The sequence below is a fragment of the Diceros bicornis genome, chromosome 13 (assembly GCF_020826845.1).
Source record: "Diceros bicornis minor isolate mBicDic1 chromosome 13, mDicBic1.mat.cur, whole genome shotgun sequence".
Lineage (NCBI taxonomy): Eukaryota > Metazoa > Chordata > Mammalia > Perissodactyla > Rhinocerotidae > Diceros > Diceros bicornis.
Window position 1 is genome coordinate 40,957,458 of NC_080752.1, and position 116,858 is coordinate 41,074,315.

The following is a 116,858-nucleotide window of genomic DNA, read 5'->3' on the forward strand; positions in this document are numbered from 1 at the left end:
TTATTATTTCTGAGCCTCCAGGCTGCTCTGTTAGGCTTGGCTGGGCAGTTGGAGCTGGGGTAGAGGTGGAAGGAGGGATGTGGGCCAAGGGAGCAGTGAGTGGCACTGAGCTGAGGCCACCAGGCACAGAATGCCATCGTCCTGGTGGCCAACTCCACTATTTCCTACTCCCGTCAGTAGCTCCATTCTCAGAAAACTTCAACAGCATTTTTAATGATTGTGTATTATTTCATTATATAGATGACTTATGTCTTGGTTAAGCAAACAATCGTGTTTAACAGCTGCAGAATATTCCAATGATTGGATGGATCATGTTTTGATAGGTAAGCAAAGTGGTGTGTTAGAATCAGAACTGACTTTGAAGACAGAGATCTTCAATCATTTAGTCAACATTTCTTGAGCGTCAACTTTCAGCCAGGCCCTGTGCCATGTGCCAGTCATACGAGGGTAAAGAAGATAGATGTGGACCTGCCCCACGATGCTCATGGTCTAGAGGGGGAGACAGGCACATAGCTGGACCTGAGTTTAACCCCCGGGCTGTGTGATCTTAAACAAGTCACTTCCCCGAGCCATAGTTTCCTCGTATGTGGAAGCTCAATGTGGAGTGTTACAAGCACAGCATTCAGCCAACAAACATTGGTTCTCTCTTCTAATGATTAGTACTTTTAAATATCTATATTTTTTATTCTTTTGCCTTAGTGGATAATATAGCTATGGATATCCTCCTAAATGTCATCTTTTTCTTTTGGGAACGGGTTATTTATCATCGTGGAATGATTTCTGTTATCCAGCTAAGAAGGTTTTCTAAACCCTCTGCTATGCTTCTATGTCCACCAGGCAGACAAGTGGACAGTAGCCACTGAATTGGTGGCAGGAGGTCTCAGCAAACACGTCGCCAGACCTTTGTCTAGATAAGGTTTCTTATCTGCCTCTACTGTTCCTCCACCTCACCAACACCGCCTCAGTGCCTTTGCACTTGCTGTCCTCTCTGCTTAGAGCACCGTTTGCTCAGATATCCTCCCCACTTCTTCAGGTCTTTACTCAAATGTCATCTTATCAGAGAGGCTGTTCCTACTGCCTGCTCCCAACAACCCTCTCCATTCCCTCTCTCTGCTTTATTCTTCTTCATAGCTCTTGTTACCTCCTGACATAGGCATATTGGCCTGGGTATTGGTTAACTGTCTGTCTTCCCAAATAGAATGTAAGCTTTGTGAAAGCCAAGGTGCTGTCTGTCCTGGGCCTGGCACAGTGCTTAGCACATAGTAGGCCCTCAATAAAGATTTGTGGCATGAGTGAATAAAGAGATCAAATGAGACTGCTCACAATACTTAAGGTATTTGCTAGTGTCTGGAACAGTAAGAAGCTGTTCAAATGGAAGAGAGAATAATAATAATTGAGAACTTAATGTAGTACCTTATTTGGGTGGTAGGACATTGCAGATCTTGGCTGGGGTGTCTTGAGTGGGGATCAGGGTGGAGGAGGAATTATTTCCTCCCTGCCAAGCTGCAGCAAGAGGCTAATGGCCTCCATGGGGATCCAATCCAATTATGGCCCTGGCTCCAAGTCAACTCGGGTTCCCTTCCTGGCTGCAGCAGCTTCCAAGCGACAAAATGAAACCTGTAACTTTCCCAAGACAAGACGGTCTCCAGGCGAGCGGGCACAAAGGAGCTGAGGGTAGGGTTTCTGCTCCCAGGGGAACAGATCTGCATAGCACCCAAATGGTTTTAATACAGAGTGCGTGTGTGTGTGTGTGTCAGAGAGAGAGAGAAGCCAGGCAGAGGCCGGGTCACCATTGTCAAGACCAGTCCTTGCAGGGAAACAGCTGGATGCCGTGGAAGGGAGTCAGATGCAAAGCAAGAAGACGTGAATTCCTACTTCTGCTCCCACCCAGCTGTGTGACAGGGCAGGACACCAAGATGGCAGGGAAAGTGAGCCCTGCTCAGGGTCACACGGCTTCCTACTGCAGAAATGGAAAGGCGACTGTCCACAAGTTTAGGTTTAATTGAGCTCAGAACGACCTTTCAATTGTTTTTTCTTTTTTAAGCCAATTTTTGGATAGGTAACACATACCCATAGGATAAAATTTTAAAGTTTCGAAGAAACCAGTATATAGTAAACAAATGCACACCTTTGTCCCCGGTGACCTGGTTCCCCTCTCTAGGGGTAAACACTGTTACCAGTTTCTTGTGAATCCTTCCAGAGAGAAATGCATATGTGATATACGGTTATGAAAAGATGATTACAGGCATGCAGAGATGGTACACAAGTATCACATTAAATTTTAGATTAATATAGAAACATCTAATATCATAATGATTTTGAGTCTCCTTATCCAAGAATAGATTATGCCTCTCCATTTATCCAAGCATTTTCAAAGTTTTTGTGAATACATATATTCTCTCACACATATATGTTTCTCAGAAGCATTAACGTTTTTTCAAATGTAACTCGCACATATGATTAAGATGCTTTCCCATTTCTCAGATATTTTTATATTTTTGGTTGCTTTTAATAAATGAGATATTTTCTTCCATTACAATTTCTAACTGGTGGGGCTTTGAATATGGGAAGGCACTGCTTTCTGAAAAAATATTGACTTTATATCTAGTCATTTTCATGAAGTTTCTTATTGTTGGTAATAGATTTCCAGTTGTTTTTCTTTGGAACTAATGTTGAAGACAGCCAACCCAGTAGATCCTGTGCCCACAGATGCTATGTTAATAAACTCTTTTTGATGGGAATAATGACTTCTCACATCTGTGCAAACTTTCCCTTTTCTCCCTGACTCAGCATAAGCCTCTAATATAGACATTATTCCCAGACTTGACAGAAGAAGAAACTGAGGCTCAGTAAAGTGAAATGATTTGCCTAGTGAGTGGCAGAGTCAGAATTTGAACTGAGGCCTGTTATGCAAAATCTTTTGACATCAGGACCCTCAGGCAAAGGAGAGAATGAGTTGGGGAGGGGTTTGTGCAGAAGAAGCAGAAGGTGACATTCTTCGAATGCCTACACTGTGCCACAAATTTTTTGTACCATCTTTTTTAACCCTTATAAGAACTCTTCAAGGCCAGCATAATGAGCAGAGGGCTGGCCAGGGCAGGGGCACCAAGGGCAAAGAGAACTGGGTTTGATTATTGGTTCTGCCTCTTACCAGCTGCGTGACCCTAGGCAAACTGCTTAACTTCTCTGAGTCTCAGTTTTCTCTGCTGTATCTTTGTTACAAATGGTATCTGGATGGTCCTCCTGTCAATGAAGGCCCATCTGCTGGGGCCTTTGGCCAGGAAGAACATCTCAGTCCTTGAACCCACACACTAGAACTCTGTTCCTAGGGCCTAGAAAAGCTGAACTGAAATGCGTCTCTAGCTCCGGTGTTTGTTGAGTGGCTTTGCTTCCTCCAGGGGAGCCTGGATCTACAGGGAGGCTGGAAAGGTTGGTGCATCTGTGGACGCAGCATTCAGGTTAAACTTTAGCCAAAATTATGGCTAAGGCACAATTAGCAGGATTTTATAGGACTGAATTCAAAGCTGTGTTGGGATTTTCTGTAGCTAGGTCAAATGACATCACAAAGATAAGTGAGCACCTATTATATGTGCAGTGAGAGAAACAACGATATGAAACATAGGAGAAGGGAGATTAAAAGGCAACGTTTGAAATTTATTCATTCTTTCACTCAATCTTTATCGAGTGAATTATTGAATTATTACTATCTTATTATGTGCCAGGCACTGAGTCAGGCATAGGAGAGCATAAATAAGAACTAATGTTTATTGAGCACTTATTGTATGCAAGGCAGTGTAAGTGCTTTATATTTGTTAACCTGTTTAATCTCCACAATGACCCTATGAGGTAGGTATTGTAATGATCATCATTTTATATGAGGAAACCAAGATGGAGGGAGGGTAACTTGCTCAAAATCACACAGCTGGGAAGTTAAATATTTTGCTCCAGTAAAGATGGATATGACAAGGTTCCTTGTGCTCCAAGAGTCTCCCAGGGTACCAAGGGAGAAGAAGACACTGATATGAATAGTAATAATAGTTAACATTTATTAAATGCTTTACGTGGGTTATCTCATTTAATCCTCAGAGTGACTTTATGAGTTAGGTTCTGTTATATTCTGTCATAGCAATGAGGAAACTTGCTTGAGTTAAGTAACTTGCCCAACTGGGATGCAAAATCAGGCAGTTGCTAGGGAAGCCCACATTGGTAACTGCAACAGCATCCTGATCTCCTTGATGGGTGATGTAGAATCCGGACCAATGCACTGGCGCAAGGAAGCTCCCTGAAGCAAGGGGATATTTGCATTGGGCCTTGAAGGATGGGTAGGAGCCTACCTTTTCCCACACTCACTTAGTATACAGTGTAGTGAAGAGACAGCTGCCGGTTCGAATCCACCATCTTCCCAGCTGAATGACTTGTGTTTATTTTCTCTGACCCTCAGTTTCCTTGTTAAATGGGGACAATGACAACTATTCCTCTGAAATGCCAAGGGGAATAAATGTAATTGGATACGAAAATACCCAGCTGGATGTCTGGCATGCAGCGTGGGAGCTCAGTGGTTGTGATTATGGACACAAGGGTAGAATACAAACAGCTAGTCCCCATAGAGCACTTACCACGTGCCAGACACAATTCCAAGCACTTAACACAGATTTACTTCTCAACGATCCTATTAAATAGGTACTATTTTTAGACCCATTTTACAGAGGCGAAACTGCAGCACAGAGAGGTTAAGTAAGTTATCCTGAGCTAGCAAACGACAGAGGCAGGGGACTGGAACCCAGGCAGTCTGGCCCCAGCGTCCATGGACATAGCATTTCACTCGACTGCCTAAATTGCACAAAGTGAGTTGAGACAGTCAGCCAGCAGCACCACAGAATCAGGAGCGGGAGGAGGAAAGTGTGTCATCAGGGGAGGCTTTCTGGAGGCGCCATCTTGTCCTTTGGAACACCTGACTTCTTGTGAAGTGGCAATCATGTAACAAACACAAACCACCTGGCTTCTCAAACTGGGTGAGCAGGACCGTCCACAGGGTATGTCAGGAAATCCCGGTGTAAACGTGGCCCACTCCCTCATCCCGTAAGTTTTCACTGTGAACCATGAGCTGGGCTATGAGCTGGGAATATTAGCCATGAACAAAATCCCCACCCTCTGGGAGTTTATGTTCTAGTGGGGGGAGACAGACAATATGCAAATAAATACGTAAAATATATGGCAGAGGGTGATAAGTGTTATGGAGAGAAGTAAAGTGGAGGGTGGAATGAGACAGAACATCTTGCAGTGTTGAATAGGATGGTATTTGGGGAGATCTCTCTGAGAAGGTGGCATTTGAGCAAAGAACAGGAGGCAAGGCAGTGGGAGTTCCAGGCAGTCTGGGGGAAGAATGTTCCACAGAGGGACAAGAGCAAGTGCAAAGGCCCTGAGGCAAGAGTGTGTTTGGCACATACAAGGAATAGCAAGGAGGCCAAAGGGGAGAGTGGTAAGAAATGGTCAGAAGGGTGTTGGCGGGGAGGGAGAAGAACACATCTCCTCCTATCTTCAAGATTTGTGTGTTATGGAAACAAACATGAGTATAGAATGCAAAATATGCATGCATTTCCAAGTTGGAAGTTGGAAGACGAGACTTGAATGCAATGTGTTAATGGAGCCTCCCTTGCATAAACATCCCGCTACTTTCCCTCTCTCCCCCTCCGCAGACTGCAGACCAGCTCTGCCCATCCAGGTGAGACACATGGGGGTTCAAGTTGGGAAAAACAGGTGCGAGTGACTGTGACCAGGTTTCAAGCACAGGCTCTGGGGCTGAGCCTCCGAGATCATCACTACCTCAGGGCTCTGTGGAGGAGAGTGCCACCGCGTCCTCCCAGTTAAGATCTGAGTTTGGTCAATGAGGCCTCAAGAACCCTGGTCTGCTCCTCTTTCCAGCCTTGGCCATCTCCATATCCTGGTGTTGTGAGGCCACTATGGGGCCTGCTACAGACACTCACCACAGGGAATATTCCTTGATTCAAACTGAATTTGATAAACCCTCAGGCACACCTCGGAAAACAGGACCACCTTGAAATATTCCTTTGCCTCAGGGCCAGACTGGAGCCTGCTTTGAGGATCCATTTGATCGTTTTAGGCTTGGATCTGCTTTGAACCGGTTCACCATTTTGGTTCCTTTTCAGGGAGGGTGGAGGTGGGAGCTGGAAGGGAACTTTGGTACAGCTCGCGATTCTGTGAAAAACTAACACTGGGTTCAGCTCAGAGTCCAGCCAGGCACTTCAATTCGTTTTTGGTTCAAGTCCGCATCTAGGGGGCAGCCTCCCGGTGTTTATTTCTTTTCAACAAAGTGGTCAGGGAGACGGTTGATTATGATGCCATCGTAGCCTGCAGGGGTGAAGGGGACAGTACAAGGCCCAACGCAGTGATAACAGCCATCACTGAGCAGGACACGTGGTAAGGCAGGGACCTGTAATAGCCCCTTCCCCCAACTTCTAGATAATGAAACTAGGCTTAGGGGTTTAGGGACCTGGCAGTTTCACAACTTAGAGCATGTGCTCCTAAGCTCTGGGGTACACTGCCTCTTTAACAGTGTCCCTACAAGAATATTTGAGCAACTTGCTATGGTCTGGGAGAGGCAGAAGCTGCAAGTCTCACTGTATTTTCATGTATACTTTTAATTTGTTCAAACATTTTGATAGATGCAATGCACTAAGGATGTGGGGACAAACCTCCTATTTTTGGCCTTCCTGGGACTCACCATTCAACCTGTCCCAAGAAGTGGGGAGGAGTAGCCGTGTCAAGTGTTACAGAAAGTCAGTAGAGGGAACAAATATCTGTTTCCAGAGGTGGTGACAATTGCCCAGGCATTCCACAGTGGCAAACCTGGACCAGGTGCTCACCAGGTGCCTGGCTCAAAGTATCACAGCCGTCTGTCCTCAGGGGCTTAAAACCCAGTGCAGATTTTCCGGTTTGAGGACCACCTACATCAAAATTGTCCTGGTGCTTGTTACAATGTGAATTTCTCCCTTCCCCAGAAGAATCAGAGAATTGGATAAAGCAGGTCGGGGTGTAGCACTCAGGTGATTTTGATGCGCACTCAAGTTCGCCAGGTGAATAGGGGAAAGAAATGGGTCCAAGCAGTAAGAACAGCATGGACAACAGCCGGGGAGTCCTTCGTAGCCTTCAGGCACCGGGGTTGCAGTTCAAGACTGTAGGCTCTGGGAGGAGAGGGCTCCTGTCCGTCCTGTGCATCACCGGGGGCCTGGAACACAGTAGGGCCTCATAAATACTTGGTAATACGCTGGCTCCCAAAATAGAAATGACCGGAGAGTCAAAGGGAAAAATGGAGTCAGAGGAGGAAAAAAAAAGTTGTTTCTAAGGCGATGAAAACTTTCCGAAAAGTTGTCCTGGAAAAGGCAGCTCTGCCTGACCGAGGGAGTTGGGGAGGTGGCCGCTACGGGAAAGGGCGATGAGCCTGGGGATAGGGCAGGAGACGCCTTCCCGCCTCCCTAGGCCGGCCGAAGGCATGAGGTCACCAGGCACAGCGCCAGCAACAGCTGCGAGGACGCGCCCGCGCGGCGGCGGGAGGCGGTGTCAGGCTCCGACCCCGGGGAATTTCCCTCCCGCCCCCAGGGGGCGTGGCTCGGAGTCCCGCCCCACGCCCGCCCGAGCCCGAGCCTCGTACCGCCCCATCGAGGCCACGCCCCAAGCGTGGGTCACGCCCCCTGAGCCGCCTTGAGGCGCCCGAGCGGCCCGTTCTCCTCCCCCGCCCGAGGCCCCGCCCCCGGCCCCGCCCCGCGGCTTCAAGCGGCCCGGGCTGCGGCCGCCTCCGAGTCGCGCGCGGGGCGTGGGTCGGCGCTGAGGAGCCGCGGCGGAGGCGAGCTCGACGCCGGGACCGTCCAGCGAGGCGCCGCGCGGCGGGAGCCCGCAGCCAGAGCAGCCCCGGAGCAGAAGCAGCCGCCGCCGTCCGCGGAGCCCGCCGAGCCGGCCATGGCGTTGTCGACGCCGCTGAACGGGCTGAAGGAGGAGGACAAAGAGCCCATCATCGAGCTCTTCGTCAAGGTGAGCGCTCGCCGCCGCCCGCCCCGCCGAGCCCCCGCGCCCCCTCGGCCCCGCGCCGGCCCATTGTCTCCGGCCCGCTCGCGCCTTCCCGCCGCCGGGCCCGTCGAGGGAGCCGGGTGGGACGGGACCGCAGCAGGCCAGCGCCCGGGGCGGCGGGCGCGGACGCCAGACGGTCCTGCCCCGGGGGGACGGGTGGGTCCTGTCACCCCCTCCCCGCCCGGGCGCGCGGCCCCGACCCCACCCCAGTCCTCCCAGTCCACCCCACCCGGGAGCCGCAGCCCCGGGCCCGTCGGGAGACGGGGGACTCAACTTCTTTGAACGCTTTCCGCAAGAACGTTTTGCTCCCCGCTGGTATGAAACTGCAACTTTAATCTTCGATGCAATCTTAAAAAAATTGAAAAAAAAGAGCAGACATTCCTGGGCCTCCGGGAAAGACCGAGATTCCCAACTTGGGTTTTCCTGTCGTAGGTATTTTACCACCATCTGGTTTTCTTGTTTCTCAGACGCCGAGCGTTTTGTATGATGCAACGTTTTGGCTGCTCCCCTCGGTGTGGCTGCCTCGGGAAGATTGTGCCTTTGTGTTTAGAAAGAAAAACTGACGAGGGAAAGAATTCATAACTCGCTTGGGCTATAAAGGGTTGATTTTCCCCTCTGCTCTCTTCGGTTTTTATATCCAGGCACTACCTTATTTGCTTTCAGATACTACCCTATTCCTTTCCTTTTTTGTTTAATATTTTTCATTTTAGCGAAGGAGAGAGTGGAAGTTATGAACATCTGGATCCAGCTGCCTCCCTCAAAACTTTAAAATCCTTGAGATTCTCTTCATCACTTACTCAAGCAGGCTTATCTGAATTGGAAAGTTAACAGTAATCTAGAACAATTGTGTTCCGCTTTTCCTCAGTTTTTGTTTTCAAGAAGGGAAGACGTTGAAGGGTGTGTCTGAGAGATGGAGAGAAGAAACGATCTGCAAGTGACTGAAACAATGCCTGTTTTAGGATTTTCTTTCAGTTATCAGTTTTGGAAACGTTTTGGTCCAGGGAACTGAAACAGCAGACAGGTCTAGAACCCCCGGAATATCTTCAGAGAGTCTCAGTTACTTTGGGTGGCAGATATAGTACTTTGGGGTTCAGGGAATGTAGGAAGGAACCTGAAGTAAGAGAAAGGAGTGGGAGGCAGCGAGGAGAGGGGAGAAGGGTGGGTCAGAGATCAGTGTTCAAAAATTTTACTGAGCTAGGAATAGGAAGGGATTTCCATAAACTCAAAAACGGTGTATCTACTAAAAATCTAAAAAAACATGATACTTAATGGTGAAACTTCAGAAGTAGCATTAAATTTAGAATCAGATAAGGATACTGTCAGTAATGGTTTCTTTTCAGCATTGTACTGGAGCTCCTAGCCAATACAACAAGACAAGAAAAAGAAATGAAGTATATGAATTAGAGAGGAAGAGGTCAATGCTTAATGCTCTGCTTACTGTTAACTTAACCCTTCAATTAGAAGGAGAGGAGTGTGGCGCATTGTTTCCCAAATTAGAGTCACTTGCGTACCCTTTCCCAGTTTCCATGTTTGTGTTGGATCAGTATTATTATTTATGAAGTGCAACTTGCTTTTCTAAAAACATAGCTTAGCCCTAAGCAATAACACCTGTGAAACTATGGATTAGGTATGGTGATTATATTTCTTATGTGTATAACTATTAAGGTAAAAAATGTTTGTGAACCACCTAAAAGCATCCTGCCTACTTCTAGTTGTAAGCCTTTCTCACGGGGCTTGGTAGCAGAGAACCAGGGTTCAAGTCACAGTTTTTGCTCACTGGGTGAGTTACCCTGGGCAAGTTGTTTTCCCTTTCTGGGACTTGTTTGCGTCGTTTGTGAAATGAGGTGAAAATTTTTCTTCTGGCCTGTGATTCAATATAGGCAAAGCTTTTTACTGATATAAGGAGAATAGTTGTTTCAAAGGGGAAACAAGGGCCAGGTTAATTGCGGTAAAGAGTATTCTTGATTTTTTTCTCAAAAACCTATGTGTGGAAAATGCAAATGGGGGAAAATACCCTTGTAAATATAGTTATTTTGAAAGCAGTGAGGGGGCAGAGGCCGTGGTTGTCCAGTGTGGTGTGTTAAACTGTTAATTATTCTGACAAGAGGTATCTGTTTGTAGGAGAAAACTATTATGTACACTTAAAGCACATGGGTGGAAAAGGATATTGAGCCCACCTGTTTAGGTAGCTTGAAATTTAAGAGAAATAGGCTAGGATCTTCCCAGCTAGTGTGACTAGACTCAAGCGACATTTCCTTACTTGTGAGTCTTGTTTTCAGAGTTGTCTGCCCATGGGCCCAGTGACTCCCCCTCACCTGTGTAACAGCAGTTCTCCATTTTTGTTTGTTTGTTTACCAACACCCAGAGGATAGGACACCTTCACAATAGTAAAGAGGCTTACAAAGGCAGTCGTCTTCGACAGTGAGGATGCCCTCTTCCCCTACCCTGCAGAACCTGGTAGGTGTACATTTTCTGATATACCAGCCCTAGTTGGGAACCACCGACCGGTAGGGTGAAGTTCAAACCCTTTAGCAAGGGCATAAGGTCTCTTATCTGACTGCTTGCTGCCTGGGTTCTAATCCAGTTTGTCCACTTACTAATTGTGTCACCCAAGACACATTACTTAAACCTTTCTGTGCCTCATCTGCACAGTTAGGGTATTAATAGACCAACCTCATGGGATTAAATTAATTAATATATGTAGCATGTAATAAGCTTAGAACAGTGTGTAGTACACGGTAAGTGAATAAATGCTAGTTGTGTGTCATTTTGTGTGTACATATTAATATGCAGATTTCCCTACTAGATAGACAATAAGTTCCTTGAGGGTAAAGTCTATATATTGTTCTGAGAGCCTGGAACATAGAGGGTACCAAATGGTTTAAATGAGGTTGTTTCCTTCTTTCTGAGCATTTTGCTGTCAATATATGTCTGCCCTGCTTTGGAATTGGGAACTACTCACTTAGATCCTGGTGGTCTGAGTCTCAAACCTTGGTCCTTGGTTCGACTTTGCCTAGCCTCTGGCCTCCAAAACCCCAGGTGGTTTTATCTACCCACCTTTTTTTCCATGCTCCACTATTTAGTACCTCTGGTCTTTTCATGTATCTACCTTATTTTCCACCAATATTTCTTCTTGGTTACGTTCAGAATTTGGAAACCAAGATTTTGTCTTGGGTAAAAGTAAATATTTGGGGCCGGCCCGGTGGCGCAAGCGGTTAAGTGCGCGCGCTCCGCTGCGGCGGCCCGGGGTTCGCTGGTTCGGATCCCGGGCGCGCACCGACGCACTGCTTGGTAAGCCATGCTGTGGCGGCGTCCCATATAAAGTGGAGGAAGATGGGCACCGATGTTAGCCCAGGGCCGTCTTCCTCAGCAAAAAAAAAAAAAAAAAGAGGAGGATTGGCGGATGTTAGCGCAGGGCTGATCTCCTCACAAAAAAAAAAAAAAAAAAAAAAAAAAAAAAAAAAAAAAAGTAAATATTAACCGTTGAGCCACAAAATGAGAGAAATTGAAGAGACTGGATTTTTTTTTTTTTAATAATTTTTATTTATTTATTTTTTTCCCCCAAAGCCCCAGTAGATACTTGTATGTCATAGCTGCACATCCTTCTAGTTGCTGTATGTGGGACGCGGCCTCAGCGTGGCCGGACAAGCAGTGCGTTGGTGCGCGCCCGGGATCTGAACCTGGGCCGCCAGCAGCGGAGCGCGCGCACTTAACCACTAAGCCACGGGCCGGCCCGAGACTGGATTTTTGAATTTTTCTTTTGCTTGTATGAACCCAACTCCTTTGACACTGCTGCCTTCCCCAGCCCCCACTAGTAACTTTGGTATGATGAGATGATATTTCTGATCTAGGTTTAGGAAGAGTCTCTTTGCAGAGTTTAGTTTTATTGGCTGGAATTTAAACTTGTTGGTGTGCCATTTTAAATTGGGACAGTCACTGTTGGTAGTAGTCACTAAGCTGCTGGGATTGGGGTGGTGGTTGTAAAAAGTTAATCTGGTGCGGGATGGCTTAACACATAAGAATAACTTTCTTTTCAGATACTTGGCAGGGTTTCTAATGTGCTTGGACCCTGGAGCCAGACCGCTCAGCTTGAATCTGGCTTCTAGTGGTGTGTCAGGCAAGTTTCTTAAATTCTCATTACCTCGGTTTCCTGACCTCTCATATCAGGATGATAATAATAACTTTATAGCGTTGCTGAGGAGATTAACTGGTAATCTTTGTGTATTAATTAGGGTAGCCTAAGCTGCCATAATAAATATTCCACCCCAAACAATGGTGCAAATAAGATGGAAGTTGTTTTCTTTTCTCACCTAGCAGTCTAGGGGAGGGTGTTCTAGTTGTTGATGTGGCTTTCCTCCTTAGAGTCATTTAGGGACCGAGGCTCTTTCCAGCTTGTTTTTCCACCAGCCACCAGAGCATTGGCCTCCTCTGAGTAGTCAAATCTGGTGGGTGAGAAGTCCTGCTTGCAGCCAGTGGGGAGGTGGAGAATATGGAGGAGGCACATTTCTCTTAAGGGCCTCAACCTGGAAGTTCTACCTGTCACTTCCTTTCATATTCCCCTGGAGGGAACTTAATCACATGGTTTCGTCTAACTGCAAGGAGTGCTGGGAAATGAGGTCTAGCCATATACCACCCTATGTAAAGCATTAGGAATAGTGCTTGGCACACAGTAAACACCTATTTTTGTTGTTGATGAAACTATATTATTCTTAAATGTGGACTTCATTAATAGGATTCAGGGGATTCTGTAAATCCTTGAAATTACGTAAAATATTCTATGTCAGCCCTTTTTTCTGATAATACCAACCAAACGGTTAAGAACCATTGTTCTAAAAAAAGTAAATGGTGGCATTCTGATTGTCAAGCATAACTCATATAAGCAAGATATAGAAGAAAAGTTTGGGCTGATATTTAAGTCAATTCCATCTGATTATCTGTGACTTAAAGCATTTATTGGCATGAACTAGTGCCTAATACTGAGGTGCTGCTATGGGAGGCATAAGAAATTATTAAACATTTCCTATCTTTAGGTTTATAAGTTTTATTGGAAAGAAAACAATACAAGGTGGTACATGCTTAAGGAGTCAGGTGTGTTTCACATTAAGTTGGGCTAGGAGCGATGGGGAAAAATGGAAGTAGGCTTGAACTTGACCTTGAAAAAGTGGGTGGAATAGATGGATTGGGAATAGCCAAGAATGGGAATGTTAGTTTTGACATCATTTGTAAACTCCTCATGCAGGAAACAATAGAGTGATACTTTTGAAAGAAGGAAGAATCAGGAATGATTCAAATCCATAGTGCCAGGGAGACAAGTTATTTGGAAGTTGAAGATGAGACTGAAAACCTAATCTAGGTGTTTGCTAATACTACGTACAATTTTCCTAGCCTGTTTGTTCTCCCAACACTTCCCTACTTTTTGAATTGCCGTCTCTTCAACAACTAACTTCTCAGTGGCATTTGGGAAGGTGCAAATGGATCGTATGGATGGGCAAACTCTCAGCTGTTTTGCCAGTATAAAGTGGGAGTTCATTTTGTTTCACGGGCAGACTTGAACCTCTTTTTTTTTTTTTTTTTAAAAACAGAACAAAAAACAGACAAATGAAATAAATTTCTATAGGAAATGATGCTGAAAACTTTGTTCTAATAATTGAACAAAAACTAACTCGGCATCAAGATAGTGTTACCTTGGATGTAATTGGTTTGCCATTCATTTGAGGTTTCTAGAGGGGAAAATTCAGGAGATAGAAATGAATGTAAAAATGTGAAGTTAATGGTAACTCTATTCTTGTTATGTTTTGTTTGAGCTGTTCCTGAAGACCTAACAATGCTATTCTCGGCAAAGGCCAAGGTGATAATTTTGGTTAAATGTAGAATTCTGAGAGAAAAGGACCCAAAATGGGAAAGAGACAAGAGGCTTCTGAGCCAAGGGGACTGAACACTTGAGAAGCCTAACACACTATGAATAATAATAGGAGAGAGGCAATGGCGAGGACCTGGCTGTCATGAAAAGTCGCAGTTTTGGAAGATGCTTACAGAGATGCTTAGAAGCCAGTAAAAGGATGATGAGCAAGACTTTCCCGCTTCCTGTTTCATTAGAGCTGTGGAGCCTCAGTGTTCTGGTGTCTCCTAAATAGGGAATTAGTGAGTCCATAAAAGGGAAATGTGGTAGGTAGGATGGGAAGTGTGATTAAGGCATGAATTAAGATTTCAGTCAAGTAGGGGAGTAAGTTAGGATGGGTTTGCCCATTTTAGAGGCTCTTATAGAGAATGGAAAGGGAGTTTCTGAAGGAAAATAACATTTAGGTCATGATTACAAACCATCCAAGTATGATTTAACAGAAATCTAAATTTAATTCAGGGCATCAGTTTGTGAATTCTCTTGGAACTTTTAATCCTGTTGTCTTTGGAGACTTGGCTTTTTTCCCTCAGTGCTCAGTACCAAGAATTGGTATAAGGAATATCAATTAGCCTTATTTGGTTTCTGTTATTTTCCTTTATTTAAAATAGAAAACCAAGAGACTCTCTTAGTCTAAATTTATGAAAATAACAACTTAATTTAGATAAATAAGACTTATTTGCAAGTTGTGCCAAAGATGGACAAGGAGTATCTTAAATTTTAATGTTAATATTTTGAAGTAACAGTATTCAAGCCAGGACCAGGTATTGACTAGAGAGTTCACCATGCGTATGTTTTGTTTCATAGATTTTTTTTTGCTTTTCTTGAAGCTGAAATACAGTGTGACTCTCAGCAAGAAGTGTAACAGGCTTTTTTTCCCTTTTTTTTGGTAATAAAATTATTACTTCCGACTTTATATGCGAAATAATTCATTCTTATGAAAAGGATTTAGTTTTCATTCTAACAGAGTTGTAAAAATGTCAATCATCTGCAATAATTTAAGTATTGAATTTACTGCCACGCAGCATAGCTATTTATTTGTATGTGTGAGAGAAGAAAAAAAGAGAACTGAACAAACATTGGAGAATACAAAACCAAACAGCGAGGCGAAAGCTGAGGTGATTAAGAACTTTTGAGGATATGTGAGTTCTGTGCGTGTTTTCCTCCGCTAACGACCGGTTACTTTGTTTTGGAGGTGGAGACCAGGCGGCAGATTCCTAGAGGGAAAGGTCGTTAAAAACTCAAGACAGCCAGATCAGGCTGTTGAGATGCTTAGGAAAATGGTAGAGCAGTAGCTGGGAGACCAGGCTACTAGACTAATTGAGAGAAAAAGAAGGCGATTAGGCTTAAGAAATGAAATTTTGGCCTTGAACACACATATACCCTAGAGTGAATTGAAAATTTCTCGAAGACATAAACTTATGAAGAGTGTGAAGTTTATATTACTTGATGTTCTAGGTTATAGCATATTTTAGTTAACACAGGAATCTAAAATTTTACAAATGTTTAGGGCTTGTTGATTCTGCATTAAATCGTGTAAAAACTGTTGCTAGTTATCAATAGTGTAGACTATTTACGTTTTGTTACTGTCAACAGGACCCTTGATTGCAAATATACTTTTTAAAAAAATGACTTAGGGGGCCGGCCCGGTGGCGCAAGCGGTTGGGTGTGCGCGCTCCGCTGCGGCGGCCCGGGGTTCGCTGGTTCGGATCCCGGGCGCGCACCGACGCACTGCTTGGTAAGCCGTGCTGTGGTGGCGTCCCATATAAAGTGGAGGAAGATAGGCACAGATGTTAGCCCAGGGCCGTCTTCCTCAGCAAAAAAAAAAAAAAAAAAAAAAAGAGGAGGATTGGCGGATGTTAGCTCAGGGCTGATCTCCTCACAAAAAAAAAAAAAAAAAAATGACTTAGACAAGTAGTATCTCTTAGTTTGTTTTAGTTTAAATATTGGCCCTAAATTTTAAAAGTTATGTCATTTCTTTTCTGCTTCCTAGTATATTCATTTGTATTATGCTTTTTTTTTAATGTTTTTTTCAATTATAAAAGCTCCATGTGTTTTCTGTAGACAACTTAGAAAACACAGAAAAGCACAAATAAAATAAAAATTACTTATAACACCTCCTTCTGGAAATGGCTGCTGTTGCTATTTTGTTATATGTCCTAGTTTTTTTCATAAACTTGTGTGAATTATTGATGAGTTTATGTATAATATTTTATACATATTATGTATGTATAATATTTGTATGTTCTTCATGATAGCAGATTACTCGGATGAATGAAAAATGAAGCCCAATCTAATATGTAATGTGTATTGAGTTAGGTGAGTTGGTTTAAAGAAAATTTATTTAGGTTTTGTCAAAGAAGTTCAGATTGGATCTGGATTTATCTTCCTAATGGCACTAAAAGAGCATTCACCTGTTTCATCTTTGCTGGAAGAAACCGAGCTTTTATGGTGTGAAATCTGCCAATACCTAAAATTGCTCATGGTATAGATATTGATTAAATGCTTTGACGGTAGGCCCTCTTTTTGTGCTTTTAAGAGAAATCTGTTCTGAAAATCCAAATTATTTTTTAGTATTTTCCCCTTCAATATCTATGTGGTAGGTAAGGTATGCCCATTTTATAGTTGGACAATATAAGATACAATCTTTGCCTAGGAGCAGTGGAGCACAGTATAGGGATCATAATAGAAGCAAACATTAATTGAATACTTTCCATGCACTAAGTGCTGGAGAGAGAAAGGAATAAGAATACGTCCCTTGTCTTCAAGGAACTCGCAGTATAGCCTAATAGACTGTCAGAAGGTGAGTAAATAAGCCATGATATATGATGGCTTTTTCTTATATAATACAATGACTTTTTGTCTCATGTGCATTTTAAAATTCAATTGAATTAAGACCTTAAGAAATGATTTATGTGGCAGCCTAAATGAGATAATTGACTTGGAGATGAGTGAAATGTTTATGTTGTATGCTAACAGATGAAAGGTAGTTAGTATTACTGAATCTACTAAGTATGGTGTATTATCAGTTGTTTAAAGAAACTTTTTGCCCTCAATCATGAGTTGCATGTTATATTCTGTAATTTTAATCTATCTAAAATAAAACTGATACTTCTTGCCTCAAATCTTAAGCACATCCTACTTTCTGTAGTTATTCATTGAATTAGATACAAACTCCTTGATCTGGCATTCAGAGTCTTTCAGATCATCATCCCAATTTGTGTTTCGAGTCTTATCCCCCACTCCAGCTGCAAATTTACCTGATATTCTAGCTAGATTGGTCCTGACCATGCCCTGTACTTCTCTGCCTTGATGGAAGATTTTTTTTTTTTTTTGGTGAGGAAGATTGGCCCTAAGCTAACATCTGTTGCCAGTCGTCCTCTTTTTCCTTGAGGAAGATTGGCTCTGAGCTAATATCCATGCCAGTCTTCCTCCATTTTTTTTATATGTGGGTCACCTCCACAGCATGGCTTGATGAGTGGTGTATGTCTGTGCCTGGGATCCGAACCTGAACCTGGGCCACCAAAGCAGAGCTTGCCAAACTTAACTATTATGCCACCAGGCTGGCTCCAGAAGATTTTTGCTGGTGTTTCCTTCATTTGAAATTTCTTTAGCTTCTCCAGCCTCTCCCCCGACCTCCAACTTCTGCCTGCCAGAATAATATTTGTTCTTCTTTTGTGCAATCATTTAACAAATATTGGGTCACTCTTCTAGTGGCTTGGATACATCAGTGAACATTATGGCATTCATATTCAGTTTGGGGAGGCAGACAATAAATGTATGTCTGCTAGTGATAAGTGCTATGAAGAAAAATGAAGTAGGGTAAGGAGTATAGAGAATGATAGGGAGTGCTACTTTCTATTTAACAGAATATTCTGGTAGCCTTGTGGAGCACAGAACATAGGGAGGCAAGAGCAGAAGCAGGGAGACTAGCAGGCTATTCAGTAATTTAGGCGAGAGATGATGGTGGCTTGGACTAAGATGAGAAGTAGTCTGATTCTGGATATATTTCTGAGGCGAAGATAACAGGATTTCCTGATGGATAGGATGTGGAATGTGAGAGAAAGAGGAGTCAAAGAAGATTCTGAGATTTTTGTTCTAAACAGCTAGAATGATGGAGTTGCCATTAACTGAGATGGGAGGACCGTGGGAAGAGCTAGTTCTGATGGGGAGGAGATCAGTTTAATTTTAACATGTTAATTTGAATATGATAAGACCTGAAGGAACCTCTGTCTAGCGGAGAGGTTTATGTTAAAGAAATACACAAATAAAGACAGTATATAATTACTAAGGACAAGATCAGGGTGTCTTGAGAAAGAATGATAGGACACTCAGTTTAGATGGAAGCTTGGTGGATGCTTCTCTGAGAAATGTAGGAGGAATAGTAATTAGGAGACGAATGAGAGGAATAGCATTCCAGGCTGGAGGAATCGGCATATGTAATGGCTGGAAGTATTCAGCAAAGTGAGAGTGTGACTGAAATGGAACAGAGGTGAGGTGAGAGTGAGGAATAGATGGGCTACGTCATGGAGGTCCTTGTATGGCGTGTGAATTTTATCCTTAGTAAAAAGAACAGGTCTCTAAAAGGGTTTAAGCAAGCGAGTGTCATGGTTCAATTTGCATTTTAAGATAAATAGTCTGGCCACTCTGGGAAATGAGTTGAAGAGAGGCAGGAGTGGAAACAAGGAAAACTATTTGGAGGCCATTGCAGTCAAGAAAGATGATAGTGGCTTGGATTAGGGTGATGATGGAGAGAAGAGAATGGATTTGAAATAAATTTTGGAAGTGGAGTCAATAGGAAGATATTGAAGAAGGAGTTGTGTGAGAAAGAGAAGTGTAAGAAATGACTTGAATTTCTAATTAGAATCACTGGTTGATAGAGATGCCTTTAACTGAGATGGAGGAGGAGCCGACAGTGTTCAATTTCTGACTTGTTGAGTTTGAGATGACTGAAATGTCAAGTGGAGATGTCTACGGGAAAGTTGCATATACAGATCTGATGCTCAGAAGGAAGTCTAGGCAGGGTGGAGAAATTTGGGACTCCGTCCGTCCATCCATCCATCTATCTATCTATCTATCTATCTATCTATCTATCTATCTATCTATCTAATCTGTCTATGTGGTATTTAGAGTGTGTGAGATCATTCTGTGAATGGATGAGTGAAGAGTAGGAAGAATGCCCAGGACCAAGTTCTGAGGAACTCTCAACACATAGAGGTTGTGTAATACAGGAGAAGCTGGAAAAGGAGAACAAGGAGGAGTTGCAAAAGAACTTTAGTGAGAGGAGGAAAACTATGAGAGCAAGGTACCAAAGAAGCTAGGAGAGGCTTTTAAGAAGGAGGGAGTGGGCCGGGCCCGTGGCGTAGCACTTAATTTTGCGTGCTCCGCTGCTGGCAGCCGGAGTTCAGATCCTGACCGAGCACCGATACACCGTTTGTCAGGCCATGCTGTGGCGGCGTCCCATATAAAGTGGAGGAAGATGGGCACGGATGTTAGCTCAGGGCCAGTCTCCCTCAGCAAAAAGAGGAGGATTGGCAGATGTTAGCACAGGGCTGATCTTCCTCACAAAAAAGAAAAAAAAAAAAAAAGAGGGAGTGACCAGTTGTGTCCAGTAAGATGAGTATCTATTTGATTTATCAGCCTGAAAGTCATTGGCAACCTTAGTAGTAACAGCTTTGGTGGCGTGGTGATGGGGAAGCTGTAATAGAGTGGGTAGAAGGGTGAATAGGAAGAGAGTGGAGTCAGTGTGTAAAGCCAACTCGAACAGGAAACTTGGCTGTGTAGAAGAGACAGGCTGGTAGCTGGAAGGGGATACATGTCAAGGGAAGGCATTTTTAAGAAGTGTGAGCCGTAAGAGCTATAATGTAGGAAGGAGCCCTATACACTGTCATCTTAGAGGGGAAAATATTTCCCCTGAGAGTTGTCATAATTCACTGACTGGGAGGCCTTTTTCACTGCTAGGAAGATCTGGTTTGTGCATATTTAGAATGGATGCGTAATTATTCCACAAAAATGATTTATTTATTTTTCTGTTGTATTTCTCAAATGCATGAGATAGAAGAAATATATGGAAGAGTGTTTCATACTTAATTGAACTAATATAAACATTTATGGGGTCTTTTGTATGTGCCAGGCACTGTGTTAACTGCATGACTTGTGTTAATTCATCTGATTGTTCTTCAATAAAATGTTTGCTGAGGGAATATACAGAAGCTTTTTTTTTTTCCTTGCACAGGGTTGATTTCAGAGGAGGCTGGTGGGAAAAGGAGAAACAAAAGAGCATACGACTGGGGAAAAGCAAATGCCTATTAAATTCACAGAAAGCTTTGTATAAGAATCCAGAGATATAGTCTGAGAGTATGATGCAAATCACTGGGCTTAGTTCATATTTGCTGTTTTGATTTAGTGCCTCAAAATGACTCTTATTTTAGATAGAAATGAACAGATTTATTTTTTTTGCTTGCAAAATAAGAAGATTGAGGGGACAGTCCATGAGTGTTCTGGCCCTGAGTGTGCGATTTGACAGCTGCTGAGATGAGGAGTTGAAGTCATTGTCCTGATGACTCATCTGGGACCCCTGTGCTAGATTATAGTGTTGCCTTGGTATTGCCTGTAAAAGTTCTGTCCTTTGTAATGTTTGAGATCGGAGATCCCCAAGTCAGAGCCAGAGGATGATTGTTGACTTGACGTATCATTTGTATTCCCTATGTAGGCACTGAAATAATCAATTTTGGAGTTGCAGATTGTTAGAATTAATATTTCTGGTGGGCATTTGAGTTGTCATTTGGAAGACTGGATCTTTGTGTTGTGTTGCTGTGTAGTGTAGTGGTTAAGAGCATGGACTCTGAAGCCATGTATACTATGTTTCAATCCTGGGTCTACTGTTTACTAGCTGCCCTAATGTCTCCACTGAGGTAATAGTATCTACATCTTGGGCTTTTGTAAAGATTAAAAGAGTTAATATAAGAAAAACACTTTAGCATCTGACACATAGTAAGCTTTGTTTGCTTATTATTGTTCCATGGGCCTTTGAGAATGCTGAGTTAAGACTGTGTTGACCTATGGTTAGTTTATATGTTCAATAAATGTGGTTTCAATCTTCAGGATGGTAGTAAGAGAAGCATCTGCCAGGCTGCCACTACAAATAGGTGGAGAACCTTCCATTCTTGACCAGAAGAGCAGGTCTAGTACAAAAAAAGTCCAAGATTAGACTTGAATTTATTCCTGAATTAACTTCAGTGAACCGTGATCTTGTTGACACTGGGTAACTAAAGGACAGTTGGATTGGACTCTGCCGTCTTAAACCATCTGCCTCAGCAGCTCTTTCTGGACTTGCAGCTAAAGAGTGTTTTTCTTTTCTTTGTCTTTTTTTTTTTTTTTTTCCTTAGAGGACAAAAGAATTAAAGAGGAATAATCTCTGACATACAGGATCTAGTGGTTCTGTAGAAGTACTTTTGCATTATGGATTTTGGCATTTCACTTAGCTCCCTGTGCTACTGCATTTCACTATTCCTTCATTTTTATGATACCACTTATAAAGGTGAACTGGGCATATGTTAACTGGCATTCATCTAATGCTTTCTTTAGGGGAAATGCAGCCATGTTTAGGAGAGATTAAGTTCTTTCTATTTAATTTGTAGTAGCAGAAATTGAGCTAGTGTAGATTTACAGGTTTTATGCTTAGTTTGTTAAGCATACAATTGTTAAGGGGTAAGGGTAGAAAGAGTTGAAGTCTCCTAATTCTTACTTTATTTCTAGACCCTAAGATTGTTGTTGTTCTTTAAAATTTTCACCTTATACCATAATGGGATAATGATAAAACATTAAAACTTTATATACCACATTTTCTTAATTCAATCGTCAGTCGAGGGACACTTAGGTTGCTTCCACTTCTTGGCTATGGTGAATAATGCTGCAATGAACATAGGGGTGCATAAGCCTCTTTGGATTGTTGATTTCAGGTGCGTTGGATAGATTCCCAGTAGTGGGATGGCTGGATCAAAAACGTTAAAACTTTAGCATGACTGTAGTTGATAGATGATGTAAGGATCATAAAGTGACTTTAAAATCCTTCATTTTATAATAGTGTTATAAGCTTCTTGAGACTGCTTGATTTATTCCTATATAAGGTATAGTAAGTAGTACACTGATGCAGAAAAATGAACGGTAGGTTTTTGTTTTCCTGTTAAAGTCAGAATAACAGTCATAAGATAATAGATAGCATTGAGTGCTTACTGTGGTCCAGGCACAGTGAGCCAAGCCCTTTACATACATTAGCTAATTTAATCCTCATATAAACTCTGAAATAGGTCCTATCAATACTATTTTACACCTGAGGTTTAGAGAGGTCCTTGCTTGTGTGTGGTTGCAGAACTGGTAAGTAGCAGGACTGGGATTTGTACCCAGGTCTTTGTGATCTAGTACTTGACTCTTAACCACTAAGAGCTCTTTTATTTTTTTATAGTCTTTTTCTCTATTTGAAACTTGAATTTTTACCTAACAGAGTTTTGTTTTCACTATTTGCTGTTTTCAGTCACCCTGAAAAATAAAAAAAAAAAATTCTGAGAATGTGTTAGGATAATTCTAAAACATAGTAACAACCAGTGAGCCTAGATGGTTCGTTAAATGAGTTTGGTTGCTTTCAGTTCTCTTGGTTAAATTTGAAAGGAAACTGTAAAATTTCCGTTACCTCATCTCTGTGCATTTTGGGGGCCTGGTTAATTAGTATTTTGTAAAATACCTTAAAGGGTTTATTTATAAACTTGTTAAGGAACTTGACTTGAACATCACATATTTGATTTTAGGATTGTTTTCCAATTCAGAAATGTCAAAGCAGTCCAAGTTTAACGAAAATCACATACTAAATTGTTAATATTTTTCTCTGTGTTCTTTTTTCCTTTTTTTTTTTTTTAGCTTCTACTTCAGAGGAGCCTACACTAATCTTTGCATTGTTGATAGAAAAAAAGCAAGGAAGTTTCTTTTTGTGGAGAGAGGAAATGGCTGTTAGTTCAGGACTTTATCCATATTAGGTATAAACTAAATATAGACGTGTAATCCAGGAGTGAAGTCACATCTATAAACTTTCTTAAGCAGAGCTAAGAGATCAGCCAGTGCTTTTGGATCTGGGTTTTTTTGTTCCATTTTGTTTTGTTTTTTATTTTTCTAACTTCTGGCTCACTTAAAAGGTTACCAAACTGATTAGTTCTATGGTCCGCCTTCCTTTGTCCCTTAAAAAAAAAACCAAACCATTTACAAGGAATCTTTCTTTAAAACAAACACAGAAATAAAAATGATTCTACTTTGTGTATAAAGAGTAGTTGCATATGCCTCTTTTTGAGGGGAGGTTGTAAATATGTTAGTTTCTTGACCCTGTTATTTTCCTATCACGGATTATTTTTTTTTTAAGTTGGTTTTATCCTTAAGTCTTTTTCACACATATTTTTACTGTGAGGCTTGACTCTTGTTGTCTTGTGTAAGAAGCATCTGTTTTACTTCATATTTTCTTGGCTTATTCAGTTTTTAACTATTAAATCAGATCTCAGTGTGGCCAAGTGGTAATAGGATTCTTCTGATTGGTTGGTTATAGATATTGTAGTAGAACAGAATGAAGGAATAAATTTGTTGTTTCTGGCCAAAGCACATGTTGTTCTCAAATAAGGATTTTTAAAAGCCCCCCCAAAACATTCTTACAATAACTGTTTTCACTTTTGTGTTCCTTCTCAGAGTCCTTTGCAAGCAAGCATACCAGAACATTCAGGCACTTATGAATTTGCTATGCTTCTGAGGAGAATGATTTACTTTTATGGCATATCTTGTTAGAAATATTTTGGAATACAACTAACCCTGTAAAAAGTTTAGCTTAACGTATCATTTCAAGAGTTTTAGTTCATGAAACCAAATGCCCTCTAGGATTTAGTTCACATATCTTCTGAATACTCGGACCTTGCTGCTCCCTCAGCAGAGCTACTCCCTCTGGCTATCTGTCTGGAGCATTTTGTTCGTTTGCATATTCTGACACTCATTAGAATCATTTTCCATCATATCTTTGTTCCAGGCTAGAATGTGAATTCCATGAGATCAGAGATCAGGGACTATTTCCTTCATCTTTTTTATCTCCCACACAACACAAATCTTGTTATATAGGAGACAGCTCATTAATTCAGTAAACATCTGTTAGTGCTTTTGGGGAAATTGGTATTCGTAGTGTGGGGATGGAAGCATGTAAGAGAGTATTAAGTCTGTTTCTGGTGTTGTATTCTATATTACCTCATAGTGAAATACCAAAGATAAAAATAGTATTCAATTACTGAACTTGAGACATGTAATTGGGGTTTTATGACTAGCTGCTCACTAGATAGATAGCCATTGATCTAAACTTAATAACAGATGGGTTTAGAGGTCTAAAATCTTCAAATTATATAACTGGAAGACCAGGTTCAAGTTGTTGTTCTCATTTGTAAAGTGGGTGTGTTTCTTGGAAGTGAAGTCCAATCTAGTCCAGATTTATTTTCTGTACCAGAGTAGCCTTAGTCTTGGGTGTTTAGGCCCAGACAGAAAGTTGAAACCTGAGATTTCAAAGTCAGATCCGGATAATTAAATTCTCATAATTAGAAGCAGTTTATTAGAAAACAAATATAAATGGAGCTAATTAAAATGCTCAGTGATAATGGGGGCAGTTTGCCAAAGAAATGAAAAATATTTCAAGGGTGAATTCTTGGACCAGAAAGAATATATTGTGTTTTCCAAATGAACTACCTGAAGGATAAAGGGAAGATTTTGTTTGTTCTGTCTAAAATAAAACAGATACAGAACTATTCTAAGTTAGAATTTTCCTTTATCATATTTAAGGCATCTGTGCATTGAAATGGCAAATAAAAAGTTTCAATAATAAACATGCTATTTTGTATTATTCAGATATCTGCAGTTTATTTTAGGTGAGCCAAGAAGATAGACAAGAATTCTGAATGTTAACTTTTCACAGCTGCGATCCATTGTTGAGTATATAATTTTAAAATAGTTATTTTGTAATATACTTTAATGGAAATTTTAAGCATTGATAATCCAAAATAAAATACCAGAGAAAGATTCATTCATTCATGTTTATTGAGTGCTAATATTTTCTTTTAAAATATTCTGTAGTATTTTTATGACTGCAGTTTTTCGTAGTTCATTGTCATCATTAATCCACTGTTCTTAGTCATAGAGAGGTCCAAAATTTAGCTGTTAAACAATACTATGATGTATATCTTTTTTTTTTTTTTTTTTTTTTTGTGAGGAGATCAGCCCTGAGCTAACATCCGCCAATCCTCCTCTTTTTTTGCTGAGGAAGACGGCCCTGGGCTAACATCTGTGCCTATCTTCCTCCACTTTATATGGGACGCCGCCACAGCATGGCTTACCAAGCAGTGTGTCGGTGTGCGCCCGGGATCCGAACCAGCGAACCCCGGGCCGCCGCAGCGGAGCGCGCGCACTTAACCGCTTGCGCCACCGGGCCGGCCCCTGATGTATATCTTTATAGCCAATGTTCTGTGCATAACTGTGTTATGTAATTCAGTTTTTAAAGCCCCTCACATATCTCATTTATGCTCTGAATTTTTTGTTTTCCTTTTGTTTACCTAAAGTGTAATCTCTTAAAAAAAAAAACTTTCTGGAGAATTTGGATTTTTTACCAAGGGGCAAATTGGATTTGTGACTCTACTGTTGAACTCTTGATAGAATTTCTAGTTAAAATTGGTCTGGGGACTTGTTGATAAAGAGAAATAGCTCTCACCCACTCAAGTTAGGTAGCTGCCACAAGTACAGATGGGGAAGGGGGAATATTTTTTGAACACTTAATTGCTTTCTTTCTCTCCCAGGACTCTTGCTGAATCTAGTGTATACTACAATATGTGTATCTTTAAACTGCCCTTAGGGAAAGTGGGCTGCTGGATTTTGACTTGCGTAAGAATTTCACCCATCCCCCTAACGTATTTGTCTTCAGCTGATAAACAAGGGAAGACTCTGCCAGTTAGTGAATTTATCTTTGATTAGAAGGTAAAAGAATGAGCCTCAGACAGTGAAAAAGTTTGAGGTACATATTTTAGATGTGACCAAAGTGAGAATAACTAATTGTAAAGGCACATGTTTATTTTTAAAATAATATAATCATGCCTTAATATAATAAATACAAATTAGTTTTCTATATTCCTGAAATTAAATCATTTATTTAAATGTCAAACATTCAAATTCTACATAGTTTTATCTGAAAATGTCTTGATTTATCTGAAAATGTCTTGATTTCACTTCCATTCTTTAAAGATGTTTTTGCTGGGTATAAGATTTTGGAGTGATTTTTGTTGTTTTTATTTTTGTTGTTTTTATTTCACCACTTTAAAAATGTTCCATGTTTTCTGACATCCATTATTTCTAATGAGAATTCAACTGTCATTCAAATTGTTATTCCTTTGTCTGCGGTGTGTTTTTTTTTCCTAGTTACTTTAAAAATTTTCTCTTTTCTTTGCTTTTTAACATTTTAATTACGATATACCTAGATGTGACTTTCTTTACATTAATCCGACTTGATGTTCATGAAACTTCTTAAATCTGTAAATTTTTCTTTATTTGGGAAAAGCTTGGCCATTATTTCTCAAATTTTTTTGCTTCATTCTCTCCTTCTGAGACTCTAATTAAAAATATAAACCTTTTGATATTTTCCCATAGGTCTTTGAGGCTCTGATTTTTTCACTGGTTTTTCTCTGTTCTTCAGATTGATTAATTTTTTGCATCTGTCTTCACATTCATAGACCCTTTTGTCACTTTTCTTTATTCTACTGTTAAGCCCATCTAGTGATTTTTAAAAATTTTTGAATATTGTATTTTTTAGTTCTAGAATTTACATTTTGTTCTTTTTTGTGATCTCTGTCTACTAAGATTTCCTAGCTTCCTTTATCGTGAACATATTTTCCTTTATGTCCTTGAGCATAGTTATAATGACTACTTTAAAATCTTTGTAGCAAATTGTAGCATCTGGGTCATTTTAGGATGTGTCTCCTTGATTATTTTTTCTCTTAAGAATGGGTTGTGGGGCCGGCCCGGAGTGCACGCTCTCTGCTTTTGGATATTGTGAATGAGAAGTTGTAGAAACTTTGGATTTTGTTATGTTCCCCTGAAGAGTATTGATTTTATTTCTTTTCTTTTTTAAAGCAGGTAGTTAACTTGGCTAAACTCAAACTGCAGAACTCTGCTTCCCCAGTGGTGGGTGGCAGCTCAAATTTCAGTTCAGTTCTTTTAGCTGAGCTACTTGGAGTCTGCCCTGTGCGTGTGTGTGTCAGGGATCCGTCAGAGATCTGGACAGAGTTTTATACAGATTTTAGGACTCCCCCTCTCTGGCTCTCTTTTTTCTGGTGTTCTACCTTATTTTCCAGTGGTGATGGTTGCTCTGAACTTTGTGCTTTGGCTCTTGAAGCCAGCAGAACTGTGAATTTTCCATTGGAGTTTTAGCTGCCCTACATGGCACAAGGCTAAAAGATAAAAATTGGGGAAACTTGTCCAGTGTCTTTCCCTTCTTCTGCGTGTCAACTCCCCTCCACCATCTGCCTGCTTTTGTTCACTCTCCAGTGCCTTCAGGTGGTTGTTTTTGTCTAGAAGTTATCGTTGTTATGGGAGCAGAGGTTTGATCCTATCCGAAGTACTTGGCCATACCAGAAGCCTCAAATTGATTTTTTAAAATAAACTTTATAATTTTAGAAAATTTTTAGATTTATAGAAGAATTGCAAAAATAGTAAGAGTACTCAAATTGGTTTTAAATGAAAATATTTCTAAAATATATTAATGCTGCCTTGACTTCCTAAAATCCCGAATTTAGCTGCCAGTTAATGTCAGCATTCTGAATACAAATTCAGTAATGCAGCAATGGCCTCCGGAACTATTGAGGTTGTAAGACTATTTTTTTTTGCCTTTCTGCTGAATGGCCTCTGCTGTTATGCTTTTTGAACCTAGCTCTCCTTTGTGTGTGTGCATGCATGGGTGCATGTGTGTGTTTTCTGTTTCTTCCTTTGCCAACCTAGGTCTTTTGATGCAGCCCATTTCCTTTAATTTTCTATTGTAATCTGTTGTGGTTTGGTAAGCCAGATAAACTTGTTAAAATTTGTTTGAAATAAGAATAAATTTCTGAGATCTTGAATGTTGAGTTGGTGAGTCAGGTACATGACTTTAGTGCATGGTCTTGGTGACATTGGTGTTGGTTGTTCAGAGGACTTTCTCTGGACATGTGCCGTCCAGTATGATAGCCACCAGCCATATGTGGCTACTGAGTGCTTGAAGTGTGTCTAGTTTGAATTGAGGTGTGCTATAAATATAAAATATACATCTGATTTCAAAGATTTAGTACAAAGAAAAAAATGTAATAATTTTTTATGTTGACTTAATGTTGAAATGATAATATTTTAGATATATTGGATTAAATAAAACATTATTTACATTAATTTCACCTGTTTCTTTTTACTTTTTTTAATATGGCTACTAGAAAATTTGAGATAACATTTGTGGATCGTATTGTATTGGTTGCAGTTCAGGTAATTTATCTTACTTGATAGTAACGGCCACATGAGTGAGATGACAGTTGTACCATAAGAATCGTGAGACTGAGCAGGTGAGATTCCAGAATCTCCTTCTTACCTTGATGTAAGAAACTGTAAAAGTGGTTAGTGGCATGGACCTCGGAGTTCAGACTTCAGCTTTGCCAGTCCTCAATTGTGTGACCTATGTATGGCAAGTGGCTTAGTTTCTCTAAATCTCTCTAAATCTTAGTTTCCCTATCTGAAACATGAGACAAACAATACCTAACTTCATATGGTTATTGTGAGGATTAATATATATATATAAAACACTTTCATATAATGTATAAGGAGTGAGAAATAAACTGATAAATTAAATGATTGCTATAACTTGTTTCCAGGCAGTTTTGGTGACATTTTCATTTATTGTAGTTCATTCTTTTTTTTTCTTTTTTCTTTGGTGAGGAAGAGTGGCCCTGAGCCAACACCTGTTGCCAATCTTCCTCTTTTTGCTTGAGGAAGAGTGGCTCTGAGCTAACACCTGTGCCCATCTTCCTCTATTTTGTATGTGGGTCACTGCCACAGCATGACTTGATGAGTAATGTACGTCCGAGCCTGGGATCTGAACCCGTGAACCTGAGCCACCGAAGTGGAGTGCGCTGAACTTAACCACTACGCCACTGGGCTGGCCCTGTAGTTGATTCTTACAGGGAGTAGAATCAAGGTTGATCCAGACAGGGAAAAGGGTTACACTTTTGGCCATCTTTGTTTTTTTTTTTTTTTTTTTCCTCTTTCTTGTCATTCAGTATTTCTAATTATATGGCTTGTAATTTGTTCTGAAGAGATAACAGACTCAGTTCATCCTATTTTAGGCTTTTGATGCGTGAATGTAAACATTGCAGCAGAACTTGTTTTCATTACCCTTCTTGTTGTGCTTAGATGGCAAGTCTGGTCATTGTATATGTGACACTTTGTTTTAGCAAATGATTCTGGCTGAGACATTTCAGATTTGATTTTAGTACAGATTAGAGCCTTTGTTTTCATTTTCAGCATATGCTTCAAATATGTAACAGAGAACAGTGGTACTCAATAGAATCTTTCTCAACTGTTATTAATTCCCTACATTATTTCAGCTGGTAGTTTTTGAGTGGTTACTTTTCATTCAGCATTTTTTCAAGCAATATGCAGAATTCAAAAGTTCTGTCGTATTAAAGTAGTTTAATATTTTGGCAATGATTAGAGACAGGAATAAGATTATCATGTGTAAATATTTGGAACATTTTCTTTTATAATTTTCTTAAATCTGAAAATAAAGAAAAATGAAACAGTACAGAGGAGTATAAAGTTAATACCCCTGTCCCTACTTCTCCCCAAGTCTGCCCTGAGGTAAACAATGTTCATTTTGGTTTTTAGTCTTCCATACCTGAGAAATATTTTCAAGCCAAGGTTACAGCTCTATGGCTGTTATCTCTTGAAGAGATGTCCCTTTCTATCCTCCAGCAAGGTATAGGCACATCCTCACCCCCGTCTTAAGGCTTTCCTCTACCCAGTTGCTCAAACCAGAAATCTAGGAGTTAGTTATTTGATTTCTTTCTTTCCCTCGCTTCCCACATCCAAACCATCCACAAGTCTTTAGGATTGTACCTTCCTAATTCAATTTAATGCATGCATTTCTTTCTGTCTTCATTTCCTCTACCTAATCCAAGCCACATTTCAGTGGGACTACTGGAGGTAGGTTTCCCAGCTTCCATTCTTCATCAGCTCCATGCCCCTGCCCCAAACCGTTTTCATGTGGTAGCAAGTGTTGTTGATTGTTTTAAAATGGAAATTGGATTTTGCCCTTGTATGGCCCCACCCACCAAAACCTTTCAGTGGTATCCCACTACCCCGTACTCTGGTATTACCCTGCCCCCGCAAGCTCCATGAAGTCAGGAATATGTTCTCTACTTGGCACATACTTTGTTACTGAGTATTTACGAGATGCTGGGCAATATTTTAAGAGATTTTCGAATATTAATTCATTTGATCTCATAATAACTCTATGAAGTGGGTATTATTCTCCACTTTACATATAAGGAAACTGAGTCCCAAAGAGGTTAAGTAACGTGCCCAGTATCACACAGGTGGTTAAGTAGAAGAACTCATATATCAAACCAGCCATTCTGCTTCTAGTGTCTTTGCTGTTAATCATTGTGTTCAATGATTGCTTTCTACACAGTAGACACTTGGTAAACATTTGTTAAATGAATGAATAAATTGTTCCCTCTGTAGGCATAAAATTCAAACTCCTTAATTTGGCCTAGAAAGTATTTCATGATCTGGCCCCTGCCAATACCGTTTTTTCTCGTGCTCACAGTAGTCTAGTCACACTGGCTCTGTGCATGGCTGGCTCCTTCTCATTCTTTAGGTCTTAGAGATCTTTTGTGACCATCTTTTCTAAGGTGGGTGCTCCTCATCCTCTCTTAGTACTTTGTTTCCCTTTAGGCATTTATTGCAGTTTGCAGTTTTTAACTTGGTATGTTTATTATCTGTTTCTTCCACAAAAGTCTGAGTTGCACAAGGTCAGGTCCTAACTCTCTCATCCACAGCTGTTTCCGCAGTGCCAACCCCAGGTGCTTGGGATACAGTAGATCCTCAGTGGATATGTGTTGCATGTTGAGTAAATGTATCTGGGTCCTAGGCAAGGAGGCGTCCTGTAAGATGTTTTGTGAATGAGGAAAGAGAGCCCATAGCTTGAACTTCAGGGGCAAATGCTCTCGGACCACTGAAATCCTAGAGCAAACGTGGAAATGGCAGCCTGTGGAAAACAGAATTAATTGTAAACCAGAGGCCTGGGATGGCTGTTATATCTCCTTTAACTTCTATTGGGAGTTTACTTTTTTCATTCCTTACCACACTTAAATATTTTTGTTTTTCCTGCTAATCTTAATTGGAGATAAGTGGCGTTATTGGCTTGGGTACTTAGGACTGTGAATAACAGAAAACTCTGCCTCACGTTGTCTTGAACACTAGGGAAATGTATTTAACGACAGGAAGTCTAGGAGGACTGCTCCGTGTGGAGTGTCAGGTCTGCTCCCTTCTTTGTGATTCTCTTGGCTCTGGCCTTTTAGTGTTGCCTGCAGCCTAAGGCTGCTGTCAAGTTGGCCACAGCAGCCATAGGTTTCACCTCCAAGGGTTTCCTCTCCTGGTGTCTTTGTCTTAAGGGCGAGAAACTTCTCAGGAGCCTCTGTCTTGTCGACTAGAACTGGGTCACACGATTACGCCAGTCAGTCACTGGCACGACGGATGGAACTATCAAGACTGGCTTAGAATCTGCCAGGATTTACTCCTGGAATTGGGGATTGGGTCATATCCCCTGTGTCCCTTGGGGGAGGGAGGAATGGATGCCTGGTCAGAAATAGGAGTTCTATCAGCAGAAAAAAAAAAAGTGGGAGAATGGATGTTGGGCAGGCAGTTATCCGAGTTCGCTGTAGTGGCTTCCGTGGTTTGTTAGCTCTGTCCTAAGGTGATTTGGAGACCTAATTTAGATTTTTGAGAAAAATTATTAATCAGGAAGATTTAACTTAATAAGTTTTTTCTATGCTGATAACCAGGAACACATTCTTTATAACCCAGAGGCTGTCATTGTTAGCAATCAATAGAAAGCTACTAAATAGTAAGGCATCTGCAGCAGATGAAATCCTATGGAAAGATAAAAAAAAGTGTGACATCCCAATGAGTTTATGGCCTAGCTCAGGAGATACAGTGCAGAGATATGGATAATAAGGTAATAATAAACAGTAACAATTTAAGAAATCACAAGGCAAGTCATGATTAATTGTTAAATAAGGAGCATAGGCTTGCTGTTCCCTGTGTTGGTAAGAGATGCAGAACCTTGGGCCCCACTCCGGGTCTACTGAATCAGAATCAGCATTTTAACAAGATCCTCTGATGATTTTTATTGACATTGGAGTTTGAGAAGCTGGAATAGACGTTGAGAAGACAAGGTAATTGGTTTGGGCTCGAGTGGTCTTAGAAGGGTTTCTTGGCGGTGAGGCTTGAGCTTGACCTGAAGGACAGGTGTGGCAGTCGGCATTTCGGGTGGAGGACAATGTGATTTTAGTCATGAAATTCTCCAGATTTATGTGGCCTTCCTATACAGGGTGAATGGAGGGGTAATGGAATAGTGGTGTGGGTCCTCAAGAACACTGGGGGGGAGTCATTCTAGGAAAGAAGGAGAGAGAACTTTTGGAGGACCTCATTTTTAAAGACTACTGTACATGTTTACAGGCTTTGAAAAAAAAAATCAGACTATTAGCTACATTAGGTAATTGAATCATAATTTGGTCATTTACTAAAAGGAAAGAGACAACCTTTGAAACTACTGCACGATGAATTATCTCTCCCATTGAACAGGTCTAACTATGAATAGTTGTGGGTGGAATAAGGTGCTTAGAAAAGAGAGCTAGTTCACTAAACCACGACTTTTAGCTAAAATGATTGGTTAAATTGTGTATTTTAGCTCTTTCCTCCAACAACATCCAAGTAACTTTGAATCTTGATGAAAAGTTGATGATAAAGTTATTGAGTAATAACTTTAGATTTTAGTAGATTATTTCACATAGATAAACTTTTACTATACTTTTAGTTCTTTCCTCCCTTTTTAAATTTAAAAATAAAATAAAGTGAAAAGACACATGAATGTGTAGGTTTGAATGGTTCTTCAATGCAAGAGAACATGGAGTCTCCTGTTATAAGCTGAATCACCAACTCAGAGGAGGAGCCAGGGCAAGCCCATGAAACTGAAACTCACAAAATCATGATATTGGAGAATGTTTATGACACTTTTGAGAAAATGTTAAACAGGTGTTATTTCAATTGTGATAAGGTTGAGGGGGATATATTTTGAGTTTCATTGTATTCCATATTGAAATTTTCACTTTTAGTGTGTTCACAAATTCTTAAATTATTCAGATTAAACTTTGTAGACCATAGGTAATACAAAGGCAGGAACCATGTCTTCACTTATCCGTCACTGGATCTCCAGTGTTTAGTGTAGGTCTTCACATGACTGATGAATGATTAAAAAATAAGTTTTTTTAATTTAAAAAGATTGATTTTTATCTGCCCTTGGAGATAATACATAAATAGTACAATAAAAGTGAGCTGTAATATAGTTAGAAACTATTAAGATGGAAGTGAAGCTAGATTAATAATTTACAAAAACTTTTTTTGGACAAGTTGCAAGAATAAGAACAGTACAAAGAACACCCTTTACCTGGGTTTACCTATTAACATTTTACCCCCTTTGTTCTATTACTTGCTCTTTCGCTAGTATGTTGCAGGCAGTTAGCTCTTTACCCCTAAATACTTCGGTGTGTCTTCCCTAAGAGCAGAGATATATCATGTGTGACAGCATTACAGTTATCAACTTCGGTAAATCAATCTCACCCCTCTCCCCAAACCTCCCCTTCCCAGAATAGAAAACTAAGACCCAGAGAGGTTAAGTGACTTACCCATGGTTTTATAGCTTCTAAGTGGAAAATCCAGCCTATTTTGCAAGTCAGATATTGGTCCTTGTTCCTAACATCACAGCAGAATCATTTCTTTTTTTTTCTCCTTATAAGTCAAACCATTTAGTAGTACAATATAGTAATTAAAATTTGCAATTGTTCTTCTAAACCAGATGTAACCACCCCACAGCATAAAGGACTTGATCTATAAAGGACTGTGGGTCACCATAATTGTCCTTGACATTATATTTGGTCTTAAGACAAGCTCTTAGAAACATTAATGTTGTACTGTTTTGCACTAAAATGTCCTTGCCTCTGCTTCTTCATTTGTATGGAATAAGAATGTTCTTGAATTTGAGTCTCTAGGTTTTAAGGGGCTTTAGGCTGGCTTGGTTTAAGTTTTTTTTTTTAAATTTTTATTTATTTATTTATTTTCCCCCAAAGCCCCAGTAGATAGTTGTATGTCATAGCTGCACATCCTTCTAGTTGCTGTACGTGGGACGCAGCCTCAGCATGGCTGGAGAAGCGGTGCGTCGGTGCGCGCCCGGGATCCGAACCCAGGCTGCCAGCAGCGGAGCGCGCGCACCTAACTGCCAAGCCACGGGGCCGGCCCTTGGCTTAAGTTTTGATATGCCAAGTTTGAGGCAAAATAGTGTGGCATTCCATTCAAGTGTGGGAGGAGGCTGTTATTTACTAAATCTGACCCTAACAAACGGTGACCAGGTTGCAGGCCTACAAAGAGTAGTGTCCAAAAGGCATCGTGAGGAATTCAAAGTTTAACCACAAAGTGAACTTCTTTCCAGTCTTTATTTTATTCTGTTTTTTGGCGTATTTTCCTGTATGTCAGTGTTTACCAAAATATGGTCTGCCCACCAAATGCATCAGAGTTAGATTTGCTTGAAGTACTTTTTAAAAATTGCAGATTCCTGGACCCCACCACAGACATGCTGAATCAGAGTGTCTGGAGGTGAGACCTGGTAATGTGTGTCTTAAACCTGCTTCCTTGTGGATTTTGTGTATTCTGAGATTTCTACATTCATTCTATAACCAGTGTTTTACTTCATTTTCATATGTTTAGGGAGGGAAGATTTTTGATTGCTTGCATTTTGTTTTTTAAATGAAAGATTCATGTGCATAGTACAAATATCAAAAAGTATGAAAGGGTATACAATGAACAGCTCCCTCCTCATCCCCTGGTTTTAAAGCATTGTGGTGTTCTAAGCCCTTTAATGTATTAACTCTCAGATCCCCCCAAGAATCCAATGAGGTGTCCAGTGAGGACAATCCATGTTATCGTCCCCATTTTATAGAAGAGGAAGACAGGCCCAGAGAGGTTAATCACTTTTTCATAGTCACACAGCTAGGAAGTGGTGGAGTTGTCTGAGAGTCTAGCTCTTAACCACCATTTTCTGCTGGATGAGAGGATATAAGGATTAACTAGATTAATACATGCGAAGGGCTTATTTGGGAAGAGAAGGGAGTTCATCTTCAATCAGATAAATGTTTCGTGTGAACTCCAACAGCCTAGCCTGGAGTTTCATCTAACCCTGTAGTTGGATATACTCGTGTAATTTCAAACCAATTGGTTGCTTTTTAAATTGCACAGGCTCTCATCTGGAGAGTAGGCTTCATGAATTGGTGATAATGAACAAGAAAAGGGTAGCAACTGAGGTCTTTCCAATGTCCTGCCATTGGCTGTTTTATTTACGTAGGCAGAGCTTGGGGTATAGTAATTCTTCAATTATACATCCTTTTACTTTATTCATAGAATTAATTGTATGATATGGTTATAGCTAGGAAACAATGATATATTTTTTGCATGGCCAGAGATTTTTTTTTGTGTGTGAGGAAGATCAGCCCTGAGCTAACATCCATGCTAATCCTCCTCTTTTTTTGCTGAGGAAGACCAGCTCTGAGCTAACATCTATTGCCAATCCTCCTCCTTTTTTTCCCCCAAAGCCCCAGTAGATAGTTGTATGTCATAGTTGCACATCCTTCTAGTTGCTGTATGTGGGATGCGGCCTCAGCATGGCCGGAGAAGCGGTGCGTCGGTGCACGCCCGGGATCCGAACCCCGGGCCGCCAGTAGTGGAGCGCGCGCACTTAGCTGCTAAGCCACAGGGCCGGCCCATGGCCAGAGATTTTTGACATCTTCTTAAACAAAGGATATTTTTGCTTCACTCCATTTAGTGGACTATTTAAACTTTATATAGAGTATATTTCTTAAAGTATATGTCCTATAATATATGTCATATGGAAGATACTTAGATTCTTTCTCTTATTTTCTGAAAGAATAAAGTAGTCTAGGGATTCTAATGACTAAGTGCTTGAAGTGAAGAACCTATTGTCAGGCCTTGAGTGTTGTGCATGAGGTTTCTTTAAAGTCAGGTAACATTTACTAAACTCTTGCCATGTGCCAGGAATTGTGTGTACCCTAACTGATTTGATTCCCATAATAACAAGGTGTAGGAAGTCAAGTTTCACAAATCAGTTAAGTAGTTTACTGAAGATTACACAGCTAATAAGTAGTGAAGTCAGGATTCAAATTCACATGTGTCTGATTCTAAACCTTGTTATTTCCCGCATACTCTGCACACCCTGTAGAAGGATAACAGCTTATTAAACCTTTAGACTCTAAACCTTGGTTCCAGCATGTGTCTAGCTAAGACTCTGAAGAAATATATAGACTTTGCCCATTTATCATGTTGTTTTGTGACTTTTAAGTTAATCTAAGGCAAAAGCATGCCATTCTCTGTATTCAGACAGCTAGTTTAGATAGAATCCACATTAAAGGTAAATGAGGTCTTAACGTTTTTAAGTTCATTCTTTTGGCAGCACGTTCTATACATTCCCTAGAAAATGTGTCAAGGGAAATAATTTAGTGATCACGAACCCATTCTTACTTTCAGGCCCCAGCTTCTCTCTCTCGTTAGTCATCATTACCCGTCACCCCCAGTCCCGTAAACACAAAGAAATAAAGAGCAATGAAGTTAAAGCTCTCCTTGGGCATTTTAAAATCTGACTGTTCTAAAAACTGATTAAACTAGGTTTTCTAAGTGAGCAGTTCCTTAACCTTGAATTAGTAAAATATTAAAATATTTATGACATCTACCACTGACCCCTATTCTGCAATGTAGGAGTTAATCCAGCAGTTTCTGATTAAATACTGGTATTATGCAATTCAAGAATTACAAAAGAGGTCCAGAGGGAGGAGGGTGAGGAATAGTGAGTGTGTGAGAGGAACTCTAGATAGCAAAGTTACACAAAACTGCCCCTTTTATGAGAACAAAACCTAAATGAGTGCTAAGACTCATCCTTTATCTGGAAAATTGGTGGTTTTTTCTGTCAGTAGGATAATTCAAGTTTTTGCTTTGATTGTTTGGGCTTTCTAATTTTTAATAAAACATTATAAACATGTATTTTTTTTTGTAATATGAAATCATAATTTTAAAACTATATGTTTCAAATTAAAATCTTGTCCAGTGTATGTATATTTAAACTTGTAATCTGTGTCTATATATTTTAAAACAGCTTTATTGAAATATAATTTATGTACCATACAATGCACCCACTTAAAGTGTACAATTGAGTGGTTTTTAGTATATTCACAAAGTTGTGCAACCATCATCAGTCTAATTTTAGAACATTTTTATCATTCCAGAAAGAAACTCTTAGCAGTCACTCCCAACTCATCCTGTACACTCCCCCCCGGACAAGCCCTAGGCAACCACTAATCTACTTTCAGTCTCTATGAATTTGCCTATTTTGGACATTTCATATAAATGGAATCATATACTATGTGATCTTTTGTGACTGGCTCTTTTCCTTTAGCATAATTTTTCAAAGTTCATCCAAGTTATAGCATATGTCAATACATCATAGATTTTATTGTCAAATAATATTCCATTGTATGGATGTAAAATATTTTACACATTTTTTTGTTTTTTGTGTTTTGTTTTTTTTTTTTTGCTTGAGGAAGATTAGCCCTGAGCCAGTCTTCCTCTACTTTATATGTGGGTCACTGCCACGGCATGGCTGACGAGTGGTGTAGGTCTGGGCCCAGGAACCCAACCTGAGAACCCAGGCCGCCGAAGTGGAGCATGCTAAATTTAACCACTACACCGTGGGGCCAGCCCCCACATTTTTTATTTTGCTTTTTTTTTTTTTTTGGTGAGGAAGACTGGCTCTGAGCTAAGATCTGTTGCCACTCTTCCTCTTTTTGCTTGAGGAATGTTGTTGATGAGCTAACATCTATGGCAGTCTTCCTCTATTTTGTACGTGGGATGCTGCCACAGCATGGCTTGATGAGTGGTACATAGGTCCACACCAGGAATCCGAACCTGCGAACCATAGGCCGCTGAAGCGGAGCGCACGAACTTAACAACTCACTATGGGGCCAGCCTCTATTTTGCTTTTTAAATTTAATACTTCTGAGAGACTTCTCCTTCTGGGAAGGTGGAGTAGATGGTGGTGAGTTTCTTGGTTTTTTGCTTCATACATCTTAAGATTTGGAACTATGGAAGCTGGCAATGTGGAAACACCAACAGGCACAGACATACAAAGCTCCAACAAAAGTCTGCTCTCTCTAGCCAAAGAACCAGGAAAAGGGCAGCCTAAGCAAGACAGAAAACTTTTAGACAATAGTTGGCAGTACTCTAAATGCCACAGAAAAAAACTGTGGCCCTACCCTTACCCTTGCCAGCAGAGGCCAAATGGTTAGCCCAGACTTCCACCCTCTGGAGGTGGTCTATAACTTAACAAATCCTGTACTGATAGGCTTTGAGTGGTCTCTGGTGTTTTGCTTTTACAAACAATGCTTCAGTGTTTCTCCCTCTTACTTGTATCTTTGAACATCTGTATAAGTGTTTCTACAGAATAAACTTCTAGATGTGAAATTGTTGGGTTAATAGCATACAATGAAGCCTTCAAAAATGACTGTTAGATGGATAACATCAAAATATGGAAATATATAAGAAGTATCACATTTTCAGTCTAGGTTTTTTCTGTGGTTCAGATTGGGTAATTTCTATCATTCTTTCTTCCAGGTCAGTCATTCTTTCCTTTGTTCCCTTAGGTTGGCCGTTGAGCCCGTTCTCTGAGCTTTTTATTTCAGTTATTGTGTTTTTCAGTTCTAAAATTTCCATCTGGTTCTTCTTTCTTTATGTCTTCTATTTCTTTGCTGAGGCTTTCTATTTTTTCATTTGTTTCAAGCTGTTCATAAGTGCTCATTGAAGCATTTTTCTTACGGCTGCTTTAAAGTCTGTTGGATAATTCTAACATCTCTGTTGTCTTGATGTCGACATCTGTTGATTGCCTTTTTCATTCAGTTTGATATGGTTCTTGGTATGACAAGTGATTTTCAGTTGAAACCTGGACATTTTCATATTATGTTATGAGACTCTGGATCCTGTTTAAAAACTTCTCTGACACTCAAATAAGACTTCCCTGACACTGCTCTGAAGGGACTTGGGAGGGGAGAAGGGTGACAACACTGCCTTGTTATAGTCAGGTGGAGATAGAAGTCCAGGTGCCGACCCAGCCTCCATTGATACTCAAGGCAGCGAGGCTCCTCATTGCTGGGTGAGGGTGTGGGTTCCAGCTCCCCGTGTGGTGTCCAGTGACACTCTGGTCGAGGTGGTCTCATTACCTCTAGTTGATGGTGCAAGTCCTGACTACTCGCTACGAGGCCTCCTCTGACCCCCACCCCAGCAGGGACGAGGAAGGGCTTCTCGTTAGTGGCTGGCAGGGTTGAAAGACCTGGCTTCCTCCTTGACCTTCTCTGATACCATCCTGGTGGAGGCATTATAGCCTCCAGAGGGTTGATTACATTAAATTGGGAATAAAATATGTAAATGATTAAAAAGTTATATATAGTGTGATCACATTTTTAAAGGAAAAAATAGTATGTACATAGAAAATAAAAATCTGCAAGACTAACAAACTAGTGAATGGTTCAGGGGTAGAGGAACTCGGACTTTCTGTAGTTTCAGTTTTTATTTATTTTTAAAATAATGAGTGATTATATTACTGTTAGAAGCAGTAAAAAGCAGTTTTTTTAAAGGCATACTTTATTCTTAGATGCTATTGTTAGATATACCTATATGTTAATGTTTATTATTGTTATTAATAAAAAACTGGGTATAGAAGAAAGGTATCTTGATTTCTCACGTATAATGCTTTCCACTATGCCATAATATCCTCTTCAGTCAATTGTACCAATAGGTTATATTCAGTGTAGTTCATATTGAAGAGAATAATTTTGATCCTTTAACTTGTATGGAATTTTATTGAAATGTTGAAATGGAATTTTATTAGTACATCGTGGATTAAAGGAGGAAGTTTTTGACTTGTGACTTCTGGAAATCCAAATTTTTCTACAGTTTCATTATACTTTATGAAAATATTATCTGGCTAGTAGCTCCCAATTTTCTCATGCTATTAAAACTTTGGAAAAACTTGTACATGGCAATATTTCTTATTTAAATTGTCCTGAATTTTGGGAGTAGTTAATAAAAAGCAGTTTTTTAGATCTGTCTTGGAAAGTATGCATGCTTTTATTTGTGTGTGCATAAAGGAAAGTAGTTTTATAAGGAGTGTGAGATGTGTAACAAGCTCCTGATATTCCTGAAAGAGAAGTGAATTGGTAAAATTTGCTAGAAAATTATAGACAAAGGAGGTGAAAGCAAAGGGGCATTTGCGTCCTGACCAGGTCTTCTTGAAGCAGTCCATGGATCGAGATTCTTCTGTCCAGACTACAGTATGCTGTGCAGACTATTGTAGGAAATTGTGGGGTGGTATTTTTGATCTGTAGCCAATCGATGTTTATCTGCCACTTGGCTTTAGTTGAATGTGTTTTCAAGTGCCTGCATGTAACATCTTTATTACATCTTCTTTACCAGTTCAATTATTTTAACACTGCTATGACAGGCATCTTGGGAAATTATAGTTAATTTTATAGGTTAAATAGATGGAATAGGAAGACGACCTTGAGTCAGACTTATTCTTTGTCTATCCAACTTGACTCCTTTTTCAGTAAGTCCCAAATTTGGTATGCTTTTTCTTGTATTTATACCTCTGCTGTTAAATATGATAAAACCGGGAGGGGAAAAAAGTGAAACTGATGATAAAATTTGAATATCTAAGGCCACAGCCTTATGTGAAAATATTAATAATCAAGCTATATAGAAAGGTAATGTGTTAACTTTTTTATTTGTAATAAACTCACTTGTACGTTTTCAGTGTTTCGTATGTATTTGGATGGTCAGCATCTTCTGAAAAGCAACTTTGGGTCCCAGGTTGTTATGTTATATAGTAGATGACTTAGTACTGTAACCTGGCTTGTGCTCTGAGCAAGGACTGCTGTCCTAACCTTCCTGCACCAGTGTTTCTCAGGGTGTCCTGCAGGTGCCTTACTTGTGATCTCCTTGGGTGCTTATAACCAAATGATTATTCCTGGGCCCTACCCAGCAATCCTTCTGAATCAGAATCTCTGAATGTAAGGCCCAGAAGTCCTCATTTTAAATGTTTTCTTTAGGTTATTCTTATTACACCTTCTTTAGAAAGTAAAATTTTGTACAAGTTGGAGTATTGGAAATTAATATGATTCACTCTGGCTACAATTATGTGTGTTTTTATTACTGATAAAGAACGATCAATTTTTTTTTTTACCAAACTCAGTTGTAACTATCCCATCTTGTCTGATTAGGGTGGGGCTCTGGGATCCTCCTTATATGCCCATGTTTTTTGTTGGTTGTATTATGTTTAACCAGGTAACTGCTTTTATTTTTTTTACCCCCCCCCATTTCCCCCTTAGTTTAGGAATTAATGACTTTACTAATGTAGCATTTTGCTGAAATGGCTTCTGAATTTTTTGGGTTACTTTAGGATAATAAATGGTACTTGTAGCAACATCTTTGAGTAACTTGTTGAAAGTTATTTCTGGCTCTCTCCACAGACTTTGTGGTGAAGAGGGCTGTGTGGATTCCTAGCAAGTGTCAGAATGTTCTCTTCCAGTGTGCTGGCTCTTTCTCTTTCCCCGTCCTGTTTTCCGCTTACCCCTCCCACTTTTTAAACTTGGGGCATACACGATGGAATTCAAGATTTGTCCCACTGTGATTTTAGGAAAATTCTATCTCATCCTTGAGCTTGGGGAAGTCAACTGCTCCATTCATTAAGTAGGATTACAAATAGCTTATAACCAAGATATCTTTTGTTATTTTCTTGCTCCCTGAAGGAAGGTGTAAAACAAGAGATAAGATTTTATAGTGACTATTTTTTAAAATAGTGGAGAAGTTGGCGATTATTTAACTCTTTGGAGACAGGCACACCTATAAGTTTCCCTTTTTATCTTACCTTATAAAAAATACTGTCTCACAGAACAAGAAATGGCTTACATTTCATGAAACCTGCTTTGTCTTTGCCCTGAGACAAGGCTGTATGTACCCCCTGGAGACTGAGTAGACCTGTGCTGTCTTGTATGGTAGCCATTAACCATGTGTGGCTATTTAAATTTAAATTAATTAAAAGTAAATAAAAAATCCAGTTCCGTTGAACTAGCTACGTTTTAAGTATTCATTAGCTACTTGTCACAATTGACTGCCATATTGGACAGTGGTAACATAGATAATTTCTATCATTGCAGTTCTCTTGGACAGTGCTGTACTAGACTGGCCTTTTTTTTTTTTTTGCTGAGGAATAGTCACCCTGAGCTAACATCTGTTGCCAGTCTTCCTCTTTTTGCTTAAGGTAGATTTGCCCTGAGCTAACATCTCTGCCAATCTTCCTCTATTTTGTATGTGGGTCGCTGCCACAGCGTGGCCACCGGCAAGTGGTATAGGTCCATGCCCAGGAGCCAAACCTGGGCTGCCAAAGTGGACTGCACTGAACTTAACTGCTAGGCCACAGGGCCAGCCCTAGACTGGCCATTTTTAAGAAGAGGAAGAGGCAAATGAAAGAGCAAAATAATAAAGACCTGAATCTCCACCCTTCTTTCCACAATCCAGCTTTTCCTGTCTTCTTGTACCCTTGATTAAAATTCAGAAAAAGATCTATCATTTTGAGTATCATCACTTTAACCTTGTTTTGTAATGTTTCTTTCTGTTTCCCAGGCTGGCAGTGATGGTGAAAGCATAGGAAACTGCCCCTTTTCCCAGAGGCTCTTCATGATTCTTTGGCTCAAAGGAGTTGTCTTTAGTGTCACAACCGTTGACCTGAAAAGGTAAGACTTGGTTGCAGTTGGGATGACTTAAGTTGAGTATATACATCACTGTTTTCAGTTTGATTTTTCTCCCCATCCCTCACTTTGTTTGCATGTATTCTCCAGAGGCAGTAGATTGTATTCAAGTTAGCTGATTTATGGACAAATTTGACTTGTGTAAGTATTGTGGATAACTCACAATGTCAGTAAATTGCATGTGGCCACTCTGTCTTGTTGGGAACTTATGGTTTGTTTACCTTAGATTTCAAGAGCAGCACCAGGCGCTAAGTTTTAGTGTGGATGCAGTGAAATCTTTGACTTATCAGTGTGAACGTGGAGCTATGAAGAACTTTCTAAGCAGAAAACTTCTTGGTCTCAAATGTGTGAAACACATGGCCTGTCTTATCTGGATCCTTAGAGACACGAATGGGATTTTAGGAGGCTGAACACTGCTGTGGTCTATTTCATTTAATCTACTTTTCAGGGAATAATAGGCATTTTCTATAATACAATTTTCAATATAATTGTACTATAATAGTTGTAATTATGTTAAATCATATAAAAATAATTGTAAAATAAGAGCAATTGTTCACGGCCCTGTGATTTTTCTTGCTAGCTGAAGGGTCATTTCTAACTTTCTCTCCGTAGACCAAAATAGGGAGGGCTGAGAAGTAGTAAGCTCTTTTTACTCAGGAACTTCTATTCTTCCTTAGCAAACAGGTCTGAGGTAAAGAACATTTATACTTAAAAAAAAAAAAAAGTTTTAAATCAAGGGTTAAGAACAGTTATAGCAATAGAAAGTCTAGGGTTCGGCAGTGGGAATGTGTTCCTGTTGGCACAAATGCCACAGCGTGGTTTGCTGCTTATTTTTTAAAGCGTATCAGCCGTGAACAGTGTCCAAGAAAAAAGAGCGACAGGCTCTCACCTGATGGGTGGCAGAGCTCATGTGTGTTATCCCTCGGGACGCCACAAAGTGCGAGTTATCTGAGAGCTGTAATCCCATCCCCACTTCTAAGTTAGCACACTCTGGGATCTCTGTCAGTTTCTTCAGATTTATTCTTTCCTTGCTGCTAGTGCAGTTACTTGAGATTTTGCAGACTTAAAACTTATTTATTGAAAACAAGCCATGAAGTTTTCCAGGAACCCCTTTAGTTACGTATATGAATGTAGAGAGAAGCCTTGGGGACAGTAAGAGTTAAAACTACAGGCTCTTTCGAAGATGTACGTACCTCATATTGGACAGAGCTATTATAAGAATGAAATAATTCATATAGTTATTACTCTTCTATTACTGTTTTTTTCCTACATGCGTTCACAAAGGAAGTTTCCCAATATAACTCCTAAAAATAAACCATGCCGCCAGGCACACACCCTTACTGTGTCTTAAAATACATGGATTTCTCCTATTCCATTTTTGGCTTGGAGCAAGTAAGTTGACTGCCATGCTTTGAAAAAGCCTTCTTTGAACAGCTCAATACAGTGCTTGGTTGTGGTATATAGCAGTAATAGTGCCATAAACGATGGGTGACTGATTCAGACAAGAAAGAGAACGCAGGATGGCTATTTCAGAGTCATCTGTTTCACTTTTCATTTCCTGTAAGCCATTATTCCTGTAAGTTGATATTTGAAGATTTGTATATATTTAAGAGTAATGTACCCTACATGTAAAAAGTGACACATGGAAAGTAGGAGGAAAGCTTCAGGGCTTCCTAATTAGAAAATATTACCATTTGGAGAACATGTATGTTTATTTCCTAGGGCTTTGTATAAAATCAACAGTAGAAAGCACTTAAAATTGGAGCCTATATTTTTTGGTTTTCTTTAGAAATCTTAGGTCTACAGTACATCTAAGAAATGATTTGTAAGGGCAGTTAAAAGTATATCAGTAGTGCATGATAATGAGTCCTCTCCACCCCTAGTTTCTGGTCATCACTTCCTCTTCACAGATGTCAGTGCATTTAGGTTTGGTTTTTATCCTTCCAGACCTTTTCTATGAGTTTACACACTTATAGTCTTGAGTACGATTTCAAAGAGAAGGTACCCCAAGAGAGTGAACATTGGCTTAAAAAACCAGTGTAAAATAAAGGTGTCACAGAGGAATAAAACATCTGTAGTAAAAAGTACCTTTCATAATATATTCTTACCTTTAAACCTTTAAATATGACGGTTTTTAGAAAGCTGTGGGGGAGAAAATGCCGATAGTGCTTATTTTCCTGATAATTGCCTAGTTCCTCAGTGAAAAGTACTGATCCCAGAACAAACCGGTGACGAGCGATAGAACTCTCCTGAGAGCTGTTTAGAAGCCCACTCTGTGCTCTGAAAAAATTATTGTTATATGACATTTCATCCATAAGAACAAGCCAGTTTCTAGTTCTGGCATTGTGTGACACATTCTTTTTGAATCTCAGTTGGCATTAATGACTATGCTGGTGGTATTCACGTGCCCCTGTGAGGCTTGGAACAGTCTCCTGTTGCTTGTCTGCCAGTGCTGCCTTAATGCTTTAGTGGGAGTCATTTCTAAACCTAATTTTCTCCCCATGCTGCAATGGTATTACAGAACTTTTAGATAAAAAATGTGCCCAGGCCGCAGAAGGAATTTAGGTTTGCGTCAACTGCCATTTGAACAAAAGCTTCAGATAAATATTAGTGAAAATATTAAAATTGGTATATTCAAAGATGTTATCACATGTCATCAAATGGGGTGCAACCATGGCATAGTAGAAAGTGTTGGGGGCAGAGACCAGGTTCTGTGTGGAGAGACCCCTGGCACCGGTTTCCTGGAACCTTGGGCAAGCCGCCTCATCTTCTTGGAGGTCAGTTACCTCATGTTTAATTCAGGAAAGAGGAAGGAAAAAATAAACTAACATTTCTTCACTGTCTGCTGCATGTTAAATCTTGTTCAGCGTACTTTCTACTACTCTTATCAAACCATTTTCAGACCTGTTATTGAATAGAATTCATTGTTTTATCACACTGGTATGATAGGGCCTTTCTGGCTGACAGGTTCGTGGCAGTGATCAAGATCTTTATTTGAAGACTTCCACTATCTTCATTATGCCCAGAAGTTCCTAAATCAAAGATCAGCATCCTTAGAGCATAGATAAGCCTGAGAGGTAGGCCAGGGCAAGAGGACGGAGAAAGGATGAGAACAGTAGTGTCTGGGGGAGGTGGTGGGGAGTGGGGGACAGAGACGCACACATGCACACACACTGAGATGCTGACTGGCATATAACTGAGTATGGCCATATTTTGCCACAAACTTGTTGGGGTATACTTTTCTGGTTTTGAGAAATGAGAGTAGAAATGATAACTTTAAGAAATTAGCTTTTTTATTGTAAAAGCAGTGATATCTGCTGTATTACCAGTGAATAAAATCTCTCCTCCATGGTATTCTCTGAGGAAATAAATTGGAGAAGACCACTTTTAAAAAGTCTGGAAAGGGCCGGCCCCGTGGCTTGGCGGTTGAGTGCACGTGCTCCGCAGCTGGCAGCCCAGGTTCGGATCCCGGGCGCGCACTGACACACCGCTTCTCTGGCCGTGCTGAGGCCGTCTCCCACATACCGCAACTAGAGGGATGTGCAGCTATGACATACAACTATCTACTGGGGCTTTGGGGGAAAAAAAAAATAAATAAAATTAAAAAAATAAAAAAATAAAAAGTCTGGAAAATGTTTCTATTTTTCCATTCCCACCTTAAACACCGAAACTGTCTCATCCTTTGTATTGTCACTAATGATTTCTTTCTAATGTCAGCATCCCATTTGTAATGTATTGTGTGAGTCAGAGCCACTGTAAGTTGCCATAATAATGGCATGAAGCTTTGGAAGGTTATTATGATAGTTTAAACTTTAAAATTTTTGTAATAGTTTAAAATGTTGCAATGGAAATATAAAACTGATAGTTCTGCATGTTTTAAAAGGCAATTATAAACTCAGAAGAAAATAGATTCTTTGGATAGTTTGCTTTCATTATCATGTTTCTGTGGTTCCACCCTTCTGAAAACAGTCTTCAGCAGGTTGAGAGATCAGTGTGATTTCCAGGTGGATCCTCAGTAACAGCAATGTGAATGAAACAGAGAGACTAAGTGGAGTGGGACAGGCCAGTCTGTTAGAGAAATCATCTGTTTCCTGCTGCTGGCCGGTCAGGACGGTATAGGCTCCGTTCTTCCTCTTTGTAAAGTTGAGCTACGTGAAGCCCTTGTTAGAACAGTCCTGCAATTCAAGATATGTGTCTCACGAATGTGTTCTGAATCACATGGACATCCGTGTGTGTGTGTGAGAGAGAGACGGACTGGGAGAGCTTCGCTGCCACATGTCTTTCTGTTCTTTTTCAAGATGATTTCAAAGATGATAAATCCTGTTAGGCCACAAAGAGCTGAATTAGAAAAATGGATTGTTAGTGAATGTTTTTCTAAACCCATCAGTATAACTCTACTTATAAGCTGTGTTAATAAAATCTGTTAAAAATTATAGAAGCTGTATGTGAAACCTTTTCATGGATGCTATTTTGTTTTAAAATGATTGCTCCACAAATTGACATTAAAGTAGACAAAGATTAGCAGTATACCACATTTAATCAAAATAAATAAAATCTTTTAACTGGTTGAATTGGGACAAGTAGACAAATGCTTAGTAACTGGAATCTTGGTGTGTGTGTTTTGGTGAGTCCACGATTCATTCATTCAATTAGTGGTGAAGAATAATTAATAGGAGTAAAGTGAATCCTGAAACAAGGATTTGTGGTGTTAACTTATTTTTTGCTTATTTGCTATATAGTGTCCAGTATTTTCTTGATTTGTGAATTAATTTTATGCCTTGAAAATGAACACCTTCAAAAGGGAACTCAATTTAAAAGATAAGTTCTACATACTTAGTATTTTTTATCTCTAGTGAGTCAACTAGTTACAGATAGGTCATTTTTAAGAACTAGCTCCAGTATGCTATGACTGTACTCATTTTATATGAATACGTTTTATTATACAGTCATTTATATGCTGTGCTGTACTCATTTTATACCAAGAATCTGGAACTGAGCCACAAGCTGGACATCCTCCAATTGTTGCAAGTGTACTGAATTAAATTTTAATTGAAGTTAAGCCGCTTAAGTTGCTTAAAGTATTAGCTCCTACAAGGTTCCTCATTTTTATTCCTTTCTTTCCCTCTCTTTCTATTCTTGTTTTACTTTGTTTCTTTTTATTTCCTTTTCTTCACCTAGAAACAAAATAAGAGAGAACATAATCTTTTTCATTTAAAAGACTACTATAAAAAAAAGGACTACTTTGATAAGTAATGTTAGAAAATACTCCAAACATTGAAGAATATTTGTGCTGTTATCTCAAGGCATGAATTCTATGCAATTTGCTTTTTGTAGATAGCACTTAAGGGAAACATTTGAATGAGTTTGAATGAATTGTTGAATATTTATGGAAGGCTTTTTAACAAACCAAAAATATCCTGAAACTTTTAGCCATTGCCTGTTGGTTCAGTTTCATTGATTTCACACTGCAGTCCCTGAAATGTTAAGTTTCTTTGAAGCATCTGTAAAATGAGCCGTTGTGGGTCAAACAAAGCACCTGAGGCCACCGAGTGCCAGGTAAGGACTAGAAGTTGAAGAATCTTAGATTCTGTTTGGTCGATGACTTGATATAGCTTCTAAGTGAGTCAACTCACTGCTTAACAACTTGTCCATTTATTTGAAGTCTGCTAATCTGTTGAGTGGCATTGACGTTTCTTCTCAAATCTACTTTCACTTGGAGTAAGGACCTAACATGGTTGTCCTTCATCTCAACAGTTAATCCCAGAAAATAGTTTTATCACCTTTGTTTTTTTAAAATCTATATAGCCTTTCAACAGATTTCTTACTACCAATTAGTTAATGCTAGATAACCAGTTTTGAACCGTCAGTCTCAATTAGAATTTAAAACTGCCAATCTCATCTCCTGCATAGGCTTTGTTAGTATGATACTGAAAGCAGTAAGGACTTGCATTTGCATACTTTGGTTTAGTTCACTTTCACGTGCATCATTTGATTTGATTTTTATAGGCAAAGCAGGTCTTATATCCATAGTACAGATGAGAAAATCCAGACCCAAAGAGGTTGTGATTTACTTAGTCGCATAGCTGGTAAACGGCAGAACCATTCAATCTGGGACTTGAACCAGGTCCTTTTTATTCAGTCTCTGGTTCTTTCTTCTCTGCTATGCTAACTTTATCCCTCTTCTAATAAATATTTTTGTTTGGAGAGCTTAAAAGCTGTCATAATTTATTAGAGAAGTAATAGCAGTTATTTATTTTGCTGCCCCCTCCCCGCCATTGGTTATTTTTAAGCATTAGTCCCTTTATTCCCCTTTACCTAACTCCACCCTAATCATGAAAAAATTATTTGTAAAAAACACAGACATAGGTTATTACCTTACACTTAGGCATTTAGTGGACTGTTTGTTAGTCACAAAAATGTTGATGGATATGTTTTATAACTTTAGAATGAGAAGAATGGGGGCCGGCCCGGTGGTGCAGTGGTTAAGTGCGCGCGCTGCACTTCGGTGGCTCAGGGTTCGCGGGTTCCAATCCCGGGTGCACACTGACGCACTGCTTGTTAAGCCATGCTGTGGCAGCGTCCCATATAAAGTACAGAAAGATGGACACGGATGTTAGCCCAGGGCCAGTCTTCCTCAGCAAAAAAGAGGAGGATTGGCAACAGATGTTAGCTCAGGGCTGATCTTCCACACACACACACACACACACACACACACACACACACAAAAAAAAAAAAAAAAAAAAGAATGAGAAAAATGTTTTCCACGTGATGACAGTTTGTATCTAACAAGATTAAAGAACATTCTTACCCATCACTGGCATCATTTGTGGGAGATGTGTATGTTCCCTTTCTCTTGTGTATTTTATGCAAATTTTATTAGCCCTACTTGCTTTGATGAGATACTGTTGTTCTTTCTTACCTCTGCTGCCTTTTTTTTTTTTTTTTTTTACTTTAAAATGTTAAGATTTGAAAATAAATACATAAACCCTAAACTCTTAGTGTTTCTGGACTCTTGATTATGTTCAAGGTCTTCCTGAGTTGAGGAGGAAATAAATTATAAGTGGGAACAAATGTGAATTTGTGAATGAGAATGTGAGTGGGTGACTTGAAGACTAAAGATGACTGATCTTGGACATGCTGGTCCCTTTAGTGATCAAAGAAGAACAGGTGGTCAGGATGATGAGTCAAAAGGAATAACCAAAAGAAACCAATGAAATGAAAAGTAGAAAAGAATTAGTTCTAATTTGGAGTTGAGTTCTTGTAAAAGTTACTGGAATCTTATAAGCGTACCTCACTATTTAGATAAATGTGGATCCAGAAGACTTACTGAGGTTTCAGTAAGATGGATTCCAATCGTTTTGTGCTCAACTTTACCTTATCAGACCAAAGAGTGCTCAGTAAAAGAATCAGAGTTGAAAATCAAATCAGATTTGGCTTTTAAAAGTCCTCTTTTGGAGTTTAGGTTCTTACAAAAGTTGATAGAAAACGTGTTAATTTTTCTTTGGATTGGGAGGGAGCTAGGCTCTAGAACTTCAGTAGAGCGAGGCTCTGAGTTAGAAAATTTCTACTAATTGGATAATGAATTAATAAGTCTTTGTATCTTTGATTGGAGTATAGTCACAGAAAGATGAGGCACTCTCCAAACGTAAATTGAGAGAGCCAGAGAGAGAGAAAGGGGGAGAGAGAGAGAGAGAGAATGAATATGAATAAGACCAGGAGCCATTGATAAGCTGGGCTGAGTATAGATTTTGGGGTACACTTTATTTTAAAAATTCTTTTTTTTGTGTGTGAGGAGTATTGGCCCTGTGCTAACATCTGTTGCCAATCTTCCTCTTTTTCTTTTTTCTCCCCAAAGCCTCAGTACGTAGTTGTAGAGTTGTAGTTCTGTGTGGGATGCCGCCTCAGCATGGCTTGATGAGCGGTGAGTAGGTCCGTGCCTGGGATCCGAACTGGCAAACCCCAGGCCGCCAAAGTAGAACACGCAAATGTAACTGTTACACCACTGGGCCGGCCTCACAAAAAACATTTTTAATTAAAGATAACTATATTTTCCAAAACAAAATTAATGAGAAGAGTGTTGTTGTTTTACATTTTTGCACATCTCTAATGTCTGCCTTAATAGAAGACAGATGCTCCTGTTTACTTCTGTATACATTGCCTTTGATATCACACACCAAGTAGCCTACGGAAAACTCCACTATATGGGCATGAAAGAATGAGAGTGAGAAAGGTAAATGATGTCTTAGTATTCTGAGAATGGTTTTGACCTCATGGACCACCTGGGGAAAGGGTCCCCTGGATCACACTTGGAGAGACAGCTGCCTTAAGAGGCTTGATTCGAGATTCAGGTTCAGCATTTTTGGTAAGAATACTTTGTGGTGATGTATGCTTCGTATTTTATCATTAGGCAGCACACTATATCTGGTCATATTATTGATTCTAGGATTCATTGGTGGGCTTAGGTGAGCCATTTTGCTTTTTATTAGGGCAGTACCAACATTCCTTGCTATTTGTAGTTGTAAACATACCAGTTTGAGCATATTTATCAGTGTTGTGTATTTTCAGTTTTTCCTAATTAATAGGAGGAAAATGTCTTCATTGTTTAGTTTTGAATTTCTTTGATAATTCTTTTCTTTGACATTTTTCTGTGTGGTCACTTATTTTATCTATTGCTTATCAATTTCTTTTGACTTATTTGATTTTTTGATGACTTTTTAAATGAATTTGGACAAAATTCTTAATATATATTTTTAGCCTTTCTTTTTCTTTTTTTTTTTTTTTGTGAGGAAGATCAGCCCTGAGCTAACATCCATGCCAATCCTCCTCTTTTTGCTGAGGAAGACTGGCCCTGGGCTAACATCTGTGCTTATCTTCCTCCACTTTATATGGGACACCGCCACAGCATGGCCTGACAAGCGGTACATTGGTGCCTGCCCGGGATCCGAACCTGGGCCACCAGAAGTGGAGTGGGAGCACTTAACCACTATGCCGTGGGGCCGGCCTCTATTTTTAGCCTTTCTTATTCACTATAATGTTTTGTCCATTCTGTGTTGCCTCTTACCTTTGATTATGCTATCTTTTATATATTGAAGTAATTTTGATGTGAGATAGTCAAATCTGGTGATCTTTTTTCTTGTTAAGTCTGGACTTCTAGGAAATGGAAAAGGAGTAGCACCTGAATTTGGAGTCTTACAGTCAAAAAGGACTGTAGGGATCAGCTGCTCTCTTCTCCCTTATTTTACAAAAAAAAAAGGAAGGCCTAGCTTAGTTATGATTTACCCAACTTTACACAATGAGCTGGTGCCAGAGTTGAGACTAGAGACTGACTTTCCAGATCTTTTTTCCCCTCATTCTACCATCATTTCTAATAAGCACCTGAGTTAAATTTGGAATGAGAATGAAGGACTTTCTCTTTTGGTTAAAGTCAAAGACTCCCAATTTTCTCGCCATAAGTTATGTGCTTTGTGGAGGTTTGCTTCTTATTAGAGTGCTATTGCTGCTGTTATACTTAGTGGAAAAAATACTATTTCTTATTCATTTTTACATACTTTAAAATTTAGAACCACTCTGAGAATTTAAAGTATTGTTTTCTCAGTGAAAATAAAAAATGATCCCGTTTTGATCACTATTTTGCCTAACAGGAAGCCTGCAGACCTGCAGAACTTGGCTCCCGGGACTCATCCACCATTTATAACCTTCAACAATGAAGTCAAAACGGATGTAAATAAGATTGAAGAATTTCTTGAAGAAGTCTTATGCCCTCCCAAGTGAGTATCAAAGAAAATATGCATGGAAATATCGCCATCTCTTTAAAGCTTTGTCTTACTGTCCTTAGAGATCTTTCTCTTGATGGTACACGAGTTAAATTCTCACAGCATGAAGTTGGAATGACTAGGACTTCTCTTCATTCATTATAATAATGCTATGCAGATGTCAGAATTGGCTTCCGGCTAGGCCAATAAGCCATACTAAGAAAGGTAGGAATCTGATTAAGCTATAGAGTACATGGTAAAAGTAATTTGGGACATATGAGATAGGTTAGGAAAGACTGGTTATTTCAGGGATATGGTCCCAAACCGAGAGAGAAGATTAGGGAGGAGAAGAGGTAGGGAAAGAAAGATTCAAACTGAACCTAGCCAGAATGTCCAAGCAGGAGTGTGATGCAAGTTTCTGGGGGATTTCCTGCCAGGCCATTTTAAAGGTAACTTTCTGAAGCTACCACTCAAGGGAGTTGACGCTTTAAACTGTGTCCTGGAATTCAGTTTTTATTTATGTATTTCTTTGAGTTGTTTTAGTGTCCCAGGTTCTGCATATTAACCCACATGGTTAATGACTTTAAAGTACTCAACTATTTCCTATAATGTGGGATACAACTGAGGAATAGATGTACTGTAATGAGAGTTACCTAAATTGCAAATATGCAGTTTTGCATCATACTGTAATTTTGGAATAGGTTCAAAGCATTATTGGTTTCTTTTAGGCTTTTCCAGTTTCATTGTCCTGAAGTATTTCTTTTCCTCTGGCCCAAGGCTTTCTTGCTAGTTAACTTGACTTTTACCCTCCATATCCAGATAAATTTCCCAAGAATGGGATTTTGGGTCCGAGGCTTCTAAAATAATTAGTTAATATTCATTCATTCATTCATTCATTCTGCAAACCGTTCCTGTGCAACAAAGCCCTGTGGATACAATAGTGAAAAACAGTTCCTGCCTTCAAGAAGCACAGTCACACATGGAGGGAGAGGTGGTGGTGGTGTGGGGAAGTGAGTGGGATCAGGAAAGGCTTTAGAGAAGAGATGACACTTGAATTAAGCTTTAATTAAAAAAGAAAAATGGCGTTCGGCAAGTGAACGAAGAGTGACAGGGATTCCAGGCCGAAGGATAATTTTGAATAAGTAGTGTTCCTTTTGGGGGCCTGAGGTATGGCTGGAGCTTAGCATGCAGGATTGCGGTTGGTAGCAGGAAGTCTGCTAGAAGTATGAATAATGATGCCTCTGTCTACAACTAGCCCATCTGTTATTGCCTTTTCCTTAGCAATCTTGTACTAAGCCTAAAATTTTGTTTTCTTAATCCTTTATTCTAAAAACTTCTCCTCTGCTTTCTTTCCTGTTCTAAGAGTCTCAAACTTTTTTAATCTCTGCTTTCCAGGAGTCCAAACCTTCCTCCTATCCCTAGTAAAGTTTCTGCAGACCAACATTAATAAAATATAATAAATATATATATAAAATAAACATTAATAAACTATATCTCGACTTTTCCTCCAGACCAGATATATAATTAGATTATCAGTGAACCAAAACTGGGATCTTTGTAAAATATAAATTGAAGGTTTATACACATCCGTAAGGAACCATTATGAACATGCATTCAACTTAGTGGAAATAACTTTTGAAAGATTGTTGCACCATAGAACCAACTAGATCCCTTTTTATTCTTTTTTTTTTTTTTTTTTTTGTGAGGAACATCAGCCCTGAGCTAACATCCATGCTGAGTCCTCCTCTTTTTTGCTGAGAAAGGCTGGCTCTGAGCTAACATCTATTGGCAATCCTCCTCCTTTTTTTTTTCCCCCCCAAAGCCCCAGTAGATAGTTGTATGTCATAGTTGCACATCCTTCTAGTTGCTGTATGTGGGATGCGGCCTCAGCATGGCCAGAGAAGGGGTGCTGTCGTTGCACGCCCGGGATCCGAACCTGGGCCGCCAGTAGCGGAGCGCGCACTTAACCACTGAGCCACAGGGCCGGCCCAATCCCTTTTTATTCTTAAAAGTACGTCAGCTCTGAGGAAAGTTCAATATGTGCCAACTTGTCCTCAGACACTGATGAAAGTGATCTTCCTCTCGTGTAACTGTAGATCATTGTATCAACATTAAATTATAAATTGAGAAGCGGTCTGAATGACTTTCATTCTCTATGAAGAAAACTGTATCTTGTTTTAAAGCATTGTCTGAAGTGTTTATTGGGTAAATCCTTCCAAGGATATTTAAGTTTTTGAAATCAGTGTGCTGATAACATATATACCATTTTAGTCTAATGGACATTTTTTTCGTATTCTCTTCTAGCCTTCTTCAATGACAAGGAGCAACAACAACAAAAATAAAGAATTTTCATTATTCCTCCTTGTTATATTTTTCAGAGGGAATAGACATTAAGAGAAATAGAGCTAATATCAAAATATTCTGGTTTCTTGGCATCCAGTGCTCTGTAGGACATAGCTTTTTGAATTGGACCTTCAAAATATACATTTTCACTTTGCTTCTTATATAGAAAAATTTCAGCCCCATTTTGTTTGGGTGTATTCACAGAGATAGTCTAATCAGAGATGGTCTTTTCTTTCACTTTAAATAATTTAAAACCTGGAGATCTTTCTGTTATGAAGGGTTTACAGTGTGCTAAATTCTCTCTAGGGGTATTTTCCTTGTTTTTATTTTGTAATTTATATTTTGAAGAGAGTTTCTAAATACAGTTTTAAAATTTCACTTTATACAGAAGGGCGTGTTTTTAATGTTGCTAATACCTCTGCCGTTATTAACTAACATTCAAGTGCCAATTAGGTGCCATGCACGGTGCATTGTGGATTATTTTATGGGTTATCTCAGTTAATCTTCTCAAAGACTTTATGAAGAAATAGAAGATGGGTAATCCAAATAATTGTCCAGGGTTTCACAGTTAATGGTGGCAGAGCTGGCATACTTACTTTCAAAGCCAGGTCTATATGACTTAAAAAACCTGTTTCCTCTATTCTCTTCTTTGTTTTTCTCATTTCATTGCATTTGGATTTTATAGAAGAGGTAAACTGTAAGTCTTTAATTGGGATTGTGCTTTAATGAGAACAAAATTGAAGGGTAGGAGAGAAATCAAAGGTAGTTTACTTGACTGTGATGAGCAAGTGGGACTGAATGTGGTTGTCAAACTTAATTCGATGAATCTTTTTTAAAAAGTAGGTGGGGGTTAACTTCTGGTGAATTTTTATTTATATGCATTGGAACAGCATGTTTGTGTTGGGAGTGCCTTCCCCCTGGTGGGCTCTGCAACCCGTAATGTGAAATGCTGATCACACAGCACAGTCTCTGTCGTGCAGAATGGTTCCTGGAGGATGAGTGGGAGGAGGAAGTGTTTCTGGGACCACCACGTGCGTCCCTTTTCCTTTCCTCTGTTGCTTTAGGGCATTCAGGGACCATCCTGGCTCACAGCCTTTCCCCTCTAGGACAAGAAGGTCTTCAGGTCCTTAGCTGTTGTTGCTCCTCCTCACAGTGAGTGTAAGCCTTCTTGTTTCCAGATAGGATGAGGAGAAAAGGCAGAGAGTTGTACAAGCTGTAGACTAGAACCTAGCATTTCTAATAACATATTTTTGGCATTTGATGATACTGAGAACAAAGTGTTTTTATGTGAACACTTCCTGATTTAATCATGACAAATATAAATACAGGCAACTGTTCTCTGGAGTTGTTTAGAATTTAGAGACTAATGAAAAGCTTAAATCAAGGAACTTTTGCTGGCCTATCTAACTCTGGGTTTTAAAGAAGAAATAGGTTTTAAAGAAGAAACTTTCTGTTTCTTCTCCTCTGGGGAAAGTATTTGTGTTTTTTTTTTTAGTTCCCCGTGCTTGAATGAAGGAACTACTTTAAATAAATAAAAAGTTTTTTTCAAAAGAGCTTTGAAACTTGGATTTTTAACTGAAGCAGGCCTGTATACTTGGCTAACTTTACTGATACAAGGATAGAAGGAAACTGGGTAATTTTGGAAGAGAGATCTAGAAAGTATTATTAAGCTTTTTTTAAAAAATGAGAAATACAGATGAAGCTGCATTTACGAGGATAATTTAGTAGGCTGTATAACCAGCCTTTATACTTATAAACCCGAGAAAGGAGAAAATGTCTGAGATCTTTCCAAAAAGGGTGGAAATATTCTTAGCTAGTCTACCGTTAATAGCCTGTGATATAATACAGAATAAAGCACTGATTTGAAAGTCTAAATACCCTGGATGCTCATGTCTCTTCTCTTGTTGACACACAGCCTTTTATTAATTATTTGCCTTCTTTTTGTTAGATGTTGAAATGAATGCTCACAATAATTGAAAATTATTGCTTTATCAAGCTATTTGCTAAAACTAATAATAATGGATGAATTATTAAAATCCAGTGTTTGGGGGGAATGCAAAAAAAAGCTGGCAGCTGATTTTGGACCTACTGGTTTCAAATTTGGTTTATCTTTTAGCGAGAACCTGGTCTGTAATAGAACAAAAACAAAAACAATACTGGACCTGGGGACAGAAATCTGAGTTTTAGTTCGATGATACTTTTAAATAGTTCAGTGACTTTGGGACCAAGTCTATAAGCTTTCTGTAATATCATTTCCTTTTAGGCAAAATGAGAGATTGAGGTGAGTGATCTCTTGTAGCTATAGTATTGTATGCATTAAATTAATAGTACAAATTTAATGGTTTGTCTTGGAGGGGAAGAATAGGGCATGTTTAATCTACTTTAGAGAACAGTGTTTTTTAAGAATTCTAATAGCATCTATTTCCATATGAATAAGGATAGGCTGATTGCAAATCTTGCTTCATTCTTACCTGTTCATTAAAATAGGTCACCAGTAAGTATGCTTCTATATGCTCGTCATTATATCCCCAGCACTTAGTACAATGCCTGACACATAGTAGTTAATAATTAGATAAATGAATATATGCATGACTAATGAATATATAAATGATCTGTAATTCAAGCATACAGGAATGTAAGTTATTTTGAGAATTACAAAGTTTACTTCATTAGGAAAAGTTGGTACAGCTAAATATTGGTTGTGGAAAGAATAATTTTGGAAACTAGGCTAGAGGAAGACATAGATGTATTGAAGAGGCACTTATGTTCCTTGCACTATTTTTTGTTTGGGTTGAGTCAATGAAGGTACTGTATTACAAGCGGTGAAAACATTTAAACTGGAGGCTGGTTGTTTTTATAGTCAAGGGAAATCCAGGGATGTTGAACCTGGGATTAACTGTTTCAGCTCAGGCAGAAAAAGATAAAAAGAGAGAGAGAGGGTAAAGTTTTCTATAGTTAAGAGGAAAAAATATATACCTGTATATTACATATATATAAACTCAGGTAAAATTCGTTTACTATAATTGTTCACTGAAAAATTCATTATGTAAATAATTTCGTTTATAAGAGAAATCTTTTTTTTTTTTTTAATTTTTATTTATTTTCCTCCAAAGCCCCAGTAGGTAGTTGTACATCATAGTTTCACATCCTTCTAGTTGCTGTATGTGGGACGCGGCCTCAGCATGGCCGGAGAAGCAGTGCGTCGGTGCGCGCCCGGGATCTGAACCCGGGCCGCCAGCCGCGGAGCGCGCGCACTTAACCGCTAAGCCACGGGGCCGGCCCCTATAAGAGAAATCTTTAAGCGTAAAAATTGAGAGATGTTAAAAAGGAAGATTTGCCCTGAGCTAACATCTGTCGCCAATCTTCCTCTTTTTGCTTGAGGAAGATTCGCCCTGAGCTAACATCTGTTGCCAGTCTTCCTCTATTTTGTATGTGGGTTGTGGCCACAGCGTGGCTGCTGATGAGTGGTGTAGGTCGGCGCCGGGGAACCTAACCCAGGCCACCAAAGCGGAGCGAGCCAAACTTAACCACTAGGCCACTGGGCTGGCCCCCGCAATAGATATTTTATATTCTACTTACCAATAGTACTATGTCCAATTTAGAAAATATATCTCCTCATGAATTTGAAATAGTAAATTTAAAATATATGAATATAAAAACTAACCTGAAACTACAGCTTGCAACTGAACTATATTTCTTTCTAAAAATACCTCACTTTCATTTTTGATTTAAAGAAAAATGGCAAGACAGCATCTTAAAATATTTGAATAAATCTAAATAACTAGTCTAATGTAAGAATTTTTTCCAAAGTCTTACTGCCCTTAAGTCCATCGTCCAGTGAAATTTTGCAGGGCCTTTAAGCTGAAGAATCTTCCCTAAAACGGTGCTGAGAGTGTGAACTGCTCCAGCCCGGCTCCCTGGAGCGGGTGCAAGCTCTGCTGAAGGGAGAAGTCAAGAGCCGAGCTTGTTCACGTGTATTTTCCAATTTGAGGAAAAGATATACACTGAGTACGTGTGTTTGAAATTTAAATATGTAAAATACATATTTGTGTGTGTGTGTGTTTTTTTAAAGCTGTCGTGTCATGAATGTCTCTTTTCAAAGTAGAAAAACTTTGTAACAACACAACAGAGCACTTGTTAGCAAAATTCCTGACCTCTTATTTATCTGTTGCTCAGTGCCACCCTTACTATTAAGGGCGATGTTGGAAAATCCTGAGTGTTGGGCTGAAATGAGCCATCTGCCTCCTGCTGTTTCCGTCCTTCAGTTACTGTGGATGATCAAGATAACTTGACCAGCCTAGGCTCTTGCTGCTGTCAGGTTCTTGGGTGTTGCTGCACAGGGCTGCTTCAGTGCGTGGCATACCAAGGATCTTGTTGGCATTCCTATTTGAGAAAGCTCTACAGCTGAAATGTGACTAGTACAACTGAGGAAGTGAATTTTTTTTTTTTTTGAAGAAATTCTTTTATTTATTTGTGTGTGTGTGTGTGTAAGATCGGCCCTGAGCTAACATCTGCGAATCCTCTTTTTTTGCTGAGGAAGACTGGCTCTGGGCTGACATCCATGCCCATCTTCCTCCACTTTATTTATTTATTTTTTTTATATGGAACGCCGCCACAGCATGGCTTGACAGCGGTGCGTCGGTGCGCGCCCAGGATCCAAACCGGTGAACCCCAGGCCGCCACAGCGGAGCACGCACACTTAACCGCTTGCGCCACCAGGCTGGCCCCAGAGGGAGTGAATTTTTAACTTTATTCAATTGTGGTTAATTTAAATTCATAGTCAGATAACCATGTCACTAGTGGTGACTGTATTGGACAATTCAGATATAGAATATTTCCGTCATCACAGAAGGTTCTCTTGGATGGTGCTGCCCTAGACTTCTTTTTAAAAGACGCCCCTGGGTTTGGCACAAGTCTCTGAACAAGTAGACTGTTTCCCCACATTCTAATTTATAAAATGGAGGTGGACTGCGGATGCCTTTGGTTGCCAAGAATATTAATATGTGAACAAAAGCACTGTGCAGAGCTTTGTTTCCTAAGGAAAAAACACATCTTAAAAATATCATAGAAAACAGATGATGGCATTTCTTAGAGTAGTAACTGTTAAAAGATGTCTAGTAACTGCTAGCACAATGGTTTGTTGATTGAGAGAACTTATGCTAATGTATTTCTGGAGGATATATAATCTATTGTCACTTTTTCCATTTAGGTACTTAAAACTTTCACCAAAACACCCAGAATCAAATACTGCTGGAATGGACATCTTTGCCAAATTCTCTGCATATATCAAGAATTCAAGGCCAGAGGCTAATGAAGGTAAAACACAAATGATTGAATTACCATTGCAAAGAACAAACAAACAAAAAACAATCCCCAAAAACCCTATTATGACAGTGATTATAAATGAATACTTTGGAGGCCAGACGTTTCGTAAGTATTAAAAACTGCCTGTCAGAGTTGATGAGGGATTTGATGATAAATCAGGGTAAGTCCTTAAGTTGCTTTTTCTCTATGTTTCTAGCTAGTGGAACAGTGCCTCGCATATATTAGGTCTGTGATAAAATGTCTATTGAATGAATTTGTTCTCATATTCTTAGAAATTACTCTGAAGGGAGCTAGGCAAAGAATTAACGGTGCATCAAAAAGGATGGATTGGGTGGTTGTGGTGGTTTGGAATAGATTGATATAGCTTAATTTAAACTATTACGAAGTCTTTTGTTTATTGTTGGGTGCCAGCAGCCTAAAATCAGCCTGGGTGGATTATGTGCTACTTACCCTTAAAGAGCAAGTTTTGGAGTTGCTCTAAGAGAGCATTTAGACTCACCAGCCTTCTGAATCTCTGTATCCTAAAACTAGGATTTTAATTTCAAGTCATATTTTCATGGTGAAAATTGTTTAGGTAGTACAGATGCAATTTCCTTCTTTTACTTTTTAAAGGACACTATCTTATTATTGCATTTACCAAACTTATGTATAGTGAAAGGAAACCTCTTGGAAAGAGATGCTATTTAGTGAACCTTGTCTTAACTGTACCATTCAGTAATTTCCGTTTTTCTTCTCTTTGGGGTGTTAAGCTTTGTTCTCTCTAGGGAAAACTGTATAGTGAGAGCATTAGTGTTTAATTAAAAATAACAACAATAACCAAAAAGCCAGTTCCTAAAGACACGTTAATCCATCATAGTTTTAGACAGTTTGGTAGCTTGGGTGGGGTTCCTTTGGGTAGAAGTGTATTGGCAGCAAATGAACAAGAATACCAAAGGGAAAAAATATCAGTGCTGGTTAAGCAAGAAGAAACATCTTGTAAAAAATTGAAACACTTGCTGATTTCCTTCTTTTATTTCAGTAGGCAAATTTCCAAGCTATTCGGGCTACTGTATTCTGATTATTAAATTTTAAAATTGCAGCGCTTTATAATTTAGTATTGAATTTCAGTGGTTTCTGGAATAATATTCACTGCATGAAATGTTTTTCTACGGTGAAGGGAAAGAAAGGAAAAGCTGTAGTGCCCAGGCCTGGCTTATGTCTATTAAATGTGTTCCAGTAGCTGCCTTGGTTTGGGAGCAGTTTTCCTTAGTCATTGGCTTTTTTTCTGACTAATGTTTCTGTCTCAGCATTTTATGCATTAAGTAAACAGTTCTATAGGAACCCCTCCTGTCCACAGACAGTATCTTTTCTGTTCTACCCTTCTGTCATGCAGGTGACTGTTCTTTTCATAAAACTATCCTTTTATACCCAGATGCCCTTGCTGCATAGTTCTTTGAACTCTCTTAGTTAGAGACAGTATGTTTTTATTTTTCCCTGTGGCTTTTGGAAGCTGGAGGGTGGTTGAATTTCTTTTGACACGTGGTGGGGAGGAGAGGGGAATAAAATGCCTTTGCTTTAAAAAAACAGTTGCTTTGGGGGATGGGGTAGCGGGGAGAGAATAGGGGAGAAAGTGACTCATTTAAGTATAACTTTGTATTCTATTTTTTCCAATTAATTTGTACTGTCTTGAATAGCCACCTACGCTTACTCTTCTTAGAATGCTGTAACCAATAAGAACAAACAACATAATGGATTACACAGTGCATACCTTAGAAGGCTTTATATTAAATTACCTATTAGTAAATAAGAATTCCAGTTGCTAAGCAACTTCCCTCCATCGGGGCCTGTCACTGCCATGAGACTTTAGAAAACAATACAGTCATGTGCTTAAAAGTTGGTTAGGTTGACACGGACTGGCACAGGTGTGTAGTAGGCTACACCATCTAGGTTTGCATAAGTGCACTCTGTGATGTTCACACAATGACAGAATCGCCTAACGAAGCATTTTGGAGAATGTATACCTGTCATTAAGCAACTTATGACTATATTCCAAATCAGGTTGGAGCTTAATTGGTCTCCCTTATGTACGTTTGTTGCAGGTGTCTTATCTGTCTGTTTAGTGCAATTAAATGCCCTAAATAAGCCTAGGAAATTAGCGATCCACCTCATTCACCCAAACAATAAACAATTTACCTGGAGATGGATTTGTCATTTTACATAATGACACATCAGAGTGGGCAAGTCTTTGATTACTTTTACCAGCCTATTAAATATTTTGCAAAACCAATATGTTTGGAGACGTTTAAGACTTTTTAAGACCTAATTCTAAGTAAGAGAGTAGATGCCTAGATGCTATGGTATTGGGTTAGTGAAAGTGAAACAGAAGGGCCAATGCTTAGATTGGGGTACAAAGTAAACAAACAAGATTTAAAGAATAAAATAAAGGGAAACACATGATAGAGAGATAGATGGATAGATAAATATATGATTCTTTTGGTAACATGTCTAAGTTGATTGGGAGTAAGAGTTTGTGTAATCTTTTGAAGCATTAAAAGAGAAATTAGTGGGTAATTCCTTTTATGGAGATGGGTTAGGTATGACCTGTCCCAGATCTTGTAAGTTTTTTCCAATTCTGTGATTTCATTAATTTACATAATTTATTAAGCTCCCAAATGTAACTAATAGATAATTTATTAGTCTACTGGTATTTATAATATTCTTAAGAGATCCATGAATTTAGCAGTGATGAAATCTGCCATTATATGCTTTAAGGCATATTCCATAATGTCTAAATTGTTATTTTTGAATGGAGGCAAGGTATCTATAGGTTCTGACTAGTTCCTTTTTATTCAAGATTCATTCTCCCTCCCTCCTTGTCTCCACCTCTCCTTCCCTCCATCTCTTTCTCTGGAAAAGTATTTGGAATTAGAGGATGGTTGTTCATCATTGTTCATTATTGTATTATTGAATTGTATATTTAATCATCTTTAAATACTCATTACCTCTCCTTGTTTTCCACTGATGTGTTACTGGCCTTTAAAAATTGTTTAGGGCTGGCCCTGTGGCTTAGCGGTTGAGTGCGAGCGCTCCGCTACTGGCAGCCCAGGTTTGGATCCTGGGCGCGCACCGCCGCACCGCTTCTCCAGCCATGCTGAGGCCGCGTCCCACATACAGCAACTAGAAGGATGTGCAGCTATGACATACAACTATCTACTGGGGCTTTGGGGGAAAAAAACAAAAAAGGAGGAGGTTTGGCAATAGATGTTAGCTCAGAGCCAGTCTTCCTCAGCAAAAAGAGGAGGATTAGCAGGATGTTAGCTCAGGGCTGATCTTCCTCAAAAAAAAAAAAAAATTGTTTATGTAAGATTACCCTTTATTAAAACTAGCAGTAGCTTTAAAATGTAGCTTTATCCATGTAAGTTCTTCTAATTTTTTTTCATTGTGAATTGTGTTGTTTTTCTACAACAGATACATACTTGTTACATTGAATGCTTTCTGCCTTGCATTTACTCATTTAGATTATACAGTTAATGAGTAATGCATGCTTTGGGCCGGCCCTGTGGCTTAGCGGTTAAGTGCGCACTCTGCTGCTGGCTGCCTGGGTTCGGATCCTGGGCGCGCACCGACGCACTGCTTCTCCGGCCATGCTGAGGCCGAGTCCCACATACAGCAACTAGAAGGATGTGCAGCTATGACATACAACTATCTACTGGGGCTTTGGGGGAAAAATAGATAAATAAAAAAAATTAAAAAAAAAAAATAAAGTGTTAAAAAAAAAAGAGTAATGCATGCTTATTGAAAAATTAAAATAGTATAGAAATAAATATAATACAATTTCAATGCCCCTTCTTAAGCACATGATACATGAACCTCTTCCTCAACAGTTAGTATGTATCCTTCTTTTTTCTATGTAATTTTGCAAACATTGTGCGTAAATGTGCCTTTATGTATGTTTACATTCTACGCTTGTCTTTTTCATGTATTATGTGGTAGAAATCCTTCTATATCAAACTATAGATCTACCTCATTTTTTAGAAATGCTGCTTAATATTCCTTAATATGGATTTTTATTTAACTATTTCGCTGTTGATAGACTTCTAGACTGTCTCAAATTTTTTTATTATGACAAACAATGCTGCCAGTGAATGTCATTGTGCTAGATTCCAATTAGGTCAAAAAATTTTGTTCTCCAATGTCTGCACTGGTTTATATTCCCACTACCGTGAAAGCATTCACTTCCCCGCACTTTTGACCCTGGAGGCTGTGTGTGTGTTACTGTTTTTAATTTTGCTGTGTTCTCATAGGCAAAAAAGAGTGTTTTGATTTTCATAATTTAAAACTGATTGTATGACCTCTATTGCAGTTACTAATTTGTTTGAGATCTTTTGAAATACTTTCTTGGAGATACCAGCATTACTACAGCGGGGGCATTAGAGAGTAATAGCGCTGTTTGTTAATTACAAAAGACAAGGAGCTACTTTCTGATGGCCTGCTGCTGCCTTCTAGTGGTTAATCCTGACATTTTCTTTATTTTAAAGAACTTCAAATTCCTTTATGATGGTTTGTCTTCAAAACTTTATTATGTTTATTGAATGATGCTCTTTTTTTTTTTTTTCTTTTGTGAGGAAGATCAGCTCTGAGCTAACATCCATACCAATCCTCCTCTTTTTGCTGAGGAAGACTGGCCCTGGGCTAACATCTGTGCCCATCTTCCTCCACTTTATATGGGACGCCGCCACAGCATGGCCTGACAAGTGGTGCATCGGTGCGCACCTGGGATCTGAACCCGGGCTGCCAGCAGCAGAGCATGAGTGCTTAACTGCTACGCCACGGGGCTGGTCCCTTGAATGATGCTCTTTAGTACCTCTTGGTACCTTTGTTTTTCTTTGTATTGTTGGCTTTTCCTTATGTTGATACATAAAAATTGTATCTAACTACTGCAGCATTCTTTGTTTTCGTTAATATACTCTTTATGCTGATATTCTTAACTATGAAAAAACACTAACATTCTAGTCAGGTACAGCAATTCAACTTCATTACAGGTGCTTTGCTAAGTCCAAAATTATGGAAAGAACAGTAATTATAATGTTTTGCTAGCTTCTTAATTTTAGTCTGTGTCTTACATCTAGGATTATAAGCGTTGTATGTTATAAACTTTGTAAATTTATGATATTTTATTTGTCTATTGGATACATGTGAGAATTAATTCAGGAAAAGGACTAATTTAGAGCAGATTGAAGATCATTAACTTGCTCAAACTTGCCATACCATAACTCAAGTGCCATTTGAGACATTATTTCAGTGTTTGAATTCAGGCAATATTATCTTCTTTACAGACTGTGATGCTGTACATTGTAATTTGATCAAGGTACAAGTCTTTATACTAATATGTATTTATTCTGTATTCACTGCTTTTGATAGGAAGCATATTGAATCTTTGTTCTTTGACAGTCCTGAGATTCCACTACCTCCTTTTTTCCTTTTTTCCTTTTTAATACAACCATGAAAAGTTTTTCATCATGCCCTGGACTCCTTACTAACCTAGCTGTTTCTCACATTGCTCTTGCTAATTTATAAACTTTACATTTCAGCTGACTATGTGTATTATCAATAGCTTGTATGTAATTAATAAAAGGTTATATTTCTTGCTTTTATATGTTTTATTTTTAAATGGCTTGATTCCCTGTCACTTCTCCAGTTGCAATTGAGCTCTCCTAACTCCTCAGCTTTATTTTACTGGTTTCCAGTGCCCTACTGCTGTACTGTTTTCTCTAAGGAATAAACGAAGCTGATCCTGGCTATGGCTAGCGTGACCTTTTATTAGTAAAATTGGTAGTTCTTTGGTCTTGATGTTGTTGTCTATCACTTGACATAAAACATTCCACTTGTTTGATATTTACCTAAGTAAAAAATATTACCAGTTCTTTACTTTTTAAAATGGCTATTGTGTTCTATAACAGTAGGCAGTCCCTGCCTCATTCTTAGCTTCCCACAAAGGTATAATGTTCAAGTACAAATATCTTCACTCATCTGACTTTAAAAGTGTCTATTCTGCAGCTTCACCTAATTTCCTTTTGAACTTTCTCCATATGTCTAAGAAACTCAAAGCTTTTATGCTTAATTATTGGCCTTTCTCAGTTTGGGCCAGATGTTGACCAAGTGTCCAATATGTGCTTAGGTAGAGTGCCATGAATTTTAGGGGATATACAGAAGAAGCACAAGACGCAGACTTCACCTTCAAGGAACATATAGTATGATTGGGGAAGCAAGACTGATGCATTAATTTAATAACAAGAATTAGAAGGAAGAAATTTATGATTTAGTAGACTATTAGTTTATGATAAACCAGCCCTGAGTTTAAAAATTTAACAGCTTTAAAAATCTAACAGTAATAGAAAGTACCCAAATCAAGGATGAACATAACTAATACATTTTTAAAAGCCTGTTAAAAACTGCAAGGTATTCAGTTATCAGATACTGACTTTTAAATAACTTTAACATATATATTCAAAAGTAAAAGAACAAACCAGACAACTTCAGTAAAGAACTAGGTATATAAAAAAGAATCAAATGGAAGTTTTAGAATTTAAAAATATATCTGAAATTATGAACTCAATAGATGAATTTAACAGATTAGGTAATGATGAAGAAAGAATTAGTGAACTGGAAGATAGGTCAGAAGGGAATATCTAATGAAAGCACAGAGAGACAAAAGGACAGAAAAACACAGAAAAGAGTGTAAGACGTGGAGTACAATGAAGAAGTTTGACATATGTGTAACTGGAGTCCCAGAAGGAGAGGAGAAAATGGAGTCGAAGCTCTAGTTAAAGAGATAATTGCCAAGAATTTTCCAAGACTGATGGAAGATAAAGAGCCCTGGAGCCAAGCATTACAAAACCCAAGCAGGACAAAAAATAAAGAAAACTACACCTGTATACATCATAGTCAAATTGCTGAAAACCAGAGATAGAATCTTAAAAGTGGCAGAGAGAAAGCTCTTCAAGGTAAAAGCAGTAAGACTGAGGATTGATTCTAACAGACACAGTAGAATCCAGAAGACAATGTTATGAGATCTTCAAAGAGCTAAAAGAAAGTGAATTAGAATTCCATAAGCAGTGAAATATTCTCCAAAAGTGAAAGCAAGCACATCCAAATATTTTATTATTGCCTCAAGATGTGACATTTATATTTACAGCTCTGGATCCATATACTTGTGAAACCAGTCAGGTTTTTTTTATTGCCTTTTCTGTGAACCTCTAAAACTCACCATTCTGGAGCCGGCCCGGTGGTGCAAGCGGTTAAGTGCGCGCACTCCGCTCCGGTGGCCTGGGGTTCACAGGTTCGGATCCTGGGCGCGCACTGATGCACTGCTTGTCGAGCCACGCTGTGGTGGTGTCCCATATAAAGTGGAGGAAGATGGGCATGGGTGTTAGCCCAGGGCCAGTCTTCCTCAGCAAAAAGAGGAGGATTGGCATGGATGTTAGCTCAGGGCTGATCTTCCTCAAAAAAAAAAATAAATAAATAAAATTCACCATTCAATTTCTGATTCCAAGTAGTTACAACAAGTCAGATTCCAAGTTGTCAGGTCTCTTTTTGATGTTGGGAATAAGGCAAATTCTCTGCTCCTTTATTCTTTATCTATCAAGTAGGAGAATATGTGCTCTTCGTAGTCCCATGGCTGCTCTGAGAATGAATTCTCTTAACATATGTTCACCAAGTTTTTCAGCTAAAAAATACCATAATAATGTAATGACTAAGACATTAGTTTTTTATTTATGAACTTTAAAAAGTGAAGGCAGGGGCCAGCCTGGTGTTGTAGTAGTTAAGTTTGCGTACTCCACTTTGGCAGCCCCGGGGTTCACGGGTTTGGATCCTGGGCGTGGACACATGCACTGCTCGTCAAGCCATACTGTGGCGGTGTCCCATATACAAGAAAAATAGAGCAAGAGTGGCACAGGTGTTAGCTTAGGCACAGTCTTCCTCACCAAAAAAAAAAAAAAAAAAAAGTGAAGGCAAACTAGGCATTTTCAAACAAACAACAACAGCATTCATCTCAGCAGACCCACGCTAAATGAAATACTAAAAGTAGTTTTTTAGGCAGAAGGAAAATGATTTCAGATGAACACCCAGAAAACAAGAAGGAAGGGAAAGCAAAAGGTAGTATAAATATATTGTAAAATATAAATGAATACCGTCTGTGTAAAACAGTAATGCCTTGTGGAATTTAAAATATATGTCAAATTAATACACATGACAATAGTAGCATGCAGGACAGGAGAGAAGTTAGTTATTGGAGTTAGAGTGTTCTAAGATTCTTGCATTATCCTGGAAGTGGTAAAAGTTAAACTTTAGTAAGTCAAGGAAACAAAGTCTAGTAAAAGAATGTATAACATGCTAATAGAGGGGGAAATGAATAATAATTTTTAAAAAATCCAAAAGAAGGCAAGAAAGAAGAAAAGAACACAGAACAGGTTAGACAAATAAAAAATGAATGTACGATGGCAGATTTAAACCAAAGTTTATAGTAATTACATTAAATTTAAATGATTTAAATACTCCAAATCGAAGACAAAGTTTGCCAACTGGATTAAAAATGTTGCTTATGTACAAGAATGAGTACACACTGCCCGCCCATATATGAAACACACACGCATACATATATATATAAATAAATGTAGGAAAGTTGAAAGTTAAGATAGTGTAAATGCTAACCAAAAGAAAGTTAACAAAGCTGTACCGATATTGGACCAAGTAGACTTGAAAGAAAGAAGCATCACTAGAGGTAATGAAGCACGTCTCATGCACCAGCCTTCACCCTGGCAATCGTTTGTTTGTTGGCCAGCTTGTCTGTAGTACTTCATTCCTCAAAATGTAAACTCAGAGTAGGACCCTTCTGTATTTTATTCAACAGTGAGTTTAACGATGCTTAGAACACGACTTGGCCCACAGTAGGGGCTCAATTTATATTTTGTTGAATACATCTGTCCTCCTTTTCAAAGTCATTTGGTTTCCGAGCTCTGTCGGTTTTTGTCTCCTAAGCACCTCTAAAATCCATTCATCCTTTTTTATGCATACAGCCCCTTCCCTGGCTAAGACTACCATCTGTTGTCTGGACTACTATGAAGGCACCAACAGATGTGTGGGTGGGAGCAATTTGGAAGAAGAGGTATTGGGTTAGGATATATTTATGTTGCTGGTGAAATATCTAAGAGGCAGCATATAAAACTGCTTTTTTCTGTAAATCCAGCTTTATTCAAACTTATAACTATATGAATTGTCACCTCGTGATATTTAACTTTCTTTTATGGCCAAGTGCTGTGATCATTCGTGTGAGCTCTTCTGTTCTGAGAGTGGGAGGTGATGGTGGATGGGGAAGGTAAAAGATAAGAGGGATGATAGAAGATCTGTCTGTTGTTATTTCATATTCCCTTTAATGATGTTTCCACCCCTTCTCTGCTGAGGGTCACTAACCTTGACTTTCTGGATATACAGGGGTAGCTCCGTCCCACTTTTCTGCATCATAACAATTATAGCATCTTAATGTGTTTGGCTGAAGAGGCCCCCAATTCAGTATCGTAAATTGAACTCTAACATGACCTCTGTGTTTTTCATGTTATTATAAGGTAGTGCTATTCTTGGCTTCTTGTGTGTTATAAGACAGTGCAAAAACTCCAGGCTTTCTGCTTGGATTGTTTGTATTGGAGTTTCTTAACACATTTCATGGTGATAAATCCACATATTTCTAGGGGAGCAGGATTAAAAATTGAGAGCAAGAATCTCTGACTCAGCAAGTTTTTCTTCCCTAGATTTGAAATAATAGGTTTGCCTTTTCTCACTCATTTTTCCAGTTTAAACATAAACTGTGTTGGGCCTTACTGTGTTGGTACGTGGGGCATTTAGGTATTAATAAGTTTTTACAGATCGCACTATCTGAACCTGTCATGCTTGTCTTCATATTTATCTGAACAAGGTTGTCTGTCTCATCCCTGCCCCGTGTAAACAAGCTCCAGGAAGGCAGGAAGCTTGTCTGATTTGTTCTGTGGTGCTTAGTGTCCGAGTGGGCGTTTGACACACAGTGATGGACTGAAAGAGCAAGGCTTCTACTCTGGGGCGTGGGTGGTTTTCCTTATAAAATTCCCATCTTTCTTGCAGCACTGGAGAGGGGGCTCTTGAAAACACTGCAGAAACTGGATGAATATCTGAATTCTCCCCTTCCTGATGAAATTGACGAGAATAGTATGGAGGACATTAAGTTTTCCACACGTAAATTTCTGGATGGCAATGAAATGACATTAGCTGATTGCAACCTGCTGCCCAAACTGCACATCGTCAAGGTAGGCCTGTCGGACGTGGTGTCTCATTGCCACCGGGAGACCTAATATTTCATTTACTAAGATAGCACTTCCTTGGTGCACAGAACTTTCCTGATCTTCTGACATATGACTAGGAACCGCCCCCCCAGATAGTGTAACTTAATGCTGTTTAGGTGATAGTTGACACACCTTATAGTTAATTAAATGGAAAATTATGTCTTAAAATTGAGGCTTATGAGAAAGGAATATTATTTATTTTTTTCTAAGACTGCATAAAAATTCAAAGATGTAATGGGTGACTGAATTGGAGTTGGCTACACCAACTTATGTCATCAAATTCTGTTCTGTGATCACCTGACTTTCTACTCAAGGCAAAAAATATTTATTGAGCATTTATTGTGTGAGACACTGTGCTAAATAGAATAGTAATAAACACTAGTTGTGTTTATTAAAATAAAAATCAAGATCAAGAAAAACAGAGATCTAAAATAGTCTGTGTGTTTTAAAGTGGTTATCCAGTGATTACACTTGGCTGTCTCTCTGGGTGACCAAGGCAGGCATTTGTAGTTGCTGTCACACTCCCAAGTCTCTGGTGCAATTTATAGTCCTTATCATTATTTAAAACTCTAGTTAGAATAAGGTGACAGACTTCTTTTCAAATAGAAGCAGTTCTCAGAGAGTCACAGAATTAATTTGCCCTAAAATCAGAGATATGTCTGGTTTCCAAGACATGGAAAATAAATGTTAACTTTTGTTCTCTTTGTATTTCAGGTGGTGGCCAAAAAATATCGCAACTTTGATATTCCGAAAGGAATGACTGGCATCTGGAGATACTTAACTAATGCCTATAGCAGGGATGAGTTCACCAATACCTGTCCCAGTGATAAGGAGGTTGAAATAGCATACAGTGACGTAGCCAAAAGACTTACCAAGTAAAACAGCACTTAACGAGAGAGATGTCTTCACATCTTCCCCTAAGAATATGCTTTCCTAACAGACTGCTCTTCTTCCTATAAAGTAGAAATTTTATTTTGCATGAACATGCAGTTACTCAAGATTAGGATAAAGGATAGACAAGGTATAGTAGCTATCTTTAAATATACACTCCTAAGCAGTATTATTTTAAAATCCTTTTACCCTGCCTACCTCCCCTGCCCCATGTCCTCCTCTCCTCTAATTTGGAGACACTCTGGCACAAACTTTTCGCTTTAGACGTAGTTGGCCATCTCTTTAGAGCCCTCACCGTTGTGTCCATTCACTGTGTATAGATGGCACAACTTTTGACTTCATCAGTAACCCTGACTTCATCAGTCAGCCCCAAACTCTAGTGCAGAATGCGTGGTACAAGGAATATTTATGTATTTTTGGAATTTTGTAATACTTAGAGTATATGAAAGGATTGCTACTGTATCAAAATATTCTGTATCAATTTAGTCTGTCCTGGATATGTGCTAAAGGCTGTTCCACCAGAGAAGAGAGCCTTCTACAGAAAGTCACTACAGATTTTACTTTGTATATGGATTTTTACTTTTGCCTAAAAGCATTTATCCTTCATACCAATTATAACATCTCACACTATGTAGAAGCTATAAGTTTAGAGGGAGGGGTGATATTCTCCAGATCTTCCTCAAGCATTTTACCCATGTAAGAGAAACCAGTGGGCACCTGACACTGTCTGCTTGTGGGGTTTTTCATATATATTTTGCCCAGTGCCATTCATTTGGAACATTATTACTTTCTTCCTTTATTTTAAAAAGCTCCTTTTTAGGTAAGAATAGACTTTGCTATTTGTTAATCTTTCAACCAACACTACATAAACTGATATTTAATTAATTTAACTATAGCAGTGCAATGATTAGTAATGTAAAAATTAGCACAGAAATTAACCTAAGGAATGTAGGGTGGATTTGTCAAAATATCAAGTAGAATTTTGTTTCTAAAGCATATTTAATGTGGGTAATCTAAAGAACGCATTATCCTTCCTATACTGAAAATAAGATAAAATACACCGGTTACCAGCTTTGCCATTCCACACCCATTTACTGTTAGACTTGGGTACAGGAAGGTTCACTCTGTTTGGACTAAATTATAGTTGTTATGGTGAGTAGGTATTAACCACAGTTTTGCCTAATCTCAATCATTGCACTTCCTTCAATTAAATTTTTCTGCAGCCACACTGAGGAATAGCACGCTGCATGTTTGTTTTGTAAATTGGAGGCTTAAACCAGGAATTATTTGTGCTCTAACAAGAGAGGAGGAACTTGGTGAAAATAAAACAAAAGTTTGCTATGTATTTATTCATTTTTTAAAAAATGGACTTTGCAAGTACTACTCCAAAGACGGTGGTTGTGATTATAATACATTTTTGGTAATTTTTTATACCTAACTTGTTTGAGAAGTGCTATTTCTCATAGGCTGTTTTTGGAAATTTTAAGTATATTGCTTTAAAACGGCCATGTTTTCCCCTTTTGATGCGCTAACATGTAGTAAGCACTGGCTTTACGGAAGCACCGATTTTTATAAGCATGCTGCATTTTTAACCTATCAGTAATTAGCTTAGTATAGAAAGATTTTTAAAAGCTTCAAATTGTATCCATTCGGCTCAGGGAGATTGCTTTGCTTTACCTTTCTTTGAACTCCTTATTGGTGATCTAAAGTTTAAGCACCCACCTTTTCATAATTAAATATTGGATGATGATTTATCTAGTTCCAGGAAGAAGCACTATCAGGTTATCTGTTGAGAAGTCCTATAGCAGTAGCTTCAGTGGGTGAAACTGTCACGTCTGCACCAGTACACAGGCAGCCATCATCACTTTTCACCTGCTTTTCGAATAGTGTAATTCGGCATTCAGGTGATTTTGAACCTTGCCTCATAGCGTAAAGTATGAGCAAGATTCAAGAGGACGGGTGTCTGTTCTTTCAAGTGAGCCGCGGACCAAGTGGTGCAGGGTGGAGGGCTGATGAGGAAAGAGCTGCATTCCTCAAAAGAGAGTCATGAAAAACATTCTGAAGCTCAGTTGTGAGGTGTTTTCCCTTGGGATATTTATTCTCTTTTATTGTTTTTTTAATTTACCCTGTTGATTACACTTTGCTGTCTCTCTGGATGTCCAAAGAAGGCAAATCTGTCTGCTATAATTTTGATGAAGGCGGAATTATTTTTCTCTGAGTAGAAAGACAGATCTTATTACTTTATCAGAGAAGTTAGTCAAATGAAATTGAGATTGGCAAATGGACAAAAGCTAGTAGAAAGGATGATTCTAGAACACGCTTTTTACCCCATCTTCTATTTGTGGAAAGATCATAGCTTAAAACCTTGAGAGATTTGGGACATAAAAGTTTTCATGGCAGTTCATGTAGCGTATGGGTTGACATAATGGAAATCATCTGATATTATTTCTACAAACTACTGAATCATTTCCGCCTTTGTTTAAACCCCTTCTGTTCCACTTCAACAAGGAGATTAGAGTCTGAATGGAAGCTCTCACTATTTTCCAGGGGGTTCTGAGAAATTTTTGTGTTCAACAGTTGGAAAGCTCTCTGCTATTTCAGTTGATATAACTTCCTTTTTTTTTTTTTTTTTAATGCAGATGGGGATTTTCTATACAGTTCTGTTATCTTTTACTAGGATTGTTGACTTTTGTGATAAAATTCATGTAAGATCTTATTTCTTGGTAACTTTGGCTTACACAACTTATCTTTAAACTCTTGAGAAATCTGTATACAATTAAGAGATTTCTAACATTTATTCTTACACTAAGTTGAACAGCTCTAGAATTTAGGCATTTTTACTTCTGTTGAGTTTTGAATCTCTCCAGAGTTGCATGTAGATAGCCTTTATTTCTGTGCATTTAAAATATTCTTTAGAAAATATAAGGTAAAAATGAGAAGAAATAGAAATGTATTTTTTCATGAACATTTGATACACATTTCATCAAGTTTATTGATTAACCCATTTCTTACACTGGTTATAATCAGTATTTTATTCAAAGAGAGAAAAGCATTCATTACTGATATACTGTGTGGGCTTTTTTATTCCATCCTTTACAAATTATCAAGGTTGGGGCCATCAAAATTATATTTTTTATCATGGAAAAAAATTTCAACTCCCTAAGTCATAACGTTGAACAGCATTGGAGTATTTTCTTTAGAATTACTTGAAAAGGCAAATGAAAGCTTATTATAGAATGCTTGTATTTTCTTTTCTCTCTCTGGAACCAGTATATTGCTGGCAGCTATTGTATTAAAAAAATAAAGTATATTTTCACTATCATAAAAGGTTCTTTTTTCCCCTTCTCATGAAAATAAATAACAACTTGGGGTAAAAGTGTTTTATTTGAGACTACTTTTTTTCCACGAGTGGGTGATTCAGCACATTTAATAGGAGAAAAACGATGATCACCTCAATAGGTACATAAAATAATTTATAAAAACTTTCATGATACCCATTCTTAGCAAAATAGGACCAGAGGTAATTTTTTTTTAACCTGATAAGACATCTGCCATGAACCAACAGCAAATTTCATGTATAAATATGAACCAGAACCCCTCTCATTAAAGTCAGGAATAAGACAGGAATGCCCTCTATCACAGGTATTATCCAGCTCCTTTCCATAGCTGCTTTATTAGAGGCATCCTAGCCAATGCAGTAAAGTCAGTAAAAAGAATAAAGAATGGAAAAGAAGTGATCAAATGACTGCTCTTTGCAGATAATGCATATACCTAGAAGAAATCCAAACTAACCTACTATTAGAAATAGTAAGAAAATTCAGCCAGATTACTAGATACAAGATTGAGGAACAAAAATCAATATAATTACTATATACTAATATTAACCACATTAAAAACGAATAGATAAACTGGTACATTGGTTTCTTCTGGAGAAAAACTGAGGAAAATGGTCAATGTATATTTTTTGAGCTTTTTGAAATTTGTAATAAATATATTATCCTAGAAAATAGTGCTTTAAAGGATAAACTACAAGCTATTTAGGATCAATCTAATAATGTGCAATTTCTTTATGGAGAAAAGTACAAAATATTATCAAAGGACCTGATAGAAATCTGCTCAATGGATAGGTATACCATGTTCATGGTTGGAGAAATTAAAAGCATAAGAATTTCAGTTGTTTCAAGTAGTTTATAAATTCAATATATTTTCCAACAAAATCCCAATAGGTTTTTTTGGGAACTAGATAAATGGATTTAAGGAAGAATTATGCCCCCCAAATAGCCAACACATATCAGGAGGGGGGACAGAAAGAAAGGAAACTTGCCCGACAAGATATAAAGACTTAAAAGCTTATGGGAATTGATGGGTAGGATAGTGGGGAATAGCAGCACAACACTCCTGCTGCAACTACCAGAAAACACTGGTTTAAAACACCAAAATAAGGGCTGGCCGGGTGGCATAGCAGTTAAGTTTGTGCGCTCCACTTGGGTGGTCCGGGGTTCGCTGGTTCGGATCCTGGGTGTGGAGCTATGCGCCACTCATCAAGCCATGCTGAGGCGGCATCCCACGTAGAGCAACTACAAGGACGTAAAACTATGACATACAACTATCTGCTGGGGCTTTGAGAAGAAAAAAGGAAAAAAGGAGGAAGATTGGCAATAGATGTTAGCTTAGGGCCAATCTTCCTCAAAAAAAAAAAAACCCACCAAAATAATATTTTTAAACCTCAGAAAACTGGAATTAATAAGGACTAAGTGAATTGGGATTTCAGAGGAGGAAGCCTTTCTGAAGTGAACTGATGATCTGGCCATTTTCTCCCCTGGGGACATTTCCTGGTTCTGGGCCTGGAATTGAGGATTGGGTTTGGCCCAGCCAGAACGGCCTCTACCAGAGAAAAGGACATCAGAAGGTTCGTGGTTATAGAGCACACTGGAAACCTGAGACCCCAAATACATGGCTGGTTTCCTCATAGGACATTTGCTGGACTCCAGAGCTGCACGTGGCATGCTAGAAGCTAAGCCCAGGGCCTCCAAAAGGCATAGTAAATCTCCCACAATCTCACGGTTTTTAGGAGCCAAAATTTCACTAGAGGGAGGGGCTCACCCGAAACACAGAAAGCAGCTTAGTTGTTGCCTGAAACTAGGGGTGGGAGTGGGAATTGACTGCAAACAGACATGAGGGATCTTTTTGGGATAATGGAACTAAATATGGATTGTAGTTAAGGGTCTAGCATCCAGAATATATTAATTCTTACAACAATAATAAAAAGACAACCCAATTAAAAAATGAGCAAGGATTTGAATAGACATTTCTCCAAAGAAGATATACAAATGACTAATAAACACATAAAAGAAGCTTAACATTATTAGTCATTAGGGAAATGTAAGTCAAAACCACAAAATACACCCTCTAGGATGGCTGTAATCAAGAAGACAGACAGTTGATAAGTGTTGGCAATGATGTGGAGAAATTAGAACTCACGCTGCTGGTGGGAATGCAAAATGGTGCAGCCTCTTTGGAAAACAGTTTGGCAGTTTCTCAAAAAGTTAAACAGAGAGCTACCATATGACAGAGGAATTCCACTCCTAGGTTTATAATCAGGAGAATCGAAAACTTAAGTTTACACATCTTGTACATGGATGCTCATGGCGTTATTCATAGTCGCCAAAAAATAGAAGCAACCCAAATGTCCACCAACTGATGAATGGGTAAACAAAATATGATATATCCATATAATGGAGTACTATTCAGCCATAAAACAGTACCAATACAAGCTACAACATGAATGAACCTTGAAAACATGCTCAGGGAAAGAAGCCAGACACAAAAAGCCACATACTGTATGACTATTTATAGGCAATATCCAGAATAGGCAAATGTATAGAGACAGCAGATTAGTGGTTGCCAGGAGCTGGGGGAAGAGAGAATCGGGAGTGACTACTAGTGAGTACAGGGTTTGTTTTTGGAGTGATGAAAATAGAATTAGATAATGGTGATGATTGCACAACTTTGTGAATATACTAAAAACTACTGAATTGTATATTTTAAAAAGGTGAACTTTATGGTATGTAAATTATATCTCAATTTATAAAAATTGCAAGGAGGCAATTCTGCCTTGCTAAAGTTCTGAATAACCAATGTATTGACAGGTTGATTGGCCAAGTCAGTGATGTGGATTTCCTTTGTGTTTGAATTCAAGTTCAATTTAAATGTGATCCAAAATATATACTTAAAAGGGAAAAAGGAAAAAAAGAATGGTGCTAATTTTTGCTCAACTCTATAAATTTACTAAAAAGCATTCAATTTTGTTCACCTAAAATGAGTGAATTCTACAGTTTGTAAATTATACCTCAATAAAGCTTTTTTTTTTTTAAAGAAACTAAAAAGCACAAAATCTGAAATTAAGAATTCATTGTATGAGTTTAACAGCAGAATAGACACAGCAGAAGATAGGATTAGCGCTTGAAGGTAGGTCGGTAGAAAAAATCCAAACTGAGGCAAAGAGAGTAAAAAGAATGCAAAAATAAAACAGTAACAAAAAACAAAACAAGAAAAGAGCATAAGAGACACATGGAACACAATCTAAAATACATGTAATTGATGTCCCAGACAGAAAGGGAATGGGGCAGAAGCAATATTTGATGCAATAATGGCTGAGAATTTTCTGAAACTGTTGACAGACATCAACCCACAGATTCATAAAACTCAGCAAACTCCATATGGAATTAAAACAAACCACGTCTAAGACTAGCATAGTTAAACTTATAAAAACCAGAGATAGAGAAATTCCTAAAGACAGCCATATAGAAATGACACATAACCCTTGAAGGAGCAACAATAAAACCAATGGCTGACTTTTCAAAGTCTTCTTTGGAAGCCAGAAGACAGGGCAATCTTTACAGTGCTGAAAACAAATCTGCCAACCTAGAATTCTTGAATATATAAACTGCTATGAATTATATAATGTGGAATATATAAAATGGTTGTATATCATAAATACATAATAGTGGTGGAAGGGTGGAAGGAAGGTAAGTGGCGTAGTACTTCTGTGATCCTTAAATTATTTGGCAAGTGGTAAAAGTACTAATTTAAGAAAACTATGAAATCATAGCTAAATATCGTAATCTCTGGGGTAACTAGTGAGATAATTACAGAATAAATAACTTAAAAATCTAAGATTCAAGCCAGCCCTGATGGCCTAGTGGTTAAAGTTCGGCATGCTCTGCATCAGCAGCCCGGGTTTGGTTTCCAGGCACAGAAGCACACCACGAGTAAGTCAGTAGCCATGCTGTGACCATGGCTCACATGGAAGAAATAGAAGGACTACAACTAGGATATACAACTATATACTGGGGCTTTGAGGAGGGAAAAAAAAAAAGAGGAAGATTGGCAACAGATGTTAGGGCAAATCTTTCCCAGCAAAAAAAAAAAAAAAAAATCAAAGATTCAAGGGGAAAACGGAATTAATAGAAAATCCAATGACTCCAAAAGAAAGCAGGACAAGAGGTCTGAAGGAACAAAGGACACACTGGAAAAACAGCAAAAGGTTAGCTACAAACCCTACACCATTAGTAATTATATTAAATGTAAGCAGGCTAAACAATCCAATTAAAAGTCAGAGTGTCAGACTAGATTGAAAAACATCAAAACCCAGTATAAGACATTCATAAGAAACAAACTTTATAAGGACACAGAAAGGTGGAAGTTAAAAGATAGAATAGTCAATCCATTGACACAGTAAACAAAAGAAAGCGGATGTAACCATTTATCATACAAAGCGGGCTTTCAGGCAAGAAGTATTACTAAAGATGAAGAAGGACATTTTATAATACAAGACATTGGTAATGTCCTTTTATAATGGTGAGAGGTTTATTCACTGGGAAGATACAACAGTCCTAAATTTATATGCATCTAATAACACAGCCTTGATACATACAGCAAAAGTTAACTAAGCTAAAAGGAGAAATAGACAGATACACCATCATAATTGGAGATTTTTAACATAGCTCTCTTGGTGACTGAGAGAACAAGCAGGAAAAAAAAACCACACACACAAACCTAGTAAGGAATAGTAGATTTGAGTAACTCAATTAACCAATTTGACCTAATTGACATTGGAATACTATAACCAACAACTGCAGAATGCGCATGCTTTTCAAGTGCACATGGAACTTTTAGCAGAGTAGACCATATGCTGGCCCGTTAAGCAAGCCTCAACAAATTTTCAAGGAATGAAATCATACAAAGCATGTTTTCTGACCACAGTGGAATTACACTAGAAATCAGTGATGGAAAGACAGCCAGAAAACCCCCAGAATAAAGAACCAGTTACAGCAACTGTGACAAGTCTACAACCTACACTGAAATTTAAAAATTTTAATTTACCAAACATGTGCAATAAGCCAGGAACTATTCTAAGCACTTTCCATATATTAACTCAGTCTCCCTAACCATCCTATGAGAAAGAGACTGTTTCCCATTTTATGGATGAGGAAACTGAGGTACCGGGAGGTTAAGAAACTTACTCAAGGTCACATAGCTGGTAAGTGACAGAGCCAAAATTAGAGCCCCAAGGAATGCAGCAATATGCAGATCATGCTCTGCAATCTTTAGAAGTGCTTCTGCATTTCTCAAGCTGGACTTAGTTCCCCGACCCATGACAGCCAAGGTAATTGGGTTGCCAGGTAAGCAGAGCTCTGGCTGGAGCAACTCTATTCTTGTGTTTGTTCTCTGGGGCAGGTCTCTTGCAAGGAGCAGAAGGTAGAGGGCCCAGGCCCAGTCTAGCCCACTCTCCCCCAGGACGGCTTACCACCTTCTGCCGGAGGAGGTATTGGCCGCGCCCTTGCGCGCTTTCATTTGACCAGCAGGGGGCGCGGGCTCCTCTCCTTTGGGCCCCGAGGCTGCAAACAGCGCCGTGACAGCTGCAGGACCTCGTCGGTTTGGGGAGCTGTCAGCTCGGTTCAGCAGCGTCGTGGGCTTCCTTCCTCTTTATCAGATCTGTCAGGGCTGCTGCGCGTTGTGAAGGCACCTCCGGCCTCCTGCCCTCCTTCCTGTGTCGAACGGACGCTCGGCGGCGCAGCCACTATCGGCACATCCGCGCCCGCCGCCCGCCGGAGGCAGGGCCCGGGCCCCGCTCGCACCCTTTTTGCGGGGCAGGGCCCTGTTTGAGGTCGGGACGCCCCTAGGCTTGGGCTTCCATCAGACCCAGAGCCAGGAGCGCGCCGGACTCTTGCAGACCTTGAGCGCCTCTGCACACGCTCCGTTCTCGGCCGGCCAAGCAGGCGGCTGGAGGAAGCGCTTCGGAAGCAAAACTAACAGGGCTGGGCGGCAGCTGGGTCGAGGGAGGGCGAGGGGCTCGCTGCGGTTAGCCCGGGGGCTCCTCCCCGCTCCTCCCCGCTCCTCCCCGCTCCTCCCCTGCCCAGCGGGCGCAGAGGCCCCTTAACGTGCCTGCGACCAAACGCTGTTTGCCGAGGGCCTGTGTGTCGCCACTGCCCCGGCTGTGGGACGCGGCTGCCCCGGAGCCCGCGCACGTGGACACGCGGACGCCGAGCGGGTCCCGCGAGCGACATCAGTGCCACCCGGGGAAGGACAGGCAGGCAGGGAACGCCCCTCGGAGGAGGCCTCTGCGCTGAGCTGAGCGACGACGTTGTCTCTAGGAAAAGGGTCCACGGGTCCGACCCCCGTCTGCAGACCCCGCAGAAAATACTCCCCTGGAGGAGCCGTGGCGTCAATGAGCCGAGCTGGCTCGGGGCATCCTTCGGGGGAAAAATGGGGAAAGCCAGGGACACATTTCTGATTCCACTGCTTATACAACAAGACGTGGATGCACTTCAGTTTCTTCGAGCCTTCCTTGTTTCTCTGATCCCTCAGTCAAATAAGAATAAATAATTTTCATTAGACGTTATGTGCCAGTTACTATACTAAGTTTATATATATAACATATAGATAAAATATATTTATTTGTATATAAATAAAATGTTTCGAGTCTTTTGATTTTGTCAACAATCTATTATCGCCATTTTTTAAAAATAAGGAAACTTAAGCATAGAGAGATTGAATAATTTGCCCAAGGTCACACTCAGGAACTGATAGAGGTCATTTGGCTCCAGAGCTTAACCAGCACTGGGTTCCATGCTGTCACCTCTCCTCTGTGTTGGGAGGGCCTCAGCTGGGGACTCAGGAAAGCTGATTTCTTGGCCCAGCAGCAGAGCAGCCTGGCTCCCCACGTGGACTTTTCTGGTGGGACGCTCCGGAGGTTCATGGCTGGACCATGCCCAGCTCCAGCCTCTGCAGCGGGCAGTCAAGTCGGGACAGTGCAAGCGGGACTCAACGGTTCCAATACGGCATACCAAGTGCACTGGCGCTCCATTGTCTGTGTGAAAGGGAGGGTCCTGTTTGGTGAGAGGGGACCCTGGGAGACCAGGGAGAGCAGAAGGGACCTCTCCACCTCCTTGGCTCAGAGAGACGAGCAACTCCCTACTGTCTGCAGAGGTCACTGTAAACCAGCAAAACCGTCCTGCTGTGGACTCACCGGAGGTTTCCAGATCAAGGAAGGGGCAGGAGAAGAAAAGCCCAGGTCCCTCTCCATTCCCTTCCTTGGAAACACTGTTATTTCAATGATGTTCTCTCATTCTCTTGAATGGTTTACTGCAGAGGAATTGTTCCTAATCTCTACGGATGCTCCACGAATCCTGTGGTCCTTGCCACAATCTTAAGGTTGCCTATTTTTAATGTAATTATTTTTAAAATCAGAGATAAAGACAAAAACGTAAATAAAGTGAAGTGGCGTCCAACTCACTGGAGGGCAGTATTGATTTGATTATCAATAGAGTTTTGGGTTTTTTTTTTTTTTGAGGAAGATTGGCCCTGAGCTAACATCTGTTGCCCATCTTCCTCTTTTTTCTTTTTTCTCCCCCAAACCCCAGCATGTAGTTGTAGGTCCTTCTAGTTCTTCTATGTGGGACGCCACCGCAGCATGACTTGATGAGTGGTGAGTAGGTCCCAGGATCCAAACCGGCAAACCCTGGCCGGCTGAAGCGGAGTGCACAAACTTAACCACTAGGCCACTGGGCCGGCCCTTAGAGTTTTTTTTCAAAGAAAAATTTTGCAATGTTTTAAAGATACCTCTCAACATGATATTCTAAACCCACTTTCCTTATCAGATGCTTTTCATCAATGAACGAACTAAGGGTGAGTGACTTGCCCCTGGCCTGGTAGGCAGTCAGTTGCAGAATGGGCACTCCTAGGACAGTGTTCTCAGGACTAGACAGCGGATTTGGCACAAACCAAGTAGGGGCAGAGTTGCCACTGGAACCACATCTTGATCCCCTCTCCCTGGCTCTCAGGGAGTTCCCTGACTTTATAAGGAATGGGTTTAAAAATAATCCTTATCTCGTGTTAAAACACACTTAACTATATGAGATGCTCCATTCATTAAAAAATAACACTATTGAGTGCCTCCTGGGTACAAGGCACTGGCTGGATCTGAATAAATGGAGACACGTGATTTCTGCCTTCTAGGAGCTTCCGGGATCACAAGGGAGAAAAGACGAACACAAATAACCAGGCAATAAAAGCAGAAAGTGTGAAACGATTCTCAAGAGACTTAAAAGCACTATTCATTCACTCACTCACAAAGATTATTGAGTCTACCTGGTGCCGATTCATAAAGGGAGCACTGGCTTTTCACTGGGAAAATCAACAGTGCATCAAGGAGAATACTCTCATGAAAGGTTTTTCACTGTTGGTATGATGATCAAAGTAATTCTGCTCATTGTAGACATTTTGGAAAGTACAGAAAAGAGTAAAGGAGCACATACACAAATTTCCCCCAAATTCACCACCTGGAGGCAACCCAATGCTGTGTGTTCTCCTGCCTATCGGCTAGGAATTCTTTTTTTCTTTAAGACTTTTAGAGCTTACTTTCCGTTACAAATCAGTTAGATCGTGAGCATTCTCCCACGTCCTCTGGAACTCTGATTGCAAGGCTGTGTGTCCGATGCTGTCAGTCACATGGACGCTTCGCAATTGAATCACCCCTTCCCCAAGTGTAGGCGCTTAGGTTGTTTCCAGCTTTTCATCATTACACATGTATGTTGCAGTGGCTGTCTCTGTACACACGTCTTCAGCGTATTTCCACTTCTAGGTTTCATCAGAAATTTGACCCAGAAGTATGAACATCTTAAGAAGATTGATAAATATCACCAAATTATTTGCTGGAAAGTTTCTAAGGAAATGGTTAAAAAAAATAAGTAGACAAAACACAGGAACATGAGGCTGTTGATAAATATCACCAGTGTACACACCCCTAGGGCGTGTGTGGATGCCAGCTCTGTGCTCCAGCTCCAGGGAGCAGTCTGCTAACTTAATGTTATCTTATTGCTATTTGCATTGCTTTGGCCCTTTAGAGAGACTGAACATTCTTTTTACCCCCCAAATATTTATTGGCCACTTACATTTGTTTTTTTATTATGTCTTTTGCTCCTTTATCCTTGGGCAACTTTGTGGGTTTTTTTTTTTTTTTTTTGCTGAGGAAGATTGGCCCTGAGCTACCATCTGTGCCCATCTTCCTCTATTTTGTATGTGGGATGCCACCACAGCATGGCTTGATGAGCTGTGCGTAGGTCCACACCTGGGATCCGAACCTGCAAACCCTGGGCTGCCGAAGCTGAGCAGGCAAACTTAACCACTACACCACTGGGCCAGCCTCATCTTTGTGTTTTTTAATTGACTGATGTGGGTTCCTTGTAAATTAAGGGTTCTAACCATCTGTCTGTGGTATTTACTGCAAACATTTTTTCCAGTTGTTTGTCATTTAATCTTGCTTGTATTTTTTAATCACACTGGAATTTTTTATTTTTATGTAGCACGGATCTGTCAAACATTTCCTTTGTGGTTTCTTCCATGACTTTGAAGCTTAGAAAGCCCTTCCCTGTGTAAAGATCAGTTGGTGAGGGGAGTTCCCAGGTGAGGGAGACCATGGGGCTTTGGCCTGGAGGCCAGAGGCGACACAGTCTGGGGAGCATGGAGTGGACTTGTAGTTTGGAGCCAGATTAGGGACATCTTTTAAGGGTTACAGGCAGGGCAGCCACTGAGGGTTTTTGAGCTGGGAGATAGCATATGGGAGGGGCTGCAAAACAGATTCCGCGTCTTCCGGATGATACCTGAATATTGGAGAATTTGATTTCTACTGAGGACAGTGTGGAACCTATTCTGGAAAGCTATTATGCAAAGTCCAAAGTTCATAGCTCAGGGAAACCTGAGAATTCTCTCTGCTTTCCTCTGAGTCGGCAGCTGTTTGGGGTTTGAGGGTGATGTTTCTGCTCTGATTCTGTTCCTATCAGCACCAGGAAGGATCCTCCATGCCCACAAAGTTCCATCTTACTTCACAGCAAATTCATACTTACTGCCGTTTGCCCACCACGTCACCGACACCTTCGCTCTCTGCTTGGGGTGGCTTCCCTCCAACCCCAGCCGGATCACGAACCTTGAGCGGAGGCCTCCACTTCTCTGCCTTAATGAAAACGGGAGTTTCAATAACCAATTCTGCTAGAGAAACTGCATTTGAACAATTTGTAAAATCTCTGGGAAGGAGTTATTCTGGGTGGCCAAATTTTTGGTGAATGAAAAGCTTACTCCTTAAAGGACTATTTTAGTTTCTGGTTCGACAGCCTGGGGAAATGTATTACACCCTGGGCCTTTCTTCATTCTCTTTGACAAGACACTATAATACATTCTTAAATGAAAATACTTAAAGATTTTTAAATTACCCAGAATCCCTGCCTCCCAACACAAACATTTCATTTTTTTCCATCCTGCTTTCCAGATGCGTGTGCATTTTACAGGGCTGAAGATCTTCATCCAGGCTCTCCTGAGGGTCTGCCCTTTTCACTGACCACAGCCTGATCATAGGTGCCTGGATTTTATACAGTGCCTATAAATGATCATTTGAAAACAGTTCGTATTGAAATACAGTGTCCATATGGACTAGCGCACACATCATGAATGTACAGCTTGATGAATTTTTGCCAACTAAACACAACCACGATCTGAACTAAACAGCCCCCAGATCAAGAAGGAGAAATTCTCAGCACCTGGAGGCCCCCCGATGGTCCCAGTCACTAACCTCCTGCTCCCAAAGGGAACCACTGCCCTGGCAGCATGGATGAATTTTGACTGTTTTTGGCCTTTGTATCAATAAAATCACAAAGAACGTCCTCTTTGGTGTCTGAATTCTTTTGCTTAACATCACGTGTGTGAAATTCACCATTTGTTGTGTGTAACACAACACTTTCATTGCTATATGGGATTCCATTGTATGGGGCATTGGTTATCTGTTGCTGTGGCATAAATTACCCCAAAACCTAGTGACTTAAACAATAACATTGATTCTCTCTCATAGTTTCTATGGATTAAGAATTTCAGGAGCAGCTTAGCTGGGCGGTTCCGGCTCAGCTCTGTCGTGAGGTTGCACTTGGGCTGTCAGGGAGGGCTGCCATCATCTGAAGGCCTGACTGGGGCTGGAGGATATCTGTTCCCAAGATGGCACACTCACATGGCTGTTGGCAGGAGGCCTCAGTGCCTCTCCACGAGGGCCATTCTGTGGTGTGGCTTGAGTCTCTTCATGACATGGTGGCTGGTTTCCCCCAGACTGAGTGATCCAGAGACCAAGCTCAACATCTTTTATGACTTCTCCTTGAAAGTCACACGTGGTCACTTCTACAATATCCTACTGACCACCAAGTCGGCCCTATTCAGTGCGAGAGGGGACTTCACAAAGCTGTGACTAAGGAGGCAAGGATCATCGGGGGGCCCCTTGGAGGCCAGCTACCACATATGGATAAACTATTTCTCCATTGTAAGAGATCACTTTATAGCATCGCCCATCATTGTTGTATTACCCATTATTTGCTATTGTGGCTAGTACCGACATGAACATCCGTATGCACGCAGCTTTCTATTTCTGCTGAAGTAGTTCTTAGAAATACATCCCTGGGAATGGGATTCCTGAGTCAAAGGATCTTAATCTGTTTATAGCTCTCGCTCCACTGGCACCTACTGCTCCCAAAAGGATTGTACCAATCTTCAGGGCTACTGGCACCCAAATGCTAGATGGAGTCCACTTCAGCTCTATCTATGTTAGGCATCAATGTCACCAGACAAAACACTGTACACAGGACATAAAATGATCCCCTGTCATCAAGAAAATGACAAATAATAGACATCAGTCAGTGTTTTGGGCTACAAGACAGTGATGCCTGGAGGGCACCTGTATCATGAAGAACTGGTGACTTTTCTCTAACAGGCACCAGATAACAGGTCCTCTGGATGTTTTCAGACCAAATTGGTTTTGAAATTGCATTTTCTGCCACCTCATGGAAAGGCAGCATGGTGAGGCGGAAAGAGCAAGCTGCTTTCCCTCTGCGTGCCTCAGTATCCCCGTCTGTGAAATGGGGTCATAACACCAAATTCCCAGGGAAGTTGTGAGGATTAAAGAGACAATGGATGGTGTGTTCCTAGCAAATCGGTTGCAACACAGTAGGCCCCGGATGAATGCTGGTTCTCTGCCCCTCTCCCTCTCCCCTTTCTTCTTCCTGGTTTAACAAGGGTCACACACTGTGTGCTCGCTGGCTGAAATACTTCCTGTGATATATCCTTGGTTTCTCCTGGAGAAAAAAGAAGTACAGTGTTTTTCTCTAATGATAACAATGATACACGTTCACCGAATAAAAATTTGGAAACTGTGGGAAAGTACAAAGAAGGAAATAAAAATTACCCGCAATTTCACGCCCTGGCTCTGCCACTGCGTACATTTGGGTGTGTCTCCTCGGGGTGTCGGGCCACTTCTTATTCTCAGAACTTTAAGGTGTGGCTCAGGGCAGTGTGACACTTCTGTCCAGGCCCCCATGGTGCTGGGGATGGGGTGAGCGCCTGAGCCCCCATTGGCTCCCAGCCAGGACAGGGGTCCCCCTCCTCTCGCTGCACGTGTGAAGCAGGCAGGATTTCAAGGTTCGGTCGGCACCTCCCGCAGAGAACAGACCAGGGACCCGAGGAGGGCAGGGCTGGCGTTTGTTCTTCTCCTCCCCTGCAAGGCCCTGGGCAAACACATCCAGACTTGGGCACTTCCTCTCTCTGGGCCTCAGTTTCCTCACGTCGAGTGAGCAGCTGGGCCTCTACTTCCAGGACTAACAGTGCGTGGACCAGAGGAGTCAGTGCACACGTGTCCATCTTCTTTATTTCTCTGGTGCCCTGACCTTCTCCTTCTCAGAAAAGAAGAGGACGGACCTCCCACCAGCCTCAGATCACGGCAGTACCTGGACCATCTCTCATCAGCCTCCTTAGCTTCTCTGGGAGTACTTGAGTCAGCCAAGGGGCCCCGCTGAGAGTTTTGTGAGGATTAAATGAAACAACACGTGTAGAGGCCTCCGAGGTGATATAGTAGAATTGTTCTGGCACCATCTGTAGAGAGGGACCGCTCAGGTTCAAATCCCAGCTCTGCCACTTCCTGGCTGTGTGATCTTGGGCAAGTTACTCAACTGCTCTGTGCCTCACTCATCTCTAAACTGGGAAAGATGATGGTAATAATGTGTGAATTAAATGAGTTAATATGCATGAAGCCCTTAGAACAGGGCTTGGCCCATAGTAAGTGCTATGTGAGTGTTAGTGTTATTACCTTGTCTGAAATGTAGTAAGCACTCTGAGACGTGTGCTGTTTACGATTGTGAACAGATTCCAAAAATGCAGACGTGTCTGACATGAAAAGTGAACATTTCTCCTCTTCTACCTACTCTCACCCTCCAGAATAACCGCTGTGAACAGTTCTGTGGGCCATCTTCCAGATCTTTCTCTAGACATACACAAGGATCATATATATCTAGTGTTTTCTTTTCAAAACATCTACACACATTATTCTGCAACTTGCTTTTTCACTCAGAATACCATGGACACACTTTCATGTCACAACGTGCAGATAAACAGCTGTTAATGTCACCAATCCCCTACGATGGACAGTTAGACTATTTCCATTTTTGTTTTTGATGGTGCAAAATACAGCAGGGAACATCCTTCTCTAGAGTTTCTCACTCCAAAAGGAGTGTCCCAACGGTGTGGGGGTGAGGGGATATGAGCGGCGCGTTGTCGATACTCTGGGGGGGCCTAGTCAGAGATGGTGATGGTTCGCCCTTCTCAGGGCACTGGGTTCTCAGTGGCTCTAACGTGTCACCCTGGGAGGACCCCCGACACCCAGGAGGGTCCCTTCCCAAGGCGAAGACAGCAGTGCAGCTTGGGGAAAGCACAAAGAGCATTCAGATGACCCTGGAGCCCCTTTCTCACCATTTCTTTCTTTAAAATTATTATTATTATGTAAATGTTTTTATTATGAAAAATTTCAAACATACAGAAAAGATGCAAACATAGTTCAACACGTGTCTATATACCACTGCCCAGGTGTCATAGCTATGGCCACTGGCCATGTTGGTTTTACCTACCTGTATTAATTCTCTCGGGATCCCTGTTTGTATGTTTTGGCTGAAACATTTCACAGTAAGTTGTAAACATCATGACACTTCCCCCCTAAGTAATTCCACATTCATCTCCTAAGAATATGGACATTCTCCTACATAACTCACTACCAAAGAAAATTAACGATCATTTCTTACTCTCATCTAATAATAAACTGATTTCCAAATTTCTCAAGTTGTCCTCCAAACATATGATAGTTTCACAAGCCAGGCCCCAGTGGATCACCGTCCTCTTCTCCTCCACCTGGGCTTGCACCTCAATCCCTCGATGGCAGTGGCTACGGCAGGTAGAGACACCAGAGTCTCCGCAGCCTCATGAGCTGTGGAGGTGGAGGCGTGGAGTGGGGCTGGGGACAGATATTTTCTGTCAGGGAGGGACCGGGAGCCAGACGTTGGTTGCCACCTTCTCAGGGTATCTGAGCTGGGGCTGGAGGACAGTACTCGGCAAACCCTGAATCAGGTCCTGTGACCGGCAGTGGCTGGGGCTCCACCACCCCAGTTACCGCCCGTGCGGTGCTTTTGGGCAGATTAGAAAATGTGCTCCTTGTGGGCACAGCTCACATGCCAGTGGACCTGGCTTAGTGCAGTCAGGCTGGATTTCAGCCCCAGCTCGGTGACAGCACTTTGTGCAGTGCACAAGCTATGCAACCGCACGTGGCAACCCTGACTGGGAGGGGTGATTTGGCCAGCAAGGCAGGGCAGAGAGATTCCGGTCTGAAAGCAGCCAGGTGGTCATCAACAGCGGGCACTGCCACAGCAACAGTAACAAAAACAGTTGGTGTTTACTGAGCGTTTACAGCTCACTGCTGTCCTGAATTCTCTTGTGTTCCCTTCACGACTCTGTGGGCTCGGTGCCAGGATTATCCTCACTTTAGGGATGAGAACTCAGGCTCAGAAAGGCTTAGTTATTTGCTCAGGCTGCACAGCTTATAAGGGGCTGAATCAGGGCTCTGTCCTGGTCTGTTGGCTCTTGGGATCGTGCCTGAAGAATCACGCCCCCCATCTCACTTGTTAGGGGGCCCAGAGCCTAGTCAAAGCCAGAGCATCAGGGATCCCGTTTAGTGGGTCTGGGGTGGGGTCTCAGCAGTCGATTTCAAACAAGCCCTCCACCCCACGCTGGGGGGGCCTGATGCACCCCCTAGGTAAGAACCACGGGGTGGCAAGGACACGTGGGAATCCAGGCCCAGCCCTTTCTCAGCCACTGTCCCTGTCGGTGGCTGTTTGCTGACTGTAAGTCCCCAAGGCGGAAGCCAAGTCACCTGGAGGTGACAGAGGGGTCAAGAAAGTATCAGGAATTCTGTGACTTGGGCCACACAGGGCCCGTCTCGTCACCCTCCTTGCTGCGGTATCAGACATGGGGTAGGGCCGGCAGGGGGGAGGCGAGGTGGGTTATGGCCCGTGGGGGCACGCAGCCATCCTGGCTACCCTGCCAGCCGCATGGCTCTGGGCGGGCTGAGGAGCACGTCTTGCCCTGGGCTCCCCCAGAGAACGGAGTGATGTGGCTGGCTCGCCCTGCCCTGACCATGACGGTCAGCCTGGGCCTGGGAAGCCCTGGGAGGGCTGTGGGGGTTCGCGGCCGACGTCAGGGGTCCTGAAGCTTCCAGCTCATGTTCCCTGAAGGAGCACGTGAGTGTGGACTGGTGGCAGATTCTGAGGCCGTCAGGAGCCACTTGATGCCAGCCCACGGCCCGCCCTTCAGACAATGGGCAATTTACCGCATCTCTGCCCGGACGCTGGCTCATGGGCCGATGGCTCGGACCAGCCCTCCCTCTGACGGAACCCGGTGTCAACTTTGACAGATTCACCACAGAGGCCCTGCAGGTCAGAGAGGCGCTTAAGAGGCTGGGGGGGTGGCCTTCGATAATTTCAAATCTGCACTCAGCAGTCTCGGATTCGCCAGGTTACCTGTTCTCCAGAACAAACACCTCACTGTGGCCTGCATCAGAACTCAGGGCTGTTTCTCGACTGTCAGATAAGCTGATGTTTTGTGTAACTGGGCCTAAAAGAAATCAGGCAGGACTTAGAGCAGATCAGGCAGCAGACCCAAAAGACACTTAGATGTGACTCTTTCTGGTTGGTTTGTTTTGGAGGGAGAGGCAATTAGCAGAAATTCTTGGCTGTTGCCCCTAGCTATAAAGCTCCGAGGGGAGGAGGGGGTGGCCCTGGATGAAGGGGACACGGTTGGTAGGGACAGTGGGTAGCGTCAGATTGAGCCGTAGATCTGAGGGGAGATGAGACCCCCAGACTCCAGGAGAGGAAACTGAGGCTCGGAGTGGTCAGTGGTGAGCCCAGAGTCACACAGTTGGAGGCAAAGCTCCTATGCACAACTGAGTGGACAGCGGGCATCTTTCCAGGCCACCTGCCCCTCCTCCTGAACCCGGATTCCCCTCCCCGACGCTCGGCGGTAGACATGCCGTCCCCGCTGTCCTCGCTCTCGTCCACGTCCACTTTTCCTTTCTGACTGCCTGTCTGGGGGACCTGTAGTGACTTCAGGCCCCGCACAGCTCCCTCAATGGTGTGAGGCCGTGACCCCACAGCGGATGCCCCCTCCAGGCCCGCGGGGACAGTCGTGCGTCTCTGCTGGGACCCTGCTCCGCTCTCCCTCCCTGGTCACTCCTGCTCGGCTTCCTCGGCCCTTTTTCCCCTCCCGCCCCGACACAGGCTCTCCCGGGTCCCCGCTGATGACAACCACACGACGAGAACAGTAACACCTCCCGTGGACCGGGACTCCCGACCAGGCGCTGCGCTCAGAGCTTGCAAGCGGCGTCGGGCCCCCCACGCCCCCACGTGTGGGGAGCACTGGCTCCCCCTGCGGCTCAGCGGGTGCGGGCTGGCAATTTTGGAAAACACGGAGGGCCTTTTGGTGGTTTTGATGGTTGTCAAGACAGGAAGAGAAACGGAAGTGGTGTGTGCGTGAATGAGTGTGCGTGAGTGTGGGATGTCTTGCACCGACTCCTATGCCCACGGGAGGGGGCAGTGGGGGACAAGGAGGGGACACCCGGTGCTCCCTGCAGGTGACCGTGACCCTGGGGAGTTTGGAGAGCTGAGCCAAGCATCCGACAGAGGCGTCTCCCCCTCGCTGGCCACAGCCCCTGACGGTGGAAGGTTCTACCAAAGGGACTCCTCTAGGGACGGTTCCAGAGTTCTAACCTTGCTTCTCCCGCCACCTTTCTTTTTTTCTCGGCGCAGCTCTCCTTCTGTGTGTGTGTGTGTGTGTGTGTGTGTGTGCAAGCCCACGTGCATTTCTATCCACCTTTACCTGATTTCCCGCATCCACACTGCCTCCATCCCCGAGACTTTCCGGAGTTGTCCTCATTAGGGGCCCGCAGGATTCCTCCTGTGAGGGATTTAATGCCGCTCGTAAGACAACACTTCTCCTTGTTTTCTTTTTTCCCTTTCTCTCTTGCCCCTCCGCTCCACAGCCTGGGTCTCTCCCTGCGTTTGGCCAGATATACAAAATAAACACATGCGCTGCGCAGGAGGAAATGACCTTCGGGTTTGGAGGCCTTTTCAACGGGGCCTGAGTGCTGCTGACAGGCCCCCGCTTCCCCCGATTTACGGGGTGACCATCCGATCCTTCGTCTGCCAGCCGGGCGTCTTAGATCTGGGGCGTTTAGGGCCCCTCGTGAAGCCTCGCAGTCGCCCACTGTCTCAGCTGGCTTTCCCCGGCCGTACCTCTGTCTGCGGACTTCCGCTGGCTTTGTGTTTTTATTTCTTTATAGTGACAAAAGAAATAGATGTCTGTCTCTAAAACTATAAACAGTATAGACACCAAGATCCTCTCCTCTTCTTGTCGGAATCTCTCTCCCCACCTGCACTGTCTTGGGAGCAGCTGTAGATTTCTCATCTCTCTTTCTGGAATGTAAATTGCTTGGGGCCGCTGTTGGAATCTCTACCCCAGGCAGCATGCCTGGCTTACGGCAGGCCCCTGGCAAAGGCTGAATGAATGAATGGGTGAAAAAATGAAGCTGTGCCAAGCAGTCTGTCCCAGAGTGGTTGGTTGATCCCAGAAGCGACGTGCTCATCCAACCTGGAGACAGAAGATCCTGCTTGGGGACGCGGCCCCACACCCTCCTCCTGTGTGACCTTGGGCCGGTGCCATTTACTGTTTGGAACTTCAGTTTTTCCATCTGCAAAATGGGGATATTGCCTGCCCGGCTCCCGTCACAGACCTGTGAAGGTCAGAGTGGATGGCAGGAGGGAAAACGGTCCGTGGAAAATGAAGACAGGGACATCTCTGAGTGGGAAAATCTTGTTAGGACTGAGCCACACGGGCTGGTGATGCTTATTAGTTTAAAGCCCCCTTTATCTCTCTAGATGAGGAGCAAAAGTTCTGGAAATTACTCACCAAACCAACAGTGGTTGCCAGAAGCTCTTTTGCTTTATTTGCAATGTTTTAATTTTTTTGTAACAGGAATGTACTGAGGTTCTACTTTTGTGTTGGAAATATTTTAGTGTATATGTATGTAAATAAATAACATTAATAATATCTCCACTTGTTGAACTCTGACTCTGTGGCGGGCTGAGAAGATTATTATGGTGCCCATTTTACAGATGAGGAACCCGAAGCCCGAGAGATGAGCGGCTGCCCAGGCTCACGCGGCCTGGAAAGGCTGCGCGGATTCTGAACTCAAGTGTGGCTGACTCCTATGGGAGATGGTTAATCCCTAAATGGACACTGATCACAGCAGCCACTGGGCGACAGGCAGAGCAGGGCCGGGGTTGAGGGCGGCCTCCTCGCACAAGGGGAGAAACAGCCCAAAGCACGTGTTACCAGGGACAGAATGTGTGACCTCGTGTCGAAGAACAAGGAGATTGGCATCAGAAGGACATGGGCTCGTGTCCCAGCTCTGCCACTTCCTGGCTTTGTGACCTCAGGCAAGTCCCTTCACCTCTCTGGGCCTCAGTTTGCTCATCTTCAAAAGGGGCGAGAAACCACATACCTTACAGGCTTGTGGAGATTGAGGACATGAAAACACCGTGTAAACAGTAAAATGCTGCTTGTTTGTTCCTGAAACAAGGGTATATAACGTACCTGCTTTCATGCCAGGCCCTTCTCTAGGCTCTGGAGATACAGAAGGACAGGACAGACGAGGTCCTGGTCCCCAGAGGTGACTTTCCAGTGATCCGAGCCAGATAGTCAACTGGGAAACCAGCGATGAGGGTGAGGACGGATGTGGTCCAGCGAGATGGAGCCCACCTCGGAGGCTGGGCTGCTGAGTGGGTGGCCAGCTGAGGTCTCTCCGGGGAGGTGACAGAGGCTGAGAGGTGGGAGGTCAGTGTGTGAAGCTCTTCAGGGGAAGTGTCACAGGCAGAGGGACAGCCCCGAGGAAGGGAAGCGCTGGTGTGGCCAAGGGACAAAAGGCCAGGGTGGCTAGAGCAGGGTGAGGGGTGGGGGGCAGGGCCCGAGTCTGCAGGACACAAGGCACAGAGAGGCATGGACGACAGTAGATGGCTCTCCCGGGGCCGCTGACGTGACCCCTCGCCCCCACCCTGGGGCGGGTCCATGGGGTGGGGCCTGAGTGCCAGGTCTCAAGAGGTGGGCACGTGTTTGAGGACATGTGTCCTTTGCTTGAAGCAGACAGAGGCTTCCAGGTCTGGACAGGTCAGAAAGAGGTAGGGCCCTCGGGCAGGGCCACCTGGGGGAGCGAGAGGTTGAGGCACCTGCCCCAAGCCACTTGGAGCTGGATCCAGTGGGAAAATGAGAGGCCGGGCAGGATTAAAGGGCAGGAATGGGGCCTGGGAAGCAAGGGGGCAGGAGGAGCCCAATGTCCACAGTTTGGGGAGATGTGGGCAAGCTCAGAGAGGGGCTGAGATGGCAGGAGCAGGGACCTGGTTCCTCAGACGCTCAGGAACGCATTTCCAGGGCAGGTTTGAGAGCACCCTCAGCAGAGGCAGGGATTCAGACTGGTCGACCTAGGGGTCCCACACCCTCAAAACACCCCAAACATCTGGTGCCCATCCACCGTTCATGATCCTTAGCAAGACGGGTCTTTCTGGAAATGTCTTTTTCTCCCAGTGCAATTGGTTCAACTGGAGGAATTCTCACTTCTTAAGCTCCCTAGATAGTTGGCTTTGTCCTTATTATCCATTCCTGGGTGGAGTCAGCTCTAGTCTTTCTGGCTGTGCAGCACAGGGCCAGTCGCTCCACCTCTCTGTACCTCTGTTTCTCAGCTGTAAAGCAGAGGAGAGCTAAAGGCAGGGCAGCTGGATGAGGTCTGTGACCATGGTGAAGACTGATGCTCAGTTCCGGGAACAGTCGTTCACACATGGGATCCCTTTCTCCGAGTGGTGTGTGGGACTCACCCAGGGGGCTGGGCTGCGGGTCCGGTCAGCCCTGCAGTTGCTGCTCAAGGCTGGGAGGACAGAGGGATCCGTGTCCACCACGGAAGCTGCTGCTTCAATCACCAGCCTTGGTCTCCATGTGGGGGAGGAAGCGGCGTCTGGGGTGTGCAAGGGAAGCAGCAAAGAGCTGAGGCCTTCATGGGAGTGTGGACATGCAGGGCAGCCACCGTGGCCCTCAGACCGGAGCCATGCTCTGTGACGTTAGGTTCCACAACCTCAGAGACACAGCAATCGTGCTCCTGGGTCCAACCCCCACCTCCCACCCCCCAAAACGCACACACAAGTCCATGTCCAGGGCACTCAGGGCTCCAGGTACGGTCGGTGGACCAGCAGCATCAGGAGTGGGTCAGAAGTGCAGATTTCCAGGCCCCGCTGCCGTCCTACTGAGTTGGAATTTGCATTTTCACAAGCGCCCCAGGTGATCGTACGCAGAGCACAGTCTGAGCAGCGCTGGTCTAGGGGACGGGGGGTGGGGGTGGGGTGATGTCCGTCACAGCCTTGTCCGTGGCGGGGGTCCCTCACTGGAGGAGCCGGCTGGGAAACGAGGAGGGCGTGCCGCAGTGGGGGGCGAGGCAGCCGTGTGCCACGGGGACACACAGAGACCACATCGCAAGGCTGAGAGGACGGAGGAGAAATGGGAATGAGAACCCAGTACGAAGCCGTTTCCACATACTAGGAACACACACGTGGGAAAGTGACCTGAAGGACAGCGTTGGGGCAGTTGGAGGGGGTGGAACGTGGACTATCCCTCAGGGAACAGTATTGTGTCAGGGGACTCTCCCGAATGCGGTCACTGTTCCAGGTCCTGTAAGAGAACGTCCCTGTCCTCAGAGGCCTCCGGAACATCAGGGGGTGAGGGGTCTTGATGCCTGAGATTTCCATAAGGCGCAGCCCAAAAAAAAATGTATATAGACACGTGGAGACAGAGCAAATGTCGCCAAGTGTTAACAACCGGTGAATCTAGGTGAGAGGGTTATGGAGCGTTATTGTTTTTCTTGTCACTTTTTTGAGAGCTTAATATTTTTTTCAAAGTTAAAGTAAAATAGAATACTAAAAAATTCAGCACAATGAACTTGTGCAAATGTAAGGCAACATGCGTTTTATAAGGACGCAGACAGAACAGACAGACTGGCAGTGTCCCCTTGGGGTGGGGGAGGGAGAGGCAGGGGAGTGGGGTGGGTGCGTCAGAGCAGGCCCTTGGTGACTGGGGCGCATCTCTGGAGGGTCATTCGTGCCCCGCGGTATGGAGTCGGATAGGACCGGCTCCCTGAGCTCTCTCCATCTGTGGGACGGGAGAACAGCGGCCCCAGCCCTCGGGTTGCTGTCAGGCTGAGACTCTGGTGTCTGAAAAGCCCTCCGCACAGCGCTTGGCCCATAGTGAGGACTCCACAAATGGGGGCTGTCCCCGTCCTGGCTCCTCCTGTCATGGGATCACAGACCCTGGAGGTCAAAGAAGCCACCCCTCCATCCTGTGATTGAGTCACCTCTATGGTGTCCTGCTGGGCAGGGCTCAGCCTCAGCTGGATCTCCTCTGATGCCAGGACACTCACTCCCTATCCGTCATGGCAGCTCGCTCTGTTTTAGGCAGGTCTGTGGGCACTTCTTCCTGACATGGAGCCCTGCTTCACATGCTGGGGATCTCCATCCATGGGTTCTAGTACTTTCTCTCGGGACCGCATGGAGCACATCACCCATCTAATCCACTTAGAAGTTACAGCCAGCTGGGTCAGCTCTCCGGTCCCTCCAGCCATCCTCCGTTATGATGCTCCAGGCCCCTCACTCTTCTTAGCTCCACCTCCCAGCCCTTTCATTTGTCTGGATCCTGCTTCCATGAGGGACTGAACACAAGACTGCGAGTGCAGAATGCAGATAAGATACAGGGGCCTTCGGTATCCTTCCTGTATGGGGTGGACTTACCTGGCTCCATGGCCTTTGCCAGCTCCACGCTCCCCACCTCGCATCCTTGTCTTTCTCTGGGCCTCCTAAGAAGCATAGGCCCAGCTGTGTGCAGCGTGGAAGTGGGGCTCCCAGGCTGCCCCCCGTCCTCCCTTGACCAGAGGAGGGTCAGGCTGAGCCAGCCATGTGCTGGGAGACCAGAGGAGACCCCAGCAAACCGCAGGGATTTTTAACTGAAGATCTGTTTTCTTCCTCTCTTCTTCTTCTTTATTTTTTCCTTGTGAGGAAGATCAGCCCTGAGCTAACATCTGGTGCCAATCCTCCTCTTTTTGCTGAGGAAGACTGGTCCTGGGCTAACATCCATGCCCATCATCCTCTACTTTATGCGGGACGCCGCCACAGCATGGCTTGACAAGCGGTGCGTTGGTGCGCGCCTGGGATCTGAACCTGCGAACCCCGGGCTGCTGAAGCGGAGCACATGCACTTAACCGCTACGCCACTGGGCGGCCCCTCTTCCTCTCTTCTTTTAATTACAAAAATAAAACAAGTTCATTGAAAAAGTGTGAAACAATTCAGAAGCACATGGAGTAAAAGTAAAGCTCTTTTCACCCCTACCCTCCCGAATCTTACCTCTGTTGACAGGTTGGTGAGGCCCCTTGTAGGCATCTTTCTCTCCATATGTAAGTAAATTTTTCTTCCTCCCAAGGGAACACTGCACATAGTGCCAGCTCGTTTATCAGGGACATGCTATGTCAGCACATAGAGCTCAACCTCATTCTTTCTTATCTTTTAAATGAAATATGAAAAACACTTTATTAACTGGTTTTGGAACAATGCTGTGCCCCTGGCAGCCACACAAACAGAAAAAAGCGTTTGCAGTGAAAAACGAGTTATTTCCCACTGCAGAGCCCGGGTCCCGCCCCACACTGACCCTGCTCAGACTTCTCTAGGCGCCCCTGACGGGCTCTCCGTCATAGAAACGCACAGGGAGTGGTCACACAGCGGTTGGTCTCAGGCTGCCCAGGAGCACAAGGTGTGGGCATGCCGTACTTTGTGACTGACCTCCTGTGATGACACTTAGGTTGTTTTCAGCTTTTCTTTTAAACAAGGCGGCAGTGATCCCATTGCCCAGATATCCTTAGGCCTGCATAGGAGACATTCCTAAGTGGTGGCGCCCCAAAAGCGGGCTGCCTGGGCCACAGCAGCCCCCAGTGGCAGTCGAGGTGACACGCAGTCTTGTCGGTGGGCCGGAGAGCCCCTGATTCCTGTGAGGTGGGCCAGAGCCAGGTAACACCGGAGGGGAAAGAGCACCCAGCAGGAGCAAGGGTGCCTGGGCTCTGAGAAAGTCACTCCCCCTCTCTGAGCCTCAGTTTCCTACCCTCAAGCAGGGACGCTGGTGCCGGGGGTCCCAGAGGCCCTTCCTGACTTGCAAAGGGAGGGTGGTCTGTAAAATTGTGGGGTGAGGGCGCTTCTCTGTACAGTTCTCCCTGCTATCCGGAACTGACTCTCTACTCTGGTGGCCATGAAGGGCTAGTGGACTTTTCTGGTGGTTTGCGGGGGGTGGGGTGGGGGGGCGTGTCAGTTTCTGCTCCAGGACCTTTTAGGTTTAGCCAGCCTGTCTGTTGTCCCCTCAGGGGGAAGTTGGCACTGAGACGGGAGAGCGCCGTGGATGTCTGGGTGAGAGTCTCAGGCTTCCATAGGACCTTCCGGATCATCCTCTTGTCCATGACATGGAGTCCAGTCGTGTGGCCTCAGGAAGGGCTTGTGTCATTTAGGGTCCAGTCAAGAAACAGACACGCTCCAGGTATTTCAGATGGAAGGATTTAACACGGGAGTTAGTTACACAGGTTATGGGAGAGCTGAGAGGCCAAAGAGGGGGTGATGAGTCCACCCCGAGATTAGCCACCACAGGGGGACCGGGTTGTGGGGGTGGAGGGTGCAGAGCCCAGGATCCTAGGCCGCCTCGTGCCAGCTGGAACCTCATTGGCTGGGAGCGGGAGCACAGAGGAAACACAGCTGCTGCTGCTGATCCTGGGGGGGCAGACTTGACGGGGGGAGGGATATTCCAGCTTCTCTCTTCATGCTGCCCCTTGCCTCATTCTCCCCAGTGTCCCACCTCGGCAGAACCTAGCTGGAAACCTGCTGGCATGGGAGCCTGGGCAAGGCAGCCCGCAGGCCTCAGCCCCCTGCAACACAGAGAGGAATGTACTTGAGGCTAGAGGCCCGGGACTGGCCCCGTGACAATGTGTGCTTAAATACTTCCAGTGCTGGGGAGCTCACTCTCTAGCTCTGGAGGCGGCAGCAGCAGCACATTTCACTGCCAGCCGAGTATGAGCGTTGGCTCAGAATAAGGGAGAAACGTTGGTTGCCCTGTGACTCCCATCCTAAAGGCGAGGGGCTTGTCCCTGGAGCATGAGCCCTTTGTGTGGGACAGTTGTTGCCTCATGCCCCCCGGCTGTGCTCAAGCTGTCGTATCTGCCAGGAATGCCCTTCCCAGCCTCCACTGCCTAGCGAGCTTCTACCCTTCTGGTGAGACTCAGCTCTTCCAGGATCTTTCGGGCACCCCCATAATGGGTGACAGTACCCTGTGCCCTTCTCCGGCACCTCGGGCTTCTTTCTCACTTTAGCACTAACTGCGTCATGTTAAACATGAATTTCCTGTTTGTCCCACCTGATGCATCGGGGGCGTGGAGCCTGTTGGACTTGACTTTGCCTCCCCAGCCTAGCACCACGTTATAGAGACGTTCTCTGAGGCACCTACCAGGCGCCAGGCCTACTAAGTGTTTTACTTGCATTATCTAATTTAATTCTCCCAATAACCCCAAAAGTAGGTATTAGTATCCCCATTTCTCAGCTGGAGAATCTGAGGTTCAGAGAGGAGAGTGCCCAAGGCCACTCTGACAGTGAGGGGCAGAGGTGGGGTTTGAACCCAGCTTCTCCTGGCTGTGGAGGCCGTGTTCCTTAACCACGGGCCACAGGGTCCTGCCCCCGTGCAGCTGGGCAGTGGGTGGGACTGCAGGAGGTGCCTCCCTGGGGACATTTTCAGTTCAGCTTCTTGTGCCTTGTCCCCCACCCTCCATCTAAGCCCGTACGTCAGCCCCTTACAGACAGGAGCCCGTTCCCACGGCCACTTCTCCATTCTGAAATGACCAAGAGGCCAGGCTGGGACGGCGAGTCTAACCACAGATTGACAGCTGTTTCCATGTGTGGAAGTGGGTTGAGCCTCGGTGCATGTTTTCGTGGTTCCCTTTTCTCTTGGGTGACGTGTCTGGTCACGGTCTTGTTGCCCTGATGTGTTTCACGTCTATTGATCACACTCTTTAGACTGTTCTGATCCTCTTAGTTAGCAGAGACTTTCCAGTTTGCACAGCACATTTACACGCATCAGCTCCGTGGGTCTTCCCAGCAAACCTGGGACTTGGGCCCATTTGATAGATGGAGGCTCAGAGAGTCTCAGTAACAGTGACAACAATTAGCTGCCCTCGCTAAGGTACGGTGCTAAGCCACGCTATACACGGAATCTCCTTTAATCTTCCCAACAGCTGTATGGGATATATAGTGTTATTATCCCTATTTTAGAAGTAAGGGAACTGAAGCTCAGAGAGGATAACTGACTTACCCAAGGTCACACAGCGGCAAAGCCAGACCTAGAACCCAACTCTTTATTCCTGGTCCAGTGTTCTAACAAACTCTTGAGAACAGCCATAAAACTGAAAAAAATACATGACTATATTTCAACAAATCTATGACATCATTGAATATAGACACATCACTATTTTATATACTAGGAAATAAAAATATTGTCAATTAAACTAAGATACAATAGTGTCTTATACTTAATAAAAGAGCTCTTTCAGACTTAGATGCATATCATATATATATCACTCTTGTGCATACATAAAAGGAATGTTTATATGAAAATAACTTTATATGATATAAAATTAAATTTATACGAAAATAAAATTCACATTCAAAAATCTGACTCTGGGGGCCAGCCTGGTGGCGTAGTGGTTAAGTTCATGCGCTCTGCTTCGGTGGCCTGGGGCCCACAGGTTTGGATCCCAGGCACGGACCTACACACCGCCCATCAAGCTGTGCTGTGGCGGGGTCCTACATACAAAGTAGAGGAAGATGGGCATGGATATTAGCTCAGGGACAATCTTCCTCACCAAAAAATAAAGCATGGTCATTGGCCACTGTGAGTCAGAATCAGACCTTTTTTTTTTGCTGAGGAAGATGGTCCCTGAGCTAACATCTGTGCCCATCTTCTTCTACTTGGTATGTGGGACGCCACCACAGCATGGCTTGATGGCTGGTGTGTAGGTCCACACCCAGGATCCGAACCCGAGAACTCTGTACTGCTGAAGTGGAGCGCATAAACTTAACCACTATGCCACCCAGCTGGCCCCAATGCCCATACTTTTCCATATAATATTGTCCTCTGTGCCAGCAAGTATTGGTGACACGGATCTCTCTCTCTCTCTGTTTTTAAAAACATTTTATTGAGGGGCTGGCCTGGTGGCGTGGTTGGTTAAGTTTGCACGCTCTGCTTTGGTGGCCCGGGATTCACGGGTTTGGATCCCGGGCACAGACTGATGTACCACTCATCAAGCCATGCTGTGGCTGCGTCCCACATACAAAGTAGAAGAAGACTGGCACAGATGTTAGCTCAGGGATAATCTTCCTTAAGCAAAAAGAAGAGGATTGGAGTGGATGGTGGCTCAGAGCAAGTCTTCCTCACACACACATACACACACACAAATTAAAAAACAACAACAACACATTTTATTGTGCTGAAGCCTACGTATAATAACATGCACAAATCTGATAAGTTTTTATCTATGTATGTATACATCTGTGATCAGTGGTTGCCTGATGGTTAAATATTCAAGGATTTTGCAAACCAGTTTTTAAACTGTTAGTCACTTAAAGTCAGCCAAGGGGGAATATTTACACCAAGGAAATTGGCAACTATGCAGGTCTTATTTTCCCCTCAAAGATTGGTTTACTAGCACACCGTTGATTGATCAAGAGAGAGATTTCCAGCCCCCCAGAAGGCTCCTTTGAGCACTCCCCAATTCCTCTCCACCGAGGGAACCACTCTGAAGCAGCATTTCTTAGAAGAATCCGTAGATGGCCTGAGAGCCACTGGTGCTGCGCCTCCCTTGGTTCTGCCATCGTGCAGCGCTCCGCACGTCAGACTCCGTGTGAGGAATGCTGATGGACCCGTCTGCGGTCCCCCCTCCCCACCCTGAACCACAGTCGTTGGATCCCTAGAGGTTGGAAGAATACTCGTCTATTGTCTCCAGGATTTTCTTCCAAGCCACAGAAACCTGTCGTAGAGTCATGTTTGGCTGGAGCAGGCAATGACGACTCCATCCGGAGGGCCCCGGCCAAGAGCTATTGTAAGACACGCCCCGATTTCAGAGATTAAAATATGAGACAGCGCCTCTTAGAACCGCTGAAACACAGTGTATTTCTCTTTTGAACATCTTCCTTTATGAAGCTGCTTCCTTCGAGGAGCAGCTTGTCAGATGATTATGCCCCATAAAGCAGATGTGCCTTGGTCTCCTTGCGGTCAGTGGTCTCCCTGGTCATCCTGTCCCCAGACGGGTAGTGTCTGTCCACTTCTCTGGGGTCAGCCAGTTGTTACTACCTCTGGTCTTGACCTGGAAAGAGAAGACCGGGACGCTGCGGGAAACCTCGGCTCAGACACAGGGCTGCTTCCGGAGGGTCTTCTCTGCGTTCGGATGAAGGCTGGGCTTGTGCCCTCTGGGGACTGTTCAAGGTCACCTTGTGATGACTGTTTCAGAGTCAATGTCGTCTTCCCATTCTGGCTGTTTACAGCTTCTATAACACAGTTTTAATCACCTTTGTGTTCCCGCGTAGCCCAGCGCACCTCTCACACGGAGCAAGTGCCCAGGAAGTATTTGAATGAATGAGTGAATGACAGACCGGAATGGAGAGACTTCATTTTGCAGCCCACCTGACTTGCTGCCCTTGAGAAAGCCACTTCTCTGTAAAACTGACGGGAGCAACTGAGACGTCGATGCAAAATGGCTTCACGTGAGCTCTGAGGGGTTGATGGAGAGCATCATTATGTGACCCCTTTGGAGACCTTGTGACTGCCCTTCCTTCTGTGACTAGGTTGGGCTGCCCTACCTCAACTCTGCCTGCCTGCTGGGGCCATGGCCTGGATCCTGGGGCGGGGCAGGGAGTGGCAGGGAGGACCAGGACGAGACCTGCTCTGGGGGCTGGGGGTGGGGGTGGCAGGAAGCAGCATCCACAGTGAAGTGAATCCAGAGCAGTGGGTTTAGATAAAACCTCAGAACGGACGTGGAGATTGCAATGAGTTTGCTGAGGATGGAGTGGGAGGTTGGAGTGTTGGGGGTCTGGAAAGGACCACCATGTGCTTCACGGACTGTGGGGGATTCAGAGGGAAGTGCGCTTGCTCCCGGCTGGTGAAGAGCCTTCAACTTGGACCACGATACCTGGGCTCAAGGCCCAGCCCTGCCACCTCCCATCCTCATGACCCAGGTAGTCACTGCCTTCTCTGGGCCTCAGTTTCCCCCACTGGAAAACCAAGATAATAACTGTGGTCCTGCAAACCTCCCAGTTATGGCTGTGGGAATAATTAAAATGTGCTCACGTGATACTGAGTCCTTGCTCTGGGGTCACACAGAGCACCTTGCGTGAAACGATTCAGCGGTTCTCAGAGCGTGGTCCAGGGACCAGCAGCATCAGCATCACTTAGGAACTTGTTAGAAATGAAAATTCTTGGGCTCCTGCTGAATCTGAAACCCTGGGGAGTTTGTATTTTAACTAGCTCTCCAGGAGACTCTGGTGAAACCTAAAATTTGAGAATAACAGCATTAGCTCATTAGTCTGCTTGTCAATCCTACAAGGTAGTGACTGTTATCATGAAGAGGAAAACTTCAGTCATGCCAGTCGGTCCCCAATTTCTCCAGACTCGAAGACAGTTTTTTTAAAAAAAAGATATGATTCATATACCACACAATTAACCCTTTGACAAAGTGGACAATTCAGTGGTTTTTAGTATATTCACAAGGTCATGGCAACCTTTACCACTAATTCCAGAATATTTTCATTACCCCCAAAAGAAACATTGTACCTTTTAGCAATCACTCGCTATTCCTCTCTCCTGCTAGCCCTTTGCAACCAGTAATCTACTTTCTGTCTCTGGATTTGTCTATTCAGGACATTTCCTATAAATGGATTCATATAACATGTGGTCCTTTGTTTCACTTAGCATAATGTTCTCAAGGTCCACCCATGTTGTATCATGTAACAGTACTTCACCCCTTTTTATGGCTGAATAATATTCCATTGTATGGATGGACTACATTTTGTTTACCTGTTCGCCCACCAATGGACATTTGGATTGTTTCCATTTTTTGTTAATTCCATTGTACACTGAATGTATAATTCAGTGCCATTTAGTATGTTTACAATGTTTTGCAACCATCACCTGTATCTAGTTCCAAAACATTTCATCAATTCCAAAGGAGATCCCATACCTAGTAAGCAGTCACTCCTCATTACTCCTCCCCCAGCCCCTGGCAACCACCAACATGACTTCTGTCTCCATGGATTTAACTATTCTGGATATTTCATATAAATGGAATCATATAATATGTGATCTTTTGTGTCTGACATTTTACTTAGCATAATGTTTTCAAGGTTCATCCATGTTGCAGCCTGTACCAGTACTTCATTCCTTGTTATTGCTGAATAATATTCTACTGTATGGCTATACTACATTTTGTTTACCCATTCATCTATTGATGGACATTTGGGTTGTTTCTACCTTTTCGCTATTGTGAATAATGCTGCTACGAATATTTGTGTACTTGTCTGAATATGTGCTTTCAATTCTTTTGAGTGTATATCTAGGAGTAGAATCATATGATAACTGTGATATATCTAGGAGCTGGGTCATAGGGTAATATTTTGAGGAACTGCCAGACTGTTTTCCAAAGTGGCTGCACCATTTTATTTATTTATTTATTTTTTATTTTTGTGAGGAAGATCAGCCCTGAGCTAACATCTATGCTAATCCTCCTCTTTTTGCTGAGGAAGACCGGCTCTGAGCTAACATCTATTGCCAATCCTCCTCCTTTTTTTTTTTTTTTTTTTTCCCAAAGCCCCAGTAGATAGTTGTATGTCATAGTTGCACATCCTTCTAGTTGCTGTATGTGGGACGTGGCCTCAGCATGGCCGGAGAAGTGGTTCGTTGGTGCGCGCCCGGGACCCGAACCCCGGCCGCCAGTAGCAGAGCGCACGCACTTAACCGCTAAGCCACGGGGCCGGCCCAGGCTGCACCATTTTATATTTCCACCAGCAATGTAGGAGGGTTCTAACTTCTTTATATCTTTGATAACACTTGCTATTTCTTTTTTTTCTTTGATTATAGCCATTCTAGTGAATGTGAAGTGGTTTTTCATTGAGGTTTTAATTTTCATTTCCCTAATGACTAATGTTGAGCATCTTTTCATGTTTAGCCACTTGTATAGCTTCTTGGGAGAAATGTCTATTCAAGTCCATTGCCCATTTTTGAATCGAGTTGTTTGTTTTTTGTTGTTGAGTTTTGGGAGTTCTCTATATATTCTGGATATTAATCCCTTATTAGATGTATGATTTGCAAATATTTCATCCCATTCTGTAGGTTGCCTTTTTACTCTGCCGATAGTCTTTTGAGGCACAAAATTTTTTGTTTTGATGAAGTCCAATTTGTCTGTTTTTTCTTTTGTTGCTTGTGCTTTGGTGTCATATCTAAGAATTCATTTCCAAATTCAAAGTCATGAAGATTTAACTCCTATGTTTTCTTCTAAGAGTTTTATAGTTTTAAAGCTTACATTTAGTTTTTGATCCATTTGAAGTTAATTTTTGTATATGGTGTGAGGTAGGGGTCCAACTTCATTCTTTTGCATGTAGATATCCACTTGTCCCAGCACCATTCGTTGAAGAGACTTAGAAAGAGACAATGCTTTAAAGAAAAATGTTAAGTAAAATACTAGTGTAGCTGATATGTGCCAGATATGGCAACAAGTGGGAGGGTGGTACCCAAGCGAGTAAAGTTTGGGAGATGCTGTTTCTAGTGGATTCTTGCTCCTTGAGGAGTTCCTCTAGCCTGGGGGGATGATCTGTTCAGTAAAAGATGCCAAGATTGAGGCAATATGGTCACTGCTCTCTCCACCCAGAGGGCCAACTTGGCAAGACCACAGCCAGCCTTCCCCTCCTCTGCTCTTCTGAGACCTCATTCATGGACAAGGGGTATAAAAGGGGAGTGGTCCCCCTCCATGCTCACCTGATACCCAGCCACAGCCTCCTTTTCCCCTAATGGGCCTTGGTCCAGCTGCCAAGCCCAGCTCCTCTCCCATATGGCCAGGTGGGGGTTCCAATGCTTAGGAACATTTGGATGTTTTCCAGCCCAGACTAATGGCTCTCTTGTCCACAGCCTGGACCCAGGCTCCTGCTGGGTTGGGTGGCAGCTCCTCACCTCCTGGAAGGTGGTGGAAGTGTTGTTTTTCCTTTTTTCATTTTGCTTTTGGAACATAAATGCCTTTCCGAGTATCTCTGGCCAAATGATGAGGGTGCAGGCCTGTTGGTCTCCCTGTCAGAGCAGAGTGGCTCTGTGTGCTGCCTCTTACCCATCACCAGACCGTCCCAGGTGTATTCGTTTCCTAGGGCTGCCGTAACAAAGTGCCACAAACTGGGTGGCTTAAAACAACAGAAATGTATTCTAGACTAGAAATCCAAAATCAAGGTGTGGGCAGATTGGTTCCTTCTGGAGGTTCTGAGGGACAGTCCATTCCATGCCCCTCTTCTGGCGGTTGCTGCCAATCCTTGGTATCCCTTGATTTGTAGACCCATCACTCCAGCCTCTGCCTTCTTCTCCACATGGTGTTCTCCCTGTGTCTCTTCTCCTCTTATAAGGACACCAGTCACATTGGATTAAGGGCCCACCCTACTCCAGTGTGACCACATCTTGACTAACTACATTAGTAATTAGGATCGTTACTAATCAGTACTTAGTAATAGGATCATTGCAGCCACCCTATTTCCAAATAAGGTCACATTCTGAGGTTCCAGGAAGGACATGAGTTTTGGGGGGGGGGACGCTATGCATCCCGGTGCACCAGGCGATGCCAAAGGCATCACTGGGGAGGAGGCTGTAGCTGCCGCTCCATTTCCGTGAGTCCCTCCTGTGGGACTTTGTTTCTAACCGCCTGCACCTGCGACTCTTTTTGGAGACCTGCCTTCGAGCTCCTAGAGCTGCCTTGCTCACACACACACACACACACATGCACACACACGCACATGTACACATACAGAGCCAGAAGTGCCTGAGCATTTATGTCCCCTGGGGCGTTCTTAGCATGATAATGACTGACAGGTGCGCATGCAGGAGTGTGAAAGCCTAGCCCACTTGCCTCCAGTTGGAACAAACTCTGAGGTGTAGCTAACACTCCAGAGCCCTCCACACATCAGGCTCACGTTGATTTCTTCACTTTCTGGGTCCAGCTACCCCCACTCTGTTCGTGGCTTGTCCTGGGTGCACTTCCTTAAGAAATTCACTTTCACATGAATCCTCTTCAGTGGGCAGTGTGCTCTGGGCAGCCCAGCCTGAGACAGGTGTCCATACCTAGAGCCTGCTGTGGCCAGGACTGATGCGGGAACCCAGCCCAGGGGAGCCACGAAGGGACCCACCTCACAGGGTCCCAAGACTCAGTGATTCATGGGTGGTGGTGCTTTATAAATGGAAAAGCCCTCTGTGAGCGTTGAGGCGTGTCCCCCACATCCTGCCCAACTGTCCCTTCCCCAACCATGCCACCTAAGATCTTCTAATCTCGTCCTTGCAGGCTGCTGACCAACCATCCTGAGGGTTAGTGCCGACGTGCAGCACTTCTTCCTCCATATGATGAGATGACCAAATCTATTGTTACCAGTCCTGTGTGTCAGCCCATGAACCAGACCTGAGTCCTTTACTCCTCTGACAGTTGACCGTAGGGAACTGTGACCATGAGGCCACAGGTGTGTGTTGAGGTATAGGAACAGACGCAACAGAAGTAGGCGACATGGGGGTCTGGCATACCTCTTCATGGAACCTATGTGGACCCACTAGACCTGCCCAGTCCTACTTCCAAATATATCATTTCCATTCTACAATGGAGAGCTGCTTGCCCTCCCAATGTTATGACTGTGGATCTGACACTACCCAGCTCACGACGGAAGCTCGGGTAGTATAGCTGCTTGGTGTCTCAGGTCAGGCGCTCAGTCTCTGCTAGGGTTCAGTAGCATGCCAGGAATTGTTTTGCAAAAAGAGAGTTGTTCTCTGCTGCTGAAAACCCTAGGAGTCTGCACTGTGGTCTTCTACTGGGGTTTGCCAAAGACTCCACCCAATATCCTTATCTAGCACCATGGAATCTTCTTGGTGATGTGGTTTGAATAGCAGGGAGCTTGCACTGCAGCTTGGACCTCTGCAGAGTTCTCTTTTTTTGTCTCAAAACTGATAGCTTTAGGGGCTGGCCCGGTGGCATAGTGGTTGGGTTCGCGTGCTCCGCTTCGGTGGCCTGGGGTTTGCGGGTTCGGGTCCCGGGCACGGACCTACGCACCGCTTGTCAAGCCCTGCTGTGGCGGCGTCCCACATAAAGTGGAGGGGGATGGGCACGGATGTTGGCCCGGGGCAGGTCTTCCTCAGCAAAAGGAGGAGGATTGGCAACGGAAGTCAGCTCAGGGCTAGTCTTCCTCACCAAAAAAAAAAAAAAACCAACCAACAAAAACACCAAAAACTGATAGCTTTCTCTAACAAATGTTGACGAGGATGGGGAGAAATTGGAACACTTGAACCCTGTTTGTGGGAATGTAAAATGGTGCAGCCACTTGGGAAAACAGTATGGCAGCTCCTCAAAAATTAAAAATAGAGCAATCATACGATCCAGCAATTCCACTTCTGGGTATAGACCCAAAAGACTGGAGAGCAGGTTTCGAAGAGACATTTGTACACTCACGTTCATAGCGGCCTTACTCACAGTAGCTAAAACATGGAAGCAACCCAAGCGTCCATCAATGGATGAATGGATAAGCAAAATGTGGTGTATCCACACAATGGAATAATATTCAACCTAAAAAGCGAAGGAAATCCTGTCATACGCTTCAACATGAATGAACGTTGAGGTCATTAAGCTAAGTGAAATTAGCCAGCCACAAAAAGACAAACACTGTATGATTCCACTTCTATGATGTACCTAGAGTAGTCAAAATCATAGAGACAGAAAGTAGAATTGTGGTTGCCAGAGGCTTGGGAGTTATTGTTTAATGGATACAGAGTTTCAATTTTACAAGATGAAAAGAGTTCTGGGGATGGATGGTGGTGATGGTTACACAACAAGGTGAATATATTTAATACCACTGAACTGTACACTTAAGATGGTTAAGATGGTAAATTTTATGTTATGTGTATTTTACCACAATAAAAAAAGATGGATAGCTTTCTGATCACCTGATAAATAGGTCAGAGTAGGATTCCTGAGTGTGGTACCTGCTGCTTCAAAATTCAGAGAGGCCAAAGAGGGTGGCTGAAAACAGTAGAAATTTATTCTTGCAAAGTTCTGGAGGTCAGAAGTTTGAAATGGAAGTGTTGGCAGGGCTGTGCTCCCTCCGAAGGCTCAGGGGAGAGCCCCTTCTTTGCCTCCTCCAGCCTCTGGTGGCTGCAGACAGTCCTTGGCCTGTGGTTTCATTACTCCAACCTCTGCCTCCAAGGTCACATGGCTTCTCTCTTCTCTGTGTGTCTCTCATAGGCACATTTGTCATTGGACCTGCTCAGATAACCCAAGACTGTATCTTCCTCTTGAGATCCTTAACTTAATAACGTCTGCAAAGACCCATTTTCCAAATAAGGTCATAGTCACCGGTTTCAGAGACTAGGACTTGGACGTATCTTTTGGAGTGGCATTTTCCGGCCTACTGCATGGCGGAAGGGGCCAGGTGCAGCAACTCGTCTTTCATCTTAGAGTTGATGGCGCGGCATGCCTCGGTTCACTTGCTCCTTAATAGCTTCATCAACATGGTGGACGCCAGAGTCTTCGTGGGGTTATCTTCCACCGTCTGGCACGCATGTTCTTGCCACTTCCTGCTCCTCAGGTTCACAGCAGGGGGAGGGGGCGCCGGCCCAGGGAAGAGGGTCTGGGCAGCTCACCAGAGGATCCACTAGTGTCCTTGATCATCTCGACATTCCAGACATCGCCCAGGTCCATCGTGTTGCCATCACGTGAGTGTTGGCTGCCAACAGCTCATGTCTGCCCCCTTCTCTAGAGAACTGCTCTCCGCCAAACAGTAGGGATCTAACCAAGGAGGTTACACCCCCCTCCACCCAGAGGGTCAGCCATTCATACTCTCTGGCCAACTGATATGAGAGTACAAAAGGCCAGCTCCCTGGGGGGCAACTCAGTGCTGCATCTCATGCTCCAGAGGCCCCCATGAGAGGAGAATGAGGCCCGTCTCCAGCCCAGAGACATCATGGGTTAGCTTGCTTCCCCTGCTCTGCTCTGCTTCCCTTGTTCCACTTCTCCTGAAAGCCCACCCCGTAAAAATCCCTGTCCTGGATCTGCCTCTAGGGAGCCTGACCTAGATAGTCCTGGCAGTGATATGGCGATGGGAACGGAGAGTTAACACAGCCCTTGGGCAGGGCCGTGAAGGTGTCCCTGCCGTGTACCGGCTAACCGCTCCGGCTCCTCTCTGCCGTCGGACATCAGGAAGACAGTCTCTGTCAGATCAGAGATCTGCACATTAAATTCCAGACACTGTTGATCCGCCCCGGTAAAGACACCTCATCCAGCACAGCAGCTGAGACCGGGCTCCTCCTGGCCTCGCTCACGGTAGTCTGCAGTCACCTCAGAGGAGCCTTCCCCAACGTGGCCTTCCAACTCCGTCTTCCTCCATCACAGTTTCCTGTTTTATTTCCCATAGCCTTTAATACTACCTGAAATCATGTAATATACTTGTTTGTTTATCACCTTTCTCTCCAACAAGGGCATAAGCTCCACGGGGCTGAGGTCTTGTCTGACTTATTCACAGCTGCATCCCAGAACCCAACATTAGCTGAGGCGCCACCTCTTCCAGGTAGCCTTCCCTGATAACCCCGTGCTGCCTCCATCAGTGCTGTCATAGGGGCTTAACCAGTACGTACGGAAGCAATAAAGAGCAGGCCAACACTCTTCCACCTGAAGTAGACACACGGGAAGAAATAGGGTTTTCTGTGGAGACTCTAAAGTGGAGGCCACTTCTGGGGTCACTGGGCTGGGAGAAAGCAGGTCAAAGTGGGCCGTCTTCCAGGTGGCTCGTGCCAGCCCCACACCGGCCGGTCTTCTTGTTGGGTCTGGCACAGACTTCAAGGAAACATAACATTTTTAATAAAACCTCAGAGTCAATAAAGCCGAATGGTCTCGGGTGCCCCTCCCGCCGGCCCCAGCTGTTGACTTTAGAAGTCAAGAGGTTGGGGTGTTGCCCAATTCCTGCGTAGTTTGGGGAGATATAAGCTAGAAGGGCCCGGCCCATTTTATATGAAAAAAACAAAACAAAACAAAACTCACTGGGTCCTGGAAAGATTCCACCGCCAGCCAGAATCAAAGGTCCATTCAGAGCGACAGAACTCCTCACATTCGCCGCTAATGAAAACCAAATTTCTCGTCCCTCCGAGCGTTTCCCGGGGCTGCAGTTGGAAGGGTGGCTGTGGAACGCTTGGCCACCCGTCCTGCAACCAAGGGCCCCACCGTGTTAAAGTAGTTTTATGATAATATGGGCCTCGTATTTTTCTAATTTCAGGCATCGGTGATTTAGGACCCAGTTGTTTTCATGGAAAAAGAACTAGAACTTGTGTGAGGCAGGGAAAGACTGCCACCCCAGCAGATATGCGCACTGTGTGAGTACCCAGGGTGAGGCAGCCCCCGGAAAGGGCTGGGGACCTGCCTCCAGGGAGGCTCATTCACAGGCGTCCCCTCGAGTGGGGCAGGACGGGCTGGGGGGGTCGCTGGAGGGATCAGACACTGTGATTTCTGTCTTTCGAATTCAAGCTTCATGGAATCTCAGAATCACAACTGAGAAAGGCAGACGCATCACCCTCAGAAGCGGAGAAAGCCTTGTGTCGTTTCTGCTTCTGCTTTTCAAAAAAAAGACATTTTCCTCATAGTTTTTTCCTTTCTTTTCTCCCTTGATGATCTGTCTTTAGAGCAGGTGTGAGTCATGGGACACAAACTCAGGTGTGCGAGAAATATCTTCCTTTTCCTAAAGTTGACTTAATTCTTACTTTGAGCCTCTAGTACCTTCAGCCGATGGGAAACTTAAACTCACTCAACCTTTTCAGGTGTTGCTCTGCCCTTGTTAGGATTGGGAGGGAATTCCATCCTTGTTCCTCAGTTTTCTCATCAGTAAAATGGGGATAATGATAGTATATACCTCAATGGGCTGAGTTAAAATTGGCAAAATATTTATAATAGGGCCTGGCATGCCGTGTTAGCCGCTATTACTATTATTATTCTGAAGCTAAATGCACAGAAAAGGCACCAAACCCAGCATGGATTATCAGAGAAGGCTCCCTAGAGGAGGTGACCCCTCAGCTAATGTCAAACGAATTGATCCAAGCATGATCTTGAACTCCTCTGCTTGGATGTTTATTAAGGTCTAGCAGTTTAATATACTATACCCTTAACAAAAGCTCTCATTGTAGAAAACTTGGAAAACACTGAAAATATAAAGAAAACAGAAAACAGCTATAACTCCATCCTCCCAGTGATTTCATTTCAGATTACTTTTATTTCTATTTTTTAATTACATTAATTGATATACTCTATATACAATGTGTACTCGGCTAGAAAAATGTTTATTCTTAGAAAAGTATTTATATATTTACAGAAAATAAAAATCTAGATGGGCAAAAAATATTAACAATGGTTATCTTTGGAGGAGTGGGATTATGGATAATTTTTCTTGTGCTCTTTTTGGTAATCTGTATTCTCTACTTTTCCCCCCATGACTATATATTATTTAGCGTAATTTAAAATGTGATTTAAAAATGTAATACATAGAACTTGGGAACCTCGGACTCAGTCTCATAACCACGAAATCTTCAGGCCACGGAGGAGAGTGGGGAGGCTGGCCCAGTCTCTGAGCCCTGGATCTTCTCGTCAGAGAGGCTGCATGTGGCCTCGGGTGTGGTCAGAGGGTTGTCATGAGGCAGGACATGAGGCTTCAGTGAAAACCTGTGGGGTGGGGGTCAGGGAGAGGGCAGGGCTGTTGTTATTGCACAGTTGGCAATAACAACAACTGTTATCAAGGCCTTGTCCCCAGTGGCTCCATCGATGCCACGAACCCTGAGCAACTGAGAGACATTGAACCTGAGGTTTGGGGCGCAGAGTTTCTCCTTTGATGTCAGTGCTGAAGATGGCTTAGGGGACACTCAGCTCCTCCTCCCACCATGTTGCACAGGCTTCTCCCTCTCGTGCCTGGACTATTGCAGTAGCAGGTGTCTGCACTCCCATGCGGTCCACGCTCCGTGCCGCCACGGCGATCCCCCCCAACACACCCATGAGAATGTGCTGTCACTCCTCTGCTTGGCCCCGCAGTGCCCGCAGGACCAAACCCGAGTCCCTCAACTTGGCCTTCAGTCCCCGTGAGCTGGGCCTGCTCGTCTCCCCCATCCCACTGCCATTTCTCCACCTTCCCCACCACCTTCTCCAGCGCAGCCAGGCTCCAGTCCTCCAGGTCTTTGCACATGTGCTTCCCTCCACCTAGAAGGCCTTCCTGCTGTGCCTCTGCCTGGGGAATTGGCTTGTCTTTCTATCTTGTCTCATCCACACCCTGGGTCCCTTGGGTCAGCACACCTGTTTCCCTGTCTGTCTGCCCTGGGAGCTCCTCAAGGGCACGCCTCTGACTTCCTCCCGTGTCTTCTTGCTGTCCTGCACCTGGGGCGGGGTGGGGCCTGGATCTATGTTTGGTGAATGAGCGAATGAATTCTGGCCAAGGCCTCGTAGACACCAGGCCCAAAGAGCAGAGTGGGGTGTGGTGGCCCGTACAGCTGCCAGCCATTAGGACACCAACGAGGCCACAACTGTTTCCAGCAGTCGGCGTGGGCACAAAGGGAGGGTGGCTCCAGAAAGCTGGCTCTAGGCCTGCTCCACTCCCCTTGGCCGAGGGCTTCCTCCGGGCCGGGCTCAGGGCAGGCTCTCTCCGCGGGTGAATATAAATATATAAAACAAACAGTGCACGTTTAGCTGCGAAACTAAAAATAGGAAGCCTGGAACCCGGCTCCCGAGGCTCCTCTAGCCGCTGGACCACACAGGTGTGGATGCGGATGTTGGGGGATGTGGCCCCCATCCCCTCCCAGCTCCCCAGCCCTCGTGGGGAGGAACGAGGGGCTCTCTGGGTTTCCGCAAGAAACAGTTCATTCTTTCACTCTGCTCCCCCCACCCCCGAAAGTTTGACAGCTCATTTCATTTACGACCCCAAAATGAACCACCCCACCGAGGGGCATTCCCTGCTCACATGGCCAAGCTGGGTGTCCGGTGCAGCTGAGAGCTGCCCCCTGGGCCAGGCTGGGGGTGCTGGGGGGCTGTGTTTATGGGGCGCAGTCTGGGGCAGGGGAAGGGGGGTCAAGTCTGGGTCTGCGTCCAGCCCTCCCCTTCCCTGTAACCCCGGTGCCAGCCCCACACCAGGTCAGCCCCTCAGAGCAATCTCCTCAGACCCTCATAATTTTCCCCTTGGGCACAGGTCATTGTCTCCGTTAAAACTGTGCCAGGCTGTCCATTTCTCAGAATAAAAACCAAAGCCCCGCAGTTGCAGGGCGGCTCCCTTAGGGTGGAGAGGCAGGTCTGTCTGGGGCCACTTCCCCTCTCAGGAGCTGCCCAGCCCAGCCCAGTGCCACCTCTCACAGCCTGTCACCAGGCCAGCCACAGGCTGTGGGGCTGGGGTGGGGCTGGTGAAACTGTAGGCCCTGCCCAATCAGAGCGACTCCTAGAGCCTCTAGAACGTGATTCTGGAGTCCAACGGCTCCAGACTCTGGAACAAAAAGACCTCCTCTCCCTGGACTGGCTGCTTCATGTCCGAAGCTCCTGCTGGTGGCTCAGGGGAGGGGGACACCCGGGCCAGGGCTCTGGGAGGCTGGGGTTGCTGGACCAGGGATGTCAACCTTGCCTTCAAACTGAGTAAAGCCCTGTCGCAAAGCACAGCCTTTAGGGATCATGGGACCTGTGATCCTACTACATACTTGGCACATAGCAGGTGCTCATGTAACACTTGAATAAAAAGGGAGGCTCAGAGAGGGACAGGGACCTCCCACAGCCACATAGCTAAAGGAGGAAAGAAAACTCTTCTTCCACATCAAGACTTTCTCCAGACCTTCCACAGATGAACCTCCTGATGTTAGGAAGTTCTTCCTAACATCTAACCTGAATCCTGGCTGCAGTTGGGGCAGCCCCTTCTCTCCCTTCTCTCAAGTGGAGTGTCCTTTCTCCACCTGCTGCCACCTGCAGGCCACTGTGGTTACTGCAGCACTCCCCCCACTGCCCTCACACCTCGGGCGAGTCCTGGCCTTCTCTGGGCCTGTTTTCCCCTTGGGAAGCTGGATGCCCTGGTCTGTGCCTGCTGGGGTGAGGGTGAAGGAGCTCCGAGTCCGGGGCTCTGGAGGCCACAGCGCCTCTCCCATCAGCTGTGGCACCAAAGTGTGGCCGGTGGGGAGGGGCCTGAATGGTGGAAGCAGAGTGTGGGCCTGCAGACACCGCTGCTCCCCCCAGGGCAGAAGGGACGCCCCTCTGGGCGGGATCAAGGGTGCAGGCTGGGGAACTGGGAACTTCCTGTTGGGCGCTGGGTTTCAGGCAGACCAACCTAACTGAACAGGGCAAAGTCTTGGGATCTGCTTTTGGAGGATTTTCACTCGAAAATAAGATGTTTTATGAAAAGTCCCCTCCACAAATCCCAGCTGGACGGGCACTGCGGGCCAGGGCTCCTTGCTGGCAGGGTGCAGAGGAGGCTGCCAGGCCAGGTCCTCACACCATCGCACCCACAGTCCCCAGCATCAGCCACAAACATCTCTGGGGAGATGTGGGGCCAGATGACACCCCCCCTTTGCACCTTAGTCGCCTCATCTGCAGAGTGGGGAGCTGACATAGCTGCTTGCTTTGTAGTTCTGG

General features: G+C 42.8%; 1 protein-coding gene across 1 annotated transcript; it reads left to right on the top strand.

Annotated features, from left to right (window-relative positions):
* The first annotated feature begins 7,858 nt into the window (after positions 1-7,858).
* CLIC4 (chloride intracellular channel 4) lies at positions 7,859-75,275 on the top strand. The gene is made up of 6 exons (XM_058553255.1): positions 7,859-8,046; positions 43,112-43,221; positions 52,878-53,003; positions 60,541-60,647; positions 70,788-70,969; positions 71,720-75,275. The coding sequence occupies exons 1-6, from the start codon at positions 7,975-7,977 to the stop codon at positions 71,882-71,884; spliced, it is 762 nt and encodes a 253-aa protein (XP_058409238.1). The 5' UTR covers positions 7,859-7,974; the 3' UTR covers positions 71,885-75,275.
* The last annotated feature ends 41,583 nt before the right edge of the window (positions 75,276-116,858 follow it).

Excerpts from the sequence above, each read along its gene's own strand:
- CLIC4 (XM_058553255.1), top strand. The coding sequence starts at position 7,975 with ATGGCGTTGTCGACGCCGCTGAACGGGCTGAAGGAGGAGGACAAAGAG. Across the intron at positions 43,222-52,877 it reads ACAACCGTTGACCTGAAAAG|GAAGCCTGCAGACCTGCAGA; the intron begins GTAAGACTTGGT and ends TTTGCCTAACAG. Across the intron at positions 53,004-60,540 it reads GAAGTCTTATGCCCTCCCAA|GTACTTAAAACTTTCACCAA; the intron begins GTGAGTATCAAA and ends TTTTCCATTTAG.